Below are 144179 nucleotides of genomic sequence, written 5' to 3' on the forward strand. Positions count from 1 at the left end.
TATCTCTGCCCGATTGTCGAGACTATTATCCGCCTTGGGATAACCTGATTAGAATTTACCTGTGAGGGGAGGGTGTTTCTTACAGATGCATGTTTAGATGGTGACTTTGATGGTGACTTTTGGTTCCGTTGATCAGAGTCCTATTTATAAGTCGAATTTAGGGACATCTCTTTCTGAGACGCCGGAATGCCGTCCGTGATATTTATCAGTGGTGATCCGTTTATTTCAGGATTCCCCGGGCCGATTCAGTGATTTGTTATGGGTATCTGCTCAGAGTTTTGTCTGACGATGATGATGATGATGTACCTTTCAGTTCCGTTTATTTCGGAACTCCCTTGAGTTGGATTTGTGGTTACATGTTCCCTTAGATGGTTGTGATCGGTTCAGAGGTCAGGGCTGTGATTAGGGCAACAGATGATCAGAGGACTTGGAGGATGGCAATGCATTGCATTCATACATCTGCATCATTCCCGTTTTGCATTCATCTGCACCTAACCTATGTCTAGCCATATGGGGAGTATTATTGATTGAGAATCTGGTTGAGAGATATCTTAAATGTCAGAGTGTGGATGTGAAAATGTCATCTGTCTCGATGAAACCAGAATCAAAGGACAGAAGCTTCCTCGTATGGATAGGCGTTGCATTCATGCATATTAACGTGTTTTTATTTTGCAGGTATCAGTTCTAACGGGCTTGGTTGTTTCAGGAATCATTGCTCGTGCTCGTAGAGTTGTACCTTTGCGCTCAACACGTCCTCACAGATACTTCACCAGACGCAACACTCCCAGACTGATGGATCTCCTTAATTTAGACATCCTCGAGCTGAAAGATAAGATGAGCGAACTGATCAACATCATGCAAGGGTTTGCAGTTGGTCAGAAGGCGCTGGCTGACAAAGTTGAGAAGCTCGAGCGGGCTTCTGCTGCCAATAGTGGTGTTAACTTGGATGGTGTCTCCAACCAGGGGCTGGGTGGTTCCAAAGATGGTGGAAAGAGGACGACTGTGAGGATAGTAAATAATGTTGCCGGCTTTGGTGCTGCCACTGGTGGTCAACCTGGTCCGATGGGCCATAACATGAAAGACAGTCTATTCCCACCATTCTTCGGGGTTGATGATGATAGGGAGGAAGACAGGGAGGCTGATCAGTTCTCTATGCACAATGAACCGTTTGGTCAGTACGGTGCCCAACCACAGAATAAGGAGATCCAATTGCTGGCTGAAAAGATCAGAGCTTTGGAAAGTTATGCCACTCCCGGGGTTGTAAACATGTCGAATATGGGGTTGGTTGAGGGGATTGTGATCCCATAGAAGTTCAAGGCGCCCTCATTTGACAAATATAATGGGAGTTCCTGCCCGGAAACTCATCTGCAAGCCTTTGTCCGTAAGATCTCTGCGTATACAACAGATCAGAAGCTCTGGAAGTACTTCTTCCAAGACAGTCTGTCTGGAGGATCCTTGGAGTGGTACACCAAGCTTAAGTCGTCTAATATCAAGAGCTGGCAAGATCTTGGGGACGCATTCTTTAAACAATATCAGTTCAATGCTGATATGGCTCATGGTCGTACCTAGCTGCAGGGTATGTCTCAGAAGAATAACGAGGGGATTAAAGAATACGCTCAGAGGTGGAGGGAATTGGCTGCCAGAGTTCAACCTCCGCTGGTGGATCGGGAGATGTCTGATCTGTTCATGGGTACCCTGCAGGGGGTTTTTGCTGAAAGGATGGTGGGTTGTCCAGTGACAAACTTCGGAGACATTGTGGTGGCTGGGGAGAGAATCGAAAGTTGGCTAAGAATGGGGAAGATCCAGGGTGGTAATGCTTCGTCATCAGGATCGAAGAAGCCCTTCGGAAATGGCCAAAGGAAGAATGAGGGTGAATCGAGTGTTGTGTATGCCCAGAGAGGACACGGTAGGGATCGTTACTACCAGCACACTGCTGCAGTAACTACTCCTGCTGGTAATCAGTCAGTACGACAGCAACATCAGCCACCTCAGCAGAGAGCACAGAGAGATGGCTACCAAGTGAGAGGAAAGGGGATTGATCGCCATTTTTGATAAGCCGCCCGTGACATATGCTATTCTGTTCAAGAAGTTGATGGGTTTGGGGTTGGTTCAGCCAAGGACGATGGTTCCGTTGAGATCAGATCAGAGGCCTCCTAATTATGATGAGAACGCCCAGTGTGAATTCCATTCGAGAACACCCGGACATCACATTGAGGATTGCAAAGCTTTTAAGAATGTGGTCTAGGACTTGGTGGATTCTAAAGCCATCAATTTTGCGCTGATGTCGGATGTTAATACTAACCCTGTGCCGATGCAGGGCCATATGGGGGTGAATGTGATGTCCAAAGACGAGAGGAAAATGGGTGAAACGAACGGGGATCAGTTAAAGATTCCAATGTCTGTGGTTCAGAAGCATCCAAGGAAGAGTGGAGCTTTCCCTCGTGTTGATGATTGTTGTGCGGCCGTCGCCATAAAGGGGTGTATTGTGATTGGGGAAACGATCCAGAGAATGATGAAAGTAGAAATGGACGATGCAAGATGTAAAGCACCCAGTCTGGCAGTTGAAACCGTCAAGGTGGAGGACGCCATTGGTGTTAAGAAAGAGAAAAAGCCGTCCATTTCTTCTTATAAACAGGCAGTGGAAGTGGTGAGAAATGTAGGGATCCCAGGCTGGGGAAAGATCATAGGCATTATGGTGAAGGCGGATATGTTCTGGGTTGGCTATCAGCCAGATCAAGAATCGTCTAGACAAAACAGAGGACGCCGTCCACCGTTCACATTTGTTAGTGCTGGAATGCTAGATCCAGGTCACGCCTATACAGTGGGTGAAGAGATTGACAGTGACTGCGAGCTGGAGTCGTGGATAAAATCGTGCGTACCAGGGAACTGGAAGGCTAAAAAGATCAGCACTGTCACTCATCCTGAAGAGTAATATTTCTGTTTCTCAATACTGTTTGCATGAAAGCCTTATGTGTTGCCCGACACGTAATGGTTCATTGTAAGGGCCCCCTCATGTTTCATTTTGCAACATTTTGCATCATAAATAAATGGATGTTTTTCAATTAAAAGCGGTGTTCCCTGTTTTTCATTTATTTTTACAGTTTAAAAAAATAAAACAAAATAAAAATGGCAATGTTTATTTTCATTTTTCTTTCTTTTTGATTTGTCTCGTTTCGACTTCGAAAAGTAATTCTCCGGATCTCATTGATAACAATTTGGTTACACCTCATATGACTTCGACAATCCGATCTATCATGCTGAAGGAGAAGGCGAAGAAGATTGTGATCTGCTGGAATTAGCCAGGTTGTTTAAACAAGAGGAGAAGGTGATTCAGCCGCATGAGGAGCGATTGAGATCGTGAACTTGGGTACCGCCGAGGTCAGAAAGGAAATGAAAATTGGGGCCGCTTCAGAGGCAAGTCGAGAGAAGAATGGTAGCCCTGTTGAAAGAGCATGTGGATGCCCTCGCCTGGTCATGTCAGGATATGCCAGGGTCGGATACCGATGTCATTGCGCACAAGCTATCATGGAGAGAAGACTGTTCTCTAGAGAAGCAGAACGCCAGTGCTACTTATCAGAGAGCCATGGTGACTTTGTTTCATGATATGATTCATCATGAAATTGAATGATAGATGACATGATGGCAAAGTCCCAAACAGAAGAGGGGCATCTGGCAGACCGGGGCAAGTCGTTTGACCGGTTGAGACAATTCAAACTGAGGTTGAATTCAGATAAGTGCACTGTCAGAGTGCGGGCCGGTAAGCAGCTGGGGATTTATTGTAAGTAAGAGAGGAATCGAGGTTGATCCTGCTTTAAAAAAGAAAAAAAGTAATACAAGAAATGCCTGAACCGAGAATGGAAAGAGAGGTTCGTGGTCTCCTGGGTAGATTGAACTACATGTCATGGTTCATATCTCACCTAACAGCCACGTGCGAACCAACATTCGAGCTGAAAAAAAAAGATCAAACGGTCAGGTGGAATAATGATTGCCAAGGGGCATTGAGAAATAAAGGAATGAGTTGCGGGAGCCTCCGATTCTAACGTCTTCCTGTGGAGGGACGACCATCAATTCTGTATTTGACGGCCTTCGAGGGGTCTACGAGGTGTATTGGGTCAGCATGACGAGTCTTGTCGAAAAGAGCATGCAATTTACCTTAGCAAAAAGTTTACCGACTGTGAAACAATACATTCACTGTTCGAGAAAACTTGATGTACTTTGGCATATGCTGCTCGCCGACTGAGACAGTATATGCTGGTTCATACCACTTTGTGGATTTCGAGATGGATCTGATCAAGTACATGTTTGAAGAGCCAGCAATGATCGGACGGGTTGGGAAAGGGCAAATGATTTGGATTGAATACGATATTCAGTATACCTCCCAGAAAGCAATTGAGGGGAGTGTATTGTCTGATTACCTCGCCCTATAACCTATTGAGGATTATCAACCGAGGAAGTTTGAGTTCCCTGATGAGGACATCTCGAGGTGCTCAAATCGAAAGATTGTGAGGAACCGATCCCGGAGGAGGGGCCTGACCCTGAATTCGAACGGATTCTGATGTCTGATGGGGCCATTAACATGAATGGAAACGGAGTTTGTGCTGCTTTGTTTATGCCAAAGAGGTCCCCACATTCCTTGTGCTGCCTGACTAGCATTTGAATGCACCGACGGTGTGATTGAGTATGAAGCTGGTATCCTGGGTATCGAACCTCGGTGCGTGCATCTACTGGGGCAATGCTTTCTCACTTGTGTATGGGGATGGAAGCCGTGTTACCGGTTGAGGTCCAAATTCCCTCTCTGAGAGTCTTGATGGACGTGAAATTGGAAAAGGCGGAATGGGTAAGGACTCGGTATGAAGAGTTGAGCCTGATTGAGGAAAAGAGGCTGGCAGCCATCTGTCATGGGCAGTTATACCAGCAACGGATGAAGCGTGCTTTTGACCTAAAGGTACGACCTCGGGTATATCACGTGGGTGATATGGTGCTGAAAAGGATCCTTCCTCCTCAGAACGATCGTAGGGGCAAATGGACACCCAATTATGAAGGTCCATTCGTGGTCAAGAAGGTTTTCTCTGGAGGAGCCTTGTTGTTAACGACCATGGATGGCGAAGATTTTCCATCCCCTGTGAATGCGGACGCAGTTAAAAAATACTTCGTGTAAAGACACCCGCTGGACGAAAAGAATAAAATAGTCCAGGCAAAAATGGGCATCCCGGCGAACCAAAAACAAAAAGAAAAGGTTCGGGCAAAAATTAGGGATATAAAAAGAAAAATTGTACACCCGGCAAGTCGAAAACCTGAAAAGGCGACTTGGGCAAAAATGGGTATCCCGGTGGACTGAAAACCCGAAAGGGCGGTCCAGGCAAAAGAGGGATTGAAACGAACAACTGCGTCTGGCATGATCGTTTGCACTTTGGATAAAGCATCATGGATAATACCCGGTGGGGATCAATCAGAATCGTCTTGTTCAGAAGGCAGAAAGCACGGAGAGTCTGAGGACATATGGGGTGTAACCGAGTTGGAACTCGATGAGATCGCGGTTTCACATTGCCATTAGGATAAATTTTTCCTTTTGTGCGCAATTACCTCTTTTCAGGAATTGCTTCCTTTGTATTGCTCAATATGAGTCGCACTTTTTCAATTAATAAAATGCATATTCAGTCAAATAATTTTGTTTTTGTTTTTCATTACCGCTTTGATTGCAAAAACATCCAATTGTTTGTGATAAAGAATTTTGCATTTTTAGACATACAGGTCCCTTCCAATGCGTGCTTATAAGATTGAAAGCTTGAAATCTTATTTGGAAGGCTGAGTGGCCCAAGTGTTGAAATCTTGACACGCCTGGGGCACGGTTTTATCTAATGATCTCTTTTGCAGGTACTGTTAGATATTCTCACTTACTTGGAGGTTGTGATGTGGAAGCTTTTGACAAAACAATCCCCGCGGAGTCCAGTCAGGGACGAACGAATAGAAGAACGGTGAAAAGGAGACGACGAGACGTACGACGATCCTTGAGAATTAATCAAGAAGACTCTTCAAAGTCAGAAGATTGAAAAGTTTGTATAAATCCCAGGAGTTCGTTCTCCGTCGAGCGCGGAACAGTGGGGAATACAAGATGATGGAGCAGAAAAGGTCCAGATGAGTCTGGGAGTTCTCAAAATTGGAAAGCTGACACTGGAGTTGGACATTGGATACCAAAGTTCGAAGAGTCGAAGGATGTTCAGTACCAGACTCTCCTCATCTCCCTAAGCAGAGTTGTGAGGACTATTTCCCCAGCAAATTCAAGGTCTGTGGCTTCCCTAGCAGGGTCAGGATGGTTATCCCCAGCTGGTTTCAGATCGATGCTTCCCCAGTCGCTAGGCCTGAAGGTTTCAATTTCCCCAGCGCAAGTATCTGTGTGCGGTGGTTTCTCAAGCAGAGTCGGGATTTATATCCCCAGCAAGTCAAAAAACCGTTGTGTCCCCACATAGTGCATTGGTGATTTCTTCCCCAGTGAAGTCCCCAAACGGATCGGGTGCAGAGGGGATTATTCAGCAAGGGTTTCCTTTTCCCAGCAGCAGTGTTATTCCCCAGCAGGGTGGAGATTGGAGTGTTGGCGAGTTCCTCAGCAGAGTGCCTCGAGCTCCTCAGAAGAGTCCCTTGAGGGGGATGCTTTTTTTTATACATTCATCATGTAGATAAGCATAGCATATTGCATAATGAATCGCGTAGCATTTCCATAGTTATGGAGCATTGCGCTAAAAATCATCATGCATCACCGTTGCAAGCATCAATTAGTCTCAAGCCGAGGTTGGCGTTTGAGATTTGTGTTTCGCCAGTGGGTGAAGGTGTTACTCAAGCCGTGGTTACTGTTTGAGAGGTGGTTTCGTTGGTTGGAAGATCAACATCAGCATTGCAAGCATAAGTTAACCCCAAGCCGTGGTTACCATCCAAGAATGGGTTTTTGCCGGTCAGTGAAGTTGATACTCTGAGGAGTTTGGCCTCGTGACGTTGGGTCATCGGTATTCCCCAGTAGCGTGTTACTGGAGGAGATTTCTGTCGTGCGAGATAGAAATTTGAAGATGTTACTCTGAGGAGTTTGGCATCGTGACGTCAGGTTAGCAGTGTTCCCCAGTAGTGCGATACTGGAGGAAACTTTTCCGTCGGACAGAGATGGAAATGTTACGCGATCAGCGCGACTCGAGCCGTGGTTACCGCTTGAGATTTGGTTATGCCAGATGGTGAAGGTGTCACTCTGAGGAGTTCAGCATCGTGATTTTGGAGCAACAGTATTTCCCAGTTAGTCCCCGGCAAGCGTCTGCCTGGTTTTTACATATGTGGATGTCATCCTTACGATACCAGTAAGTGTCGTGTCGATCCCCGTCTGGTCGAGCTTTCTTTGGTGTCCAGTAAACATCATTGTTCGATGTCCAGTAAACGTCGAGTTTCCTCCCAGTCATCAGTATATGTCTGGTCAAGCTTTCTTTGGTGTCAAGTAAACATCATTGTTTGATGTCCAGTAAACGTCGAGTTTCCTCCCAGTCATCAGTATATGTCTGGTCGAGCTTTCTTTGGTGTCAAGTAAACATCATTGTTCGAGGTCCAGTAAACGTCGAGTTTCCTCCCAGTCATCAGTAAATGTCAGGTCGAGTTTTCTTTGGTGTCAAGTAAACATCATTGTTCGATGTCCAGTAAACGTCGAGTTTCCTCCCAGTCATCAGTATATGTCTGGTCGAGCTTTCTTTGGTGTCAAGTAAACATCATTGTTCGATGTCCAGTAAACGTCGAGTTTCCTCCCAGTCATCAGTAAGTGTCTGGTCGAGTTTTCTTTGGTGTCAGTAAACATCATTGTTCGATGTCCAGTAAACGTCGAGTTTCTTCCCAGTCATTAGTCAGTGTCTGGTTGAAGGTGTTACTCTGAGGAGTTTAGCATCATGATGTCGGATCAGCAATGTTCCCCAGTAGTGCGATACTGGAGGAAATTTTTCCGTCGGACAGAGATGGAAATAAAATCAAAGGACGTTACGCGATCAGCACGACAATTGGGGTTCAAATGGAGAAAGGGAAATGTTGAGGCATTTTCTGGAGATCGGGGTTCAATTGGAGAAAAGGAAGTGTTGAGGCATTTTCTGGAGATCGGGGTTCAAATAGAGATTGGAGTTGAAGATTATATTCGGGATGAGGTCCGCAGGATTATCTTCTGTTCATGTGTCACCTTAGACTTTGGCTAAGGCCAATGGAGGTCGTTATGGGTGTCTTCTGAGGAAGAGATGCACATGTTACCTTCCTTTTGTGAAGGTATACCCTCTGATATGTCGCCATCAGAGTGGTGTTTGGTGTTATTTCCGATGTTGCCAGCGGAATTATCACAAGAAAGCGGAGAACGGGGTTCAAATGGAGAAAGGGAAATGTTGAGGCATTTTCTGGAGAGCGGGGTTCAAATGGAGAAAGGGAAATGTTGAGGCATTTTCTGGAGAATGGGGTTCACAATGGCGATCACAAGTTATCGTCAGGCGACTGGGGTTCAAAGGGAAAATGGGGTTCATTATTTTGGCAAACAAGATGTCGGGGTTCAAATGCGGTGATCCGGGATAAGTCGCGCGAAAGAAAAATTTCGGGGTTCAAGAAAACGAAAAGAGAGAAAATTTTCGGGGTTCAAGAAAAACAAAAAGAGATCATAATCCCCAGCAGATATGTGGTGTCCAGGCCATGGTTATCTATGTGATTCCGACATTCTGTTTCGGTAATCAGGCCGACTGTCTCCGTACCAGACGGATTTTTCTTCAAGATTGTTTCTTTGCCGATTCTGACTGGCATTGTTAATTAGTTTCCCATCAGAGTGCAAATTGTTCGTCTGTTCTTGGTATTCAATCACTCTTCATCCTGATCATCTGAAAGCCGAGGCTATTCATATCGACAGGTTCAAAGTGGATTGAATAGGGGCAGTTGTAACACCTCAAAATTTGCCCTCCTCTCTTGGGACTAGCTTAGCATATTTCATATCATTTTGTAGGTCATTAGGCATTGCATATTTGCATATCATATGGCAACATTGAGCAAGTCATCTTCCTAAGTCTTGATCAGAAGATAAAGAGGTTAAGATGCAAGCTAAGGTTTCATGGACTGATCATTAATCATCTGAGGATGTGTGATTCAAATTAGGGTTTCTTGGTTGTCAAGGAGGGTTGAGATTTATCTTGGTTAAAATGGTACATCATCATCATCCTGGTTTTATCATCACCAAGAGATTCCTTATGCTTGATCAGATACCTTGAGATTAGGGTTTTGACCACTAGTCAACCCTAATCAGTTGTATTGGGCCAGTCAGGGCTTGTGAAGGAGATGAGGTTTTCAAGGGATATGGGGATCATCATATGGTTTTATTGAGCTTATGGAAGCTAGGGTGTCATCATTGAGCCATTTCATCAGGAGTTTGAAGCTCAAGTTGATCAATGCACAGCCAATACATCTATCAGTCAGAAAAGTCAACCAAAGGTCAACTGATGGATTTGGAGGAGGGAGAGGGTTAGAGACACTTCATTCATGTCTAAACAAGTTTCATTTGACATTTCAAACATCAAGAATGAAGAAAATAAAGTCAGATGGAAACTTTCCAAAAATGGAAAGTGACTTGTAATTCAAAACTGCAAAAAATGGAAAGCTTTTCACCTCAAAATTACATGTCTAAAAATGCTTCAAATGAAATTTTGTTCAACATGAAAGTTGTATATCTTGCTCTCACCTTTCAAAAACGTCCAAGAACATGAATTTCTCATTTGTGGTTGGCAAGTTATGGATTGATCATTGTCCAAAAAAAGTTGAATTTCAAAGTGGCATAACTTTTGATTCACAAGGCCAAATGGAGTGAGGTTTCTTTGAGCAAAATTCTTTTGATGTCCTCTATCCAAAACAAGCATTACATGTCATGAAAACTCATCACACAAAAAGTCCATTTTTCAAGTGGACCAATTTTGAAAAAGGGAGGGAAAAAGTGCATTTTGCAAAATAAGCATTATTTTCACATGATTCCACTTGCAACAGTTCATAAATACCATGCTAGATTGATTTCAGGTACCTTAGTTGCTATAGTTCATTGTGAACTTGCTTGTGCTGCTGCTTGGTTTGTTTAAACCAATTGAGGTAGAATCACTAACTCCATGTAGTCTGGAAGACCTGGCCTGTTACTTGGCCAGGCACCTGTCTGAAGTCCTCCTTAAGAGGCGATGTTTGTGCTTGTTTATTTTTGTCCCCAAGCAGGAAAAGACCTTTGTTAAGGCAATTGGCAGACACAAGAGGTGTGTAGTCCACCTCCTGCTATTCTGTTGAGTCGTCCCTTGGCTCACATCACATGTTGATGCCTTGTGGACCCTAACCCAAGATCCATGTACAGTTGTACAGTTGAGTCAGTGTCATAAGTGTAGAAGGGTTCCCACTTTCTGGACCCACACTTCTTTGTCTGAAGCTCTCCCTGGCCAGGGATAAGAGCTGTGAGGCACACCCCTCACTCCCATTTCATCTGGCTTCACCTTGACTCTCAATGTCAAGGTTAAGAGCTAACATCACCCTGACACAGTTGTGTTGCTTTTGCAACTTAACCCTTGATTGAGCCCACCTTGTCTGGATATAGTGTGTGCTAATTGCGAATGTTTGCTTTGTTCTGATTATGTTTGCATGCTTTGCTTTGCCTGTTTAGGATTAGCTTGCTGCCTGTGCAAGTTAGGATAGAAACCATGACATAGGGCAATGATGCATGATAACATCTAGGCTCGAGTCCAGCTCCCTAGTAGTGTGTCTCCCTTTGTATCTGGTTAGGTGAGAATTTCTTTCCCGTTCAGGGGAACTACGTTGCCCTGATCCTCATACCAGATGAGGTACGTAGGCAGGAGGTCGTGCGAGATCTCTCCGGGCAAACTCTTTTTCCTTTTTGTGTGTGTTTGCTTGACAATTGCTAGGCTCGAGTTCCCGACTCCTTAGTAGCTTGTTGCTTGTTTGTTCTTGTGTGTGTCAGGATATGGATGTAAGACCAGCGATTGGTTGTCCGTATCCTGAGTGTGTTTGTTTGGTTCGGAAGCCGATGTAAGTCCAGCGATTGGCGTTCGGGTTCCAAGTTTGCCTGTGTTTGTGTGTGTTTTGTTTGGCGTGCGTGAGCCGAACTACGGTAGCTCTGATTCTCGTTCCAGACGAGATACGTAGGCATAGAATGCGATATCCTAGCGAGCCCTCTCCTCTTTTCCCCCTCTGTGTTGTCTTCAGTGTGTGTGTGTGATGTTTGTTTTAGCAACCTTTTTCTATCGTTTGAGCGTGGATCCCGTCGAGTACGACGGATGCGTAGGGGTGCTAATACCTTCCCTTCGCATAACTGACTCCCGATCCCATTCTCTTTGGTCGCGAGACCATGCTTTTTCCAGGTTTACTCTGAGCGTTTCCTTTCCCTCTTTTGGGATAAATAACGCACGGTGGCGGCTCTGTGTTGTTTTGTTTCAGCCCGCCGGTTGTTTTTCGCGGATGCGACACTCATGACCGACTTAACGTAGCAACATGCCACGCAAGCCTCATGACTATCCACTCTAAAACCTGTATGTATGCTCAAGCCTGGGTAGTGGGCTTATCTCTCATAAAACATCCCACCCCAACAAACAACCAACCCACAGAACCCACAGATACAACGAACATATGTACATGAATGCAATAAGGTAAAGTAGGTAAATGCTGAAAAATAAATAACTGTACAAAAGAATAAACACCCAACAAACAAGAAACCTACAAAAGCTAGGAGGGACTCGCTTAGGGAAACCGGTCCCCAGCAGAGTCGCCAGCTGTCGCGACCTAAAAAATAAGAAGATGCGAAAAAACAACCGACGAGAAAAGAAAGACAGAAGAGTCGCCACCGTGCGTTATTTATCCCAAAAGAGGGAAAGGAAACGCTCGAAGAAAACCTGAAGAAAAAGGAAAGGAAAAGACAAGGTCTCGCAACCAAATCTTGGGTTCGGGAGTCGATTATGCGAAGGGAAGGTATTAGCACCCCTACGCATTCGTAGTACTCTACGGGATCCACTCTTGTTGTTCTTGTCTAGAGGGTGTGTGTATATCTAAGGTACTATTTACTAAAGGAAAGGGTCAAAAGAAAATGACTCGCACGGATGTCGCATCCACTGTATACGTATCTCATCTGAATATGAGAATCAGAGTCTTCGTAGCTCGGCTACCTATGGGTTAAAGAGAAGTGTGCTCGCTAAGACATCGCGTCTTATACCTACGTATCTCATTTGGAATGAGAATCAGAGCAAAACGTAGTTCAGCTAAACTACGGGAACAAAGGTCTCGATTGCAACTAGGGCAAGAGAAAGGGAAGGTCTCGATCGCAACGAGGGCGAGAGAAAAGGAAGGTCTCGATTGCGACGAGGGCGAGAGAAAAGAATCGCAATGAGGGCGAAAGCAAACAAGGATTAGTTGTTAGTTGTCAGTCAAAACTCGGCAAGACATCGCATCTCGTGCCTACGTATCTCATCTGAACATGAGAATCAAATTTGCCGTAGTTCGACTAACTACGGGTGAAGGATTGCCATCTGAACATGGACTTACAAAGGAGGACACCAGTTGTGTCAAAGGAGAGTGGGCAATGTGTTCACGTCCTAGCAGTAGGTGTCGCAACTCGCTGAATCGAGTCTTAGACAGTTACCTCTTTGCAATAGGACGGACTGACATGCCACAAGATCGGAGATGCACGGAAGGTCTAAAAGTGGGGAAGCTCTGCCCTAGAGTTGTCATGCAATATGGACCTATGTGTTAGGATTTAGAAATGGGAATATCTACCTAATGTTAGCATGCAAAGAATAAGGGAATTCTACCTATGTTATCATATAAAAGAATAAGGGAATGCTACCTATGTTATCATACAAAGGGTTCTACCTTAATGGGTGCTACCTAAACGGAACAAGAACCGACGAATGGAGCAAGGAGAGGAGTCACAGATAAGGGTAGATGGCGATGCAAGAAGCAATCGACTTACAGGTAGATGGCGATGCCTGAAGCAATCGACTTACAAGAGAAATGGCGATGCATGAAGCAATCGACTTACAAAAGAATGGATGAATATGTGTTGGTTCTGTTAAGTTTTGAAAATGATTACTCGACGTTGGGTCGAGGTTTTGATCTTGTTTTGAAATGGTTATCGAATGTTCGTTTTAATTCTTGTATTAACAGATGAATAAAGAATGAAAGAATAAACATTATACACTTCATGGGAGAGGGGTACATTTGTTATGAATGGTAATTGTTCATGGCAATCAAACAATAAGAATATATGTGCCTCATACATCATACAAGTAGGCAACAGTTAGTCAAACAGATAAGATAAGAAAACATGTATATGATCGAATCAAATGAATCAAAGAATGATATAAAGGAGTATTAAACAATGCATGGGAGTATGAACATGTTAAACAATCAAACAATAGAAGCATGGATGAAAGAAGCAAGTATAAAAAATATCAGATGAATCAGACAGATGAAACTATGCATACAAAGGATCAATGAATAGTTTAATCGGGAAATGATGCAAGGATCAAATAAAAACAAGGTGAAAGGCCTCTAATACATGGCATATGAGATGAAAAAGGGAGGATCAAAAGATCTCTTCGATTGCCATAAGCAATCCCTAAGTCAAACATCAATCATAGAAAAGTCAACTGAAAAGTCAAGTCAATTTAAAAATTATCAAATAAATAGTAAATTAATCAAGAAAATTATGAAAAATTAAACTAAGTAAGGTGGGGTCAGGACATCATCATCCCCCAAAAAGGTTTTAAAAATAATGAAAATTAGTGTATAAATTAATTGAAATAAAACAGAAGTCAAATGAAAAGTCAACCAAACAAAGTAGGTCAAAAATAAATCCAAAATAAATTAAAAATGGCAAATAAAATTCCAAGAAAAGGTCAGGTTGACCATGAGACATTGGTCAACCCTCATCCCAAAAATCAGAACCTAAAAATAATTCTAAGCCATGAAAATAAAATCAAGAAATAAATGTGTGTTAAAAAGATCCACTTGAAATAAATAATTAAAATAAAATATTAACATTAAATAAATATGAAAATAAAAATTAAATAAAATTAAACAAAACATTAAGAAATGTGAAAAGTATTTTTTGGTATTTTTATGAATAAATAAAATATTTTTATTAATTACAAAACAAAACAAAAAATAAATATGTGAATTAAAAGAATTAAAAAAATGAAAATGGATTAATGGGCCAGGCGAGTGGTGTGTGAAGAGCAATTGATGCGCCAGGCCCGGTCCACATGATTTATCAGTGTGACACAAAAATAAAATGTACATTTAAAATAAACATGTCACTTGCATCGACCGGTCAAACTTGTTTTAAGTCACTAAATGACAAAACACGGTTGGACGGATGAGATTAAAAGACAAACGCGTGATCCAAGGGATTTGCAGCGTGACACCTCATCGTCTCTTTCATGCAAACCAAACCCTAGGCCCATGCAGCTAAAACGCGTGAAAAACACAGCGTGTTCTTCCATTTTTCGACACAACAATGCTCATACTATAGTGTACCAAACGTCATGAAGTAAAAACCAAAGTTCTAGTATGGAACGAGTAGAACATCATGGTGCTTTGTTTCGTTAAAAATAGTGACATGAACATGAAGAAAAGAGGGCCTCATGAACAAGGATACAACAAAAATTCCACAACACAAACTCAAGCTTAATGAACATGCCTCATGTTGAGGGCTTCATAACTAAACATGGCATAGTATTAACATTGAAAATAAGCACGAAACAAGCATGGCATAATGGAAAAATAGCATGAAGTAAGCATGGTGAGCATGGATAACATGATGAGCAAGCATGAATATGGCCATGGAAGAGAGTGAGTAAAGGTTTACCTAGTGGATGCAAGGTCCACTGCCTCTTGGTATTGGAGAAGATGGAAGGAAAATGAGGTGCTTTGAAACTTCAAGAAACTTATGAAAATGGAAAAGGAATGAAACTTGGTCTTTTTCCTCTTGCCTTGCTTAGCTCGAAATATAGCAGCCTCCCCTTTCAGATTAGGGTTTCAAAGCTTTAAATATGTAGGGTTTATCATTCTTAATGGGATGAAATGCTTGGTTTTGGTTATGTGCAAAAATGTGCAAAAAGTGAGGTGGTGAAAGTAAGTTCTAATTTTGGAAAAACTTAAGTTAGTGGACAATAAAAGTACATGGCCAAATGAGGTAAAGAATGGGCTGGTCGATTTTGTGGTCTGACTTGGTTGTCTTGTGCAGCATAAAAATAATCCAAATGGGTGACTTTGAGACTTTGTATCTTGATGAATATGAGACTTTGAATTAAGCAATAATCAACAAGCAATTAGTAATATCAGACATCATGAAGATCAATGCATCAAATAAATATAGCCTAATTCAAGCAAGCAAATCCATAGCTAGCAGTCTTCTTTGTCTTCTCATGTATTAGATGAAATACTCCTTGATCAACTCAGAATAAGACATTAGACACAAGATTAAAATAACAGTTGGCATCAAGGCAATGTCGCAGATGACTTCAAATAAATCCCAAGACTTGCATCAGATGAAGGCTCAGTTCACAATAACTTGGTCTCAGAATGTTGGCATTGGCTAAGTCCTCTTTGCATAGGGAATGTTTCCTGATCCTAAGTCCAAAAGTTTAGACAAGATCAACAGTCCACCAAACATTTTTAGGGTTTTTGTTGTTTATTAATTATTTTAAGGTCCTAGACCACAAACAAAATCAAAATGCACAAACAAATATATACAATCATAAGATATGGCTCAAATGAGTAAAGTGAAAATGGATAAACATAAATAAGTTAAATGAAACGTAAATGGCAATGAATGATAAATGATTAGAAATTAAATTGCATAAAGTAAAGGAATTGAAAGTAAAGCAATATTAATAAGAGTTAGTCAAATGTTAATTGAATGTTAGTAGTGCTTTGCTTTTTAATTGATTAAGTCATTCTTTAGAGAACACTCAACCATCTATTCACAAGTATGAATCCTTGAACCAAGACATCTTTCATAGGAAGGAAAAAAGGTCAAGTTTCAACATAATTCAATGAAAGATTGGAGACTTACAATCTCACTTACTAGAATGTTATGCCTTTAGGGTCAAATTTAACTCTATGTTAAGCAATCGTAATTGGACTTATGTAGAAGTCACAACTATCTGAGGTCGGGCAATAAATTTTTTGGTGTTAATGCATGCTAGAGATTTGGTATGATGAACCAAACTCCTAAAACATACCAGACACTAAAAGAAAAGATTAAGAGGGATGAACCTATCTCATCCATACTTGTATTGGTTCATCTGACACAAGGTCATTGATGAACCAATTAGCCTTAGGATACTTGAGATTTCATTGGTCAATGAAATGAGTGTGAAAGAATAGGAATTAAGATGAAGGGGGAGGGGAGTGAGAGAAACACAAATTGGTCATGGGAGGAATTTTATCAAATTAAAATCATTCATTCATTTTGGGAGATGAAATGTACATTTCATCAATCCCCTAAATCCAATGATTTTAATCCAACAAAAGTCAAATAAACTTTGACCAAGGCCCAAACAAATAGTCAAACATCACAAGACCATAAAATGGCTCAACATAAATTTTAGACAATTAATCAATTAAAAATCAATTTAAAAATGCATTAAATTTCAATTTAGTTTGGTCAAAACCTAAAATCTCTTCAAAACACCAAATAAATGGCCAAGAGATTTATCCTAGGTCAACTAAGGTCTAAGGACCTTAGAAATTTTTTTCATGATTTTTAAAAAGTCATAAGTATTTTTAAACAATTAAAAATATGCATAAAAATATTTAATTCATGAAAAATATCAAAATTAATCCAAAAAATCATTTTAATTCATAAAATAAAAGAGGAAAATATTTAAAGATTTTTTATGAAAGTCCCAGATTTTTTGGATTAAAAATGAAATTATTATGAATTAAACAAAATAAAGCAATTAAATGAAAAATCAGAAAATATAGAAAAATAAGGGCCATAAGATCTCCCTCATTAATTGAGGTGGCAAATCTGATGGCCAAGCGTACGCTTCACACCATACACCTCAATCAATGCGTCATAGGGATGGTAATCACAAGGAGCGGCCAGGATTAGAACATTTGAACAAGATCTGATAGTCATGAGGTGTGCCAACACACAACTGGAGCTAGGGATTCGACCTTCTTCTCTGGTGGACCTCACAGGAATGGTCCACCACCAACCACCATAGAAATGAAAAACAAAGACATGGATTTAAAGAAAAAATGCTCCGAAGCTCGAATTCAGCCTCAATTTTCTCCAATTCCAAGTATATAAAAAGGTATAGGGATTTGAATTTTGAGGATCATGAACTGAGTTGCTTCGATTTGACCTCAAAGCAACTCAATCTTCTTTCCTACATTAGTAGGACTTCAGCCAACCAAAAATCACAAAGAATAGTGAAGAATTGAGGGAGAATCGAAGAGATGAAAATTCTGAAAAATTACCTTCGAGGGAGCTTCAACCTTGCTTGATCTTGATCCCAATTGTGCTTGGTTTGGTTTCAGAAGCTTGTAGGAAGTGATTAAGATCAGAAAATGGCTTGGACTCTTGGAGTTTCAATCTCAAAATAGAATGAGGTTTGAAGCTCTATTTTCAAATGAAGGGTTGTATTTATAGCCAATGTGATTCATTTCCACACACTTCCAAATTTTGCCAAATTTAGCAATTTTCATTGCATGCTTGTGTGGGTGTGTGATAGGCTTATAAAGTGATGTATTTAGGTCCAAAATTTATTGAGAGTCATGGTAAAATCATGTTATGTGCCCATGCATTTGAGTTTGAAATGTGAAGGTGAAAATCATCCAATTGGCCCCTTGGAAAGAACCCATGTGCAAGTCCTTTTGTTCTTTGGCCAAATGAGCTGATATTAGACTTTTTGGAAAGGTGAAATCAAGGGAAACATCTTTTATGTTGAACACTTTTCCATTTGAAGCTTGGACCATGATGAATTTTGTGGTGGAAGGTAGGAAAATCAAACATGTTTGAAAATTTTCTAAGTACCAAGTCAAATGTTCACTTCTTCCACATTGAATAACTTTTGATATGGACTTCAAATGGAAAACGTTCCTTCATAAAAGTTATAGATATTTAAAACATAATCAATTTGGTCATAAATGTGACCTCATTTGGATTTGGCATGAATGAGTTATGCATTTTAGAAGTTGAGGAAAATCACTTGTTCAATGGTAATGGCCCAAAATGACCTATAATGTTTCCTCTTGGCACATGGATTTGAAAGTTGAATTTGAACTTATTCAAAACATAAATGTTGAAAAGGGCATCTTGAATTTGATCATGAAACTTGAATGTCTTTTGTAACACCCCGATAATAATAAAATAATTATTTAAATTGAGTTAATAATTTATTTATTAATTTAATTAAATAATTGGAAATTTTATTATTATTATTATTATTGGATTATTATTATTATTATTATTTGGAAAATATATAAGTTGGAAATAAGAGAAAAGAGTTCATTTTTGGAAAATAAGGTTTTACGTGAAAAGCAGAAAGCGATCGTGAAAGAGGAAAGGGCAAAGAGACAGAGCAAGGGCTGAAGGTTGAAGAGAGAAGAGTTTGGAGCTTAAAGATTCGTCGATTAACTCAGGTAAGGGGGGTTTATCGTCGATTAATGGGTATTTTGGGATAATATGTCATGGGTAGTGATAAGCCGTTAATTTGACCCTAATTGGGATTTGTAAATGTTGAAATGTTGTTGGATGAACTGTGCTGAAAGTTGAAATTAAATCGGTATTTGTGTGAGTAATGTTTTCCCGATCGTATAGCTGTTTACGGAATCGGAATCGGAGGTCCGGAAGTCTTCCAACGGCGGAATTCTGCATTCTGCCGTGTGTTAGCGCAGGAATTGTTGTTTGGTCTGCGTTAACCGGTTAACCCAGGGTATTAACCGGTTAACACTGTTTTGAAATGTGAAAATATTGAGTTTTGCCTGCGTTAACCGGTTAACCCAGGGCGTTAACCGGTTAACACTGTTGCGTTTTGCCAGAAAGTGAGTTTTGCCTGCGTTAACCGGTTAACCCAGGGCGTTAACCGGTTAACACTGTTGCAGAGTGAAAAATTATTGTTTTTAAATGTGGTGTACCTAATTGAGGGTTGGCCTATGTTGCCTATGGTGTAATAGGGATAAATTCCCGCTGTTTTGAGCAGTATATGCAATATTGAAAATGTACTAATATTGTGATTGTTGTTTGGCATAATCTGACATGCTTATGTGATGAAAGATTGATGATGTATAATGATGTACACGATGCTGTGAATGTATATATTATGCATGTATGTGTGAATGGACTGTTGTATGGCTCAGAGTGTGAGCATATGTTTATTCTTGAATTATTGTTGATGTTGCATTGCTAGATGATTAGCATGCATGGCATAGCCTTCGGGGCTGTAGCTAGTTCCCATAGTGAGGAATTAGTGAGTGAACCATTGTGGGTTTGTTGTTGATGTTTGCATACTAGATGATTAGTGTGCATAGTCTAGCCCTCGGGGCTGTAGCTAATTCCCATGGTGAGGAATTAGTGAGTGAGTCACTAGGTCTCAAATGAGTGGGACTAGTGAGCTTAGTAGCCGTATCTGGAGGGATCGGTGAGCTTGAACTATATGTTCAAGAATAGTCGGTACCGCATGTGTAGAGTCTCATTGCATAAAAATATGTATGGCGTATAATATGAATGGATGTGTTCCAATATTATACGTGTGTTGTGTTGTTGTTAAGTATGATTTGAGATTATACTGGTATTGTATATTGATGTTGAGTATGATGTTTAAGCCAATGAGCTATTACTAAATGTGTATTGCAATTAGGGTGATTGATGTGTTAATTACTTGGCATTACATGTTGTTTTATAATGCTTATTATATTGATTGAGGAACTCACCCTTACAACTATTTTTCAGGTAACGAGAAATGAGTTGAGTAGAAGCAAATGCTTGGAGTCTAGTGTAGTCTCCCTAGTGGGTCATGCTCTGATAGATGTAACATCGGGCGGGAACACTTTGATTATTATTGTTGTTGTGGTTGAACTAAATTACATGTGATGTTACATGTTTTGCATGATTGAGTTGATCTCTATCCGCTGCGTAATTGTGCAAATACTTTATATTTAAATTAAATAAAAGAGCATGATTGTTATATTGTTTAAATGGTGTGGAATGTTTGTGTGACACCCTTGGTGCACTATTACTCTGATTATATGTTTATTATTTTAATTAATTTTTGGGGTATTTTAGAAGGGTGTTACATTAGTGGTATCAGAGCATAGTCGGTCGTGTCGAGTCGTAATTATTCTGTTTTCCCTGTACGGGATAGGAGTTGTGTAACCCTATCAGTACTTATTGTTTTAGTTTGTTGGGTTTTCAGAATAGAGATGGCTGGAAGAGGCAGAGATGATGCTGCGATTGCTGAGGCTCTGGGTATGCTGGCTGGAGTACTTGGAGGGAATCCAAATGTTGTAGGAATGGGAGCTGCTCGTCAACTGAGTGAGTTCCAGAAGAACAATCCTCCAATGTTCAAGGGAGCATACAATCCAGATGGTGCTCAGAAGTGGTTGAAGGAGATCGAGAGGATCTTCAGAGTAACTGAGTGTGCTGATAACCAGAAGGTCAGGTTCGGTACACATATGCTGTCAGAGGAAGCTGATGATTGGTGGGTTGCTACCCGCACTGAGTTGGAATCTGCTGGGAATACTGAGATCACTTGGGCTATGTTCAGGGAAAGGTTCCTGAGAAAGTATTTTCCAGAAGATGTCAGAGGAAAGAAAGAGATAGAGTTTTTGGAATTGAAGCAGGGTAACAGGTCGGTTACTGAGTATGCTGCGAAGTTCACCGAGCTGTCAAAGTACTATACTCCCTATAATGAGGCTGCTGGAGAATTTTCGAAATGTGTGAAGTTTGAGAACGGGTTGCGTCCTGAGATCAAACAAGCTATTGGATATCAGAGGATCAGGGTGTTTTCTGACTTGGTTGACTGTTGCAGAATTTTCGAACAGGATTCCAAGGCTAGAGCAGAGAGCTATCAGCAGAGGGTTGATAGGAAGGGTAAGAATCAGATGGATCGTGGAAAACCGTATGCAGCTGGCAAAGGTTTTCAGAAGCAGAGTGGCATGAAGAGGCCTAGTGGGGGAGACTCTAGTGCTCCTGCTAAGTGTTATAGATGTGGTCGGGCTGGACATCGTGTTCATGAGTGTACCAGTGCTGAGATGAAGTGTTTCAAGTGTGGGAAAGGTGGTCACTTGGCTGCAGAGTGCCGATTGAAGACTGTAACTTGTTTCAACTGTGGAGAGTTGGGTCATATCAGTCCCCAGTGTCCTAAGCCGAAGAAGGAGAATCAGTCAGGAGGCAAGGTTTTTGCTCTATCAGGTTCTGAGACTTCTGCAGATGATCGTTTGATCAGAGGTACGTGTTATATTAATGGCTTTCCTCTTATAGCTATTATTGACACAGGTGCTACTCATTCTTTTATATCTGTGGATTGTGCTGTGAAGCTTAAATTAGAGATATCTGAGATGCGTGGAAGTATGGTGATTGATACTCCTGCAAAGGGTTCAGTGACTACTACTTCGGTTTGTTTGAGTTGTCCTTTGAATATTTTTGGTAGAGATTTTGGGATAGACCTTCTGTGTCTTCCATTAGTGCAGATTGACGTTATCTTGGGTATGAACTGGTTGGTGTTTAACCGAGTTTATATCAACTGTTTTGATAAGACGGTGATATTTCCTGAGACTGAGGAAGGGCAGAGTCTGTTTCTATCAGCCAGGCAGGTGAATGAGGAAGTGGCAGATGGGGCAGAGTTGTTTATGCTGTTGGCAACTTTAGAGGCTAAAGATAAACTAGTGATTCGTGATCTAGCAGTGGTGTGTGATTTTCCTGATGTGTTTCCGGAAGAAGTGAATGAGTTACCGCCAGAGCGTGAAGTTGAGTTCTCGATTGAATTGGTACCTGGTACTAGACCGATATCGATGGCTCCGTACCGTATGTCTGCTGTTGAGTTAGCTGAATTGAAAAGTCAGTTGGAAGATTTGTTGGATAAGAAGTTTATTCGTCCAAGTGTGTCACCGTGGGGTGCACCAGTGTTGTTGGTTAAGAAGAAGGAAGGTACTATGAGGTTGTGTGTGGACTACAGGCAACTGAATAAAGTGACGATCAAGAATCGGTATCCTTTGCCGAGGATTGATGATTTGATGGATCAGTTGGTTGGTGCGAGTGTGTTCAGCAAGATAGATTTGAGATCTGGGTATCATCAGATACGTGTGAAAACTGAGGATATTCAGAAGACTGCTTTCAGAACGAGGTATGGACATTATGAGTATTCTGTAATGCCTTTTGGTGTGACTAATGCGCCTGGAGTATTTATGGAGTACATGAATAGGATTTTCCATCCGTACTTGGATCAGTTTGTTGTGGTGTTTATCGATGACATTTTGGTGTATTCGAAATCTGAAGAAGAGCATGCTGAGCATTTGAGAGTGGTTTTAGGAGTGCTGCGAGAAAAGCAGTTATTTGCTAAACTGTCTAAGTGTGAATTTTGGTTAGAAGAAGTTAGTTTTCTTGGTCATGTGATTTCAAGAGGTGGTGTTGCTGTTGATCCTTCTAAGATAGAAGCGGTATCTAAGTGGGAAGCTCCGAAGTCTGTTGCTGAGATTCGAAGTTTCCTTGGTTTGGCTGGTTATTATAGGAAGTTCATGGAGGGATTTTCTAAGTTGGCGTTACCGTTGACGATGTTGACTAGAAAGGGACAAGCGTTTGTTTGGGACTCAAAATGTGAAGAAGGTTTCCAAGAGTTAAAGAGAAGGTTGACTACTGCTCCTATTTTGACGTTACCGAGTTCGTCGGAACCATTTGAAGTTTACTGTGATGCTTCATTGTTGGGTTTGGGTGGTGTATTGATGCAGAATAAGCAGGTTATAGCTTATGCTTCGAGACAGCTGAGGGTTCATGAAAGGAACTATCCGACGCACGATTTAGAGTTGGCAGCTGTAGTGTTTGTTTTGAAGTTGTGGAGGCATTACTTGTATGGATCAAGATTTGAGGTTTTCAGTGACCATAAGAGTTTAAAGTATTTGTTTGATCAGAAAGAGCTGAATATGAGACAGAGGAGATGGTTAGAGTTTCTGAAGGATTATGATTTTGGGTTGAATTACCATCCGGGTAAAGCAAATGTAGTGGTTGATGCATTGAGTCGGAAATCATTACATATGTCTATGTTAATGGTTAAGGAATTGGATTTAATTGAGCAGTTTAGAGACTTGAGTTTGGTGTGTGAGAGTACTCACAACAGTGTTAAATTGGGAATGTTGAAGTTAACGAGTGGTATTCTGGAGGAGATCAGAGAGGGTCAGAAATCCGATATGCATTTGGTTGATAAGTTGACTTTAGTGAATCAAGGTCGAGGTGGTGAATTCAGAGTTGATGAGAATGGTGTTTTGAAATTTGGTAGTCGGGTGTGTATTCCGAATGTTATTGAGCTTAAGAAGAGTATTCTTGAGGAAGGACATCGTAGTGGCCTGAGTATTCATCCTGGAGCTACGAAGATGTATCATGATTTGAAGAAGTTATTTTGGTGGCCGGGAATGAAAAGAGAAATTGCGAGTTTTGTTTATTCTTGTTTGACTTGTCAGAAGTCAAAGATTGAGCATCAGAAGCCGTCTGGACTAATGCAACCGTCGGCTATTCCAGAGTGGAAGTGGGATAGTATCAGTATGGATTTTGTTTCGGGTTTACCGAGGACAAGTAGGAATTTTGAAGCTATTTGGGTGATTGTTGACAGGTTGACAAAATCGGCTCATTTCATTCCGATCAGAATGGATTATCCGTTAGAGAGATTAGCCGAGTTGTATATTGAGAAGGTTGTAAGTTTGCATGGTATTCCGTCGAGTATTGTTTCGGACAGAGATCCTAGATTTACATCGAAGTTCTGGGAAGGTTTGCAGAGGGCTTTGGGAACTAAGCTGAGATTGAGTTCTGCATATCATCCGCAGACTGATGGTCAGACTGAGAGGACGATTCAGTCACTGGAGGATCTTTTAAGAGCTTGTGTTTTAGAAAAAGGAGGTGCTTGGGATTGTTATTTGCCTTTGATTGAGTTCACCTACAACAATAGTTTTCATTCGAGCATTGGTATGGCACCGTTTGAAGCTTTGTATGGTAGGAGATGTCGGACACCTTTATGTTGGTATGAGTCCGGTGAGAGTGCTGTGGTTGGACCGGAGATTGTTCAACAAACTACGGAAAAGATTAAGATGATTCAGGAGAAGATGAGAATTGCTCAGAGTCGTCAGAAGAGTTATCATGATAAGAGGAGGAAGTCACTTGAGTTCCAAGAGGGAGATCATGTGTTTCTTCGTGTTACTCCGATAACTGGTGTTGGTCGAGCTTTGAAGTCGAAGAAGTTGACACCTCGATTTATTGGTCCTTATCAGATTTTGGAGAGGATAGGAGAAGTAGCCTATCGTATCGCCTTACCGCCGTCGCTTGCAAATTTGCATGAGGTTTTTCATGTGTCTCAGTTGAGGAGGTACATTCATGATCCGTCGCATGTAGTCCAAGTAGATGATGTACAGGTGAGAGATAACCTGACTGTTGAAACATCACCTATGAGGATCGAGGATCGAGAGTTGAAGCAGTTGCGGGGTAAAGAGATTGCCTTGGTGAAGGTAGCTTGGGGAGGACCAGCAGGTGGCAATGTGACTTGGGAACTTGAGAGTAAGATGAAGGAGTCTTACCCAGAGTTGTTCGCTTGAGGTATGTTTTCGAGGACGAAAACTCTTTTAGTGGGGGAGAGTTGTAACACCCCGATAATAATAAAATAATTATTTAAATTGAGTTAATAATTTATTTATTAATTTAATTAAATAATTGGAAATTTATTATTATTATTATTATTGGATTATTATTATTATTATTATTTGGAAAATATATAAGTTGGAATAAGAGAAAAAGAGTTCATTTTTGGAAAATAAGGTTTTACGTGAAAAGCAGAAAGCGATCGTGAAAGAGGAAAGGGCAAAGAGACAGAGCAAGGGCTGAAGGTTGAAGAGAGAAGAGTTTGGAGCTTAAAGATTCGTCGATTAACTCAGGTAAGGGGGGTTTATCGTCGATTAATGGGTATTTTGGGATAATATGTCATGGGTAGTGATAAGCCGTTAATTTGACCCTAATTGGGATTTGTAAATGTTGAAATGTTGTTGGATGAACTGTGCTGAAAGTTGAAATTAAATCGGTATTTGTGTGAGTAATGTTTTCCCGATCGTATAGCTGTTTACGGAATCGGAATCGGAGGTCCGGAAGTCTTCCAACGGCGGAATTCTGCATTCTGCCGTGTGTTAGCGCAGGAATTGTTGTTTGGTCTGCGTTAACCGGTTAACCCAGGGTGTTAACCGGTTAACACTGTTTTGAAATGTGAAAATATTGAGTTTTGCCTGCGTTAACCGGTTAACCCAGGGCGTTAACCGGTTAACACTGTTGCGTTTTGCCAGAAAGTGAGTTTTGCCTGCGTTAACCGGTTAACCCAGGGCGTTAACCGGTTAACACTGTTGCAGAGTGAAAAATTATTGTTTTTAAATGTGGTGTACCTAATTGAGGGTTGGCCTATGTTGCCTATGGTGTAATAGGGATAAATTCCCGCTGTTTTGAGCAGTATATGCAATATTGAAAATGTACTAATATTGTGATTGTTGTTTGGCATAATCTGACATGCTTATGTGATGAAAGATTGATGATGTATAATGATGTACACGATGCTGTGAATGTATATATTATGCATGTATGTGTGAATGGACTGTTGTATGGCTCAGAGTGTGAGCATATGTTTATTCTTGAATTATTGTTGATGTTGCATTGCTAGATGATTAGCATGCATGGCATAGCCTTCGGGGCTGTAGCTAGTTCCCATAGTGAGGAATTAGTGAGTGAACCATTGTGGGTTTGTTGTTGATGTTTGCATACTAGATGATTAGTGTGCATAGTCTAGCCCTCGGGGCTGTAGCTAATTCCCATGGTGAGGAATTAGTGAGTGAGTCACTAGGTCTCAAATGAGTGGGACTAGTGAGCTTAGTAGCCGTATCTGGAGGGATCGGTGAGCTTGAACTATATGTTCAAGAATAGTCGGTACCGCATGTGTAGAGTCTCATTGCATAAAAATATGTATGGCGTATAATATGAATGGATGTGTTCCAATATTATACGTGTGTTGTGTTGTTAAAGTATGATTTGAGATTGAATACTGGTATTGTATATTGATGTTGAGTATGATGTTTAAGCCAATGAGCTATTACTAAATGTGTATTGCAATTAGGGTGATTGATGTGTTAATTACTTGGCATTACATGTTGTTTTATAATGCTTATTATATTGAGTGAGGAACGCACCCTTACAACTATTTTTCAATGGTAACGAGAAATGAGTTGAGTAGAAGCAATGGCTTGGAGTCTAGTGTAGTCTTCCTAGTGGGTCATGCTCTGATAGATGTAACATCGGGCGGGAACACTTTGATTATTATTGTTGTTGTGGTTGAACTAAATTACATGTGATGTTACATGTTTTGCATGATTGAGTTGATCTCTATCCGCTGCGTAATTGTGCAAATACTTTATATTTAAATTAAATAAAAGAGCATGATTGTTATATTGTTTAAATGGTGTGGAATGTTTGTGTGACACCCTTGGTGCACTATTACTCTGATTATATGTTTATTATTTTAATTAATTTTTGGGGGTATTTTAGAAGGGTGTTACATTAGTGGTATCAGAGCATAGTCGGTCGTGTCGAGTCGTAATTATTCTGTTTTCCCTGTACGGGATAGGAGTTGTGTAACCCTATCAGTACTTATTGTTTTAGTTTGTTGGGTTTTCAGAATAGAGATGGCTGGAAGAGGCTGAGATGATGCTGCGATTGCTGAGGCTCTGGGTATGCTGGCTGGAGTACTTGGAGGGAATCCAAATGTTGTAGGAATGGGAGCTGCTCGTCAACTGAGTGAGTTCCAGAAGAACAATCCTCCAATGTTCAAGGGAGCATACAATCCAGATGGTGCTCAGAAGTGGTTGAAGGAGATCGAGAGGATCTTCAGAGTAACTGAGTGTGCTGATAACCAGAAGGTCAGGTTCGGTACACATATGCTGTCAGAGGAAGCTGATGATTGGTGGGTTGCTACCCGCACTGAGTTGGAATCTGCTGGGAATACTGAGATCACTTGGGCTATGTTCAGGGAAAGGTTCCTGAGAAAGTATTTTCCAGAAGATGTCAGAGGAAAGAAAGAGATAGAGTTTTTGGAATTGAAGCAGGGTAACAGGTCGGTTACTGAGTATGCTGCGAAGTTCACCGAGCTGTCAAAGTACTATACTCCCTATAATGAGGCTGCTGGAGAATTTTCGAAATGTGTGAAGTTTGAGAACGGGTTGCGTCCTGAGATCAAACAAGCTATTGGATATCAGAGGATCAGGGTGTTTTCTGACTTGGTTGACTGTTGCAGAATTTTCGAACAGGATTCCAAGGCTAGAGCAGAGAGCTATCAGCAGAGGGTTGATAGGAAGGGTAAGAATCAGATGGATCGTGGAAAACCGTATGCAGCTGGCAAAGGTTTTCAGAAGCAGAGTGGCATGAAGAGGCCTAGTGGGGGAGACTCTAGTGCTCCTGCTAAGTGTTATAGATGTGGTCGGGCTGGACATCGTGTTCATGAGTGTACCAGTGCTGAGATGAAGTGTTTCAAGTGTGGGAAAGGTGGTCACTTGGCTGCAGAGTGCCGATTGAAGACTGTAACTTGTTTCAACTGTGGAGAGTTGGGTCATATCAGTCCCCAGTGTCCTAAGCCGAAGAAGGAGAATCAGTCAGGAGGCAAGGTTTTTGCTCTATCAGGTTCTGAGACTTCTGCAGATGATCGTTTGATCAGAGGTACGTGTTATATTAATGGCTTTCCTCTTATAGCTATTATTGACACAGGTGCTACTCATTCTTTTATATCTGTGGATTGTGCTGTGAAGCTTAAATTAGAGATATCTGAGATGCGTGGAAGTATGGTGATTGATACTCCTGCAAAGGGTTCAGTGACTACTACTTCGGTTTGTTTGAGTTGTCCTTTGAATATTTTTGGTAGAGATTTTGGGATAGACCTTCTGTGTCTTCCATTAGTGCAGATTGACGTTATCTTGGGTATGAACTGGTTGGTGTTTAACCGAGTTTATATCAACTGTTTTGATAAGACGGTGATATTTCCTGAGACTGAGGAAGGGCAGAGTCTGTTTCTATCAGCCAGGCAGGTGAATGAGGAAGTGGCAGATGGGGCAGAGTTGTTTATGCTGTTGGCAACTTTAGAGGCTAAACATAAACTAGTGATTCGTGATCTAGCAGTGGTGTGTGATTTTCCTGATGTGTTTCCGGAAGAAGTGAATGAGTTACCGCCAGAGCGTGAAGTTGAGTTCTCGATTGAATTGGTACCTGGTACTAGACCGATATCGATGGCTCCGTACCGTATGTCTGCTGTTGAGTTAGCTGAATTGAAAAGTCAGTTGGAAGATTTGTTGGATAAGAAGTTTATTCGTCCAAGTGTGTCACCGTGGGGTGCACCAGTGTTGTTGGTTAAGAAGAAGGAAGGTACTATGAGGTTGTGTGTGGACTACAGGCAACTGAATAAAGTGACGATCAAGAATCGGTATCCTTTGCCGAGGATTGATGATTTGATGGATCAGTTGGTTGGTGCGAGTGTGTTCAGCAAGATAGATTTGAGATCTGGGTATCATCAGATACGTGTGAAAACTGAGGATATTCAGAAGACTGCTTTCAGAACGAGGTATGGACATTATGAGTATTCTGTAATGCCTTTTGGTGTGACTAATGCGCCTGGAGTATTTATGGAGTACATGAATAGGATTTTCCATCCGTACTTGGATCAGTTTCTTGTGGTGTTTATCGATGACATTTTGGTGTATTCGAAATCTGAAGAAGAGCATGCTGAGCATTTGAGAGTGGTTTTAGGAGTGCTGCGAGAAAAGCAGTTATTTGCTAAACTGTCTAAGTGTGAATTTTGGTTAGAAGAAGTTAGTTTTCTTGGTCATGTGATTTCAAGAGGTGGTGTTGCTGTTGATCCTTCTAAGATAGAAGCGGTATCTAAGTGGGAAGCTCCGAAGTCTGTTGCTGAGATTCAAAGTTTCCTTGGTTTGGCTGGTTATTATAGGAAGTTCATGGAGGGATTTTCTAAGTTGGCGTTACCGTTGACGATGTTGACTAGAAAGGGACAAGCGTTTGTTTGGGACTCAAAATGTGAAGAAGGTTTCCAAGAGTTAAAGAGAAGGTTGACTACTGCTCCTATTTTGACGTTACCGAGTTCGTCGGAACCATTTGAAGTTTACTGTGATGCTTCATTGTTGGGTTTGGGTGGTGTGTTGATGCAGAATAAGCAGGTTATAGCTTATGCTTCGAGACAGCTGAGGGTTCATGAAAGGAACTATCCGACGCACGATTTAGAGTTGGCAGCTGTAGTGTTGTTTTGAAGTTGTGGAGGCATTACTTGTATGGATCAAGATTTGAGGTTTTCAGTGACCATAAGAGTTTAAAGTATTTGTTTGATCAGAAAGAGCTGAATATGAGACAGAGGAGATGGTTAGAGTTTCTGAAGGATTATGATTTTGGTTGAATTACCATCCGGGTAAAGCAAATGTAGTGGTTGATGCATTGAGTCGGAAATCATTACATATGTCTATGTTAATGGTTAAGGAATTGGATTTAATTGAGCAGTTTAGAGACTTGAGTTTGGTGTGTGAGAGTACTCACAACAGTGTTAAATTGGGAATGTTGAAGTTAACGAGTGGTATTCTGGAGGAGATCAGAGAGGGTCAGAAATCCGATATGCATTTGGTTGATAAGTTGACTTTAGTGAATCAAGGTCGAGGTGGTGAATTCAGAGTTGATGAGAATGGTGTTTTGAAATTTGGTAGTCGGGTGTGTATTCCGAATGTTATTGAGCTTAAGAAGAGTATTCTTGAGGAAGGACATCGTAGTGGCCTGAGTATTCATCCTGGAGCTACGAAGATGTATCATGATTTGAAGAAGTTATTTTGGTGGCCGGGAATGAAAAGAGAAATTGCGAGTTTTGTTTATTCTTGTTTGACTTGTCAGAAGTCAAAGATTGAGCATCAGAAGCCGTCTGGACTAATGCAACCGTTGGCTATTCCAGAGTGGAAGTGGGATAGTATCAGTATGGATTTTGTTTCGGGTTTACCGAGGACAAGTAGGAATTTTGAAGCTATTTGGGTGATTGTTGACAGGTTGACAAAATCGGCTCATTTCATTCCGATCAGAATGGATTATCCGTTAGAGAGATTAGCCGAGTTGTATATTGAGAAGGTTGTAAGTTTGCATGGTATTCCGTCGAGTATTGTTTCGGACAGAGATCCTAGATTTACATCGAAGTTCTGGGAAGGTTTGCAGAGGGCTTTGGGAACTAAGCTGAGATTGAGTTCTGCATATCATCCGCAGACTGATGGTCAGACTGAGAGGACGATTCAGTCACTGGAGGATCTTTTGAGAGCTTGTGTTTTAGAAAAAGGAGGTGCTTGGGATTGTTATTTGCCTTTGATTGAGTTCACCTACAACAATAGTTTTCATTCGAGCATTGGTATGGCACCGTTTGAAGCTTTGTATGGTAGGAGATGTCGGACACCTTTATGTTGGTATGAGTCCGGTGAGAGTGCTGTGGTTGGACCGGAGATTGTTCAACAAACTACGGAAAAGATTAAGATGATTCAGGAGAAGATGAGAATTGCTCAGAGTCGTCAGAAGAGTTATCATGATAAGAGGAGGAAGTCACTTGAGTTCCAAGAGGGAGATCATGTGTTTCTTCGTGTTACTCCGATAACTGGTGTTGGTCGAGCTTTGAAGTCGAAGAAGTTGACACCTCGATTTATTGGTCCTTATCAGATTTTGGAGAGGATAGGAGAAGTAGCCTATCGTATCGCCTTACCGCCGTCGCTTGCAAATTTGCATGAGGTTTTTCATGTGTCTCAGTTGAGGAGGTACATTCATGATCCGTCGCATGTAGTCCAAGTAGATGATGTACAGGTGAGAGATAACCTGACTGTTGAAACATCACCTATGAGGATCGAGGATCGAGAGTTGAAGCAGTTGCGGGGTAAAGAGATTGCCTTGGTGAAGGTAGCTTGGGGAGGACCAGCAGGTGGCAATGTGACTTGGGAACTTGAGAGTAAGATGAAGGAGTCTTACCCAGAGTTGTTCGCTTGAGGTATGTTTTCGAGGACGAAAACTCTTTTAGTGGGGGATGAATATGTATATGTTTGATGATTAGGCTGACAAAATTATCATAAAGGATACAAATATCATAAATTTAAATCACCACTACAACACTCGACTAATCTCAACAAGATGGAAACACCAACTGGAGAAAGATGCTAGGGATGAACACCAATCATTTGGCTTTGAATAACTCAATCCTGGCTGGGGAAGGAGAAAATATCTGCTGAGGATCTGAATTGTCAACTCTACAAGGAATCTTAGGTCAACACCATATTTAATGGGGGGACAACCTCGCAGGGGACCAAAATCAAAGATTACTTGAGACCAAACATTGTCGGGAATTAGAGATCTTCGATATCTGAATATGGACTCAGCCGGGGAATACATGAGATAAAACTCTGCACGGGGTCTGATCCAATTTGCTGAGGATGTAAGCATACAACCCAACTGGTGAATGATGGTTTGCGAAAGGGACTGACCACCAATTCAACTCCACTAGCGATAAATGATGAATCATTGGGAATTATCAATAAGCCGACTGCTTAGGGAAGACCAATGAGGCTCCGCATTGTCAAGACTTACCTGTGCTCAGACTGTTGTTGATATTCCTTATTGAAATCGATTGCTTTTAAAGTAATTGCTTTTATTATTTAAGAAAAAATTATTTTATTTATTCATTTATTTCAATATTATCATCATGAAAATTCAATTTTATTTAGCTGAAATAAATAAGAGTAGAAACAATTGGATAAAAAGCTCAACTTTATTTAATAGAATGGTAATTTGTAAATGACAAGACTCCATAGATCTTTACAAAAGTTGAAAATCATAATTTACATGGAAAAGGGCTACATTGAATATAATTATCACTACTCTTCCTACCAACTTCAATCTCCGTTGTGCTCTTCGCTTCGGTTGAGAATGATGAATCAGAACCAAATAACTTCCTCAAAACTGCTCCAATAACTAGTGTAAGACCCCAATTTTGATCCTAAGATCCCTCATGTTATTCTAATCATGTGCATTAGCATTGGGATCACACCTTGGCACCCTCCTTACCCCTCATTCATTGGGTTTGCATTGGGAGAGATCACCAAGCACCATTTGATTTTATCATACTTCATTTTTCTTTATTTATAACCAAAATACCAAAAATATGTCATTGTATAGCTTAACTCTTTTGTAGGTAGTGCACATGCTCATCTATGCTCTATCAAGCTCACATCTAGGGTTTAAGACCCTCATTGCAAGGAGCTCAATCAAGAATTGGTTTACTATGGCTCTAAGTATCCTATATGAATCCCCATGATCTTCACATGTTATTTTGATCAAGAAACCATCAAGAGTTTGGAATTGGTTTTCCTTGGAAACCCTAATTCATCTGGGTATCTTATGTGACTTCCTCAATAAGTTTCTTCATCAATTGATCAAATATTCCAAGTGATACTTCACATTACATAATCTTATGCATATATGGTCCTCCATGGTTCCCAAAAGTCAAGAGAATGTCAAGCTAGCAAGTTTGTTCATGGTGGTTGACTAGAGGAATTCAACTAGTCAAAACTGGGGTTCCCTAGACCCTATCTCCTACAATTAGTGTCCTATGAAAATTATTCCAAGATCAAAGTTACTTTATATGACATTACAACTAACTTCCATGTTAACGTTAAGAGCTAGGTTTGCTTGGAAAGGCATTTTTTATGGTGAAAGATTATAGGTCATTTTGTCTAACCCTAATTTGGAGGTCAACTTCCCAAGACCATAACTTGCTCAATTGTTATGAGATGAAAGCCATTCAAGTTGCATGATCAAATTCAACATGTCTACTTCAACTTTTATGTTTGGAGGAAGTGAAAATTCAACTTTTAAATGCATGTGATATAAGGAAACATTATAGGTCATTTTGGGCCAATACCATCGAACAAGTGATTTTCCTCAAATTCTAAAATGCATAACTCTTTCATGTTAAATCCAAATTAGGTCAAATTTGTGACCCCTTTGAATTAATTTTATAGAGCTACAACTTTGATGAAGGAACATTTCTCATTTGAAGTCCATAGAAAACGTTACTCAAGGTGAAAGAAGTGAACATATGGCTTGGTACTTAGATTTTTTTTTTGATATGTTTGATTTTCCAAACTTCCACTTCAAAATTCATCATGATCCAAGATTCAAATAAAAAAGTGTTCAAAATTAAAGTTGTTCCTCTTGATCTAACCTTTCCAAAAAGTCCAAATTCATTCCATTTGGAGAAAGAATGAATAACTTGCGCATGGCTTAAAGTTGAAGGACCATTTGGAAGATTTGAAGTTCCACTTTCCATTCACGAATGCATGGCCTTTCCACATGACTTAAGCATTGCTTACACTCATTTTTGGATCTAAATGCATCATTACATGGGCCTATCGCACACCCATGCATCCATGCAAAGGATATTGATATTTTTGGAATTTTGAAAGAAGTGTGCAATTATCAATCACTTGGCCTATAAATAGAGCCCCTCTTCCTCAGAATTATGGATGCTGGCGCGCAAGCTTTGAATCAGTAACCCTAAACCCTCACGTTCAAAGGATAAGCTTGGTGATTTTCATTAAAAATCGAGTTTGAATCTCTCAACTGTTTTGAGATTGAAACTCAAAGAGTCCATCACTTTTCTTGATCCATTTCCACTCCATCAAGAATTTGAAGTAAGGCCAAGCACAATTGAGAGCAAGATTGTGTCCATGTGAACCTACATTGAAGGTGATTTTCAGAATTTTTCATCTCTTCGATTCTTACTCAACTCTCCACTATTCTTGTTGATTTTTGGTTGTCTGAAGTCCTGCCAATGTAGGCAACAAGATTGAGTTGCTTAGAGGTCAAATCGAAGCAACTCAGATCATGATCCTCAAAATTCAACTCCCTGTATCTTTCTATATACTTGGAGTTAGGTAAAATTGAGGCCAGATTCGAGCTCCTGAGCATTTTTACTTTAAATTCATGTCCTCCTTTTTTATTTTGGTGATGGTTGAAGGTGGACCAATCTGGTGAGGTCCACCGGAGAAGAAGACCAGAGCTCTGGCTCTAATGGTGTGTTGGCATGCTTCTGAATCACATGATCCTTCTATTTTGTTTTAATCTCGGGTGTCCAAAGTGATTATCACACGTGTGGAACACTTGAATTTGTGTATGGTGGAACGTGCACTCAGATCCACTTGATCTGCCACCTCAATTAATGAGGGAGATCAAGTGGTCCACGTTTTTTTGTAATTGACTTATTTTCATTAATTCATATTAATCCAAAAAATATGGGACTTTCATTGTAATTGACTTATTTTCATTAATTCATATTAATTTTAATATTGATCCAAAAAATATGGGACTTTCACCATAAATTCTCAAATATTTTTATCTTTCATTTTCTGAATTAAAATCATTTTTTGGATCAATATTAATATTTTTCATGATTTAGTTGTTTTTGTGCATATCTTTAATTGTTTAAAAATACTTTTAAGTTTCCAAAAATTATGAATTTTTTTCTCCAAGGTCCTTTGACCTTGTTTGACATATGATAAATCTCTTGGCCATTTATTTTGTGTTTTGAAGAGGTTTTAGGAATTTGATCAACCATATTTTAATTTAATGCATTTTTAATTGATTTTTAATTGTTTAATTGTAAATAAATTGTGTTGAGCTATTTTTGTTGACTTGTTGAGTTTGACTATTGTTGTTGGGCCTTGGTCAAGATTGATTTGACTTTGTTGGATTAAAATAATTAGTTTTAGGGGATTGATGAAATGTACATTTCATCTCCCAAAATGAATGAATGATTTTAATTTGATAAAAGTCCTCTCATGACCAATTTGAGATTATTTCATTTCCCCTCCCTCTTCATTTTTGATCCCTTTTTATCCCATGCATTTCATTGACCTATGATATCTCTACATCCTTAGGCTAATTGGTTCATAAACCAATATAAGTATGGATGAGATTGGGTCCACCCTTTTGCTATTGTCTTTTAAGTGTGGTATGTTTTAGGAGTATGGTTCATAATACCATATCTCTAACATGCATTAACACTAAAATTTCTATTGCCCGAACTCAAATAGTTGTGACTTCTACATAAGTCCAATAACGATTGCTTAACATAGCGCTAAATTTTGACTCAAAAGCATAACATTCTAGTAAGTGAGATTGTAAGTCTCCCCCCTTTCATGGTATTGTGTGGAAACTTGGCCCTTTTTCCTTCCTTTGGAAGATGTCTTGGTTCAAGGATTCATGCTTGTGAATAAAGGGTTGAGTGTTCTCCAAAGAATGACTTAAACAATTTAAAAGAAAAAGCAATACTAACTTCTAACCAACTAACATTTGACTAACTTTTAATTTCAAGTCATTTACTTTATGCACTTTAAATTCAAGTCTTTATCATTTGCCATTATTCATACCATTTAACTTGTTTACTTTAAATGTCATTTTCACTTTGCTCACTTGAGCCATATCTTGTGATTATATTGTGATCATATATGCTTGCTTTTGTATTTTTGTTTGTAATTTGTGGTCTTTTGACCTTAATGTACATAATAACAACAAAAACCCTAAAAAAGATTTGTGTGGACTGTTGGATTTGATTTGAGACATTGGACTTAGAATTAGGCAACATTCCTTATGCAAAAAGGACTTGGCCAATGCCAACTTTTCTGAAGCCAGTCATTGTGAATTGAAGTTTCATCTGAAGCAAGTATTGAGATCCCTTTTGAGTTCATCTGCAACATGGTCTTGAGGAAATTTTTATTTTAAACCTGTGTCTATTGCTTTATTCCGAGTTATTCAAGGATTATTTCATCTGATACATGGGGAAGATTATGAAGAAGACTATGGAGTTGCATGCTTGGATGTGGCTATCTTTATTTGATGTCTTGCTCTTCATCTTGCTATGTGTATTGTTATTGCTTGATTCTAAAAGTCCAAGGGAAAATTGGGTTTCTATGTGACATTCTTGTCTATTGGATTGCATCCCATTGGTCGGATCTTTTCAACTCTTAACTTTTAAATTTTTGCTTAGGATTAGTCTCTTCATCTCCTCCCACTTCTTTAATTTCAAATCTCTCCCCCCTTTTCAAAATCTTCTTTGCTTGTGATTTCTAAACCTAGACATTATTGCAAATTAGAAACTTTGGCCTTATGCCATTGCATTTTCAAACTCTTTTTCTTAATCAAATGTGTAAATGAACTTAACCATACTTGACTTAAAATTTCAAAATACAAAAAGAACTAACACTCATTCAAACTCTTTTAGGCCTTTTGTGCCTCTTTCAAACTTAATTTTTCGTTAAAAGCAATCCATTGACTTTGAAATTGTTACCACGAACTACGAGGTTTTGATCCCTCATTTTATGTTGGTACGTAGGCACAAGTCCGAAGGTCTTGTCAAACACAAAAATATAATTAATGAATTATTTTCTCATCCACACACTCTATTTATTACAAACATCATTTTATACCAAAACACATGTACACACAAAAAATGGCTCCCTCGGAGTACCTAGGACACTTTGGGTACTAACACCTTCCCTCTGTGTAACCAACCCCCTTACCTGTAATCTCTGGAATTTTATTAGTTTTGATTTGAAAACTTCTTATCTTTGGGTTTTGTTCGTACTTTTCCCTTTTCCCTTAGAAACAATAAAAGCACGGTGACGACTCTGGTTTTATTAACGTTAAGTTTATCCATAGCTTAATGGTCATGAATTTACCGCTACAACTAGGACCAACCGAATGCAATTACTTGCCATAACCTCTAATTTTTGCCTAGATTGCCCCAAGGCAGGGTACTCAATCTACCGAAATGAATTTTCTATTTTTATGTCTCTAACGTTTGCCTGGATCGCCCTTGCGGGTTTTCAATCCACTGAGACACTCATTTTTTCCTAAGCCTCCCTTTCGGGTTTTTAACTTAGCGAGTTGTTCTTTTATTTTTAGGTGAAGTATTTCTTGACTGCATCGGCGTTCACATGACAAGTGAACTCTTCACCATCCATAATTGTGAGAATCAAAGCACCGCCTAAAAAGGCTCTCTTAACAATATATGAGCCTTCATAATTAGGAGTCCATTTTCCCTTAGCATCAGGTTTGAAAGAAAAAATCTTCTTGAGGACAAGGTCACCTTCTTTGAACACATGAGGCCTAACCTTCTTATCAAAAGCTTTCTTCATTCTCTGCTGATATAACTAACCATGACCCATGGCAATAAATCTCTTCTCTTCAATTAAATTCAACTAGTTATATTTGGTCTGACACCATTTAGGTTCAGTCAACTTGGCTTCCATCAAGACACGCAATGATGGGATCTCAACCTCCACGGGGAGCATGGCTTCCATACCATACAAAAGTGAGAAAGGGGTCTCCCCTGTTGAAGTGCGGATGGATGTACGGTACCCATGCAAAGAAAATGGGAGAATTTCATGCCAATCTTTATATGTGACAACCATTTTCTAAATGATCTTCTTGATGTTCTTATTTTCAGCTTCAACAGCCCCATTCATCTTCGGTCTGTAGGAAGAAGAATTATGATGTGTAGTCTTGAAGTCTTTGCAAAGAGATTCCACCATATTATTGTTCAAGTTCGATCTATTATCAGTAATGATCTTACTCGGCACACCATAACAGCATATAATCTGATTCTTGATAAACCTTACAACAAATTGCTTGGTTACATTTGCATATGATGCCGCTTCAACCCACTTTGTGAAATAGTCAATAGCCACCAGAATGAAACGATGTCCGTTCGAAGCTTTGGGCTCAATCAGGCCAATCGTGTCAATTCCCCACATGGAGAAGGGCCATGGAGAGGAAATGACGTTCAATAGTGTCGGGGGAACATGAATCTTATCTGTATAAATTTGACACTTATGACATTTCTTCACAAACTTGCAGCAGTCATATTCCATTGTCAGCCAATAGTAACCTGCTCTCAACATCTTCTTAGCCATAGCATGTCCATTGGAATGGGTACCAAAGGAACCTTCATGGACTTCAGTCATCAATAAGTCTGCTGCATGTCTATCCATGCATCTAAGCAAAACCATATCGAAGTTTCTCTTGTAAAGCACATCACCATTCAGGTAGAAGTTTCCAGCTAATCTTCTCATAGTCTTCTTATCTTTCAAGGATGCCCTAAACGGGTAAATCTGAATTTGGAAGAAACATTTAATATCAAAATACCATGGCTTCTCATATTTAGCTTTTTCAACAGCAAACACATGGGTTGGCCTATCAAGACGCATCACAGTCAAATTGGGAACTTCATTCCAAAACTTCACCATAATCATTGAAGCCAACGTTGCAAGAGTATCTGCCATCCAGTTTTCGTCTCGAGGGATATGATGAAACTCTAGCTTTGTAAAGAAAGTTGAAATCCTCCTCGCATAATCTCTATATGGTATCAAACCGGGTGGATTCGTCTCCCATCCACCTTTGATCTGATTCACAACCAAAGCTGAATCTCCATAGACGTCAAGATATTTGATTCTGAGATCAATGGCCTCTTCAAGCCCCATAATGAAAGCTTCATACTCAGGCATATTGTATGTACACTTGAAAGTTAATGTAGTTGTAAACAGAAAATGAGTGCCTTGAGGAGTAATAATCACTGCCCCAATGCCATTACCATATGAATTATCATCTTCATCAAATACCATGCCCCAACAGGAACCAGGTTCTGGCCCTTCCTCAAGCAATGGTTCATCACAATCTTTCATCTTCAAGTACAAAATCTCTTCGTCAGGAAAATCATACTGCACTGACTGGTAATCTTCAATAGGTTGGTGAGCCAAATGGTCAACCAAGACACTACCTTTGATCTCTTTTTGAGATCGGTATTCAATATCATACTTAGATAACAACATCTGCCAATGGGCAATTCTCCTAGTTAAAGTAGGCTTGTCGAAAATGTACTTGATTGGATCCATTTTGGATATCAACCAAGTACTACGATTCAACATATACTGGCGCAGACGGTTAGCAACCCAAGTCAATGCGCAACATGTCTTTTCAAGCATAAAATATCGAGTCTCACAGTCGGTGAACTTCTTATTGAGGTAGTAAATTGCATATTATTTCTTTCCATATTCATCTTACTGACCAAGAACACAACCCATACTCTCTTCAAGCACAGTCGAGTACATGATAAAGGGTCTTCCTTCAATAGATGGAGACAGAATCGAAGGCTCAAGCAGATACTCTTTGATACTGTCAAAAGCTTTATGGCAATCTTCGTTCCAATCACAAGACTGATCTTTCTGAAGAAGCTTGAATATAGGCGCACACATGGTAGTCATATGCGATATAAATCTTGAGATATAATTCAAGCGGCCGAGAAAACCTCTGACTTGCTTCTCAGTTTTGGGCGCATGCATTTCTTATATTTCTTTGACCTTGGCAGGATCAACTTCAATACCCTTCTCACTGACGATAAAGCCCAACAACTTACCAGAACGTACACCAAATGTACACTTACTAGGATTCAAGTGGAGTTTGTATTTCCTCAAACGCTGGAATAACATCAACAAATGCTCAACATGTTCGTCTTCATCACTTGATTTGGCAATCATATCATCAACATAAACTTCAATTTCTTTATGCATCATATCATGAAAAAGAGTGGTCATAGATCTCTGGTATGTTGCACCAACATTCTTTAAACCAAAAGGCAACACTCTATAACAGAATGTTCCCCAGGGTGTAATGAATATGGTCTTCTCCATATCTTCAGGTGCCATCTTGATTTGATTATACTCGGAAAATACGTCCATAAACGAAAAGACTTTGAATTTAGCTGTATTATCTACCAACATGTCAATGTGTGGCAGATGAAAATCATCTTTCGGACTAGCTTTGTTCAAATCTCTATAATCAACACACATGTGGACTTTTCCATCTTTCTTAGGATCAGGTACAATATTGGCCACCCACTGTGGATATTCGGAGGTAATAAGAAAACCATCATCAATCTTCTTCTGCACTTCCAATTTGATCTTAACTGTCATATCGGGATGAGTTCTCCTCAACTTCTGCTTGACCGGCGGGCATTTTGGCTTCAACGACAATCTATCCTCCACAATCTCAGAATCCAAACCAGGCATGTCTTGATAGGACCAAGCAAACACATCAAAATACTCTCGAAGAAGATCAATCAACCCCTTCTTAGCCTCTGGACACAGTTGAGACCCAATCTTGACTTCCTTCACATCATCTTTAGAACCCAAGTTGACTAGTTCAATCTGCTCTTCGAACAGCTGGATGGATTTTCCCTTATGCTAAAGTAAACGAGATAACTCTTCAGATGCTTCATCATCGGTTTCTTCCTCATCCTCAAACACAGGGAAATCAAAGTTTGGTGAGGGAGTAGGATCATTGTATTCAACGGGTTTGAGAACCAACCTACATAATGATTTGATATTATGATTTTAGAGAAGTGAATTGTGACAAAATTTTATGCAGATGGAAGATTATTATTTATTTCTATTTTTTTATGATTACCATTTTCAGAAAAAGCAAAAAGAAAAAATTATAACATCATAGATGTGGATGAATAAAATTGTATTTTATTGATGATAATTGAAATGACCAACAATGTTCTCTTCTCCCTTAGGCATAGGAGAAAGATTTTTCTTAAAATGAAAAATAAATTACTTAGATTGATGAATAACAGTAGAAACATCAACAACAACCCAATTGTTGCAAGTCTGGTCATGTGTCACAAAGTTTGTGCAAGCTTCATCTTCATCATCACCGTCCTCAATCACAGCAGCTGAGTGTTGATCATTCCCATGAATGAACGCTCCACTGCAGAGAAACTCGGTTGCACATCTTCAATTTTGACGTTGAACGACCCTTGTTGAAATCCCAATCCGGCCATATTCTTATTCTCAACAATCTCTATCATTCGGCCCCACTTATCAATGCTGCCAGCCTCAATAGCCTTATGAGCTTCCTTTAAAGAAGACATGGGTGCCCTAGTTTTCTTTACTTCATCAGCAATAGACAAGGCTTGGAAAAGGATGAAAAATGGCTCACTAATAATGCCTTCTGTCCACCAACAACAACAAGCTTGTCGTTCTTCTCAAATTTAAGCTTCTGATGTAGAGTAGACATCACTGCTCCAACTTCATGAATCCATGGCCTTCCCAATAAGCAGCTATATGTCGGGTGGATATCCATTACTTGGAATGTAATTTGGAAATCACTAAAACCTATCTTAACTGGAAGGTCTACTTCACCAATGATGGTTTTACGAGAACCATCAAACGCTTTGACAATCACACCATTTTACCTCATTGGGGCGCCTTGGTAAGAAAGCTTGGACAAAGTTGACTTTGGAAGCACGTTCAGAGATGACCCAGTGTCAACAAACACATTGGACATAGCGTCCTCCTTGCAGTTCATTGAAATATGGAGTGCCAAATTGTGATTTCTACCTTCCTCAGGAAGCTTTTCATCACAAAAACTCAAATTATTGCAAGAAGTGATGTTAGCAACAATGTGGTCAAACTAATCCACAGTAACATCATGCTCAACGTAGGATTGTTCTAGCACTTTCTACAATGCCTCCCTATGCGCTTCAGAATTCATCAACAAGGAAAACATGGAGATTTTTGACGGGGTTTGAAGCAGCTGCTCCACCATATTAAACTCACTTCTCTTTATCAATTTTAACACTTCGTCATCATCGTTAGCCTTCAGTTTACGGGTCACCTTTGCAATATCAACAATATTCACCATGGAATTTGCGACTAGTAAAGGAACCTCTTGACCAATCTCCAACATTGTGGTGTTATATTGATAAGGCACATCTTTATCAGATGCATACGGAACAAGGCACACTAACCGTATAACCAATGCTGATACCGATCTATTAACATTATTGTTATTTCTGCTATCAACTGGATAACTACCCGCTCAGGGGTCTTAAACAAGGGTACATTCACATTTACATCATTTACATCTCTCAATTGACAAATTTGGATAAGTCCTTCATCCATCAACCTCTGAATATCCCTATTGACAATAACACATCCACGAGGGTTCACACTGCATATCACACAACCATCATGGTCATGCTCACAGTCACTGACCAAACAAATATCCTTATGAATTGCCACCAAAGATTGTCTGATATGACGAACATCATAAACCTTGTACTCACCAGGATAACCATCTACCATGTTGACAAAAGCATTACCATGAGCAGGAAACTGATTAGCTTTCACATTGGGTGCTCAATCCTCGAAGGACACCATCATACTCTTCACAAGCTTTTGTACCTCATACTTCAATGGATATCAGTTCTCTATGTCACGGCCATGGGCTCCCTGGTGAAAGGCACAACAAAGTTCGGGTTTGAACCACCATGGATGTGGCTCAGGAATTTGTGGAGGATTTCTGGGTTGAATAAGGTTCTTGAGAACAAAAGATGGATACAATTCTGCATAGGACATAAGAATAGGGTCAAAGGAGACCTTCTTCCTCTCAAAATTTTGTTGTTGATTATTTTTGTTGTTATAGTTAATTCTTTGTTGTGGTTGTTGTTGACATGGTTGTTGTTGAATTGGAACTGATTGATTATAATTATTGGAAAATACAAGAATCAATGATGAAACTTTATGTTGATGTTGGTGAGGTTATGAAATCTTTCTGACATGAGGCCTCCTCTGCCTCCCCACAGTTACTGAATTAGTTTCTCCCTCCTTCTTCTTGGAGAAGCTACCCCCATATTTCTTGCTAGATGATGCTTCTTCTTTAGACAGACGTCCTTCACGGACTCCCTCTTCTAACCGCATCCCCATATTTACCATTTCGGTAAAGTCATTGGGGGAACTGGAAATCATACATTCATAGTCAAATGAACTTAGTGTCTTCAAGAAGATCTTCTTCATCTCTTTCTCTTCCAATGGTGGGCTTATCTAGGGAGCAAGTTCCCTTCGCCTCTGAGCACACTCTTTGAATGTCTCCTTATCTTTCTGAGACATAGACCTCAACTAGTCTCTATCATGCGCCATATCAACATTGTATTTGTACTGCTTAACAAAGGCTTCACCCAAGTCATTGAAAGTATGGACACTTGCATTGTCTAACCCCATATACCATCTCAAAGCAGCACCAGTTAAACTGTCTTGGAAATAGTGAATTAGCAACTGATCATTATCATTTTGAGTAGACATCTTTCTCGCATACATCACAAGGTGGCTTAGCGGATAAGTGTTTCCCTTATACTTTTTGAACTTAATCGGGATTTTCACATTAGGCACTAGGCAGAGCTCAGAAGCATTCATCCCAAACAAATCCTTTCCTCTTAGAGTCTTCAACTCTTTGTGCAGCTCAAGGAACTGGTCCTTCATCTCATCTATTTTGTCATATACATCTGGGCCCTCAGATGGCTCAGAATGGTAGATGGTATCCTTAACACGAGGCAAAGTATGAACGTCTGGAGGTGGCACTATCATGACCGTGCTAGATGCCGGCAGAGAAACAATAGTGGGTGCATACCCTTCAGACATAAAGTTGGATGACATTCCCCAAGGGAATCCACCAGGCATGGAAGGACCGAATTGGCTGGCAGCAATAGGAACAATTGAGGTAGCAACCTCAGAAATGACAGTCCTCTGGTGAGGAGTTGTAGGAGTTGGTGAAGACTGATTTTGGACAGCAAGAACAGACTTCATCATAGCAGTTAACCATGAAATTTCATCCTTCAGCTCTCTATTCTCTTGCTCTAAGTGCTCCATGATCTTTGGTTGATTAGCGCGAGTGTTGTATCGGTGAGTGAGCTTGGTTGAAGCATATAAGAATAACCAATAAGACATCTGGCGAAAGAAAACCTATTATGCAAATGATGTATGAAATGCAATGTTTTTGTTTATTTCAAGGAACATATGAAGTTCTATTTGCAAATATTAAATAATAACAATAGTAACAATTTGATTGACCATAAAATCTCTTTTTATTCATAAAATTTTGAAGGATTACACTGAGTACAATTTCAGAAACCAAAATACAAATACAAGAGAAAAAGGAAACTAATCATCCTAAGGACCCCTTAGCAATTGTGTTAGATGATCTGGATGCGGGCGTGTACTTCCTATGAATGCGTCGAATCTCAGACTCAAAGGATGTCTTCATCTGAGCTTTCTCAAGGACAAGATGATCAACAATCTTCTTCCAAGCACCAGGAGGTTGAGGCATACTAGAGGAAGGTAGACCCTCTGACTCGCTCTGTCTCTTCACCACTCGGTCTTCAAGAAGTTCAATAAGTGCGTCTTTTTCCTTTGACTCAAGCTGCAACTCTTCATGCTTTCGGCTCAAAGCATGGAACCACTCTTCCCACATATCTCTTTCTTGCTTCATCTTGGTGAGTGCGTCTTCCAACTTCTCTATATATTGGTTAGGGAGAGTTTATGGCTCAGCCACAACCAAATACATAGGTCTTTCACAAGCATATGTCATCTTTAATTCCAAAGCTCTATTCTTCACCCAAATAGTGTAAGCTTCCAAAGCCACACAGTTGCATGGACCAAGCTCGAATCTTCCCTTCCTATGCACACTATGCCAAACATGTATCATCTTCTACTTAAAATGTTGGGGATCTTTACCCTCTTGATAGAAAAGACCTTCTAACTGAGTGTTATTAGGTTTGTCTCTCAAGGGGAACCCAAGTTGACGACGAGCCAAAGTAGGGTTATAGTTGATTCCTCCTTGTGTACCAATGAGAGGCACATTAGAGAATTCTCCACAATTGTTGATAATATCCAAGATTACAGGGGTGATGTACATCACCCCAACTTCATTTTGGTATAAGGATCATGCATTTTGGTTGAGGTTTGAAAACCTGCAACTGGTGGCCGAAAACAGTTAGCTCACCGGAGAAGATGATGGTTTCTACCACCGTCCCCACGTGGAACCTCCTGGGCCTTTAGATCTTATGTGCATGATCTAATCTCAGCCTTTTTTTTATTTGACTTTTTTAAATACATTGTGTCACGCGTTGGACTTGAGAACATGATGGAAGCGCGCCTCTGAGCCTTTGATGTTGTCCACATCATTTAATGAAATGGATCGTGCGCTCCCTGATTTTCCATATTTTTCTAATTTCTGTTTTATTTTCTTTTATTCCATTTATTTTCAAAAATTCATAACTATTTTATTTGGAATCACAAAAATATGAGACCAATTACAAAAAAAATCTTTTAAAATCTAGTTTCAAAATCTGATTTTTTTTTTTTGTGATTCCATTTAATATTTTTTGTGAATTATTTTGTTTTTAATAGTTTTTAATACATTTTAAATACTTTTTGATATCCAAAAATCCCAAAAATATTTTCCTAACACATATGGATCATGATAAGTCTATGAAAAATATTCTCATCAATTTCTTAATTGATTTGAGATTTATTTGAGATTTTAGTTCATTTGTGTTATTTTGCTTGATTTTTTAATTGTTTTAAAATAGTTTCTGTTTTCAAAAAATGTTGAGAAAATTTGTCAACCCTTGTTTGACCATGTTAGACTTATGATGATTCAATTGGACTTATACAAGTTGATTTGAATTGAATTTGAAGTTTGACCATATTTTGTTCATTTTATTTTATGTATTATTTTAATTTCAAAAAATACCAAAAATATGTTTGACCTTTCTTGACTTCTAATATTCATTTCACTTCTGTTTACCATGGATTGATGTTGATTTCATTCACATTTGATTATTGTGTTTTGATTATGACATTTGATTTCTCATTTTGTCCATTTCATTTCATCTTCATCTTCATCTTCTTCTTTTTCTTTTGGCCAATGAGTTAATGATTTGTGGTTAGCCTTGACATATGAGAGGCTTAACCTTCTTTGATCCAAATCAAACTCAACTTGATCAAAGATCAAGTGAGTTGCTTTGTGTCCAAGATAGGTTGCTTCTTGGTCAAGCAAAAAACCTAAAATCCATACAAGGCCTTCATTCTTTTCTTTTGGCATGGCAAGTTGTAGGAGCTTGGCTTACTAGTCATGATCTCTAACTTTTGTTTATTTGCCTATAGTTTTATTGACCGACCTTAGATAGGTGTGACTACTACATTAGTCCAGTTACAATTGCTTAACATAGCGCTAAATTGTCTTATGACACACTAACACTAACCACTAATTACTAACTTTAATTCAAGCATTTAATTCTTGCAATTTACTTTAATGCAATTTAATTTCTTGCTCATTTATTCATATTGCCTTTTCCCTTTGCTCATTTGAGCTCATATTTTATATTTATGCTATTTGCCTTTTGCTCACTTGAGCATATTATTGTGTAAATATATTGTGGCTTTGTGGTTGTTTTGTGATTGTTTGTGTGAACCCAATGCAAAAAGGAGAAAGGACTTAGAATTAGGACCTTACCTATGCTTAATAGAGTTCAAGAGCAACTAGGCCTCATGCCTTTAGAATGCTTAATCTTGAAAGTTGACTTGAAAGGACCCCTAATCTAAACTCATTCTTTGTCCATTCCTCTTATTGCATTGTGAACCTTTTGATTGTTTGTTATTGTGTGATAGGGATTCCAAACTTGAGATAGTAAGAAGGACCATTGTCATGAGTAGCCAAGTTAAGAAAGACAAGCCAAATGGAGATCCTAGGAGCTTGAATGTTTAATTGTTTTGATTGCTTGTTGCTTGCTAAGTCAAAAGGAAAGGAGCATCTTGAATCATCTTTATGATCTCAAGAAAGGAACTCCAAGGGTTTTATCTCTCCTCTCATCTTTGCATGTTTAGGACTAGCCTTTCTCTTCTCTCCACTCTAACCCAAGCCAAACTCATTTTGTGCAAACATTGACATTGTTTTCAAATTAGAAACCTATGCCTTATGCCTTTCATTTTTTTTCAAACTCTTTTCATTAATACTTATGTTGAATGAACCTTAACTCAACTTTGACTTCATTTTGTGAATACTTCTAATTTGGAAATACAAATCACTTCAAGTGATTTTTGTGGTTCCAATGGCTACCTTTGTTAAAATGTTTCATAAACATTAGCCATGGGTTTGAGTTATCATAGTGGTTGAGTAAACCTCACCGTATCCTTAGTGATTGGACTATAAGTCAACCATACTTATTATAGGGTGGATCCTTCACTAGTATGTTGAAGCTCTCCTCACATGGTGGATTGTTGGTTTAGGTTGAGTTTTCTCCCTTTGATAACAAAAGACCTTAAGGCTTTTGATCAAATCAATTCACCCATATTTTTGAGATTTTTACCCCGAACTACGAGGTTTTGATCCTACCTTTGTGATGGTACGTAGGCAATGGGTTCGTCCATTCAAACAACAAGATTGTAAATAATTTGTATATTCTTTTCTCATCTCCCCAATCTTGTTTGCAAAAATCTTTTCACAAATACCAACCTACAATACACTTTGCAAAAAGGGCTCCCTTAGAGTACTAAGGATGTTTTGGGTGATTAATGCCTTCCCATTGCATAACCAACCCCCTTACCTAGATCTCTGACATTTTTATTAGTTTTTGATTTGATAAAAATTCTTGGTTTTTGTTCTCTTTCTACCCTTTCCTTTGGAGAAATAGAAGTGCGGTGGCGACTCGAATTGTATGATTTACTTTTGATTTAGTCAATAAATCTAAAGGTAACGAATACCCCGCTACAGAAAAGTGGCGACTCTGCTGGGGATGCTTATCATCTCTTCCCTAGTGGGTTTAGCCTACTTTTTGCCTTTGTTGTATTGTATGTTTATATTTATTTGTGACATATTTTTGTGCAAATTTGGGATGACTGTATTGTTTGTAATGTATGAATTGCTTGATATATCAATTGCTTGTGTGCTTGGTGGTCTCTTGTGATATGAGTTCTATACCCGAACTACGAGGTTTTGATCATACCTTTGTGATGGTACGTAGGCAATGGGTTCATCCATTCAAACAACAAAATTGTAAATAATTTGTATATTCTTTTCTCATCTCCCCAATCTTGTTTGCACAAATCTTTTCACAAATACCAACCTACAATACACTTTGCAAAAAGGGCTCCCTTAGAGTACTAAGGATGTTTTGGGTGCTTAAAACCTTCCCATTGCATAACCAACCCCCTTACCCAGATCTCTGATATTTTTATTAGTTTTTGATTTGATAAAACTTCTTGGTTTTTGTTCGCTTTCTAACCTTTCCTTTGGATAAATAGAAGTGCGGTGGCGAATCGAATTGTATGATTTACTTTTTATTTAGTCAATAAATCTAGAGGTAACGAATACCCCGCTACAGAAAAGTGGCGACTCTGCTGGGGATGCTTATCATCTCTTCCCTAGTGGGCTACTTTTTGCCTTTGTTGTATTGTATGTTTATATTTATTTGTGACATACTTTTGTGCAAATTTGGGATGACTGTATTGTTTGTAATGTATGAATTGCTTGATATATCAATTGCTTGTGTGCTTGGTGGTCTCTTGTGAGATGAGTTCTATACCCGAACTACGAGGTTTTGATCCTACCTTTGTGATGGTACGTAAGCAATGGGTTCATCCATTCAAACAACAAAATTGTAAATAATTTGTATATTCTTTTCTCATCTCCCCAATCTTGTTTGCACAAATCTTTTCACAAATACCAAACTACAATACACTTTGCAAAAAGGGCTTCCTTAGAGTACTTAGGATGTTTTGGGTGCTTAAAACCTTCCCATTGCATAACCAACCCCCTTACCCAGATCTCTGACATTTTTATTAGTTTTTGATTTGTTAAAACTTCTTGGTTTTTGTTCGCTTTCTAACCTTTCCTTTGGATAAATAGAAGTGCGGTGGCGACTCGAATTGTATGATTTACTTTTGATTTAGTCAATAAATCTAAAGGTAACGAATACCCCGCTACAGAAAATTAACCTTGCTCGATCTTGATCCCAATTGTACTTGGCTTGGTTTCAGAAGCTTGTAGGAATTGATTAAGATTAGAAAATGGCTTGGACTCTTGGAGTTTCAATCTCAAAACAGAATGAGATTTGAAGCCAGAATTTAAAATGAAAACCTTCAAGATTATTCTTTAATGGTGAGGGCTTGGGCACGAGGTCCTCAATTCTGGGCATGAAGGGTTGCATTTATAGCCAATGTGATTCATTTCCACACAATTCCAAATTTTTCCAAATTTAGCAATTTTCATTGCATGCTTGCATGGGCGTGTGATAGGCCCATTAAGTGATGTATTCAGGTCCAAAATTACTTGAGAATCATCCAATTGGTCCCTTGGAAAGAACCCATGAGCAAGTCATTCATTCTTTAGCCAAATGAGGTGATCTTGGACTTATGGGAAAGGTAAGATTAAGGGGAACAACTCTCATGTTGAACACTTTTCCATTTGAAACTTGGATCATGATGAATTTTGAGGTGGAAGTTTGTCAAACATGTTTGAAAATTTTCTAAGTACCAAGTCAAGTGTTCACTTCTTCCACCTTGAATAACTTTTGATATGGACTTCAAATGGAAAAAGCTCCTTCATAAAAGTTGTATCTTTTTAAAACATCTTAAATTTGGTCACAAATTTGACCTCATTTGGATTTGGAATGAAAGAGTTATGTATTTTAGAAGTTGAGGAAAATCACTTGTTCAATGGTAATGGCCCAAAATGACCTATAATGTTTCCTCTTGGCACATGCATTTGTAAGTTGAATTTGAACTTATTACAAAGATAAAAGTTTAAAAGGACATCTTGGATTTGATCATGAAACTTTAATGGCTTTCATCTCATAAGAATTTAGCAGGTGATGGAATTTGGAAGTTGACCTCCTGAATAGGGTTCAGACAAAATGACCTATAATCTTTCACCATTAAAAAATGACTTTCCAGGCAAAACTAGCTCTTAACTTAAACATGAACGTTGTTTGAAATGTCATTATGAGTAAACTTACTACCTAGTTTTGACCAGTTGGCTTTCTCTGGTCAACCACCATGAAGCAACTTACTACCTACAAAAGCGACAAACTATACATTGACATATTTTCGTGTTATGGTTAGTAAAAAAAGAAAAATAAGTATGATACAATCAAATATGCTTGGTAATCTCTCTTATTGCAAACCCAATGAATGAGGGGTAAGGAGGATGCCAAGGTGTGATCCCAAAGCCAATGCAAATGATGAGATAGCATGAGGGATCTTAGGGTCAAAATTGGGTTCTTACAAATATTACATTTCTCAAAGAAGTAAAGTTGGAGAAGACATATTGAAATTGATCATGAAACTTGGATGACCTTCATATCACACAAATTGAGCAAGTTATGGTCCTTGGAATTTGACCTTCTAACTAGGGCACAGACAAAATGTCATATAATATTTCACCATAAAAAATGACTTTCGAAGAAAAATTAGCTCTTGATGCCAACATGAGAGTTATTTGGAATGTCATAGGAGATAGGGTCTAGGGAACCCTAGTTTTGACTAGTTGACTTTCTCTAATCAACTTCCTTGAACCAACTTGCAAACCTGAAGTTCTATTGATATTTGGGACTCATGGAGGACAATATATGCTTTAGATGATGTTTAATTAAGTATCCATTGATATATTTGACCAATTGGTGGAGAAACTTGTCGAGGTAGTCATACTAGATACTCAGATGAGTTAGGGTTTCCAAGGCAAACAAGCTTTAAACTCTTGATGAATTCTTGATCCAATCGACAAATGAAGAACACGGGGATCCATATATGATGTTTAGAACCAATGTGAACCTTTCCTTGACTGATCTCTTTGCATTGGGGGTCTCAAACCCTAGTTGTGAGCTTGATGAGGCACATGTGGACACACACTACCTACAAAAGAAACAAAGTTACACATATACATATTTTTGGTATTTTGGTTAGTAAACAAAAGAAAATAAAGTATGATACATTAAAACAGTGCTTGGTGATCTCTCCCAATGCAAACCCAATTACTGAGAGGTAAGGAGGATGCCAAGTTGTGATCCCAAAGCCAATGCAAATGATGAGATAACATGAGGGATCTTAGGGTCAAAATTGGGGTCTTACACTTGGTAGTCAAGAATCTTATCCATTCGAGGAACCTTCCACAAATTCCAAAGCCACTGCCATGGTGGGTCAAACCTAATCTTCGTTTTGCTTTTCACCAAGGAGCCCCTAGTCATGATATAGAAAACAGTTATCCCTTGAAGTAGGAAGTTTAGAAGCTGGTTAAAAGTGGTATGGTGTCCTTTGAGGACAGAGCGCCGAATGTCAAAGCCAATCCATTTCCTCCTCATGGATACACCTTTGTAAGTATAGTGGACGGCTGTCCCGGTGAATTCAGAGTATATGAAGTCCGTCACATCCGAGGATCGTTGGTGGCAATTCATAAGGATATATGCTTGGTCAATGAGTGTGAACATGACCATGACAGTTGTGTAATTTGCAGCATAAATCCTCGAGGGTGTGTGATTGTCAAGAGAGATATTCAAAGGCTGATGGATGAAGGTCTTATTCAAATCAACCAGTCCCGGAATTTTGGAAATGATGTGAATCTGATAGTACCCCTATTCAAAATCCCTGAGTGAGTAGTTATTCAATTTGATAGCAACAACAACAATAATGTCAACAGATCGGTATCGCTGTTAGTTATACGGTTAGCGGGCCCCGTCCCCTACTCATCTGATAAAGATGTGCCATACAAGTATAATGCCACCATGATTGAGAATGGTCAAAAGGTTCCTCTTCCTGTTGCACATTCAATGGTGAATATCGTTGACATAGTGAAGGTGACCCATAGTGATCATGTGTTCATTCTAGTGTTTCTGAAAGTTGAGGAAGATGTGTCCGTAGGTAAGAAGGCAGATATTTCTGCAGTTGATCCGATTAATGCTCCAACGTGTTAGTATGGTGAATCCAGCAAGTTGAAGACTAATGATGATGATGAAGTGATGCGCCTGATTAAGAGTAGTGAATTCAACATTGTGGATCAGTTGCTCCAAACACCATCAAAAATCTTTGTGCTGTCATTATTGATGAATTCTGAGGCACACAAGGAAACTTTGCAGAGAGTGTTGGAACAAGCTTACATGAAACACGATGTTATTGTGGATCAGTTTGACTACATTGTTGCCATAATTACTTCCTGTAATAATATGAGCTTTTGCAACGAAGAACTTCCTAAGGAAGGAAGAAATTATAATTTGGCGCTTCACATTTCAATTAATTATAAGGAGGACGCTTTGTCCAATGTGCTAGTTGACACTGGTTCATCATTGGATGTGTTTCCGAAGTCAACTCTAGCAAGACTTTCATATCAAGGCACCCCGATGAGGTACAATGGCGTAGTTTTTAAAACATTTGATGGTTCTCGGAAAATCGTCATTGGAGAAGTGGAACTTCCGGTTAAGATAGGTCAGAGTGATTTTCAATTTGATTTTCAGGTAATGGATATTCACCCGGCCTATAGCTGTTTATTGGGAAGGTGTAATACCCCAAAATTTACCCTTCAATTTGTCTTGGGAGCATAGGGTTATGTTTCACACTTCATTAACATCATACTAGGTCATACTCATTGCATACTGCAATAGTGACATGGAAATCAGGTTTAGATTGATCATTCCTTAACAGAAGGGGCCCACACAAAGAAAGATTGAGAATTGGACTTCATTTTCTAAGCATACAAGTCTCAAGGGCCTCAGGGGGCTCCAGGTGTCTTATTGTGGTCCTTAGTTCATCAATGGAGGATTTAGAGCTCTCAGAGTGTGCATATGGATTTAATCAAAAATTAGGGTTTCATGGCTACCTGCAACAGAAGATGTTTGGTTGGAAGTAGAGGGGCTCATCCATGTCATGGTTGGAGAGGCATCTTGGCCTAGGAAGACTCACAATTGTCTCAGAAAGATCATTTGGCAAGCAGTGCAATCAGTTCTCGATCATTTTTGTCCTAAAACTAGGGTTTGGTATAAAATCAGTTTATTTATGATTCTTTGGGTGAAACTCTTTTCCATGGCGTTCCACATGTCCATAAGGGTCTACATACAAAAAATCAGCTCTTTATTTGAGCTAGAAGTGCTTCAATTGATCAATGGAATCGGGAATCAGACAGTTTAGGAAAAGTCAACCGTGGGGCCAGAAAAGTTAACTTCTGGCCTTTTGAGAGTGGAATCTCAAAATCCATGCCTAAGGGAGCCTACATGTGAAATTTGATCAAGGTTGGATCATGGATTCATCATTTAATCAGGAATTGGAAAAGTTACTTAATTTGGAAATGGTTGACTTTCCATTTAGGGCAAGTTTTCATGATTGTTGCACTCACTTTGAGCACATTTTCCATCAAGATAAAAGCTCTATTTGAAACTTTCTCCAACATGAAAGTTGTTCCTCTTGTTCCAAGCTTTCTAGAAATATAAACTTTTCTCAATTTGGATTAAAATTGAGAAAGTTATGCTTAGTAAAAATGACACTTATTTTTAGGACACTTGGAAAAATTTCTAAGTCTCAAAATCTTCAAAGTTTGTCAAGACTTCTTGGCCAGATTTCTTGCACTTCAAGGCATCATTTGAAAATGTTTTCTTCCCAACTATTGTACATTGCCATGTTCTCTTTCACCTCCTTTTGGAATCATCTCATTTGGATCCATGGTTTAAGAGATGCATTCACCCAAAGTGGGCATCATGACTTGAATTTCTAGGCAGCATGTTAGGCCAAACTGGCCCAACCATTTTGGCATGGTGAAACCTGAACTTGAGGCCCATTTTTCACCCTCTTCCACTCCTTATTTCCACTCATGCTCAACATGAAAGATGCTATGCTCCATGAGATCTTTCCACTGTTTGCATCATCTCATCATTTGGTAGCTTGTTCATCAAGTTACATAGTCACAAAGTCATCACCTTGGAGTTTTCCCTTGCTAGCCAAACCAGACAAACCAGGCTGCAAAACCGACCAACCCATGTTCTATTTCCTCATTTGGCCATGCATCTCATTTCCACTCACTTAACCTTTGCCAAAATAAGTAACCTTCTAATACCACCTCACATTGCAACCAAATGCACATTTTGCACATAACCAAATAAGTCATTTTTTAAGCCCATTAAGGACATTTAAACCCATTATATTTAAGCACTAAAACCCTAATCTGAAGGCAGGGTTGAAAACTTTCGAGCAAAGCAAGCAAAGGCAAGTTTCAAGATCTGTTTTCATTCCTCTTCCATTTCACAAAGTTCTTGAAGTTGCATCACCAAGAGAGCAACACCTTTCCTCTTCCATCTTCTCCAATACCAAGAGGCAGTGGACCAAGCTTCCACTAGGTACTTTTACTACTCTATTTCCATGACTATTGATTTGCTCATTTCATGCTTGTTCATTACTGTTTGCTATGCTTACCATGCTCATCATGTTTACCATGCCATTACCATGTTTGCTTCATGCTGATTATCAAGATTAACCATGTGCCTATGCCTGTTTCTGAAGCCCTCAACATGAGGCATTGTCATTGATTTTGAGTTGTTGCTGTTGATTTTAGGTTCATATCCGTGTTCATGTGGTTAACTTGTGGTCAATTTCTCTCCATGTTTAAGCCACCATTTAGCCTAAAACAAGATACCATGTTATTCTACTCATTCCATACTTGAGTTTTGGTTTTTATTTCGTGCCATTTGGTGAATCATGGTGGTTGCATTTTGTTGTTGAAGATGAAGAAAATCCATTGCATGTTATCGTGTGTTATTATGCAAGGCGCTAGGGTTTTAGCTTTAGTGGGGAAGACGACCACGTGTCGTCTTATGAACCACTAGATCAAGCGCTCGTGTCTTAATCTGGACCATCCATGCTGTTTTTGTCCTTTAGTGACTTAAACCAGCGTGACCGATTGATAAAGGTTTACATAGTTATTTTATTAAAACGTTATTTTCCTCATGTCACGCCTGATTAATAATTCGCATGGACTGGGCCTTTCCACTGTGCGCTTTCCACACCCCCACGTTTTTGGCCCACTAGCGCTCATTTCATTTCCCAGTTCAATTTAATTACTAGCGCACCCCCTTCCATTTTCATTTTCTTTTTTATTTCAACTTTAATTTCTATTTTGATTTTTATTATTTTAAAATAATTTCTTTGTCCATAAAATCCCAAAAAAATATTTTCCATATTCCTAATTGTCTTATTTAATTTTATTTAATTTTCATTTTCGTATTTATTTAATATTAATATTTTATTTTAATTATTAATTATAAATGGTTCATATTAGCATACATTTTTTATTGATTTTTATTTTCATGACTTAAAATTATTTTTAGATTCTGATTTTTGGGATGAGGGTTGACCACTGTCCCATGGTCAACCTGACCTTTTCTTGGATTTTTATTTCCCCATTTTCTATTTATTTGATAATTGTTTTGGCTGGTTGACCTTTAGTTTGACTTCTGCCTTATTTCAATTAATTCACTTACCAATTTTCATTATTTTTAAAATCTTTTTGGGGGATGATGATGTCCTCACCCCACCTCATATAGTTTAATTTTTCATAGTTTTATTGACTAATTTACTATTTATTCTTGATTTATTTGGTTGGTTGACTATTAATTTGACTTATGCCTTGTTTCAATTAATTTACATACCAATTCTCATTATTTTAAAAATGTTTTTGGGGGATGATGATGTCCTGACCCCACCTTATTTACTTTAATTTTTCATAATTTTCTTGATTAATTTGCTATTTATTTGATAATTTTTAAGTTGACTCGAATTTTCAGTTGACTTTTCTATGATTGATGTTTGACTTAGGGATTGCTTATGGCAATTGAAGAGATCTTTTGATCCTCCCTTGTTCATCTCATATGCCATGTATTAGAGGCCTTTCATCTTGATTTTATTTGGTCCTTACCTCATTTCCCGATTAAATTATTAAGTGATCCTTTGTGTGCATAGTTTCATATGTCTGATTCATCTGTCATTTGTTATACTTGCTTCTTTCATCCATGCATACTATTGCTTGATTGTTTAACATGTTCATACCTCCCATACATTGTTTAGTGTTTCATTATTTCATTCTTTGATCATTTGATTTGATTATATACATGTTTTCTTATCTTATCTGTTTGATTAATTGTTGCCTACTTGTATGATGTATGAGGCATATATTCTTATTGTTTAATTGCCATAAACCATCCCCGTTCATAACAAATGTACCCCTCTCCCATGAGTTGTATAATGTTCATTCCTTCATTCTTTATTCATCTGTTAATACAAGAACTAAAACGAACATCCGATAATCATTTTAAAACAAGATCAAGAGCTCGATCCAACGTTGAGTAATCATTTTCAAAACTTAACAGAACCAACACGTATTCATCCATCCTTTTGTAAGTCGATTGCTTCATGCATCGCCATTTCTCTTGTAAGTCGATTTTTTCAGGCATCGCCATCTACCTCCTGTAAGTCGATTGCTTCATGCATCGCCATCTACCCTTATCCTCTCCTTGCTCTATACGTCGACTCTTGTTCCGTTTAGGTAGCACCCATTAGGTAGAACCCTTTGTACGATAACATAGGTAGAATTCCCTTATTCTTTGCATGCTAACATTACGTAGATGTTCGCCTTTGTAAATCCTAACACATAGGTCTACATTGCATGACAACTCTAGGGCAGAGCTTCCCCACTTTTAGACCTTCTGTGCGTCTCCGATCTTGTGGCATGTCAGTCCGTTCTATTGCAAAGAGGTAACTGCCTAAGACTCGATTCAGCGAGCTGCGACACCTACTCTTAGGACGTTGAACACATTGCCCACTTTCCTTTGACACAGTTGGTGTCCTCTTTTGTAAGTCCATGTTCAGATGGCAATCCTTAACCCCTAGTTAGTCGAACTACGACAACTCTGATTCTCATTTTAGATGAGATACGTAGGCACGAGATGCGATGTCTTGCCGAGTTTTTGACTGACGACTAACAACTAATCCTTGGTTACTCTCGCCCTTGTTTCGATTCTTTTCTCTCGCCCTCATTGCGATCTTGACCTTCCCTTTCTCTTGCCCTAGTTGCAATCGAGACCCTTGTTCCCGTAATTAGCCGAACTACGTTTTGCTTTGATTCTCATTCTAGATGAGATACGTAGGTATAAGACGTGATGTCTTAGCGAGCACACTTCTCTTTCACCCATAGGTAGCCGAGCTACGAAGACTCTGATTCTCATACTCATATGAGATACGTAGGCAGTGGATGCGACATCTTTGCGAGTCATTTTCTTTTGACCTTCCTTTTAGTAAATAGTAGCTTAGATATACCCACACCCTTTAGACTAGAACAACAAGAGTGGATCCCGTAGAGTACTACGGATGCGTAGGGGTGCTAATACCTTCCCTTCGCATAATCGACTCCCGAACCCAAGATTTAGTTGCGAGACCTTGTCTTTTCCTTCTCTTCAGGATTTCTTTGATCGTTTCCTTTCCCTCCTTTGGGATAAATAACGAACGGTGGCAACTCTTCTGTTTCTTTTCTTTCGCCGGTCGTTTCGTTTCGCATTTAGGTTGCGACAGCTGGCGACACTGCTGGGGACCTTGGTTTCCCTATGCGACTCCCTCCTAGCTTTTGTAGGTTTCTTGTTTGTTGGGTGTTTATTCTTTTGTACAGTTATTTACTTTCAGCATTTATCTGCTTTATCTTATTGTATTGGGTACATATGATTGTTGTATTTGCTGTTGGGTTGGTTGTTTGTTCGGATGGGTTGTTCTATGAGAGATAAGCCCACTACCCAGGCTTGAGCATACACACAGGTTTTAGAGTTAATAGTCATGAGGCTTGCGTAGCATGTTGCTACATTAAGTCGTTCATGAAGACCCACACCCAGATAAGGTTTCTTTTGGATATGTTCTGTCCTATGGGTGTTCCATAACGACAGATGTTCCTCTAGAAATCGTCGACTCTGGTGAACATTTCCTAAGGATTCAGTTGAGGCCTCTCCTCCGAGACGTGATTATGTTAGCTCTGGTGGGCGCATTCTCGTTGCTCAATCCGAGGACCCCGAGGCTGGGAACTTGCTTCTAGGATGTCCAGTTGAGGGGAGTCAGTGGAGGTCTTTTGTCTCGTAATAATACCAAACCTTTAGTGGTAAACGTATTATTCGATTGAAGGTCAAGAAGCTGACGAACTTCTGTTCTTAGAACCTACCAGTGAGGGGCAGGCTAAATTCAGGAAACTTTAACCTTCAACTAACCCGGTTTTCTGGAGCAGAGCTTTGATCTCGCATTATATTCCTCAGTGGGTTTCTCTTCAGAAAGTGTGACCTGACAGTTGTTCAAGCAAATACAGCAATCCTGATTCCCATGTCACTGCATTGCATCACATCATTTTGCATTCACATTATTTAACACATATTTATCTATTTCTAGGGGTTTATATCTTCTTCTTGATTCTGGTCGGGGTTTTCTGATTCTCCTAAGATGGATATTGGCAGAAAGAGACATGTCGCCTACAAATTTCCTGTGGTTTGTCTGGATCCCATTCAGCAGCTGATGAAGTTAATGGATCATGATTCTCTAGAAGGATTCCGGAAGGATTATGGTTTGATTCTAAGTTTCATCACGGTTCTCTCCAAATATCAACACGATGCTCTCTTTACACTGCTGCAATTCTATGACCCTCCCTTGAGGTGTTTTACATTCACGGATTACATCTTGGTCCTACTTTGGAGGAGGTTGCCAGTTTTCTCAGAGTTCCTATCAAGTCACAGTTGCTATTCTACAGTTCCGAATTTCTACCCGATCTCAGCATAGTTGTTTCAGCCACATATTCGGGGAAGTCAGTCTTGAAGTCTAATATGTGTCAGAAAGGAGGAGTCAGTGGTTTTCATTTGAGTTTCTTAGCGGGAGAGGCCAAGAAGAAGCTTGAAGAGGGTGATCAGAGAGGTTTCAATGCTGTGTTGGCTCTTTGCGTATATGGGATTGTCCTGTTCCCTAATGTTGCAAAGTTTGTGGACGTAGACGCAATACGCCTCTTTATGTTGGGAAATCCAGTGCCGACCTTGTTGGGAGATTTATTTTATTCAGTGCATCACCAGAATGAGAATAGAAGGGGAGGATTGGTGAATTGTTGTGCACCCTTGTTTCATAAGTGGCTTAGTTCTCACCTACCCAAGTCAGGAGCGTTTGTTGACTTCCAGGACTCGTTGAGTTGGTTGAAGAGGTTGATGGGGATAAGAGCTAAAGATATTTCTTGGTGGTCTGACCAGAACTTGCTTCGGGCGAATATTATTCACAGTTGCGGGAACTTCCCGAATGTACCGTTGGTAGGAAGAAGAGGAGGAATCAACTATAATCCTTCTCTATCACTCAGACAGTTTGGATATGTTTTAAGAACTCCGCATTTGGAAAGGATGTGGAAGAATCTCTGTTTTTCCATTCTTCATATGATTCGACTTTATCCCATAAGGCTGCTGAGGCCTGGCTCAAGGTGATCAAGAGAGGAAGGACTGTGCTAGGAAAAGGAGATTGCAGGGCTTATCCTCAGTATGAAGATTGGCTTCAGAGAAGAGTCGAAGAGTTTGGTCTGCCATTTCCTATTGAAGAACCTTTGTATCCACCTAATCCTGAGCAGTCAATAACGGTGAGCCGAGAGGAGTATGACAAATTGAAGAATGCCATGGAGGAACTTCAAACTGAAAACTCGGAGTTGAGTGTGAAGTTGCAAGACTTTATGCGTCTATACCATGAGGCAGAGTATCAGAAGGGGGAAGTTGTCAGATTGCAAAAGGAAACAGAGAAGAAACTGGCTGTGGAGGTGAACTTCTTCAGGAAAACTGACAAAGCCTTAGGGTCATCCAGTTCTTAGTTGAGGCGAGTCAAGCAACAATTAACAGATGCCCATGGTAAGTTAGCCGGGTGGCAAGAGCAATGGGATGCATTTTCAACTTCTCGGAAGGCAAAAGAGGAGGAGATGGTAGCTCGATTGACTGGTCAGATGGAGAAATTGAAGACATTGCTGAAGGAGGAGATTAATGAGCTCCTGTGTGCCCGTACAACCAATGGTTACATCACAGATCAACTCGGAAAGGCTCAAGAATAAATTGAAGAACTCAAGGTGCTGGCGGGTTTGAAGAACTCCAGACTTGAAGAGGTATTCAGAGAGGATGATGGGAATTACTACATAGAGCACATAAACGAACTAGATGGGATTATTCACAAGAGGAATTTGCTTATCCGGCATTTGACAGAATCTCCAGATCATCCCGACACGGTGGCACTGCTGGATGAAGTGAGGAGCAGTCCTTATGGGTTGTATACAAGAGGCTGATTCCTGATTTTTGTTCCTCTTTTGCTTGTTGTGTTTCTTTGTTGCTTTGTAGTGATGATCCACAGGCTTGTTATGGAGATCCTCTTTTGATGTATTGTTGGCTAAGGCCCTTCTTCTTGAACTCATTTGTATGACGATTTCTCTTTATTGCATCTTGATCTCAAAAGCTTATCCACGACTCGATCTTCTTGCACTATTTACCTAATGTGAGACTGGAATCAAAGGGGTAGAGTACCCTTTGGAATTGATAAACATGTCATTGCATTTACATATTCATTTGCATGTCTTGCATAACAGGTACCGCCGCAGTGGTTCTCATTTTGTTTGGTGTTCCACTAGCAAGATAGCTGATTCAGGCATTCACCGGTACGGTACTAGAAGAAATCAACAGAGAGCAATGGAAGGCCTACAAGCAGAGCTCCCCGAGATGAGAATTCGCATGAACCAATTCATGGATGTGGTTCAAGGAGTGGCTAAAGGACAGCAGGAGCTTAGACAGATGATACAAAGGAATCCCGCCACTACTCAACCAGAGATGGTGATTGATCCTCCAGCTGGAGAGGTTAACGGACCTAGTGGACTGGGGCCTATCCCGATCCCACGTGCCAACCCTAATCAACAACCCATCCATGATGATCAGGAGGATCAGTTCACCTTGTTGCAGGAGGACTTTGGCATGGGTCATGGCATGGACCCCATGTTTAGAAGATTGGAGGAGAGGCTGAAGGCTGTGGAAGGGCAGAATGCTCTCGGAGTAGATGTTGCTGATTTGGGGCTGGTCCCAGGCGTGAGAGTTCCGCCAAAATTCAGAGTTCCGATATTTGATAAATACAATGGCAACTATTGCCCGAAGACTCATGTGCAAGCCTACTTCCGCAAGATGGTTGCATACTCCGATGACGAGAAGCTGCTCATGTACTTCTTCCAGGATAGTCTAGCTGGGGCATCTTTGGAATGGTATATGAGGCTGGACAGAGCCCATATTCGCTGCTGGAGAGACTTGGCTAAGGCCTTTGTAAAGCAGTATCAGTACAACACGGACATGGCGCTTGACAGAACTCAACTCTAGAATCTGTCTCTCAAGAGCAATGAATGCTTCAGAGAATACGCTCAACGCTGGAGAGAGACGGCTTCCCGTGTTCAGCCTATGATGTTGGAGAAGGAGATGGCCAACATGTTCATGAACACTCTGCCCGGATCTTACTTAGAGTGTCTGGTTGGTTGCAACGCCTCCAATTTTGCTGATGTAGTCTCTACCGGTGAGAGGGTGGAGAACTATTTGAAGACATGTAAGATCCAGAATGGAGTTGGATCATCATCAGGGGCGAAGAAGCCGTTTATAGGAGGGAAGAAGAGGAGAGAAGGGGATGTTAATGCTGTGTCTTCTTATCAGAATAGGGGTATCCGGAGGAACAACTTCCAGAATTACCATCAGCCGCCTTATGTTGCAGCTGTGACCATTCCGGCTGCAGCACCAGTGCAACAACAACAACCACAACGTCACGAAAATCAACACCAACAGCAACAGGGTAACTGACCCGCCTATCAACAGAGGCAAAAGATGATGGACAGGTGTTTCGACACTCTTCCGATGTCGTACGCTCGGTTGCTTCCTTGCCTTCAACAATTACAACTTGTGCAGTTACGCACTTTGGCTCCTCCTGTTGGCAGGCTTCCAGTGGGTTATGATGCCAACGCTAGGTGTAATTTCCACTCTGGGGCACCTGGCCACAATATTGAGAATTGCAAAGCTTTTAAGCACATGGTTTAGGACCTTATCGACTCGAAGGCCATTAACTTTGCGCCGGCTCCTAATGTTGTCAACAATCCCATGCCGCAGCATGGTGGTGCAAATGTTAACGTGGTGGAAGAAGAAGTCAAGTCCGTCAAGGATGTGTTGAGGTTGAAGATTCCGCTGTTGGAGATTAAAGACTACTTGCTGAAGGCCGATGTTTTCCCCGGTTGTGGGAGCGGTTGTTTGGGTTGTGCTGCACTTAGCGGAGGTTGTTTGAAGCTGCAACAAGGTATCCAGGCCTTGCTTGACAATGGTATCCTCCAAGCTGAAGACTTATCTGCCCGGGAGTCTATTGAAGGGGTTGTGGAAGAGGTGTTTGAAGATGCCGTTGAAGAATTTCCGAATGTTATTTCTGATGATATTGTAATTCCTGATAATGTATTTAATTTTTCTAATGTTGTTGCTGATATCCCAAACATTATGGTTGATTCTGATGTACTTATTGAACTTGATTCCGATGTTTCAGATGCTTGTTTTTCAATGAATAAGATTTCTGAGTATGACTGTGATGTTGCCACTATCATAATTTTCTACCCAACTGCTCAGATCAGTGTGCCGGAAGCGCAAGCAGTACCACCAGTGCGACCGCATCAATCCACTATGACCATCACGACCCCTGGTCCTTTACCTTTCAACAGCGAAAGGGCCATTCCGTGGCATTATGGGAGGAGTGTGTACACGCATGATCATGGAGTGGGGCAGCCACTGGAGATAGAAGAGGTGCAGGATCAGAAGCCTGAATCTGAAGTGGAAATAAAAGATCCCGCAGTGGACAATGTTGATGGGATCGGGCGATTCACCAGAAGTGGTAGATTGTTCTCACCACCGGTTACCCAAACTGATAGTGCTGATGCCGCGGCGAAGACCAAAGGCAAGCAAGTTGTGAATGAGGGTACCTCTACACCACATGCTGGTTCTGAGCCTGCTTTTACGAAGGATGTGGACAAGCTTTTGAGAATCATAAAGAAAAGCGATTACAAGGTAGTCGATCAGTTGATTCAGACGCCGTCCAAGATATCTATTCTCTCACTCCTGCTGTGTTCGGAGGCAAACAGGGAGGCACTTTTGAAGGTCCTTAATGCTGCACATGTGCCTCAGGAGATCTTAGTAAACCAACTAGAAGGGATCATTGCAAATTTTCATGCAAGCAACGGGTTGGGTTTTACTGATTCTGACTTAACACTAGCTAGACGCAATCATAACAAGGCTTTGCACATTTCGATGGAATGCAAAGACACTGTGTTATCTCATCTTCTGGTGGATACATGTTCCTCTCTCAATGTGCTACCCAAGAGAGCCCTGTCAAGGTTAGAAGTAGAAGGTTTGATGTTGAAGCCTTCCGATCTCGTTGTGAGAGCCTTCGATGGTTCTAAGAGGTCGGTATTTGGAGAGGTAGAATTGCCAATTCAGATCGGATCACAAACCTTCAACACCGTCTTCTATGTGATGGATATCAGTCCTTCATATAGCTGCTTGCTGGGTCGTCCTTGGATCCACAATGCTGGGGCAGTCTCCTCAACCTTGCATCAGAAGATAAAATTCTCGGTCAACGGAAGAATTATCACTGTCTGTGGTGAGGAGGACATTTTGGTTAGCAACTTGTCTACATTCAAGTATGTAGAGGTAGAAGGTGAAATTCATGAGACCCTGTGTCAGGCCTTTGAGGCAGTTCAAGTCAAGGATGCAGCTCCAGTGGAAGAGGTTAAAGCAGGTGCCTCCATCTCGTCCTTCAAGCAGGCACAAGCCGTGGTAAATTCAGGTGTTGCTCCCGGTTGGGGACGTCTGTTGGATTTACCTATAAAGGAAGACAAGTTTGGGATTGGGTTTCAACCAGCTCTGACTTCTACAACTTCAACGCCTCAGACTCGTCAGGGGACGATTACTTTCTCTAGTGCTGGCATCATTCAGTATGGCCACATTTCTGCAATCAACGAAGAAGATGGGGATAATGATTGCGACATTGACAACTGGGTGCGTCCGAGGATCCCGGGTGAAGTCATCAACAACTGGTCTTCTGAAGAGATTATCCAAGTCACTCTTCTTGAAGAGTAATTTTCTTTGTTTATTCATGCATATCCAAGTCTTACGTTCCGCCCAGGGCGTAATGACTCATTGTAGGGCTCATCTATGTGAATACCTGCATTTTTTATCATAAATGAAGGACGTCTTTTTGCATTCAAATGTTTTGTTCACTGTCTTTCTATTTTTGCAGTTTTCAAAATTCAAAAATCAAAAAAATATATTTGGCAATGTTTTTGTCTAGTTTTCACTTCTTGTTCACACTCATAAGCATATACCATCACTCATGCAGATGCACGTCACCAGAGCCTATTGATAATAGTTCTGCTATGGCTCGCTTCGACTTTGAAAATCCAATCTTTCAAGCTGAAGAAGAGGGTGATGAAGACTGTGAACTCCCTGAAGAACTTGCCAGGTTGTTAAAACAGGAGGAAAGGGTCATTCAACCGCATCAAGAATCTGTTGAAGTGATTAATCTTGGCACCGAGGACGTCAAGAAAGAAATCAAGATAGGGGATGCTTTGGAAGATGATGTGAAGAAGGGGTTGATTGAATTGCTGCAAGAGTATGTCGACATCTTCGCTTGGTCTTATCAGGATATGCCAGGGCTTGACACAGACATTGTGGTACACTGTTTTCCTCTCAAAGAGGATTGTCCTCCGGTCAAGCAGAAGCTCAGAAGAACAAGACCAGAGATGGCTGTCAAAATAAAGGAAGAAGTGCAAAAAGAGTTGGATGCAAGGTTTCTAGCAGTTACAAATTATCCGCCATGGGTTGCAAATATCGTTCCAGTACCTAAAAAGGATGGAAAGGTACGGATGTGTGTTGACTACCGGGATCTGAATAGAGCTAGTCCTAAAGATGATTTCCCATTACCTCACATCGACGTTTTGGTAGATAACACGACTCAGTTCTCGGTATTCTCCTTCATGGATGGCTTCTCTAGCTATAATCAAATTAAGATGGCACCAGAAGACATGGAGAAGACAACTTTCATAACCCCATGGGGCACCTTCTGCTACAAGGTGATGCCGTTTGGTCTGAAAAATATTGGGGCACATATCAACGAGCTATGGTGACTCTTTTCCATGATATGATTCATCATGAAATCGAGGTTTATGTTGATGATATGATTGCCAAATCTCAGACGAAAGAAGAGAATTTGGTGAATCTGCAGAAACTGTTTGAGCGTTTGAGGAAATTCAAGCTGAGGCTTAATCCGAACAAGTGCACTTTTGGGGTGAGATCTGGAAAACTGTTGGATTTTATTGTTAGCGAAAAGGGGATTGATGTGGATCCTGTTAAAGTGAAAGCGATACAAGAAATGCATGAGCCAAGAACAGAGAAACAAGTCCGTGGTTTCCTAGGGAGGTTGAACTACATTGCAGGGTTCATCTCACACTTGACAACCACGTGTGAGCCAATATTCAAATTGTTGAGAAAAGATCAGGCTATCAGGTGGAATGATGATTTCCAAAGGGCTTTCGAGAAGATAAAAGAGTATTTGCAAAATCCTCCAATCCTTATGCCTCCAGTCCCAGGGAGACCGCTGATTATGTATTTGACAGTACTTGATAATTCCATGGGTTGTGTTCTTGGTCAACACGACGAGACAGGTAGGAAAGAGCATGCCATCTACTACCTGAGTAAGAAATTTACAGATTGCAAGTCGAGATACTCAATGCTTGAAAAGACATGTTGTGCACTTGCATGGGCTGCCAAGCGATTGAGACAATATATGATGACTCACACAACCTTACTGATCTCCAAGATGGATCCAATCAAGTATATATTTGAGAAGCCAACTCTCACCGGAAGGGTTGCACGTTGGCAAATGGTACTGACAGAGTACGACATTCAGTATACATCCTAGAAAGCCATCAAAGGGAGTATTCTGTCAGACTATCTTGCTCAGCAGCCGATTGATGACTATGAGCCGATGAAGTTTGATTTTCCGGATGAAGGCATCATGTTCCTCAAGATGAAAGACTGTGAAGAGCTAGTTGTTAAGGAGGGACCTGATCCAGATGAAAAGTGGACTTTAATGTTTGATGGGGCCGTCAATGCCAAAGGAAGTGGAATTGGTGGTGTCATTACCATTCCGAAAGGTGCCCACATGCCTTTCACCGCTCGTCTGGCTTTTGAGTGCACCAATAATGAAGCTGAGTATGAGGCCTGTATCTTAGGTATTGAGCAAGCCATTGATTTGAGAATCAAGACTCTGGACATCTTCGGAGATTAAGCTCTAGTGATCAATCAAGTGAATGGTGATTGGAATACTCTCCAGTCTAATCTACTCCCCTACAGAGATTACACGAGAAGGTTGTTGACTTTCTTCACAACAGTAAAGCTGTATCATATACCTCGTGATGAGAACCAGATGGCAAATGCTCTTGCTACTCTATCCTCCATGATCAAAGTGACTCGGTGGAACTATGCTCCCAGGATCGATGTTATGCGCCTTGATAGGGCCGCGCATGTGTTTGCTGCTGAACTGGTAGTCGATGACAAACCCTGGTATCACGACATCAAGTGCTTTCTGAAGAATCAAGAGTACCCTGCAGGGGCATCCAACAATGATAGAAAGACTTTGAGAAGATTGGAAGGCAGTTTCTTCTTTAACAAAGATGATGTGCTATATAAGAGGAACTTCGACATGGTCTTGCTCAGATGCGTGGATAGACACGAAGCGGACATGTTAATGCAGGAAGTTCGTGAAGGCTCCTTCGGTACTCATGCCGGCGGACATGCAATGGCTACGAAATATTTGAGAGCGGGTTATTACTGGATGACCATGGAATCTAATTGGTTCAAATATGCTCGGAAGTGTCATAAATGCCAGATGTATGCTGATAAGGTGCATGTGCCGCCAAATCCTCTGAATGTGATGTCTTCGCCGTGGCCGTTTGCTATGTGGGGCATTGATATGATTGGAAAGATTGTGTCGACTGCTTCCAATGGGCATCGCTTCATCCTTGTTGCCATCGACTATTTCACCAAGTGGGTCGAAGCAGCGTCATTTGCGAAGGTCACTAGACATGTGGTTGCCCGATTCATCAAGAAAGAAATCATTTGTGGTTCTGGGATTCCCTAAAGAATCATCACTGATAATGGTTCTAATCTCAATAACAAAATGATGAAGGAGTTGTGCAAGAACTTCAACATTCAACATCACAATTCTTCCCCTTATCGTCCTAAGATGAACGGTGTTGTTGAGGCAGCAAACAAGAACATAAAGAAGATTGTGCAGAAGATGGTCGTTACGTACAGAGATTGGCATGAGATGCTACCCTTCGCCTTGCATGGGTGCCGTACATCAGTACGTACATCGACCAGGGCAACCCTTTATCCCTGGTGTATGGTATAGAAGCAGTCCTACCTGTTGAAGTGGAGATTCCTTCTCTAAGAGTCCTGCTGGATGTCAAGTTAGATGAAGCTGAATGGATTCAGACAAGGTTCAATGAGTTGAGTCTTATCGAAGAGAAGCGAATGGCAGCCATTTTTCATGGGCAGTTGTATCAAAGTCGGATGAAGAGAGCCTTTGATCAGAAAGTGCGTCCACGGTGCTTCCAAGTCGGAGATTTGGTGTTGAAAAGGATCATTCCTCCTCAGAAAGATCACAGGGGCAAGTGGACTCCTAACTATGAAGGACCATATATTGTCACCAAGATTTTTGATGGTGGAGCCTTAATGCTTGCAACTATGGATGGTGAAGAATTCACTTCCCCTGTGAACTCAGACGCAGTTAAAAAATACTTCGCATAAAATAGACCCGCTGGACAGTAAAAAGATTAGTCCAGGCAAAATGGGCATCCCGGCGAACCAAGAAAATGAAAGAGGTTCGGGCAAAAGTTAGGGACTAAAAATGAAAAGATTGTACACTCGGTAAGTTAAAAACCTAAAAAGGCAACTTAGGCAAAAATGGGTATCCCGGTGGATTGAAAACCCGAAAGGGCGATCTAGGAAAAAGTTAGGGATTAAGCGAATGACTGTGTTCTGAGTAGTTTTGAATCTCATATCGTGTCGATAACTGGAAACTTTCGAAGAATAGGAAATAGTCCAATCACTTTTTTCAGAAAGCTGACCATCTGAAGGATCTTGAAGACGAGCGAGTCATAGCAGAATTGGAACCCGATGGAAATCCATCTCACATTTCTCTTAGATTAATTGTTATTTTTATCTTTTGTCCGATTACCTCTTTCCAAGGATTGCTTCCTGATGTAAATGCCTATTCAGAGGCCATTCAATCAATAAAATCATGTTATTCAGTATATCTCTGTGTTCATTTTCATTTTTACTGTTTTGTTTGCAAAAATGACGTCCGAATTTTTGATAAACATTGCATCATGAAACATAAGAGCTTTACAGGTACATGCTTAATAAACATTTAAAATTGCTATAAATTTTTAGTGCTTTGGATCTTCTATTTAGAACAGGTGCACTCGCGGCATTTCCTTAAGGTTCCCAGCAGATGATTGTGGATGTTGTTTTGCTTCAACAGTTGGAGTTTGGCATCTTATCCCTGCAAAGTTGGTCCAAGCATTGGTTTCTTCAATCCCCAGCAGGTTCTCGCTACTGTACTTCCCCGAGCATGTGCTTCAGACTATACACTCCCCAGTAGAGCCGATAATGTCAGACTGTGTATCCCCAACGGAATTGACAGTGTCAGACTGTATCTTCCCAGCAGAAGCAGCTGCTCCTTAGAGTTTTGATGTCAGATCGATGATCTCAACGCTAAATTCATGGTCTCTTTTCTTGAAGCAGAATTTTGGTACTATATCGGTGTTTGCTTCCCCTGCTGAGTCTCTCTCTCGCAGATTATGGTTGCCAGAACCACTGTCGCTTTCCTCAGCAGCAAGTTTTCAGAGTCATTCTCTCCCCAATCAGAGTCTCGGTATTTTGTTATTGCCAGAACACCGCGTGGCTGGTCATTTCCCCACAGAGTTCATTGTGTTGTGTATCTCCAACAACATTTCCTGGGTCTAGAAGATTGTGGTCATTTCCCTAGTAGAATTCCCTGCCTCGGCTTGGCGTTCTTTCTAACCTAGCATTTCGCATCCCTGCATGTAGAATCATATTGCATTGCATCCTCCCAAATCGCGTAGCATTTCCATTTTCATGGAGCATTACGCCATTGAAAAATTCAAATATACGCATGTAAAGCATAAAACATTCTGGGTATCCCAAGTGATAAACCAGAAGTTTGTTTCCAGTACTCAGACTGAAGGTCATTCATGACTTATACTTATACTATACCCAGCAGGGGTTGTTGGCCCACGTGCCGCCTTAATTATCATTTTCCCTATTTCTTCTGATGCTGACAGGCATGAACGTTTTCCGGTATTCAGACAGAAGTGACATTCAGGCCAATTTTCCAATGTTCAGATCGAAGAAGTTTCCGACGTTCAGGTCGATGTAACTTGTGGCATTCAAGCCAGTTTTCCGGTTTTCAGACTGAAGTGGCATTCAAACCAATTTTCCGATGTCCAGATCGAAGAAGGTTCCGACGTTCAGGTCGACGCAACTTGTGGCATTCAGGCTAGTTTCCGGTATTCATACCGAAGTGGTATTCAGGCCAATTTTCCAGTATTCAGACCGAAGTGGCATTCAGGCCAATTTTCCGGTGTTCAGATCGAAGTGGCATTCAGGCCAGTTTTCTGATGATCAGATCGAAGAAGTTTCCGACGCTCAGGTCGATGCAACTTGTGGCATTCAGGCCAATTTCCGATATTCAGACCGAAGTGGCATTCAGGCCAGTTTTCCGATGTTCAAATCGAAGAAGTTTCTGACGTTCAGGTCGATGCAACGCGTGGCATTCAGGCCAATTTTCCAATGTTCAGATCGAAGAAGTTTCCGACGTTCAGGTCGATGTAACTTGTGGCATTCAGGCCAGTTTTCCGGTTTTCAGACAGAAGTGGCATTCAGGCCAATTTTCCGATGTTCTGATCGAAGAAGGTTCCGACGTTCAGGTCGACGCAACTTGTGGCATTCAAGCCAGTTTCCGGTATTCATACCGAAGTGGTATTCAGGCCAATTTTCCAGTATTCAGACCGAAGTGGCATTCAGGCCAATTTTCCGGTGTTCAGATCGAAGTGGCATTCAGGCCAGTTTTCTGATGATCAGATCGAAGAAGTTTCCGACGCTCAGGTCGATGCAACTTGTGGCATTCAGGCCAATTTCCGATATTCAGACCGAAGTGGCATTCAGGCCAGTTTTCCGATGTTCAGATCGAAGAAGTTTCTGACGTTCAGGTCTGTGCAACGTGTGGCATTCAAGCCAATTTTCCAATGTTCAGATCGAAGAAGTTTCCGACGTTCAGGTCGATGTAACTTGTGGCATTCAGGCCAGTTTTCCGGTTTTCAGACTGAAGTGGCATTCAGGCCAATTTTCCGATGTTCAGATCGAAGAAGGTTCCGACGTTCAGGTCGACGCAATTTGGGGCGTTCAGGCCAGTTTCCGGTATTCAGACCGAAGTGGTATTCAGGCCAATTTTTCAGTATTCAGACCAAAGTGGCATTCAGGCCAATTTTCCGGTGTTCAGATCGAAGTGGCATTCAGGCCAGTTTTCCAATGATCAGATTGAAGAAGTTTCCGACGTTCAGGTCGATGCAACATGTGGCATTCAGGCCAATTTTCCAATGTTCAGATCGAAGAAGTTTCCGACGTTCAGGTCGATGTAACTTGTGGCATTCAGGCCAGTTTTCCGGTTTTCAGACTGAAGTGGCATTCAGACCAATTTTCCGATGTTCAGATCGAAGAAGGTTCCGACATTCAGGTCGACGCAACTTGTGCCATTCAGGCCAGTTTCCGGTATTCATACCGAAGTGGTATTCAGGCCAATTTTCCAATATTCAGACCGAAGTGGCATTCAGGCCAATTTTCCGGTGTTCAGATCAAAGTGGCATTCAGGCCAGTTTTCTGATGATCAGATCGAAGAAGTTTCCGACGCTCAGGTCGATGCAACTTGTGGCATTCAGGCCAATTTCCGATATTCAGACCGAACTGGCATTCAGGCCAGTTTTCCGATGTTCAGATCGAAGAAGTTTCTGACGTTCAGGTCGATGCAACGTGTGGCATTCAGGCCAATTTTCCAATGTTCAGATCGAAGAAGTTTCCGACGTTCAGGTCGATGTAACTTGTGGCATTCAGGCCAGTTTTCCGGTTTTCAGACTGAAGTGGCATTCAGGCCAATTTTCCGATGTTCAGATCGAAAAAGGTTCCGACGTTCAGGTCGACGCAACTTGTTGCATTCAGGCCAGTTTCCGGTATTCATACCGAAGTGGTATTCAGGCCAATATTCCAGTATTCAGACTGAAGTGGCATTCAGGCCTATTTTCCGGTGTTCAGGTCGAAGTGGCATTCAGGCCAGTTTTCTGATGATCAGATCGAAGAAATTTCCGACGCTCAGGTCGATGCAACTTGTGGCATTCAGGCCAATTTCCGATATTCAGACCGAAGTGGCATTCAGGCCAGTTTTCCGATGTTCAGATCGAAGAAGTTTCTGACGTTCAGGTCGATGCAACGTGTGGCATTCAGGCCAATTTTCCAATGTTCAGATCGAAGAAGTTTCCGACGTTCAGGTCGATGTAACTTGTGGCATTCAGGACAGTTTTCCGGTTTTCAGACTGAAGTGGCATTCAGGCCAATTTTCCGATGTTCAGATCGAAGAAGGTTCCGACGTTCAGGTCGACGCAACTTGTGGCATTCAGGCCAGTTTCCGGTTTTTAGACTGAAGTGGCATTCAGGCCAATTTTCCTATGTTCAGATCGAAGAAGGTTCCGACGTTCAGGTCGACGCAATTTGTGGCGTTCAGGCCAGTTTCCGTTATTCAGACCGAAGTGGTATTCAGGCCAATTTTCCAGTATTCAGGCCAAAGTGGCATTCAGGCCAATTTTCCGGTGTTCAGATCGAAGTGGCATTCATGCCAGTTTTCCAATGATCAGATTGAAGAAGTTTCCGACGTTCAGGTCGATGCAACGTGTGGCATTAAGGCCAATTTTCCAATGTTCAGATCGAAGAAGTTTCCGACGTTCAGGTCGATGTAACTTGTGGCATTCAGGCCAGTTTTCCGGTATTCATACCGAAGTGGTATTCAGGCCAATTTTCCAGTATTCAGACCGAAGTGGCATTCAGGCCAATTTTCCGGTGTTCAGATCGAAGTGGCATTCAGGCCAGTTTTCTGATGATCAGATCGAAGAAGTTTCCGACGCTCAGGTCGATGCAACTTGTGGCATTAAGGCCAATTTCCGATATTCAGACCGAACTGGCATTCAGGCCAGTTTTCCGATGTTCAGATCGAAGAAGTTTCTGACGTTCAGGTCGATGCAACGTGTGGCATTCAGGCCAATTTTCCAATGTTCAGATCGAAGAAGTTTCCGACGTTCAGGTCGATGTAACTTGTGGCATTCAGGCCAGTTTTCCGGTTTTCAGACTGAAGTGGCATTCAGGCCAATTTTCCGATGTTCAGATCGAAAAAAGGTTCCAATGTTCAGGTCGACGCAATTTGTGGCGTTCAGGCCAGTTTCCGGTATTCAGACCGAAGTGGTATTCAGGCCAATTTTGCAGTATTCAGACCAAAGTGGCATTCAGGCCAATTTTCCGGTGTTCAGATCGAAGTGGCATTCAGGCCAGTTTTCCAATGATCAGATTGAAGAAGTTTCCGACGTTCACGTCGATGCAACTTGTGGCATTCAGGCCAATTTTCCAATGTTCAGATCGAAGAAGTTTCCGAGGTTCAGGTCGATGTAACTTGTGGCATTCAGGCCAATTTCCGATATTCAGACCGAACTGGCATTCAGGCCAGTTTTCCGATGTTCAGATCGAAGAAGTTTCTGACGTTCAGGTCGATGCAACGTGTGGCATTCAGGCCAATTTTCCAATGTTCAGATCGAAGAAGTTTCCGACGTTCAGGTCGATGTAACTTGTGGCATTCAGGCCAGTTTTCCGGTTTTCAGACTGAAGTGGCATTCAGGCCAATTTTCCGATGTTCAGATCGAAGAAGGTTCCGACGTTCAGGTCGACGCAACTTGTGGCATTCAGGCCAGTTTCCGGTTTTTAGACTGAAGTGGCATTCAGGCCAATTTTCCTATGTTCAGATCGAAGAAGGTTCCGACGTTCAGGTCGACGCAATTTGTGGCGTTCAGGCCAGTTTCCGGTATTCAGACCGAAGTGGTATTCAGGCCAATTTTCCAGTATTCAGGCCAAAGTGGCATTCAGGCCAATTTTCCGGTGTTCAGATCGAAGTGGCATTCAGGCCAGTTTTCCAATGATCAGATTGAAGAAGTTTCCGACGTTCAGGTCGATGCAACGTGTGGGATTAAGGCCAATTTTCCAATGTTTAGATCGAAGAAGTTTCCGACGTTCAGGTCGATGTAACTTGTGGCATTCAGGCCAGTTTTCCGGTTTTCAGACTGAAGTGGCATTCAGACCAATTTTCCGATGTTCAGATCGAAGAAGGTTCCGACGTTCAGGTCGACGCAACTTGTGGCATTCAGGCCAGTTTCCGGTATTCATACCGAAGTGGTATTCAGGCCAATTTTCCAGTATTCAGACCGAAGTGGCATTCAGGCCAATTTTCCGGTGTTCAGATCGAAGTGGCATTCAGGCCAGTTTTCTGATGATCAGATCGAAGAAGTTTCCGACGCTCAGGTCGATGCAACTTGTGGCATTAAGGCCAATTTCCAATATTCAGACCGAACTGGCATTCAGGCCAGTTTTCCGATGTTCAGATCGAAGAAGTTTCTGACGTTCAGGTCGATGCAACGTGTGGCATTCAGGCCAATTTTCCAATGTTCAGATCGAAGAAGTTTCCGACGTTCAGGTCGATGTAACTTGTGGCATTCAGGCCAGTTTTCCGGTTTTCAGACTGAAGTGGCATTCAGGCCATTTTTCCGATGTTCAGATCGAAAAAGGTTCCAATGTTCAGGTCGACGCAATTTGTGGCGTTCAGGCCAGTTTCCGGTATTCAGACCGAAGTGGTATTCAGGCCAATTTTGAAGTATTCAGACCAAAGTGGCATTCATGCCAATTTTCCGGTGTTCAGATCGAAGTGGCATTCAGGCCAGTTTTCCAATGATCAGATTGAAGAAGTTTCCGACGTTCACGTCGATGCAACTTGTGGCATTCAGGCCAATTTTCCAATGTTCAGATCGAAGAAGTTTCCGACGTTCAGGTCGATGTAACTTGTGGCATTCAGGCCAATTTCCGATATTCAGACCGAACTGGCATTCAGGCCAGTTTTCCGATGTTCAGATCGAAGAAGTTTCTGACGTTCAGGTCGATGCAACGTGTGGCATTCAGGCCAATTTTCCAATGTTCAGATCGAAGAAGTTTCCGACGTTCAGGTCGATGTAACTTGTGGCATTCAGGCCAGTTTTCCGGTTTTCAGACTGAAGTGGCATTCAGGCCAATTTTCCGAGATTCAGATCGAAGAAGGTTCCGACGTTCAGGTCGACGCAACTTGTTGCATTCAGGCCAGTTTCCGGTATTCATACCGAAGTGGTATTCAGGCCAATTTTCCAGTATTCAGACCGAAGTGGCATTCAGGCCAATTTTCCGGTGTTCAGGTCGAAGTGGCATTCAGGCCAGTTTTCTGATGATCAGATCGAAGAAGTTTCCGACGCTCAGGTCGATGCAACTTGTGGCATTCAGGCCAATTTCCGATATTCAGACCGAAGTGGCATTCAAGCCAGTTTTCCGATGTTCAGATCGAAGAAGTTTCTGACGTTCAGGTCGATGCAACGTGTGGCATTCAGGCCAATTTTCCAATGTTCAGATCGAAGAAGTTTCCGACGTTCAGGTTGATGTAACTTGTGGCATTCAGGCCAGTTTTCCGGTTTTCAGACTGAAGTGGCATTCAGGCCAATTTTCCGATGTTCAGATCGAAGAAGGTTCCGACGTTCAGGTCGACGCAACTTGTGGCATTCAGGCCAGTTTCCGGTTTTTAGACTGAAGTGGCATTCAGGCCAATTTTCCTATGTTCAGATCGAAGAAGGTTCCGACGTTCAGGTCGACGCAATTTGTGGCGTTCAGGCCAGTTTCCGGTATTCAGACCGAAGTGGTATTCAGGCCAATTTTCCAGTATTCAGTAAGGCTAATTTTCCAATGTTCAGATCGAAGAAGTTTCCGACGTTCAGGTCGATGTAACTTGTGGCATTCAGGCCAGTTTTCTGGTTTTCAGACTGAAGTGGCATTCAGGCCAATTTTCCGAGATTCAGATAGAAGAAGGTTCCGACGTTCAGGTCGACGCAACTTGTTGCATTCAGGCCAGTTTCCGGTATTCATACCGAAGTGGTATTCAGGCCAATTTTCCAGTATTCAGACCGAAGTGGCATTCAGGCCAATTTTCCGGTGTTCAGGTCGAAGTGGCATTCAGGCCAGTTTTCTGATGATCAGATCGAAGAAGTTTCCGACGCTCAGGTCGATGCAACTTGTGGCATTCAGGCCAATTTCCGATATTCAGACCGAAGTGGCATTCAAGCCAGTTTTCCGATGTTCAGATCGAAGAAGTTTCTGACGTTCAGGTCGATGCAACGTGTGGCATTCAGGCCAATTTTCCAATGTTCAGATCGAAGAAGTTTCCGACGTTCAGGTTGATGTAACTTGTGGCATTCAGGCCAGTTTTCCGGTTTTCAGACTGAAGTGGCATTCAGGCCAATTTTCCGTTGTTCAGATCGAAGAAGGTTCCGACGTTCAGGTCGACGCAACTTGTGGCATTCAGGCCAGTTTCCGGTTTTTAGACTGAAGTGGCATTCAGGCCAATTTTCCTATGTTCAGATCGAAGAAGGTTCCGACGTTCAGGTCGACGCAATTTGTGGCGTTCAGGCCAGTTTCCGGTATTTAGACCGAAGTGGTATTCAGGCCAATTTTCCAGTATTCAGGCCAAAGTGGCATTCAGGCCAATTTTCCGGTGTTCAGATCGAAGTGGCATTCAGGCCAGTTTTCCAATGATCAGATTGAAGAAGTTTCCGACGTTCAGGTCGATGCAACGTGTGGCATTAAGGCCAATTTTCCAATGTTCAGATCGAAGAAGTTTCCGACGTTCAGGTCGATGTAACTTGTGGCATTCAGGCCAGTTTTCCGGTTTTCAGACTGAAGTGGCATTCAGACCAATTTTCCGATGTTCAGATCGAAGAAGGTTCCGACGTTCAGGTCGACGCAACTTGTGGCATTCAGGCCAGTTTCCGGTATTCATACCGAAGTGGTATTCAGGCCAATTTTCCAGTATTCAGACCGAAGTGGCATTCAGGCCAATTTTCCGGTGTTCAGATCGAAGTGGCATTCAGGCCAGTTTTCTGATGATCAGATCGAAGAAGTTTCCGACGCTCAGGTCGATGCAACTTGTGGCATTCAGGCCAATTTCCGATATTCAGACCGAAGTGGCATTCAAGCCAGTTTTCCGATGTTCAGATCGAAGAAGTTTCTGACGTTCAGGTCGATGCAACGTGTGGCATTCAGGCCAATCTTCCAATGTTCAGATCGAAGAAGTTTCCGACGTTCAGGTCGATGTAACTTGTGGCATTTAGGCCAGTTTTACGGTTTTGAGACTGAAATGGCATTCAGGCCAATTTTCCGATGTTCAGATCGAAAAAAGGTTCCAATGTTCAGGTCGACGCAATTTGTGGCGTTCAGGCCAGTTTCCGGTATTCAGACCGAAGTGGTATTCAGGCCAATTTTGCAGTATTCAGACCAAAGTGGCATTCAGGCCAATTTTCCGGTGTTCAGATCGAAGTGGCATTCAGGCCAGTTTTCCAATGATCAGATTGAAGAAGTTTCCGACGTTCACGTCGATGCAACTTGTGGCATTCAGGCCAATTTTCCAATGTTCAGATCGAAGAAGTTTCCGACGTTCAGGTCGATGTAACTTGTGGCATTCAGGCCAATTTCCGATATTCAGACCGAACTGGCATTCAGGCCAGTTTTCCGATGTTCAGATCGAAGAAGTTTCTGACGTTCAGGTCGATGCAACGTGTGGCATTCAGGCCAATTTTCCAATGTTCAGATCGAAGAAGTTTCCGACGTTCAGGTCGATGTAACTTGTGGCATTCAGGCCAGTTTTCCGGTTTTCAGACTGAAGTGGCATTCAGGCCAATTTTCCGATGTTCAGATCGAAGAAGGTTCCGACGTTCAGGTCGACGCAACTTGTGGCATTCAGGCCAGTTTCCGGTATTCAGACTGAAGTGGTTTTCAGGCCAATTTTCTAGTATTCAGACCGAAGTGGCATTCAGGCCAATTTTCCGGTGTTCAGATCGAAGTGGCATTCAGGCCAGTTTTCCGATGATCAGATCGAAGAAGTTTCCGACGCTCAGGTCGATGCAACTTGTAGCATTCAGGCCAATTTCCGATATTCAGACCGAAGTGGCATTCAGGCCAGTTTTCCGATGTTCAGATCGAAGAAGTTTCTGACGTTCAGGTCGATGCAACGTGTGGCATTCAGGCCAATTTTCCAATGTTCAGATCGAAGAAGTTTCCGACGTTCAGGTCGATGTAACTTGTGGCATTCAGGCCAGTTTTCCGGTTTTCAGACTGAAGTGGCATTCAGGCCAATTTTCCGATGTTCAGATCGAAGAAGGTTCCGACATTCAGGTCGACGCAACTTGTTGCATTCAGGCCAGTTTCCGGTATTCATACCGAAGTGCTATTCAGGCCAATTTTCAAGTATTCAGACCGAAGTGGCATTCAGGCCAATTTTCCAGTATTCAGGCCAAAGTGGCATTCAGGCCAATTTTCTGATGATCAGATCGAAGAAGTTTCCGACGCTCAGGTCGATGCAACTTGTGGCATTCAGGCCAATTTCCGATATTCAGACCGAAGTGGCATTCAGGCCAGTTTTCCAATGTTCAGATCGAAGAAGTTTCCGACGCTCAGGTCGATGCAACTTGTGGCATTCAGGCCAGTTTTCCGGTTTTCAGACTGAAGTGGCATTCAGGCCAATTTTCCGATGTTCAGATCGAAGAAGGTTCCGACGTTCAGGTCGACGCAATTTGGGGCGTTCAGGCCAGTTTCCGGTATTCAGACCGAAGTGGCATTCAGGCCAGTTTTCCGATGTCCAGATCGAAGAAGTTTCTGACGTTCAGGTCGATGCAACGTGTGGCATTCAGGCCAATTTTCCAATGTTCAGATCGAAGAAGTTTCCGACGTTCAGGTCGATGTAACTTGTGGCATTCAGGCCAGTTTTCCGGTTTTCAGACTGAAGTGGCATTCAGGCCAATTTTCCGATGTTCAGATCGAAGAAGGTTCCGACGTTCAGGTCGACGCAATTTGTGGCGTTCAGGCCAGTTTCCGGTATTCAGACCGAAGTGGTATTCAGACCAATTTTCCAGTATTCAGACCAAAGTGGCATTCAGGCCAATTTTCCGGTGTTCAGATCGAAGTGGCATTCAGGCCAGTTTTCCAATGATCAGATTGAAGAAGTTTCCGACGTTCAGGTCGATGCAACGTGTGGCATTCAGGCCAATTTTCCAATGTTCAGATCGAAGAAGTTTCCGACGTTCAGGTCGATGTAACTTGTGGCATTCAGGCCAGTTTTCCAGTTTTCAGACTGAAGTGGCATTCAGACCAATTTTCCGATGTTCAGATCGAAGAAGGTTCCGACATTCAGGTCGACGCAACTTGTGCCATTCAGGCCAGTTTCCGGTATTCATACCGAAGTGGTATTCAGGCCAATTTTCCAGTATTCAGACCGAAGTGGCATTCAGGCCAATTTTTCGGTGTTCAGATCGAAGTGGCATTCAGGCCAGTTTTCTGATGATCAGATCGAAGAAGTTTCCGACGCTCAGGTCGATGCAACTTGTGGCATTCAGGCCAATTTCCGATATTCAGACCGAACTGGCATTCAGGCCAGTTTTCCGATGTTCAGATCGAAGAAGTTTCTGACGTTCAGGTCGATGCAACGTGTGGCATTCAGGCCAATTTTCCAATGTTCAGATCGAAGAAGTTTCCGACGTTCAGGTCGATGTAACTTGTGGCATTCAGGCCAGTTTTCCGGTTTTCAGACTGAAGTGGCATTCAGGCCAATTTTCCGATGTTCAGATCGAAGAAGGTTCCGACATTCAGGTCGACGCAACTTGTTGCATTCAGGCCAGTTTCCGGTATTCATACCGAAGTGCTATTCAGGCCAATTTTCCAGTATTCAGACCGAAGTGGCATTCAGGCCAATTTTCCGGTGTTCAGGTCGAAGTGGCTTTCAGGCCAGTTTTCTGATGATCAGATCGAAGAAGTTTCCGACGCTCAGGTCGATGCAACTTGTGGCATTCAGGCCAATTTCCGATATTCAGACCGAAGTGGCATTCAGGCCAGTTTTCCGATGTTCATATCGAAGAAGCTTCTGACGTTCAGGTCGATGCAACGTGTGGCATTCAGGCCAATTTTCCAATGTTCAGATCGAAGAAGTTTCCGACGTTCAGGTCGATGTAACTTGTGGCATTCAGGCCAGTTTTCCGGTTTTCAGACTGAAGTGGCATTCAGGCCAATTTTCCGATGTTCAGATCGAAGAAGGTTCCGACGTTCAGGTCGACGCCACTTGTGGCATTCAGGCCAGTTTCCGGTATTCAGACTGAAGTGGTTTTCAGGCCAATTTTCTAGTATTCAGACCGAAGTGGCATTCAGGCCAATTTTCCGGTGTTCAGATCGAAGTGGCATTCAGGCCAGTTTTCCGATGATCAGATCGAAGAAGTTTCCGACGCTCAGGTCGATGCAACTTGTAGCATTCAGGCCAATTTCCGATATTCAGACCGAAGTGGCATTCAGGCCAGTTTTCCGATGTTCAGATCGAAGAAGTTTCTGACGTTCAGGTCGATGCAACGTGTGGCATTCAGGCCAATTTTCCAATGTTCAGATCGAAGAAGTTTCCGACGTTCAGGTCGATGTAACTTGTGGCATTCAGGCCATTTTTCCGGTTTTCAGACTGAAGTGGCATTCAGGCCAATTTTCCGATGTTCAGATCGAAGAAGGTTCCGACGTTCAGGTCGACGCAATTGTGACGTTCAGGCCAGTTTCCGGTATTCAGACCGAAGTGGTATTCAGGCCAATTTTCCAGTATTCAGACCAAAGTGGCATTCAGGCCAATTTTCCGGTGTTCAGATCGAAGTGGCATTCAGGCCAGTTTTCCAATGATCAGATTGAAGAAGTTTCCGACATTCAGGTCGATGCAACGTGTGGCATTCAGGCCAATTTTCCAATGTTCAGATCGAAGAAGTTTCCGACGTTCAGGTCGATGTAACTTGTGGCATTCAAGCCAGTTTTCCGGTTTTCAGACTGAAGTGGCATTCAGACCAATTTTCCGATGTTCAGATCGAAGAAGGTTCCGACATTCAGGTCGACGCAACTTGTGCCATTCAGGCCAGTTTCCGGTATTCATACCGAAGTGGTATTCAGGCCAATTTTCCAGTATTCAGACCGAAGTGGCATTCAGGCCAATTTTCCGGTGTTCAGATCGAAGTGGCATTCAGGCCAGTTTTCTGATGATCAGATCGAAGAAGTTTCCGACGCTCAGGTCGATGCAACTTGTGGCATTCAGGCCAATTTCCGATATTCAGACCGAACTGGCATTCAGGCCAGTTTTCCGATGTTCAGATCGAAGAAGTTTCTGACGTTCAGGTCGATGCAACGTGTGGCATTCAGGCCAATTTTCCAATGTTCAGATCGAAGAAGTTTCCGACGTTCAGGTCGATGTAACTTGTGGCATTCAGGCCAGTTTTCCGGTTTTCAGACTGAAGTGGCATTCAGGCCAATTTTCCGATGTTCAGATCGAAGAAGGTTCCGACGTTCAGGTCGACGCCACTTGTGGCATTCAGGCCAGTTTCCGGTATTCAGACTGAAGTGGTTTTCAGGCCAATTTTCTAGTATTCAGACCGAAGTGGCATTCAGGCCAATTTTCCGGTGTTCAGATCGAAGTGGCATTCAGGCCAGTTTTCCGATGATCAGATCGAAGAAGTTTCCGACGCTCAGGTCGATGCAACTTGTAGCATTCAGGCCAATTTCCGATATTCAGACCGAAGTGGCATTCAGGCCAGTTTTCCGATGTTCAGATCGAAGAAGTTTCTGACGTTCAGGTCGATGCAACGTGTGGCATTCAGGCCAATTTTCCAATGTTCAGATCGAAGAAGTTTCCGACGTTCAGGTCGATGTAACTTGTGGCATTCAGGCCATTTTCCGGTTTTCAGACTGAAGTGGCATTCAGGCCAATTTTCCGATGTTCAGATCGAAGAAGGTTCCGACGTTCAGGTCGACGCAATTTGTGACGTTCAGGCCAGTTTCCGGTATTCAGACCGAAGTGGTATTCAGGCCAATTTTCCAGTATTCAGACCAAAGTGGCATTCAGGCCAATTTTCCGGTGTTCAGATCGAAGTGGCATTCAGGCCAGTTTTCCAATGATCAGATTGAAGAAGTTTCCGACATTCAGGTCGATGCAACGTGTGGCATTCAGGCCAATTTTCCAATGTTCAGATCGAAGAAGTTTCCGACGTTCAGGTCGATGTAACTTGTGGCATTCAAGCCAGTTTTCCGGTTTTCAGACTGAAGTGGCATTCAGACCAATTTTCCGATGTTCAGATCGAAGAAGGTTCCGACATTCAGGTCGACGCAACTTGTGCCATTCAGGCCAGTTTCCGGTATTCATACCGAAGTGGTATTCAGGCCAATTTTCCAGTATTCAGACCGAAGTGGCATTCAGGCCAATTTTCCGGTGTTCAGATCGAAGTGGCATTCAGGCCAGTTTTCTGATGATCAGATCGAAGAAGTTTCCGACGCTCAGGTCGATGCAACTTGTGGCATTCAGGCCAATTTCCGATATTCAGACCGAACTGGCATTCAGGCCAGTTTTCCGATGTTCAGATCGAAGAAGTTTCTGACGTTCAGGTCGATGCAACGTGTGGCATTCAGGCCAATTTTCCAATGTTCAGATCGAAGATGTTTCCGACGTTCAGGTCGATGTAACTTGTGGCATTCAGGCCAGTTTTCCGGTTTTCAGACTGAAGTGGCATTCAGGCCAATTTTCCGATGTTCAGATCGAAGAAGGTTCCGACGTTCAGGTCGACGCCACTTGTGGCATTCAGGCCAGTTTCCGGTATTCAGACTGAAGTGGTTTTCAGGCCAATTTTCTAGTATTCAGACCGAAGTGGCATTCAGGCCAATTTTCCGGTGTTCAGATCGAAGTGGCATTCAGGCCAGTTTTCTGATGATCAGATCGAAGAAGTTTCCGACGCTCAGGTCGATGCAACTTGTGGCATTCAGGCCAATTTCCGATATTCAGACCGAAGTGGCATTCAGGCCAGTTTTCCGATGTTCAGATCGAAGAAGTTTCTGACGTTCAGGTCGATGCAACGTGTGGCATTCAGGCCAATTTTCCAATGTTCAGATCGAAGAAGTTTCCGACGTTCAGGTCGATGTAACTTGTGGCATTCAGGCCATTTTTCCGGTTTTCAGACTGAAGTGGCATTCAGGCCAATTTTCCGATGTTCAGATCGAAGAAGGTTCCGACGTTCAGGTCGACGCAATTTGTGACGTTCAGGCCAGTTTCCGGTATTCAGACCGAAGTGGTATTCAGGCCAATTTTCCAGTATTCAGACCAAAGTGGCATTCAGGCCAATTTTCCGGTGTTCAGATCGAAGTGGCATTCAGGCCAGTTTTCCAATGATCAGATTGAAGAAGTTTCCGACATTCAGGTCGATGCAACGTGTGGCATTCAGGCCAATTTTCCAATGTTCAGATCGAAGAAGTTTCCGACGTTCAGGTCGATGTAACTTGTGGCATTCAGCCAGTTTTCCGGTTTTCAGACTGAAGTGGCATTCAGACCAATTTTCCGATGTTCAGATCGAAGAAGGTTCCGACATTCAGGTCGACGCAACTTGTGCCATTCAGGCCAGTTTCCGGTATTCATACCGAAGTGGTATTCAGGCCAATTTTCCAGTATTCAGACCGAAGTGGCATTCAGGCCATTTTCCGGTGTTCAGATCGAAGTGGCATTCAGGCCAGTTTTCTGATGATCAGATCGAAGAAGTTTCCGACGCTCAGGTCGATGCAACTTGTGGCATTCAGGCCAATTTCCGATATTCAGACCGAACTGGCATTCAGGCCAGTTTTCCGATGTTCAGATCGAAGAAGTTTCTGACGTTCAGGTCGATGCAACGTGTGGCATTCAGGCCAATTTTCCAATGTTCAGATCGAAGAAGTTTCCGACGTTCAGGTCGATGTAACTTGTGGCATTCAGGCCAGTTTTCCGGTTTTCAGACTGAAGTGGCATTCAGGCCAATTTTCCGATGTTCAGATCGAAGAAGGTTCCGACATTCAGGTCGACGCAACTTGTTGCATTCAGGCCAGTTTCCAATATTCATACCGAAGTGCTATTCAGGCCAATTTTCCAGTATTCAGACCGAAGTGACATTCAGGCCAATTTTCCGGTGTTCAGGTCGAAGTGGCATTCAGGCCAGTTTTCTGATGATCAGATCGAAGAAGTTTCCGACGCTCAGGTCGATGCAACTTGTGGCATTCAGGCCAATTTTCCGGTGTTCAGATCGAAGTGGCATTCAGGCCAGTTTTCCGATGTTCAGATCGAAGAAGTTTCCGACATTCAGGTCGATGCAACGTGTGGCATTCAGGCCAATTTTCCAATGTTCAGATCGAAGAAGTTTCCGACGTTCAGGTCGATGTAACTTGTGGCATTCAGGCCAGTTTTCCGGTTTTCAGACTGAAGTGGCATTCAGGCCAATTTTCCGATGTTCAGATCGAAGAAGGTTCCGACATTCAGGTCGACGCAACTTGTGGCATTCAGGCCAGTTTCCGGTATTCAGACTGAAGTGGTTTTCAGGCCAATTTTCTAGTATTCAGACCGAAGTGGCATTCAGGCCAATTTTCCGGTGTTCAGATCGAAGTGGCATTCAGGCCAGTTTTCCGATGATCAGATCGAAGAAGTTTCCGACGCTCAGGTCGATGCAACTTGTAGCATTCAGGCCAATTTCCGATATTCAGACCGAAGTGGCATTCAGGCCAGTTTTCCAATGTTCAGATCGAAGAAGTTTCTGACGTTCAGGTCGATGCAACGTGTGGCATTCAGGCCAATTTTCCAATGTTCAGATCGAAGAAGTTTCCGACGTTCAGGTCGATGTAACTTGTGGCATTCAGGCCAGTTTTCCGGTTTTCAGACTGAAGTGGCATTCAGGCCAATTTTCCGATGTTCAGATCGAAGAAGGTTCCGACGTTCAGGTCGACGCCACTTGTGGCATTCAGGCCAGTTTCCGGTATTCAGACTGAAGTGGTTTTCAGGCCAATTTTCTAGTATTCAGACCGAAGTGGCATTCAGGCCAATTTTCCGGTGTTCAGATCGAAGTGGCATTCAGGCCAGTTTTCCGATGATCAGATCGAAGAAGTTTCCGACGCTCAGGTCGATGCAACTTGTAGCATTCAGGCCAATTTCCGATATTCAGACCGAAGTGGCATTCAGGCCAGTTTTCCGATGTTCAGATCGAAGAAGTTTCTGACGTTCAGGTCGATGCAACGTGTGGCATTCAGGCCAATTTTCCAATGTTCAGATCGAAGAAGTTTCCGACGTTCAGGTCGATGTAACTTGTGGCATTCAGGCCATTTTTCCGTTTTCAGACTGAAGTGGCATTCAGGCCAATTTTCCGATGTTCAGATCGAAGAAGGTTCCGACGTTCAGGTCGACGCAATTTGTGGCGTTCAGGCCAGTTTCCGGTATTCAGACCGAAGTGGTATTCAGGCCAATTTTCCAGTATTCAGACCAAAGTCGCATTCAGGCCAATTTTCCGGTGTTCAGATCGAAGTGGCATTCAGGCCAGTTTTCCAATGATCAGATTGAAGAAGTTTCCGACATTCAGGTCGATGCAACGTGTGGCATTCAGGCCAATTTTCCAATGTTCAGATCGAAGAAGTTTCCGACGTTCAGGTCGATGTAACTTGTGGCATTCAGGCCAGTTTTCCGTTTTTCAGACTGAAGTGGCATTCAGACCAATTTTCCGATGTTCAGATCGAAGAAGGTTCCGACATTCAGGTCGACGCAACTTGTGCCATTCAGGCCAGTTTCCGGTATTCATACCGAAGTGGTATTCAGGCCAATTTTCCAGTATTCAGACCGAAGTGGCATTCAGGCCAATTTTCCGGTGTTCAGATCGAAGTGGCATTCAGGCCAGTTTTCTGATGATCAGATCGAAGAAGTTTCCGACGCTCAGGTCGATGCAACTTGTGGCATTCAGGCCAATTTCCGATATTCAGACCGAACTGGCATTCAGGCCAGTTTTCCGATGTTCAGATCGAAGAAGTTTCTGACGTTCAGGTCGATGCAACGTGTGGCATTCAGGCCAATTTTCCAATGTTCAGATCGAAGAAGTTTCCGACGTTCAGGTCGATGTAACTTGTGGCATTCAGGCCAGTTTTCCGTTTTTCAGACTGAAGTGGCATTCAGGCCAATTTTCCGATGTTCAGATCGAAGAAGGTTCCGACATTCAGGTCGACGCAACTTGTTGCATTCAGGCCAGTTTCCAATATTCATACCGAAGTGCTATTCAGGCCAATTTTCCAGTATTCAGACCGAAGTGACATTCAGGCCAATTTCCGGTGTTCAGGTCGAAGTGGCATTCAGGCCAGTTTTCTGATGATCAGATCGAAGAAGTTTCCGACGCTCAGGTCGATGCAACTTGTGGCATTCAGGCCAATTTTCCGGTGTTCAGATCGAAGTGGCATTCAGGCCAGTTTTCCGATGTTCAGATCGAAGAAGTTTCCGACATTCAGGTCGATGCAACGTGTGGCATTCAGGCCAATTTTCCAATGTTCAGATCGAAGAAGTTTCCGACGTTCAGGTCGATGTAACTTGTGGCATTCAGGCCAGTTTTCCGGTTTTCAGACTGAAGTGGCATTCAGGCCAATTTTCCGATGTTCAGATCGAAGAAGGTTCCGACATTCAGGTCGACGCAACTTGTGGCATTCAGGCCAGTTTCCGGTATTCAGACTGAAGTGGTTTTCAGGCCAATTTTCTAGTATTCAGACCGAAGTGGCATTCAGGCCAATTTTCCGGTGTTCAGATCGAAGTGGCATTCAGGCCAGTTTTCCGATGATCAGATCGAAGAAGTTTCCGACGCTCAGGTCGATGCAACTTGTAGCATTCAGGCCAATTTCCGATATTCAGACCGAAGTGGCATTCAGGCCAGTTTTCCAATGTTCAGATCGAAGAAGTTTCTGACGTTCAGGTCGATGCAACGTGTGGCATTCAGGCCAATTTTCCAATGTTCAGATCGAAGAAGTTTCCGACGTTCAGGTCGATGTAACTTGTGGCATTCAGGCCAGTTTTCCGGTTTTCAGACTGAAGTGGCATTCAGGCCAATTTTCCGATGTTCAGATCGAAGAAGGTTCCGACGTTCAGGTCGACGCCACTTGTGGCATTCAGGCCAGTTTCCGGTATTCAGACTGAAGTGGTTTTCAGGCCAATTTTCTAGTATTCAGACCGAAGTGGCATTCAGGCCAATTTTCCGGTGTTCAGATCGAAGTGGCATTCAGGCCAGTTTTCCGATGATCAGATCGAAGAAGTTTCCGACGCTCAGGTCGATGCAACTTGTAGCATTCAGGCCAATTTCCGATATTCAGACCGAAGTGGCATTCAGGCCAGTTTTCCGATGTTCAGATCGAAGAAGTTTCTGACGTTCAGGTCGATGCAACGTGTGGCATTCAGGCCAATTTCCAATGTTCAGATCGAAGAAGTTTCCGACGTTCAGGTCGATGTAACTTGTGGCATTCAGGCCATTTTTCCGGTTTTCAGACTGAAGTGGCATTCAGGCCAATTTTCCGATGTTCAGATCGAAGAAGGTTCCGACGTTCAGGTCGACGCAATTTGTGGCGTTCAGGCCAGTTTCCGGTATTCAGACCGAAGTGGTATTCAGGCCAATTTTCCAGTATTCAGACCAAAGTCGCATTCAGGCCAATTTTCCGGTGTTCAGATCGAAGTGGCATTCAGGCCAGTTTTCCAATGATCAGATTGAAGAAGTTTCCGACATTCAGGTCGATGCAACGTGTGGCATTCAGGCCAATTTTCCAATGTTCAGATCGAAGAAGTTTCCGACGTTCAGGTCGATGTAACTTGTGGCATTCAGGCCAGTTTTCCCGGTTTTCAGACTGAAGTGGCATTCAGACCAATTTTCCGATGTTCAGATCGAAGAAGGTTCCGACATTCAGGTCGACGCAACTTGTGCCATTCAGGCCAGTTTCCGGTATTCATACCGAAGTGGTATTCAGGCCAATTTTCCAGTATTCAGACCGAAGTGGCATTCAGGCCAATTTTCCGGTGTTCAGATCGAAGTGGCATTCAGGCCAGTTTTCTGATGATCAGATCGAAGAAGTTTCCGACGCTCAGGTCGATGCAACTTGTGGCATTCAGGCCAATTTCCGATATTCAGACCGAAGTGGCATTCAGGCCAGTTTTCCGATGTTCAGATCGAAGAAGTTTCTGACGTTCAGGTCGATGCAACGTGTGGCATTCAGGCCAATTTTCCAATGTTCAGATCGAAGAAGTTTCCGACGTTCAGGTCGATGTAACTTGTGGCATTCAGGCCAGTTTTCCGGTTTTCAGACTGAAGTGGCATTCAGGCCAATTTTCCGATGTTCAGATCGAAGAAGGTTCCGACATTCAAGTCGACGCAACTTGTGCCATTCAGGCCAGTTTCCGGTATTCATACCGAAGTGGTATTCAGGCCAATTTTCCAGTATTCAGACCGAAGTGGCATTCAGGCCAATTTTCCGGTGTTCAGATCGAAGTGGCATTCAGGCCAGTTTTCTGATGATCAGATCGAAGAAGTTTCCGACGCTCAGGTCGATGCAACTTGTGGCATTCAGGCCAATTTCCGATATTCAGACCGAAGTGGCATTCAGGCCAGTTTTCCGATGTTCAGATCGAAGAAGTTTCTGACGTTCAGGTCGATGCAACGTGTGGCATTCAGGCCAATTTTCCAATGTTTAGATCGAAGAAGTTTCCGACGTTCAGGTCGATGTAACTTGTGGCATTCAGGCCAGTTTTCCGGTTTTCAGACTGAAGTGGCATTCAGGCCAATTTTCCGATGTTCAGATCGAAGAAGGTTCCGACATTCAGGTCGACGCAACTTGTTGCATTCAGGCCAGTTTCCGGTATTCATACCGAAGTGCTATTCAGGCCAATTTTCCAGTATTCAGACCGAAGTGGCATTCAGGCCATTTTCCGGTGTTCAGGTCGAAGTGGCATTCAGGCCAGTTTTCTGATGATCAGATCGAAGAAGTTTCCGACGCTCAGGTCGATGCAACTTGTGGCATTCAGGCCAATTTCCGATATTCAGACCGAAGTGGCATTCAGGCCAGTTTTCCGATGTTCAGATCGAAGAAGTTTCTGACGTTCAGGTCGATGCAACGTGTGGCATTCAGGCCAATTTTCCAATGTTCAGATCGAAGAAGTTTCCGACGTTCAGGTCGATGTAACTTGTGGCATTCAGGCCAGTTTTCCGTTTTCAGACTGAAGTGGCATTCAGGCCAATTTTCGATGTTCAGATCGAAGAAGGTTCCGACATTCAGGTCGACGCAACTTGTGGCATTCAGGCCAGTTTCCGGTATTCAGACTGAAGTGGTTTTCAGGCCAATTTTCTAGTATTCAGACCGAAGTGGCATTCAGGCCAATTTTCCGGTGTTCAGATCGAAGTGGCATTCAGGCCAGTTTTCCGATGATCAGATCGAAGAAGTTTCCGACGCTCAGGTCGATGCAACTTGTAGCATTCAGGCCAATTTCCGATATTCAGACCGAAGTGGCATTCAGGCCAGTTTTCCAATGTTCAGATCGAAGAAGTTTCTGACGTTCAGGTCGATGCAACGTGTGGCATTCAGGCCAATTTTCCAATGTTCAGATCGAAGAAGTTTCCGACGTTCAGGTCGATGTAACTTGTGGCATTCAGGCCAGTTTTCCGGTTTTCAGACTGAAGTGGCATTCAGGCCAATTTTCCGATGTTCAGATCGAAGAAGGTTCCGACGTTCAGGTCGACGCCACTTGTGGCATTCACGCCAGTTTCCGGTATTCAGACTGAAGTGGTTTTCAGGCCAATTTTCTAGTATTCAGACCGAAGTGGCATTCAGGCCATTTTTCCGGTGTTCAGATCGAAGTGGCATTCAGGCCAGTTTTCCGATGATCAGATCGAAGAAGTTTCCGACGCTCAGGTCGATGCAACTTGTAGCATTCAGGCCAATTTCCGATATTCAGACCGAAGTGGCATTCAGGCCAGTTTTCCGATGTTCAGATCGAAGAAGTTTCTGACGTTCAGGTCGATGCAACGTGTGGCATTCAGGCCAATTTTCCAATGTTCAGATCGAAGAAGTTTCCGACGTTCAGGTCGATGTAACTTGTGGCATTCAGGCCATTTTTCCGGTTTTCAGACTGAAGTGGCATTCAGGCCAATTTTCCGATGTTCAGATCGAAGAAGGTTCCGACGTTCAGGTCGACGCAATTTGTGGCGTTCAGGCCAGTTTCCGGTATTCAGACCGAAGTGGTATTCAGGCCAATTTTCCAGTATTCAGACCAAAGTGGTATTCAGGCCAATTTCCGGTGTTCAGATCGAAGTGGCATTCAGGCCAGTTTTCCAATGATCAGATTGAAGAAGTTTCCGACATTCAGGTCGATGCAACGTGTGGCATTCAGGCCAATTTTCCAATGTTCAGATCGAAGAAGTTTCCGACGTTCAGGTCGATGTAACTTGTGGCATTCAGGCCAGTTTTCCGGTTTTCAGACTGAAGTGGCATTCAGACCAATTTTCCGATGTTCAGATCGAAGAAGGTTCCGACATTCAGGTCGACGCAACTTGTGCCATTCAGGCCAGTTTCCGGTATTCATACCGAAGTGGTATTCAGGCCAATTTTCCAGTATTCAGACCGAAGTGGCATTCAGGCCAATTTTCCGGTGTTCAGATCGAAGTGGCATTCAGGCCAGTTTTCTGATGATCAGATCGAAGAAGTTTCCGACGCTCAGGTCGATGCAACTTGTGGCATTCAGGCCAATTTCCGATATTCAGACCGAACTGGCATTCAGGCCAGTTTTCCGATGTTCAGATCGAAGAAGTTTCTGACGTTCAGGTCGATGCAACGTGTGGCATTCAGGCCAATTTTCCAATGTTCAGATCGAAGAAGTTTCCGACGTTCAGGTCGATGTAACTTGTGGCATTCAGGCCAGTTTTCCGGTTTTCAGACTGAAGTGGCATTCAGGCCAATTTTCCGATGTTCAGATCGAAGAAGGTTCCGACATTCAGGTCGACGCAACTTGTTGCATTCAGGCCAGTTTCCGGTATTCATACCGAAGTGCTATTCAGGCCAATTTTCCAGTATTCAGACCGAAGTGGCATTCAGGCCAATTTTCCGGTGTTCAGGTCGAAGTGGCATTCAGGCCAGTTTTCTGATGATCAGATCGAAGAAGTTTCCGACGCTCAGATCGATGCAACTTGTGGCATTCAGGCCAATTTCCGATATTCAGACCGAAGTGGCATTCAGGCCAGTTTTCCGATGTTCAGATCGAAGAAGTTTCTGACGTTCAGGTCGATGCAACGTGTGGCATTCAGGCCAATTTTCCAATGTTCAGATCGAAGAAGTTTCCGACGTTCAGGTCGATGTAACTTGTGGCATTCAGGCCAGTTTTCCGGTTTTCAGACTGAAGTGGCATTCAGGCCAATTTTCCGATGTTCAGATCGAAGAAGGTTCCGACATTCAGGTCGACGCAACTTGTGGCATTCAGGCCAGTTTCCGGTATTCAGACTGAAGTGGTTTTCAGGCCAATTTTCTAGTATTCAGACCGAAGTGGCATTCAGGCCAATTTTCCGGTGTTCAGATCGAAGTGGCATTCAGGCCAGTTTTCCGATGATCAGATCGAAGAAGTTTCCGACGCTCAGGTCGATGCAACTTGTAGCATTCAGGCCAATTTCCGATATTCAGACCGAAGTGGCATTCAGGCCAGTTTTCCAATGTTCAGATCGAAGAAGTTTCTGACGTTCAGGTCGATGCAACGTGTGCCATTCAGGCCAATTTTCCAATGTTCAGATCGAAGAAGTTTCCGACGTTCAGGTCGATGTAACTTGTGGCATTCAGGCCAGTTTTCCGGTTTTCAGACTGAAGTGGCATTCAGGCCAATTTTCCGATGTTCAGATCGAAGAAGGTTCCGACGTTCAGGTCGACGCCACTTGTGGCATTCAGGCCAGTTTCCGGTATTCAGACTGAAGTGGTTTTCAGGCCAATTTTCTAGTATTCAGACCGAAGTGGCATTCAGGCCAATTTTCCGGTGTTCAGATCGAAGTGGCATTCAGGCCAGTTTTCCGATGATCAGATCGAAGAAGTTTCCGACGCTCAGGTCGATGCAACTTGTAGCATTCAGGCCAATTTCCGATATTCAGACCGAAGTGGCATTCAGGCCAGTTTTCCGATGTTCAGATCGAAGAAGTTTCTGACGTTCAGGTCGATGCAACGTGTGGCATTCAGGCCAATTTTCCAATGTTCAGATCGAAGAAGTTTCCGACGTTCAGGTCGATGTAACTTGTGGCATTCAGGCCATTTTCCGGTTTTCAGACTGAAGTGGCATTCAGGCCAATTTTCCGATGTTCAGATCGAAGAAGGTTCCGACGTTCAGGTCGACGCAATTTGTGGCGTTCAGGCCAGTTTCCGGTATTCAGACCGAAGTGGTATTCAGGCCAATTTTCCAGTATTCAGACCAAAGTGGCATTCAGGCCAATTTTCCGGTGTTCAGATCGAAGTGGCATTCAGGCCAGTTTTCCAATGATCAGATTGAAGAAGTTTCCGACATTCAGGTCGATGCAACGTGTGGCATTCAGGCCAATTTTCCAATGTTCAGATCGAAGAAGTTTCCGACGTTCAGGTCGATGTAACTTGTGGCATTCAGGGCAGTTTTCCGGTTTTCAGACTGAAGTGGCATTCAGACCAATTTTCCCATGTTCAGATCGAAGAAGGTTCCGACATTCAGGTCGACGCAACTTGTGCCATTCAGGCCAGTTTCCGGTATTCATACCGAAGTGGTATTCAGGCCAATTTTCCAGTATTCAGACCGAAGTGGCATTCAGGCCAATTTTCCGGTGTTCAGATCGAAGTGGCATTCAGGCCAGTTTTCTGATGATCAGATCGAAGAAGTTTCCGACGCTCAGGTCGATGCAACTTGTGGCATTCAGGCCAATTTCCGATATTCAGACCGAACTGGCATTCAGGCCAGTTTTCCGATGTTCAGATCGAAGAAGTTTCTGACGTTCAGGTCGATGCAACGTGTGGCATTCAGGCCAATTTTCCAATGTTCAGATCGAAGAAGTTTCCGACGTTCAGGTCGATGTAACTTGTGGCATTCAGGCCAGTTTTCCGGTTTTCAGACTGAAGTGGCATTCAGGCCAATTTTCCGATGTTCAGATCGAAGAAGGTTCCGACATTCAGGTCGACGCAACTTGTTGCATTCAGGCCAGTTTCCGGTATTCATACCGAAGTGCTATTCAGGCCAATTTTCCAGTATTCAGACCGAAGTGGCATTCAGGCCAATTTTCCGGTGTTCAGGTCGAAGTGGCAATCAGGCCAGTTTTCTGATGATCAGATCGAAGAAGTTTCCGACGCTCAGGTCGATGCAACTTGTGGCATTCAGGCCAATTTCCGATATTCAGACCGAAGTGGCAGTCAGGCCAGTTTTCCGATGTTCAGATCGAAGAAGTTTCTGACGTTCAGGTCGATGCAACGTGTGGCATTCAGGCCAATTTTCCAATGTTCAGATCGAAGAAGTTTCCGACGTTCAGGTCGATGTAACTTGTGGCATTCAGGCCAGTTTTCCGATTTTCAGACTGAAGTGGCATTCAGGCCATTTTTCCGATGTTCAGATCGAAGAAGGTTCCGACATTCAGGTCGACGCAACTTGTGGCATTCAGGCCAGTTTCCGGTATTCAGACTGAAGTGGTTTTCAGGCCAATTTTCTAGTATTCAAACCGAAGTGGCATTCAGGCCAATTTTCCGGTGTTCAGATCGAAGTGGCATTCAGGCCAGTTTTCCGATGATCAGATCGAAGAAGTTTCCGACGCTCAGGTCGATGCAACTTGTAGCATTCAGGCCAATTTCCGATATTCAGACCGAAGTGGCATTCAGGCCAGTTTTCCAATGTTCAGATCGAAGAAGTTTCTGACGTTCAGGTCGATGTAACGTGTGGCATTCAGGCCAATTTTCCAATGTTCAGATCGAAGAAGTTTCCGACGTTCAGGTCGATGTAACTTGTGGCATTCAGGCCAGTTTTCCGGTTTTCAGACTGAAGTGGCATTCAGGCCAATTTTCCGATGTTCAGATCGAAGAAGGTTCCGACGTTCAGGTCGACGCAATTTGTGGCGTTCAGGCCAGTTTCCGGTATTCAGACCGAAGTGGTATTCAGGCCAATTTTCCAGTATTCAGACCAAAGTGGCATTCAGGCCAATTTTCCGGTGTTCAGATCGAAGTGGCATTCAGGCCAGTTTTCCAATGATCAGATTGAAGAAGTTTCCGACGTTCAGGTCGATGCAACGTGTGGCATTCAGGCCAATTTTCCAATGTTCAGATCGAAGAAGTTTCTGACGTTCAGGTCGATGTAACGTGTGGCATCAGGCCCAATTTTCCAATGTTCAGATCGAAGAAGTTTCCGACGTTCAGGTCGATGTAACTTGTGGCATTCAGGCCAGTTTTCCGGTTTTCAGACTGAAGTGGCATTCAGGCCAATTTTCCGATGTTCAGATCGAAGAAGGTTCCGACGTTCAGGTCGACGCCACTTGTGGCATTCAGGCCAGTTTCCGGTATTCAGACTGAAGTGGTTTTCAGGCCAATTTTCTAGTATTCAGACCGAAGTGGCATTCAGGCCAATTTTCCGGTGTTCAGATCGAAGTGGCATTCAGGCCAGTTTTCCGATGATCAGATCGAAGAAGTTTCCGACGCTCAGGTCGATGCAACTTGTAGCATTCAGGCCAATTTCCGATATTCAGACCGAAGTGGCATTCAGGCCAGTTTTTCGATGTTCAGATCGAAGAAGTTTCCGACGTTCAGGTCGATGCAACGTGTGGCATTCAGGCCAATTTTCCAATGTTCAGATCGAAGAAGTTTCCGACGTTCAGGTCGATGTAACTTGTGGCATTCAGGCCATTTTTCCGGTTTTCAGACTTAAGTGGCATTCAGGCCAATTTTCCGATGTTCAGATCGAAGAAGGTTCCGACGTTCAGGTCGACGCAATTGTGGCGTTCAGGCCAGTTTCCGGTATTCAGACCGAAGTGGTATTCAGGCCAATTTTCCAGTATTCAGACCAAAGTGGCATTCAGGCCAATTTTCCGGTGTTCAGATCGAAGTGGCATTCAGGCCAGTTTTCCAATGATCAGATTGAAGAAGTTTCCGACGTTCAGGTCGATGCAACGTGTGGCATTCAGGCCAATTTTCCAATGTTCAGATCGAAGAAGTTTCTGACGTTCAGGTCGATGTAACGTGTGGCATCAGGCCCAATTTTCCAATGTTCAGATCGAAGAAGTTTCCGACGTTCAGGTCGATGTAACTTGTGGCATTCAGGCCAGTTTTCCGGTTTTCAGACTGAAGTGGCATTCAGGCCAATTTTCCGATGTTCAGATCGAAGAAGGTTCCGACGTTCAGGTCGACGCCACTTGTGGCATTCAGGCCAGTTTCCGGTATTCAGACTGAAGTGGTTTTCAGGCCAATTTTCTAGTATTCAGACCGAAGTGGCATTCAGGCCAATTTTCCGGTGTTCAGATCGAAGTGGCATTCAGGCCAGTTTTCCGATGATCAGATCGAAGAAGTTTCCGACGCTCAGGTCGATGCAACTTGTAGCATTCAGGCCAATTTCCGATATTCAGACCGAAGTGGCATTCAGGCCAGTTTTCCGATGTTCAGATCGAAGAAGTTTCTGACGTTCAGGTCGATGCAACGTGTGGCATTCAGGCCAATTTTCCAATGTTCAGATCGAAGAAGTTTCCGACGTTCAGGTCGATGTAACTTGTGGCATTCAGGCCATTTTTCCGGTTTTCAGACTGAAGTGGCATTCAGGCCAATTTTCCGATGTTCAGATCGAAGAAGGTTCCGACGTTCAGGTCGACGCAATTTGTGGCGTTCAGGCCAGTTTCCGGTATTCAGACCGAAGTGGTATTCAGGCCAATTTTCCAGTATTCAGACCAAAGTGTATTCAGGCCAATTTTCCGGTGTTCAGATCGAAGTGGCATTCAGGCCAGTTTTCCAATGATCAGATTGAAGAAGTTTCCGACATTCAGGTCGATGCAACGTGTGGCATTCAGGCCAATTTTCCAATGTTCAGATCGAAGAAGTTTCCGACGTTCAGGTCGATGTAACTTGTGGCATTCAGGCCAGTTTTCCGGTTTTCAGACTGAAGTGGCATTCAGACCAATTTTCCGATGTTCAGATCGAAGAAGGTTCCGACATTCAGGTCGACGCAACTTGTGCCATTCAGGCCAGTTTCCGGTATTCATACCGAAGTGGTATTCAGGCTAATTTTCCAGTATTCAGACCGAAGTGGCATTCAGGCCAATTTTCCGGTGTTCAGATCGAAGTGGCATTCAGGCCAGTTTTCTGATGATCAGATCGAAGAAGTTTCCGACGCTCAGGTCGATGCAACTTGTGGCATTCAGGCCAATTTCCGATATTCAGACCGAACTGGCATTCAGGCCAGTTTTCCGATGTTCAGATCGAAGAAGTTTCTGACGTTCAGGTCGATGCAACGTGTGGCATTCAGGCCAATTTTCCAATGTTCAGATCGAAGAAGTTTCCGACGTTCAGGTCGATGTAACTTGTGGCATTCAGGCCAGTTTTCCGGTTTTCAGACTGAAGTGGCATTCAGGCCAATTTTCCGATGTTCAGATCGAAGAAGGTTCCGACATTCAGGTCGACGCAACTTGTTGCATTCAGGCCAGTTTCCGGTATTCATACCGAAGTGCTATTCAGGCCAATTTTCCAGTATTCAGACCGAAGTGGCATTCAGGCCAATTTTCCGGTGTTCAGGTCGAAGTGGCATTCAGGCCAGTTTTCTGATGATCAGATCGAAGAAGTTTCCGACGCTCAGATCGATGCAACTTGTGGCATTCAGGCCAATTTCCGATATTCAGACCGAAGTGGCATTCAGGCCAGTTTTCCGATGTTCAGATCGAAGAAGTTTCTGACGTTCAGGTCGATGCAACGTGTGGCATTCAGGCCAATTTTCCAATGTTCAGATCGAAGAAGTTTCCGACGTTCAGGTCGATGTAACTTGTGGCATTCAGGCCAGTTTTCCGGTTTTCAGACTGAAGTGGCATTCAGGCCAATTTTCCGATGTTCAGATCGAAGAAGGTTCCGACATTCAGGTCGACGCAACTTGTGGCATTCAGGCCAGTTTCCGGTATTCAGACTGAAGTGGTTTTCAGGCCAATTTTCTAGTATTCAGACCGAAGTGGCATTCAGGCCAATTTTCCGGTGTTCAGATCGAAGTGGCATTCAGGCCAGTTTTCCGATGATCAGATCGAAGAAGTTTCCGACGCTCAGGTCAATGCAACTTGTAGCATTCAGGCCAATTTCCGATATTCAGACCGAAGTGGCATTCAGGCCAGTTTTCCAATGTTCAGATCGAAGAAGTTTCTGACGTTCAGGTCGATGCAACGTGTGGCATTCAGGCCAATTTTCCAATGTTCAGATCGAAGAAGTTTCCGACGTTCAGGTCGATGTAACTTGTGGCATTCAGGCCAGTTTTCCGGTTTTCAGACTGAAGTGGCATTCAGGCCAATTTTCCGATGTTCAGATCGAAGAAGGTTCCGACGTTCAGGTCGACGCCACTTGTGGCATTCAGGCCAGTTTCCGGTATTCAGACTGAAGTGGTTTTCAGGCCAATTTTCTAGTATTCAGACCGAAGTGGCATTCAGGCCAATTTTCCGGTGTTCAGATCGAAGTGGCATTCAGGCCAGTTTTCCGATGATCAGATCGAAGAAGTTTCCGACGCTCAGGTCGATGCAACTTGTAGCATTCAGGCCAATTTCCGATATTCAGACCGAAGTGGCATTCAGGCCAGTTTTCCGATGTTCAGATCGAAGAAGTTTCTGACGTTCAGGTCGATGCAACGTGTGGCATTCAGGCCAATTTTCCAATGTTCAGATCGAAGAAGTTTCCGACGTTCAGGTCGATGTAACTTGTGGCATTCAGGCCATTTTTCCGGTTTTCAGACTGAAGTGGCATTCAGGCCAATTTTCCGATGTTCAGATCGAAGAAGGTTCCGACGTTCAGGTCGACGCAATTTGTGGCGTTCAGGCCAGTTTCCGGTATTCAGACCGAAGTGGTATTCAGGCCAATTTTCCAGTATTCAGACCAAAGTGGCATTCAGGCCAATTTTCCGGTGTTCAGATCGAAGTGGCATTCAGGCCAGTTTTCCAATGATCAGATTGAAGAAGTTTCCGACATTCAGGTCGATGCAACGTGTGGCATTCAGGCCAATTTTCCAATGTTCAGATCGAAGAAGTTTCCGACGTTCAGGTCGATGTAACTTGTGGCATTCAGGCCAGTTTTCCGGTTTTCAGACTGAAGTGGCATTCAGACCAATTTTCCGATGTTCAGATCGAAGAAGGTTCCGACATTCAGGTCGACGCAACTTGTGCCATTCAGGCCAGTTTCCGGTATTCATACCGAAGTGGTATTCAGGCCAATTTTCCAGTATTCAGACCGAAGTGGCATTCAGGCCAATTTTCCGGTGTTCAGATCGAAGTGGCATTCAGGCCAGTTTTCTGATGATCAGATCGAAGAAGTTTCCGACGCTCAGGTCGATGCAACTTGTGGCATTCAGGCCAATTTCCGATATTCAGACCGAACTGGCATTCAGGCCAGTTTTCCGATGTTCAGATCGAAGAAGTTTCTGACGTTCAGGTCGATGCAACGTGTGGCATTCAGGCCAATTTTCCAATGTTCAGATCGAAGAAGTTTCCGACGTTCAGGTCGATGTAACTTGTGGCATTCAGGCCAGTTTTCCGGTTTTCAGACTGAAGTGGCATTCAGGCCAATTTTCCGATGTTCAGATCGAAGAAGGTTCCGACATTCAGGTCGACGCAACTTGTTGCATTCAGGCCAGTTTCCGGTATTCATACCGAAGTGCTATTCAGGCCAATTTTCCAGTATTCAGACCGAAGTGGCATTCAGGCCAATTTTCCGGTGTTCAGGTCGAAGTGGCAATCAGGCCAGTTTTCTGATGATCAGATCGAAGAAGTTTCCGACGCTCAGGTCGATGCAACTTGTGGCATTCAGGCCAATTTCCGATATTCAGACCGAAGTGGCAGTCAGGCCAGTTTTCCGATGTTCAGATCGAAGAAGTTTCTGACGTTCAGGTCGATGCAACGTGTGGCATTCAGGCCAATTTTCCAATGTTCAGATCGAAGAAGTTTCCGACGTTCAGGTCGATGTAACTTGTGGCATTCAGGCCAGTTTTCCGATTTTCAGACTGAAGTGGCATTCAGGCCATTTTTCCGATGTTCAGATCGAAGAAGGTTCCGACATTCAGGTCGACGCAACTTGTGGCATTCAGGCCAGTTTCCGGTATTCAGACTGAAGTGGTTTTCAGGCCAATTTTCTAGTATTCAAACCGAAGTGGCATTCAGGCCAATTTCCGGTGTTCAGATCGAAGTGGCATTCAGGCCAGTTTTCCGATGATCAGATCGAAGAAGTTTCCGACGCTCAGGTCGATGCAACTTGTAGCATTCAGGCCAATTTCCGATATTCAGACCGAAGTGGCATTCAGGCCAGTTTTCCAATGTTCAGATCGAAGAAGTTTCTGACGTTCAGGTCGATGTAACGTGTGGCATTCAGGCCAATTTTCCAATGTTCAGATCGAAGAAGTTTCCGACGTTCAGGTCGATGTAACTTGTGGCATTCAGGCCAGTTTTCCCGGTTTTCAGACTGAAGTGGCATTCAGGCCAATTTTCCGATGTTCAGATCGAAGAAGGTTCCGACGTTCAGGTCGACGCAATTTGTGGCGTTCAGGCCAGTTTCCAGTATTCAGACCGAAGTGGTATTCAGGCCAATTTTCCAGTATTCAGACCAAAGTGGCATTCAGGCCAATTTTCCGGTGTTCAGATCGAAGTGGCATTCAGGCCAGTTTTCCAATGATCAGATTGAAGAAGTTTCCGACGTTCAGGTCGATGCAACGTGTGGCATTCAGGCCAATTTTCCAATGTTCAGATCGAAGAAGTTTCCGACGTTCAGGTCGATGTAACTTGTGGCATTCAGGCCATTTTTCCGGTTTTCAGACTTAAGTGGCATTCAGGCTAATTTTCCGATGTTCAGATCGAAGAAGGTTCCGACGTTCAGGTCGACGCAATTTGTGGCGTTCAGGCCAGTTTCCGGTATTCAGACCGAAGTGGTATTCAGGCCAATTTTCCAGTATTCAGACCAAAGTGGCATTCAGGCCAATTTTCCGGTGTTCAGATCGAAGTGGCATTCAGGCCAGTTTTCCAATGATCAGATTGAAGAAGTTTCCGACATTCAGGTCGATGCAACGTGTGGCATTCAGGCCAATTTTCCAATGTTCAGATCGAAGAAGTTTCCGACGTTCAGGTCGATGTAACTTGTGGCATTCAGGCCAGTTTCCCGTTTTTCAGACTGAAGTGGCATTCAGACCAATTTTCCGATGTTCAGATCGAAGAAGGTTCCGACATTCAGGTCGACGCAACTTGTGCCATTCAGGCCAGTTTCCGGTATTCATACCGAAGTGGTATTCAGGCCAATTTTCCAGTATTCAGACCGAAGTGGCATTCAGGCCAATTTTCCGGTGTTCAGATCGAAGTGGCATTCAGGCCAGTTTTCTGATGATCAGATCGAAGAAGTTTCCGACGCTCAGGTCGATGCAACTTGTGGCATTCAGGCCAATTTCCGATATTCAGACCGAACTGGCATTCAGGCCAGTTTTCCGATGTTCAGATCGAAGAAGTTTCTGACGTTCAGGTCGATGCAACGTGTGGCATTCAGGCCAATTTTCCAATGTTCAGATCGAAGAAGTTTCCGACGTTCAGGTCGATGTAACTTGTGGCATTCAGGCCAGTTTTCCGGTTTTCAGACTGAAGTGGCATTCAGGCCAATTTTCCGATGTTCAGATCGAAGAAGGTTCCGACATTCAGGTCGACGCAACTTGTTGCATTCAGGCCAGTTTCCGGTATTCATACCGAAGTGCTATTCAGGCCAATTTTCCAGTATTCAGACCGAAGTGGCATTCAGGCCAATTTTCCGGTGTTCAGGTCGAAGTGGCATTCAGGCCAGTTTTCTGATGATCAGATCGAAGAAGTTTCCGACGCTCAGGTCGATGCAACTTGTGGCATTCAGGCCAATTTCCGATATTCAGACCGAAGTGGCATTCAGGCCAGTTTTCCGATGTTCAGATCGAAGAAGTTTCTGACGTTCAGGTCGATGCAACGTGTGGCATTCAGGCCAATTTTCCAATGTTCAGATCGAAGAAGTTTCCGACGTTCAGGTCGATGTAACTTGTGGCATTCAGGCCAGTTTTCCGATTTTCAGACTGAAGTGGCATTCAGGCCAATTTTCCGATGTTCAGATCGAAGAAGGTTCCGACATTCAGGTCGACGCAACTTGTGGCATTCAGGCCAGTTTCCGGTATTCAGACTGAAGTGGTTTTCAGGCCAATTTTCTAGTATTCAAACCGAAGTGGCATTCAGGCCAATTTTCCGGTGTTCAGATCGAAGTGGCATTCAGGCCAGTTTTCCGATGATCAGATCGAAGAAGTTTCTGACGCTCAGGTCGATGCAACTTGTAGCATTCAGGCCAATTTCCGATATTCAGACCGAAGTGGCATTCAGGCCAGTTTTCCAATGTTCAGATCGAAGAAGTTTCTGACGTTCAGGTCGATGCAACGTGTGGCATTCAGGCCAATTTTCCAATGTTCAGATCGAAGAAGTTTCCGACGTTCAGGTCGATGTAACTTGTGGCATTCAGGCCAGTTTTCCGGTTTTCAGACTGAAGTGGCATTCAGGCCAATTTTCCGATGTTCAGATCGAAGAAGGTTCCGACGTTCAGGTCGACGCAATTTGTGGCGTTCAGGCCAGTTTCCGGTATTCAGACCGAAGTGGTATTCAGGCCAATTTTCCAGTATTCAGACCAAAGTGGCATTCAGGCCAATTTTCCGGTGTTCAGATCGAAGTGGCATTCAGGCCAGTTTTCCAATGATCAGGTTGAAGAAGTTTCCGACGTTCAGGTCGATGCAACGTGTGGCATTCAGGCCAATTTTCCAATGTTCAGATCGAAGAAGTTTCCGACGTTCAGGTCGATGTAACTTGTGGCATTCAGGCCATTTTTCCGGTTTTCAGACTGAAGTGGCATTCAGACCAATTTTCCGATGTTCAGATCGAAGAAGGTTCCGACATTCAGGTCGACGCAACTTGTGCCATTCAGGCCAGTTTCCGGTATTCATACCGAAGTGGTATTCAGGCCAATTTTCCAGTATTCAGACCGAAGTGGCATTCAGGCCAATTTTCCGGTGTTCAGATCGAAGTGGCATTCAGGCCAGTTTTCTGATGATCAGATCGAAGAAGTTTCCGACGCTCAGGTCGATGCAACTTGTGGCATTCAGGCCAATTTCCGATATTCAGACCGAACTGGCATTCAGGCCAGTTTTCCGATGTTCAGATCGAAGAAGTTTCTGACGTTCAGGTCGATGCAACGTGTGGCATTCAGGCCAATTTTCCAATGTTCAGATCGAAGAAGTTTCCGACGTTCAGGTCGATGTAACTTGTGGCATTCAGGCCATTTTCCGGTTTTCAGACTGAAGTGGCATTCAGGCCATTTTTCCGATGTTCAGATCGAAGAAGGTTCCGACGTTCAGGTCGACGCAATTTGTGGCGTTCAGGCCAATTTCCGGTATTCAGACCGAAGTGGTATTCAGGCCAATTTTCCAGTATTCAGACCAAAGTGGCATTCAGGCCAATTTTCCGTGTTCAGATCGAAGTGGCATTCAGGCCAGTTTTCCATGATCAGATTGAAGAAGTTTCCGACGTTCAGGTCGATGCAACGTGTGGCATTCAGGCCAATTTTCCAATGTTCAGATCGAAGAAGTTTCCGACGTTCAGGTCGATGTAACTTGTGGCATTCAGGCAATTTTCCGGTTTTCAGACTGAAGTGGCATTCAGACCAATTTTCCGATGTTCAGATCGAAGAAGGTTCCGACGTTCAGGTCGACGCAATTTGTGGCGTTCAGGCCAGTTTCCGGTATTCAGACCGAAGTGGTATTCAGGCCAATTTTCCAGTATTCAGACCGAAGTGGCATTCAGGCCAATTTTCCGGTGTTCAGATCGAAGTGGCATTCAGGCCAGTTTTCTGATGATCAGATCGAAGAAGTTTCCGACGCTCAGGTCGATGCAACTTGTGGCATTCAGGCCAATTTCCGATATTCAGACCGAACTGGCATTCAGGCCAGTTTTCCGATGTTCAGATCGAAGAAGTTTCTGACGTTCAGGTCGATGCAACGTGTGGCATTCAGGCCAATTTTCCAATGTTCAGATCGAAGAAGTTTCCGACGTTCAGGTCGATGTAACTTGTGGCATTCAGGCCAGTTTTCCGATTTTCAGACTGAAGTGGCATTCAGGCCAATTTTCCGATGTTCAGATCGAAGAAGGTTCCGACATTCAGGTCGACGCAACTTGTGGCATTCAGGCCAGTTTCCGGTATTCAGACTGAAGTGGTTTTCAGGCCAATTTTCTAGTATTCAAACCGAAGTGGCATTCAGGCCAATTTTCCGGTGTTCAGATCGAAGTGGCATTCAGGCCAGTTTTCCGATGATCAGATCGAAGAAGTTTCTGACGCTCAGGTCGATGCAACTTGTAGCATTCAGGCCAATTTCCGATATTCAGACCGAAGTGGCATTCAGGCCAGTTTTCCAATGTTCAGATCGAAGAAGTTTCTGACGTTCAGGTCGATGCAACGTGTGGCATTCAGGCCAATTTTCCAATGTTCAGATCGAAGAAGTTTCCGACGTTCAGGTCGATGTAACTTGTGGCATTCAGGCCAGTTTTCCGGTTTTCAGACTGAAGTGGCATTCAGGCCAATTTTCCGATGTTCAGATCGAAGAAGGTTCCGACGTTCAGGTCGACGCAATTTGTGGCGTTCAGGCCAGTTTCCGGTATTCAGACCGAAGTGGTATTCAGGCCAATTTTCCAGTATTCAGACCAAAGTGGCATTCAGGCCAATTTTCCGGTGTTCAGATCGAAGTGGCATTCAGGCCAGTTTTCCAATGATCAGATTGAAGAAGTTTCCGACGTTCAGGTCGATGCAACGTGTGGCATTCAGGCCAATTTTCCAATGTTCAGATCGAAGAAGTTTCCGACGTTCAGGTCGATGTAACTTGTGGCATTCAGGCCAATTTTCCGGTTTTCAGACTGAAGTGGCATTCAGACCAATTTTCCGATGTTCAGATCGAAGAAGGTTCCGACGTTCAGGTCGACGCAATTGTGGCGTTCAGGCCAGTTTCCGGTATTCAGACCGAAGTGGTATTCAGGCCATTTTCCAGTATTCAGACCGAAGTGGCATTCAGGCCAATTTTCCGGTGTTCAGATCGAAGTGGCATTCAGGCCAGTTTTCTGATGATCAGATCGAAGAAGTTTCCGACGCTCAGGTCGATGCAACTTGTGGCATTCAGGCCAATTTCCGATATTCAGACCGAACTGGCATTCAGGCCAGTTTTCCGATGTTCAGATCGAAGAAGTTTCTGACGTTCAGGTCGATGCAACGTGTGGCATTCAGGCCAATTTTCCAATGTTCAGATCGAAGAAGTTTCCGACGTTCAGGTCGATGTAACTTGTGGCATTCAGGCCAGTTTTCCGGTTTTCAGACTGAAGTGGCATTCAGGCCAATTTTCCGATGTTCAGATCGAAGAAGGTTCCGACGTTCAGGTCGACGCAATTTGTGGCGTTCAGGCCAATTTCCGGTATTCAGACCGAAGTGGTATTCAGGCCAATTTTCCAGTATTCAGACCAAAGTGGCATTCAGGCCAATTTTCCGGTGTTCAGATCGAAGTGGCATTCAGGCCAGTTTTTCCATGATCAGATTGAAGAAGTTTCCGACGTTCAGGTCGATGCAACGTGTGGCATTCAGGCCAATTTCCAATGTTCAGATCGAAGAAGTTTCCGACGTTCAGGTCGATGTAACTTGTGGCATTCAGGCCAATTTTCCGGTTTTCAGACTGAAGTGGCATTCAGACCAATTTTCCGATGTTCAGATCGAAGAAGGTTCCGACGTTCAGGTCGACGCAATTTGTGGCGTTCAGGCCAGTTTCCGGTATTCAGACCGAAGTGGTATTCAGGCCAATTTTCCAGTATTCAGACCGAAGTGGCATTCAGGCCAATTTTCCGGTGTTCAGATCGAAGTGGCATTCAGGCCAGTTTTCTGATGATCAGATCGAAGAAGTTTCCGACGCTCAGGTCGATGCAACTTGTGGCATTCAGGCCAATTTCCGATATTCAGACCGAACTGGCATTCAGGCCAGTTTTCCGATGTTCAGATCGAAGAAGTTTCTGACGTTCAGGTCGATGCAACGTGTGGCATTCAGGCCAATTTTCCAATGTTCAGATCGAAGAAGTTTCCGACGTTCAGGTCGATGTAACTTGTGGCATTCAGGCCAGTTTTCCGATTTTCAGACTGAAGTGGCATTCAGGCCAATTTTCCGATGTTCAGATCGAAGAAGGTTCCGACATTCAGGTCGACGCAACTTGTGGCATTCAGGCCAGTTTCCGGTATTCAGACTGAAGTGGTTTTCAGGCCAATTTTCTAGTATTCAACCGAAGTGGCATTCAGGCCAATTTTCCGGTGTTCAGATCGAAGTGGCATTCAGGCCAGTTTTCCGATGATCAGATCGAAGAAGTTTCTGACGCTCAGGTCGATGCAACTTGTAGCATTCAGGCCAATTTCCGATATTCAGACCGAAGTGGCATTCAGGCCAGTTTTCCAATGTTCAGATCGAAGAAGTTTCTGACGTTCAGGTCGATGCAACGTGTGGCATTCAGGCCAATTTTCCAATGTTCAGATCGAAGAAGTTTCCGACGTTCAGGTCGATGTAACTTGTGGCATTCAGGCCAGTTTTCCGGTTTTCAGACTGAAGTGGCATTCAGGCCAATTTTCCGATGTTCAGATCGAAGAAGGTTCCGACGTTCAGGTCGACGCAATTTGTGGCGTTCAGGCCAGTTTCCGGTATTCAGACCGAAGTGGTATTCAGGCCAATTTTCCAGTATTCAGACCAAAGTGGCATTCAGGCCAATTTTCCGGTGTTCAGATCGAAGTGGCATTCAGGCCAGTTTTCCAATGATCAGATTGAAGAAGTTTCCGACGTTCAGGTCGATGCAACGTGTGGCATTCAGGCCAATTTTCCAATGTTCAGATCGAAGAAGTTTCCGACGTTCAGGTCGATGTAACTTGTGGCATTCAGGCCAATTTTCCGGTTTTCAGACTGAAGTGGCATTCAGACCAATTTTCCGATGTTCAGATCGAAGAAGGTTCCGACGTTCAGGTCGACGCAATTTGTGGCGTTCAGGCCAGTTTCCGGTATTCAGACCGAAGTGGTATTCAGGCCAATTTTCCAGTATTCAGACCGAAGTGGCATTCAGGCCAATTTTCCGGTGTTCAGATCGAAGTGGCATTCAGGCCAGTTTTCTGATGATCAGATCGAAGAAGTTTCCGACGCTCAGGTCGATGCAACTTGTGGCATTCAGGCCAATTTCCGATATTCAGACCGAACTGGCATTCAGGCCAGTTTTCCGATGTTCAGATCGAAGAAGTTTCTGACGTTCAGGTCGATGCAACGTGTGGCATTCAGGCCAATTTTCCAATGTTCAGATCGAAGAAGTTTCCGACGTTCAGGTCGATGTAACTTGTGGCATTCAGGCCAGTTTTCCGGTTTTCAGACTGAAGTGGCATTCAGGCCAATTTTCCGATGTTCAGATCGAAGAAGGTTCCGACATTCAGGTCGACGCAACTTGTTGCATTCAGGCCAGTTTCCGGTATTCATACCGAAGTGCTATTCAGGCCAATTTTCCAGTATTCAGACCGAAGTGGCATTCAGGCCAATTTTCCGGTGTTCAGGTCGAAGTGGCAATCAGGCCAGTTTTCTGATGATCAGATCGAAGAAGTTTCCGACGCTCAGGTCGATGCAACTTGTGGCATTCAGGCCAATTTCCGATATTCAGACCGAAGTGGCAGTCAGGCCAGTTTTCCGATGTTCAGATCGAAGAAGTTTCTGACGTTCAGGTCGATGCAACGTGTGGCATTCAGGCCAATTTTCCAATGTTCAGATCGAAGAAGTTTCCGACGTTCAGGTCGATGTAACTTGTGGCATTCAGGCCAGTTTTCCGATTTTCAGACTGAAGTGGCATTCAGGCCATTTTTCCGATGTTCAGATCGAAGAAGGTTCCGACATTCAGGTCGACGCAACTTGTGGCATTCAGGCCAGTTTCCGGTATTCAGACTGAAGTGGTTTTCAGGCCAATTTTCTAGTATTCAAACCGAAGTGGCATTCAGGCCAATTTTCCGGTGTTCAGATCGAAGTGGCATTCATGCCAGTTTTCCGATGATCAGATCGAAGAAGTTTCCGACGCTCAGGTCGATGCAACTTGTAGCATTCAGGCCAATTTCCGATATTCAGACCGAAGTGGCATTCAGGCCAGTTTTCCAATGTTCAGATCGAAGAAGTTTCTGACGTTCAGGTCGATGTAACGTGTGGCATTCAGGCCATTTTCCAATGTTCAGATCGAAGAAGTTTCCGACGTTCAGGTCGATGTAACTTGTGGCATTCAGGCCAGTTTTCCGGTTTTCAGACTGAAGTGGCATTCAGGCCAATTTTCCGATGTTCAGATCGAAGAAGGTTCCGACGTTCAGGTCGACGCAATTTGTGGCGTTCAGGCCAGTTTCCGGTATTCAGACCGAAGTGGTATTCAGGCCAATTTTCCAGTATTCAGACCAAAGTGGCATTCAGGCCAATTTTCCGGTGTTCAGATCGAAGTGGCATTCAGGCCAGTTTTCCAATGATCAGATTGAAGAAGTTTCCGACGTTCAGGTCGATGCAACGTGTGGCATTCAGGCCAATTTTCCAATGTTCAGATCGAAGAAGTTTCCGACGTTCAGGTCGATGTAACTTGTGGCATTCAGGCCATTTTCCGGTTTTCAGACTTAAGTGGCATTCAGGCCAATTTTCCGATGTTCAGATCGAAGAAGGTTCCGACGTTCAGGTCGACGCAATTTGTGGCGTTCAGGCCAGTTTCCGGTATTCAGACCGAAGTGGTATTCAGGCCAATTTTCCAGTATTCAGACCAAAGTGGCATTCAGGCCAATTTTCCGGTGTTCAGATCGAAGTGGCATTCAGGCCAGTTTTCCAATGATCAGATTGAAGAAGTTTCCGACATTCAGGTCGATGCAACGTGTGGCATTCAGGCCAATTTTCCAATGTTCAGATCGAAGAAGTTTCCGACGTTCAGGTCGATGTAACTTGTGGCATTCAGGCCAGTTTTCCGGTTTTCAGACTGAAGTGGCATTCAGACCAATTTTCCGATGTTCAGATCGAAGAAGGTTCCGACATTCAGGTCGACGCAACTTGTGCCATTCAGGCCAGTTTCCGGTATTCATACCGAAGTGGTATTCAGGCCAATTTTCCAGTATTCAGACCGAAGTGGCATTCAGGCCAATTTTCCGGTGTTCAGATCGAAGTGGCATTCAGGCCAGTTTTCTGATGATCAGATCGAAGAAGTTTCCGACGCTCAGGTCGATGCAACTTGTGGCATTCAGGCCAATTTCCGATATTCAGACCGAACTGGCATTCAGGCCAGTTTTCCGATGTTCAGATCGAAGAAGTTTCTGACGTTCAGGTCGATGCAACGTGTGGCATTCAGGCCAATTTTCCAATGTTCAGATCGAAGAAGTTTCCGACGTTCAGGTCGATGTAACTTGTGGCATTCAGGCCAGTTTTCCGGTTTTCAGACTGAAGTGGCATTCAGGCCAATTTTCCGATGTTCAGATCGAAGAAGGTTCCGACATTCAGGTCGACGCAACTTGTTGCATTCAGGCCAGTTTCCGGTATTCATACCGAAGTGCTATTCAGGCCAATTTTCCAGTATTCAGACCGAAGTGGCATTCAGGCCAATTTTCCGGTGTTCAGGTCGAAGTGGCATTCAGGCCAGTTTTCTGATGATCAGATCGAAGAAGTTTCCGACGCTCAGGTCGATGCAACTTGTGGCATTCAGGCCAATTTCCGATATTCAGACCGAAGTGGCATTCAGGCCAGTTTTCCGATGTTCAGATCGAAGAAGTTTCTGACGTTCAGGTCGATGCAACGTGTGGCATTCAGGCCAATTTTCCAATGTTCAGATCGAAGAAGTTTCCGACGTTCAGGTCGATGTAACTTGTGGCATTCAGGCCAGTTTTCCGATTTTCAGACTGAAGTGGCATTCAGGCCAATTTTCCGATGTTCAGATCGAAGAAGGTTCCGACATTCAGGTCGACGCAACTTGTGGCATTCAGGCCAGTTTCCGGTATTCAGACTGAAGTGGTTTTCAGGCCAATTTTCTAGTATTCAAACCGAAGTGGCATTCAGGCCAATTTTCCGGTGTTCAGATCGAAGTGGCATTCAGGCCAGTTTTCCGATGATCAGATCGAAGAAGTTTCTGACGCTCAGGTCGATGCAACTTGTAGCATTCAGGCCAATTTCCGATATTCAGACCGAAGTGGCATTCAGGCCAGTTTTCCAATGTTCAGATCGAAGAAGTTTCTGACGTTCAGGTCGATGCAACGTGTGGCATTCAGGCCAATTTTCCAATGTTCAGATCGAAGAAGTTTCCGACGTTCAGGTCGATGTAACTTGTGGCATTCAGGCCAGTTTTCCGTTTTCAGACTGAAGTGGCATTCAGGCCAATTTTCCGATGTTCAGATCGAAGAAGGTTCCGACGTTCAGGTCGACGCAATTTGTGGCGTTCAGGCCAGTTTCCGGTATTCAGACCGAAGTGGTATTCAGGCCAATTTTCCAGTATTCAGACCAAAGTGGCATTCAGGCCAATTTTCCGGTGTTCAGATCGAAGTGGCATTCAGGCCAGTTTTCCAATGATCAGATTGAAGAAGTTTCCGACGTTCAGGTCGATGCAACGTGTGGCATTCAGGCCAATTTTCCAATGTTCAGATCGAAGAAGTTTCCGACGTTCAGGTCGATGTAACTTGTGGCATTCAGGCCAATTTTCCGGTTTTCAGACTGAAGTGGCATTCAGACCAATTTTCCGATGTTCAGATCGAAGAAGGTTCCGACATTCAGGTCGACGCAACTTGTGCCATTCAGGCCAGTTTCCGGTATTCATACCGAAGTGGTATTCAGGCCAATTTTCCAGTATTCAGACCGAAGTGGCATTCAGGCCAATTTTCCGGTGTTCAGATCGAAGTGGCATTCAGGCCAGTTTTCTGATGATCAGATCGAAGAAGTTTCCGACGCTCAAGTCGATGCAACTTGTAGCATTTAGGCCAATTTCCGATATTCAGACCGAACTGGCATTCAGGCCAGTTTTCCGATGTTCAGATCGAAGAAGTTTCTGACGTTCAGGTCGATGCAACGTGTGGCATTCAAGCCAATTTTCCAATGTTCAGATCGAAGAAGTTTCCGACGTTCAGGTCGATGTAACTTGTGGCATTCAGGCCAGTTTTCCGGTTTTCAGACTGAAGTGGCATTCAGGCCAATTTTCCGATGTTCAGATCGAAGAAGGTTCCGACGTTCAGGTCGACGCAACTTGTTGCATTCAGGCCAGTTTCCGGTATTCATACCGAAGTGGTATTCAGGCCAATTTTCCAGTATTCAGACCGAAGTGGCATTCAGGCCAATTTCCGGTGTTCAGGTCGAAGTGGCATTCAGGCCAGTTTTCTGATGATCAGATCGAAGAAGTTTCCGACGCTCAGGTCGATGCAACTTGTGGCATTCAGTCCAATTTCCGATATTCAGACCGAAGTGGCATTCAGGCCAGTTTTCCGATGTTCAGATCGAAGAAGTTTCTGACGTTCAGGTCGATGCAACGTGTGGCATTCAGGCCAATTTTCCAATGTTCAGATCGAAGAAGTTTCCGACGTTCAGGTCGATGTAACTTGTGGCATTCAGGCCAGTTTTCCGGTTTTCAGACTGAAGTGGCATTCAGGCCAATTTTCCGATGTTCAGATCGAAGAAGGTTCCGACGTTCAGGTCGACGCAACTTGTGGCATTCAGGCCAGTTTCTGGTTTTTAGACTGAAGTGGCATTCAGGCCAATTTTCCGATGTTCAGATCGAAGAAGGTTCCGACGTTCAGGTCGACGCAATTTGTGGCGTTCAGGCCAGTTTCCGGTATTCAGACCGAATTGGTATTCAGGCCAATTTTCCAGTATTCAGGCCAAAGTGGCATTCAGGCCAATTTTCCGGTGTTCAGATCGAAGTGGCATTCAAGCCAGTTTTCCAATGATCAGATTGAAGAAGTTTCCGACGTTCAGGTCGATGTAACTTGTGGCATTCAGGCCAGTTTTCCGGTTTTCAGACTGAAGTGGCATTCAGGCCAATTTTCCGATGTTCAGATCGAAGAAGGTTCCGACGTTCAGGTCGACGCAACTTGTGGCATTCAGGCTAGTTTCTGGTTTTTAGACTGAAGTGGCATTCAGGCCAATTTTCCGATGTTCAGATCGAAGAAGGTTCCGACGTTCAGGTCGACGCAATTTGTGGCGTTCAGGCCAGTTTCCGGTATTCAGACCGAATTGGTATTCAGGCCAATTTTCCAGTATTCAGGCCAAAGTGGCATTCAGGCCAATTTTCCGGTGTTCAGATCGAAGTGGCATTCAGCCTGTTTTCCAATGATCAGATTGAAGAAGTTTCCGACGTTCAGGTCGATGCAACGTGTGGCATTAAGGCCAATTTTCCAATGTTCAGATCGAAGAAGTTTCCGACGTTCAGGTCGATGTAACTTGTGGCATTCAGGCCAGTTTTCCGGTTTTCAGACTGAAGTGGCATTCAGACCAATTTTCCGATGTTCAGATCGAAGAAGGTTCCGACGTTCAGGTCGACGCAACTTGTGGCATTCAGGCCAGTTTCCGGTATTCATACCGAAGTGGTATTCAGGCCAATTTTCCAGTATTCAGACCGAAGTGGCATTCAGGCCAATTTTCCGGTGTTCAGATCGAAGTGGCATTCAGGCCAGTTTTCTGATGATCAGATCGAAGAAGTTTCCGACGCTCAGGTCGATGCAACTTGTGGCATTAAGGCCAATTTCCAATATTCAGACCGAACTGGCATTCAGGCCAGTTTTCCGATGTTCAGATCGAAGAAGTTTCTGACGTTCAGGTCGATGCAACGTGTGGCATTCAGGCCAATTTTCCAATGTTCAGATCGAAGAAGTTTCCGACGTTCAGGTCGATGTAACTTGTGGCATTCAGGCCAGTTTTCCGGTTTTCAGACTGAAGTGGCATTCAGGCCAATTTTCCGATGTTCAGATCGAAAAAAGGTTCCAATGTTCAGGTCGACGCAATTGGTGGCGTTCAGGCCAGTTTCCGGTATTCAGACCGAAGTGGTATTCAGGCCAATTTTGCAGTATTCAGACCAAAGTGGCATTCAGGCCAATTTTCCGGTGTTCAGATCGAAGTGGCATTCAGGCCAGTTTTCCAATGATCAGATTGAAGAAGTTTCCGACGTTCACGTCGATGCAACTTGTGGCATTCACGCCAATTTTCCAATGTTCAGATCGAAGAAGTTTCCGACGTTCAGGTCGATGTAACTTGTGGCATTCAGGCCAGTTTTCCGGTTTTCAGACTGAAGTGGCATTCAGACCAGTTTTCCGATGTTCAGATCGAAGAAGGTTCCGACGTTCAGGTCGACGCAACTTGTGGCATTCAGGCCAGTTTCCGGTATTCAGACCGAAGTGGCATTCAGGCCAATTTTCCGGTGTTCAGATCGAAGTGGCATTCAGGCCAGTTTTCTGATGATCATATCGAAGAAGTTTCCGACGCTCGGGTCGATGCAACTTGTGGCATTCAGGCCAATTTCCGATATTCAGACCGAAGTGGCATTCAGGCCAGTTTTTCGATGTTCAGATCGAAGAAGTTTCTGACGTTCAGGTCGATGCAACGCGTGGCATTCAGGCCAATTTTCCAATGTTCAGATCGAAGAAGTTTTCGACGTTCAGGTCGATGTAACTTGAGGCATTCAGGCCAGTTTTCCCGTTTTCAGACTGAAGTGGCATTCAGGCCAATTTTCCGATGTTCAGATCGAAGAAGGTTCCGACGTTCAGGTCGACGCAACTTGTGGCATTCAGGCCAGTTTCCGTATTCATACCGAAGTGGTATTCAGGCCAATTTTCCAGTATTCAGACCGAAGTGGCATTTAGGCCAATTTTTCCGGTGTTCAGATCGATGTGGCATTCAGGCCAGTTTTCTGATGATCAGATCGAAGAAGTTTCCGACGCTCAGTCGCGATGCAACTTGTGGCATTCAGGCTAATTTCCGGTATTCAGACCGAAGTGGCATTTAGGCCAGTTTTCCGATGTTCAGATCGAAGAAGTTTCTGACGTTCAGGTCGATGCAACGTGTGGCATTCAGGCCAATTTCCAATGTTCAGATCGAAGAAGTTTCCAACGTTCATGTCTATGTAACTTGTGGCATTCAGGCCAGTTTTCCGGTTTTCAGACTGAAGTGGCATTCAGGCTAATTTTCCGATGTTCAGATCGAAGAAGGTTCCGACGTTCAGGTCGATGTAACTTGTGGCATTCAGGCCAGTTTCCGGTATTCAGACTGAAGTGGCATTCAGGCCAATTTTCCGATGTTCAGAACGAAGAAGGTTCCGACGTTCAGGTCGACGCAACTTGTGGCATTCAGGCCAGTTTCCGGTTTTTAGACTGAAGTGGCATTCAGGCCAATTTTCCGATGTTCAGATCGAAGAAGGTTCCGACGTTCAGGTCGACGCAATTTGTGGCGTTCAGGCCAGTTTCCGGTTTTTAGACTGAAGTGGCATTCAGGCCAGTTTTCTGATGATCAGATCGAAGAAGTTTCCGACGCTCAGGTCGATGCAACTTGTGGCATTCAGGCCAATTTCCGATATTCAGACCGAACTGGCATTCAGGCCAGTTTTCCGATGTTCAGATCGAAGAAGTTTCTGACGTTCAGGTCGATGCAACGTGTGGCATTCAGGCCATTTTCCAATGTTCAGATCGAAGATTTTCCGACGTTCAGGTCGATGTAACTTGTGGCATTCAGGCAGTTTTTCGGTTTTCAGACTGAAGTGGCATTCAGGCCAATTTTCCGATGTTCAGATCGAAAAAAGTTCCAATGTTCAGGTCGACGCAATTTGTGGCGTTCAGGCCAGTTTCCGGTATTCAGACCGAAGTGGTATTCAGGCCAATTTTGCAGTATTCAGACCAAAGTGGCATTCAGGCCAATTTTCCGGTGTTCAGATCGAAGTGGCATTCAGGCCAGTTTTCCAATGATCAGATTGAAGAAGTTTCCGACGTTCACGTCGATACAACTTGTGGCATTCAGGCCAATTTTCCAATGTTCAGATCGAAGAAGTTTCCGACGTTCAGGTCGATGTAACTTGTGGCATTCAGGCCAGTTTTTCGGTTTTCAGACTGAAGTGGCATTCAGACCAGTTTTCCGATGTTCAGATCGAAGAAGGTTTCGACGTTCAGGTCGACGCACCTTGTGGCATTCAGGCCAGTTTCCGGTATTCATACCGAAGTTGTATTCAGGCCAATTTTCCAGTATTCAGACCGAAGTGGCATTCAGGCCAATTTTCCGGTGTTCAGATCGAAGTGGCATTCAGGCCAGTTTTCTCATGATCATATCGAAGAAGTTTCCGACGCTCGGGTCGATGCAACTTGTGGCATTCAGGCCAATTTCCGATATTCAGACGGAAGTGGCATTCAGGCCAGTTTTTCGATGTTCAGATCGAAGAAGTTTCTGACGTTCAGGTCGATGCACCGTGTGGCATTCAGGCCAATTTTCCAATGTTCAGATCGAAGAAGTTTCCGACGTTCAGGTCGATGTAACTTGTGGCATTCAGGCCAGTTTTCCGGTTTTCAGACTGAAGTGGCATTCAGGCCAATTTTCCGATGTTCAGATCGAAGAAGGTTCCGACATTCAGGTCGACGCAACTTGTTGCATTGAGGCCAGTTTCCGGTATTCATACCGAAGTGCTATTCAGGCCAATTTTCCAGTATTCAGACCGAAGTGGCATTCAGGCCAATTTTCCGGTGTTCAGGTCGATGTGGCATTCAGGCCAGTTTTCTGATGATCAGATCGAAGAAGTTTCCGACGCTCAGGTCGATGCAACTTGTGGCATTCAGGCCAATTTCCGATATTCAGACCGAAGTGGCATTCAGGCCAGTTTTCCGATGTTCAGATCGAAGAAGTTTCTGACGTTCAGGTCGATGCAACGTGTGGCATTCAGGCCAATTTTCCAATGTTCAGATCGAAGAAGTTTCCGACGTTCAGGTCGATGTAACTTGTGGCATTCAGGCCAGTTTTCCGATTTTCAGACTGAAGTGGCATTCAGGCCAATTTTTCCGATGTTCAGATCGAAGAAGGTTCCGACATTCAGGTCGACGCAACTTGTGGCATTCAGGCCAGTTTCCGGTATTCAGACTGAAGTGGTTTTCAGGCCAATTTTCTAGTATTCAAACCGAAGTGGCATTCAGGCCAATTTTCCGGTGTTCAGATCGAAGTGGCATTCAGGCCAGTTTTCCGATGATCAGATCGAAGAAGTTTCCGACGCTCAGGTCGATGCAACTTGTAGCATTCAGGCCAATTTCCGATATTCAGACCGAAGTGGCATTCAGGCCAGTTTTCCAATGTTCAGATCGAAGAAGTTTCTGACGTTCAGGTCGATGCAACGTGTGGCATTCAGGCCAATTTTCCAATGTTCAGATCGAAGAAGTTTCCGACGTTCAGGTCGATGTAACTTGTGGCATTCAGGCCAGTTTTCCGGTTTTCAGACTGAAGTGGCATTCAGGCCAATTTTCCGATGTTCAGATCGAAGATGGTTCCGACGTTCAGGTCGACGCAATTTGTTGCATTCAGGCCAGTTTCCGGTATTCATACCGAAGTGGTATTCAGGCCAATTTTCCAGTATTCAGACCAAAGTGGCATTCAGGCCAATTTTCCGGTGTTCAGATCGAAGTGGCATTCAGGCCAGTTTTCCAATGATCAGATTGAAGAAGTTTCCGACGTTCAGGTCGATGCAACGTGTGGCATTCAGGCCAATTTTCCAATGTTCAGATCGAAGAAGTTTCCGACGTTCAGGTCGATGTAACTTGTGGCATTCAGGCCAATTTTCCGGTTTTCAGACTGAAGTGGCATTCAGACCAATTTTCCGATGTTCAGATCGAAGAAGGTTCCGACATTCAGGTCGACGCAACTTGTGCCATTCAGGCCAGTTTCCGGTATTCATACCGAAGTGGTATTCAGGCCAATTTTCCAGTATTCAGACCGAAGTGGCATTCAGGCCAATTTTCCGTGTTTCAGATCGAAGTGGCATTCAGGCCAGTTTTCTGATGATCAGATCGAAGAAGTTTCCGACGCTCAAGTCGATGCAACTTGTGGCATTCAGGCCAATTTCCGATATTCAGACCGAACTGGCATTCAGGCCAGTTTTCCGATGTTCAGATCGAAGAAGTTTCTGACGTTCAGGTCGATGCAACGTGTGGCATTCAGGCCAATTTTCCAATGTTCAGATCGAAGAAGTTTCCGACGTTCAGGTCGATGTAACTTGTGGCATTCAGGCCAGTTTTCCGGTTTTCAGACTGAAGTGGCATTCAGGCCAATTTTCCGATGTTCAGATCGAAGAAGGTTCCGACGTTCAGGTCGACGCAACTTGTTGCATTCAGGCCAGTTTCCGGTATTCATACCGAAGTGGTATTCAGGCCAATTTTCCAGTATTCAGACCGAAGTGGCATTCAGGCCAATTTTCCGGTGTTCAGGTCGAAGTGGCATTCAGGCCAGTTTTCTGATGATCAGATCGAAGAAGTTTCCGACGCTCAGGTCGATGCAACTTGTGGCATTCAGTCCAATTTCCGATATTCAGACCGAAGTGGCATTCAGGCCAGTTTTCCGATGTTCAGATCGAAGAAGTTTCTGACGTTCAGGTCGATGCAACGTGTGGCATTCAGGCCAATTTTCCAATGTTCAGATCGAAGAAGTTTCCGACGTTCAGGTCGATGTAACTTGTGGCATTCAGGCCAGTTTTCCGGTTTTCAGACTGAAGTGGCATTCAGGCCAATTTTCCGATGTTCAGATCGAAGAAGGTTCCGACGTTCAGGTCGACGCAACTTGTGGCATTCAGGCCAGTTTCTGGTTTTTAGACTGAAGTGGCATTCAGGCCAATTTTCCGATGTTCAGATCGAAGAAGGTTCCGACGTTCAGGTCGACGCAATTTGTGGCGTTCAGGCCAGTTTCCGGTATTCAGACCGAATTGGTATTCAGGCCAATTTTCCAGTATTCAGGCCAAAGTGGCATTCAGGCCAATTTTCCGGTGTTCAGATCGAAGTGGCATTCAAGCCAGTTTTCCAATGATCAGATTGAAGAAGTTTCCGACGTTCAGGTCGATGTAACTTGTGGCATTCAGGCCAGTTTTCCGGTTTTCAGACTGAAGTGGCATTCAGGCCAATTTTCCGATGTTCAGATCGAAGAAGGTTCCGACGTTCAGGTCGACGCAACTTGTGGCATTCAGGCTAGTTTCTGGTTTTTAGACTGAAGTGGCATTCAGGCCAATTTTCCGATGTTCAGATCGAAGAAGGTTCCGACGTTCAGGTCGACGCAATTTGTGGCGTTCAGGCCAGTTTCCGGTATTCAGACCGAATTGGTATTCAGGCCAATTTTCCAGTATTCAGGCCAAAGTGGCATTCAGGCCAATTTTCCGGTGTTCAGATCGAAGTGGCATTCAAGCCAGTTTTCCAATGATCAGATTGAAGAAGTTTCCGACGTTCAAGTCGATGCAACGTGTGGCATTAAGGCCAATTTTCCAATGTTCAGATCGAAGAAGTTTCCGACGTTCAGGTCGATGTAACTTGTGGCATTCAGGCCAGTTTTCCGGTTTTCAGACTGAAGTGGCATTCAGACCAATTTTCCGATGTTCAGATCGAAGAAGGTTCCGACGTTCAGGTCGACGCAACTTGTGGCATTCAGGCCAGTTTCCGGTATTCATACCGAAGTGGTATTCAGGCCAATTTTCCAGTATTCAGACCGAAGTGGCATTCAGGCCAATTTTTCGGTGTTCAGATCGAAGTGGCATTCAGGCCAGTTTTCTGATGATCAGATCGAAGAAGTTTCCGACGCTCAGGTCGATGCAACTTGTGGCATTAAGGCCAATTTCCAATATTCAGACCGAACTGGCATTCAGGCCAGTTTTCCGATGTTCAGATCGAAGAAGTTTCTGACGTTCAGGTCGATGCAACGTGTGGCATTCAGGCCAATTTTCCAATGTTCAGATCGAAGAAGTTTCCGACGTTCAGGTCGATGTAACTTGTGGCATTCAGGCCAGTTTTCCGGTTTTCAGACTGAAGTGGCATTCAGGCCAATTTTCCGATGTTCAGATCGAAAAAAGGTTCCAATGTTCAGGTCGACGCAATTTGTGGCGTTCAGGCCAGTTTCCGGTATTCAGACCGAAGTGGTATTCAGGCCAATTTTGCAGTATTCAGACCAAAGTGGCATTCAGGCCAATTTTCCGGTGTTCAGATCGAAGTGGCATTCAGGCCAGTTTTCCAATGATCAGATTGAAGAAGTTTCCGACGTTCACGTCGATGCAACTTGTGGCATTCACGCCAATTTTCCAATGTTCAGATCGAAGAAGTTTCCGACGTTCAGGTCGATGTAACTTGTGGCATTCAGGCCAGTTTCCGGTATTCAGACCGAAGTGGCATTCAGGCCAATTTTCCGGTGTTCAGATCGAAGTGGCATTCAGGCCAGTTTTCTGATGATCATATCGAAGAAGTTTCCGACGCTCGGGTCGATGCAACTTGTGGCATTCAGGCCAATTTCCGATATTCAGACCGAAGTGGCATTCAGGCCAGTTTTTCGATGTTCAGATCGAAGAAGTTTCTGACGTTCAGGTCGATGCAACGCGTGGCATTCAGGCCAATTTTCCAATGTTCAGATCGAAGAAGTTTTCGACGTTCAGGTCGATGTAACTTGAGGCATTCAGGCCAGTTTTCCGGTTTTCAGACTGAAGTGGCATTCAGGCCAATTTTCCGATGTTCAGATCGAAGAAGGTTCTGACGTTCAGGTCGACGCAACTTGTGGCATTCAGACCAGTTTCCGGTATTCATACCGAAGTGGTATTCAGGCCAATTTTCCAGTATTCAGACCGAAGTGGCATTTAGGCCAATTTTCCGGTGTTCAGATCGATGTGGCATTCAGGCCAGTTTTCTGATGATCAGATCGAAGAAGTTTCCGACGCTCAGGTCGATGCAACTTGTGGCATTCAGGCTAATTTCCGGTATTCAGACCGAAGTGGCATTTAGGCCAGTTTTCCGATGTTCAGATCGAAGAAGTTTCTGACGTTCAGGTCGATGCAACGTGTGGCATTCAGGCCAATTTTCCAATGTTCAGATCGAAGAAGTTTCCAACGTTCAGGTCTATGTAACTTGTGGCATTCAGGCCAGTTTTCCGGTTTTCAGACTGAAGTGGCATTCAGGCTAATTTTCCGATGTTCAGATCGAAGAAGGTTCCGACGTTCAGGTCGATGTAACTTGTGGCATTCAGGCCAGTTTTCCGGTATTCAGACTGAAGTGGCATTCAGGCCAATTTTCCGATGTTCAGAACGAAGAAGGTTCCGACGTTCAGGTCGACGCAACTTGTGGCATTCAGGCCAGTTTCCGGTTTTTAGACTGAAGTGGCATTCAGGCCAATTTTCCGATGTTCAGATCGAAGAAGGTTCCGACGTTCAGGTCGACGCAATTTGTGGCGTTCAGGCCAGTTTCCGGTTTTTAGACTGAAGTGGCATTCAGGCCAGTTTTCTGATGATCAGATCGAAGAAGTTTCCGACGCTCAGGTCGATGCAACTTGTGGCATTCAGGCCAATTTCCGATATTCAGACCAAACTGGCATTCAGGCCAGTTTTCCGATGTTCAGATCGAAGAAGTTTCTGACGTTCAGGTCGATGCAACGTGTGGCATTCAGGCCAATTTTCCAATGTTCAGATCGAAGAAGTTTCCGACGTTCAGGTCGATGTAACTTGTGGCATTCAGGCCAGTTTTCCGGTTTTCAGACTGAAGTGGCATTCAGGCCAATTTTCCGATGTTCAGATCGAAAAAAGGTTCCAATGTTCAGGTCGACGCAATTTGTGGCGTTCAGGCCAGTTTCCGGTATTCAGACCGAAGTGGTATTCAGGCCAATTTTGCAGTATTCAGACCAAAGTGGCATTCAGGCCAATTTTCCGGTGTTCAGATCGAAGTGGCATTCAGGCCAGTTTTCCAATGATCAGATTGAAGAAGTTTCCGACGTTCACGTCGATACAACTTGTGGCATTCAGGCCAATTTTCCAATGTTCAGATCGAAGAAGTTTCCGACGTTCAGGTCGATGTAACTTGTGGCATTCAGGCCAGTTTTCCGGTTTTCAGACTGAAGTGGCATTCAGACCAATTTTCCAATGTTCAGATCGAAGAAGGTTTCGACGTTCAGGTCGACGCAACTTGTGGCATTCAGGCCAGTTTCCGGTATTCATACCGAAGTTGTATTCAGGCCAATTTTCCAGTATTCAGACCGAAGTGGCATTCAGGCCAATTTTCCGGTGTTCAGATCGAAGTGGCATTCAGGCCAGTTTTCTCATGATCATATCGAAGAAGTTTCCGACGCTCGGGTCGATGCAACTTGTGGCATTCAGGCCAATTTCCGTTATTCAGACGGAAGTGGCATTCAGGCCAGTTTTTCGATGTTCAGATCGAAGAAGTTTCTGACGTTCAGGTCGATGCAACGCGTGGCATTCAAGCCAATTTTCCAATGTTCAGATCGAAGAAGTTTTCGACGTTCAGGTCGATGTAACTTGTGGCATTCAGGCCAGTTTTCCGGTTTTCAGACTGAAGTGGCATTCAGGTCAATTTTCCGATGTTCAGATCGAAGAAGGTTCCGACGTTCAGGTCGACGCAACTTGTGGCATTCAGGCCAGTTTCCGGTATTCATACCGAAGTGGTATTCAGGCCAATTTTCCAATATTCAGACCGAAGTGGCATTTAGGCCAATTTTCCGGTGTTCAGATCGATGTGGCATTCAGGCCAGTTTTCTGATGATCAGATCGAAGAAGTTTCCGACGCTCAGGTCGATGCAACTTGTGGCATTCAGGCCAGTTTTCCGATGTTCCGATCGAAGAAGGTTCCGACGTTCAGGTCGACGCAACTTGTGGCATTCAGGCCAGTTTCCGGTATTCATACCGAAGTGGTATTCAGGCCAATTTTCCAGTATTCAGACCGAAGTGGCATTTAGGCCAATTTTCCGGTATTCAGACCGAAGTGGCATTTAGGCCAGTTTTCCGATGTTCAGATCGAAGAAGTTTCTGACATTCAGGTCGATGCAACGTGTGGCATTCAGGCCAATTTTCCAATGTTCAGATCGAAGAAGTTTCCAACGTTCAGGTCTATGTAACTTGTGGCATTCAGGCCAGTTTTCCGGTTTTCAGACTGAAGTGGCATTCAGGCTAATTTTCCGATGTTCAGATCGAAGAAGGTTCCGACGTTCAGGTCGATGTAACTTGTGGCATTCAGGCCAGTTTTCCGGTATTCAGACTGAAGTGGCATTCAGGCCAATTTTCCGATGTTCAGAACGAAGAAGGTTCCGACGTTCAGGTCGACGCAACTTGTGGCATTCAGGCCAGTTTCCGGTTTTTAGACTGAAGTGGCATTCAGGCCAATTTTCCGATGTTTAGATCGAAGAAGGTTTCGACGTTCAGGTCGACGCAACTTGTGGCATTCAGGCCAGTTTCCGGTATTCATACCGAAGTTGTATTTAGGCCAATTTTCCAGTATTCAGACCGAAGTGGCATTCAGGCCAATTTTCCGGTGTTCAGATCGAAGTGGCATTCAGGCCAGTTTTCTGATGATCATATCGAAGAAGTTTCCGACGCTCGGGTCGATGCAACTTGTGGCATTCAGGCCCATTTCCGATATTCAGACGGAAGTGGCATTCAGGCCAGTTTTTCGATGTTCAGATCGAAGAAGTTTCTGACGTTCAGGTCGATGCAACGCGTGGCATTCAAGCCAATTTTCCAATGTTCAGATCGAAGAAGTTTTCGACGTTCAGGTCGATGTAACTTGTGGCATTCAGGCCAGTTTTCCGGTTTTCAGACTGAAGTGGCATTCAGGCCAATTTTCCGATGTTCAGATCGAAGAAGGTTCCGACGTTCAGGTCGACGCAACTTAGGGCATTCAGGCCAGTTTCCGTTATTCATACCGAAGTGGTATTCAGGCCAATTTTCCAGTATTCAGACCGAAGTGGCATTTAGGCCAATTTTCCGGTGTTCAGATCGATGTGGCATTCAGGCCAGTTTTCTGATGATCAGATCGAAGAAGTTTCCGACGCTCAGGTCGATGCAACTTGTGGCATTCAGGCCAGTTTTCCGATGTTCAGATCGAAGAAGGTTCCGACGTTCAGGTCGACGCAACTTGTGGCATTCAGGCCAGTTTCCGGTATTCATACCGAAGTGGTATTCAGGCCAATTTTCCAGTATTCAGACCGAAGTGGCATTTAGGCCAATTTTCCGGTATTCAGACCGAAGTGGCATTTAGGCCAGTTTTCCGATGTTCAGATCGAAGAAGTTTCTGACGTTCAGGTCGATGCAACGTGTGGCATTCAGGCCAATTTTCCAATGTTCAGATCGAAGAAGTTTCCAACGATCAGGTCTATGTAACTTGTGGCATTCAGGCCAGTTTTCCGGTTTTCAGACTGAAGTGGCATTCAGGCTATTTTCCGATGTTCAGATCGAAGAAGGTTCCGACGTTCAGGTCGATGTAACTTGTGGCATTCAGGCCAGTTTTCCGGTATTCAGACTGAAGTGGCATTCAGGCCAATTTTCCGATGTTCAGAACGAAGAAGGTTCCGACGTTCAGGTCGACGCAACTTGTGGCATTCAGGCCAGTTTCCGGTTTTTTAGACTGAAGTGGCATTCAGGCCAATTTTCCGATGTTCAGATCGAAGAAGGTTCCGACGTTCAGGTCGACGCAATTTGTGGCGTTCAGGCCAGTTTCCGGTTTTTAGACTGAAGTGGCATTCAGGCCAGTTTTCTGATGATCAGATCGAAGAAGTTTCCGACGCTCAGGTCGATGCAACTTGTGGCATTCAGGCCAATTTCCGATATTCAGACCGAACTGGCATTCAGGCCAGTTTTCCGATGTTCAGATCGAAGAAGTTTCTGACGTTCAGGTCGATGCAACGTGTGGCATTCAGGCCAATTTTCCAATTTTCAGATCGAAGAAGTTTCCGACGTTCAGGTCGATGTAACTTGTGGCATTCAGGCCAGTTTTCCGGTTGTCAGACTGAAGTGGCATTCAGGCCAATTTTCCGATGTTCAGATCGAAAAAAGGTTCCAATGTTCAGGTCGACGCAATTTGTGGCGTTCAGGCCAGTTTCCGGTATTCAGACCGAAGTGGTATTCAGGCCAATTTTGCAGTATTCAGACCAAAGTGGCATTCAGGCCAATTTTCCGGTGTTCAGATCGAAGTGGCATTCAGGCCAGTTTTCCAATGATCAGATTGAAGAAGTTTCCGACGTTCACGTCGATACAACTTGTGGCATTCAGGCCAATTTTCCAATGTTCAGATCGAAGAAGTTTCCGACGTTCAGGTCGATGTAACTTGTGGCATTCAGGCCAGTTTTCCGGTTTTCAGACTGAAGTGGCATTCAGACCAGTTTTCCGATGTTCAGATCGAAAAAGGTTTCGACGTTCAGGTCGACGCAACTTGTGGCATTCAGGCCAGTTTCCATTATTCATACCGAAGTTGTATTCAGGCCAATTTTCCAGTATTCAGACCGAAGTGGCATTCAGGCCAATTTTCCGGTGTTCAGATCGAAGTGGCATTCAGGCCAGTTTTCTGATGATCATATCGAAGAAGTTTCCGACGCTCGGGTCGATGCAACTTGTGGCATTCAGGCCAATTTCCGATATTCAGACGGAAGTGGCATTCAGGCCAGTTTTTCGATGTTCAGATCGAAGAAGTTTCTGACGTTCAGGTCGATGCAACGCGTGGCATTCAAGCCAATTTTCCAATGTTCAGATCGAAGAAGTTTTCGACGTTCAGGTCGATGTAACTTGTGGCATTCAGGCCAGTTTTCCGGTTTTCAGACTGAAGTGGCATTCAGGCCAATTTTCCGATGTTCAGATCGAAGAAGGTTCCGATGTTCAGGTCGACGCAACTTGTGGCATTCAGACCAGTTTCCGGTATTCATACCGAAGTGGTATTCAGGCCAATTTTCCAGTATTCAGACCGAAGTGGCATTTAGGCCAATTTTCCGGTGTTCAGATCGATGTGGCATTCAGGCCAGTTTTCTGATGATCAGATCGAAGAAGTTTCCGACGCTCAGGTCGATGCAACTTGTGGCATTCAGGCCAGTTTTCCGATGTTCAGATCGAAGAAGGTTCCGACGTTCAGGTCGACGCAACTTGTGGCATTCAGGCCAGTTTCCGGTATTCATACCGAAGTGGTATTCAGGCCAATTTTCCAGTATTCAGACCGAAGTGGCATTTAGGCCAATTTTCCGGTATTCAGACCGAAGTGGCATTTAGGCCAGTTTTCCGATGTTCAGATCGAAGAAGTTTCTGACGTTCAGGTCGATGCAACGTGTGGCATTCAGGCCAATTTTCCAATGTTCAGATCGAAGAAGTTTCCAACGTTCAGGTCTATGTAACTTGTGGCATTCAGGCCAGTTTTCCGGTTTTCAGACTGAAGTGGCATTCAGGCTAATTTTCCGATGTTCAGATCGAAGAAGGTTCCGACGTTCAGGTCGATGTAACTTGTGGCATTCAGGCCAGTTTTCCGGTATTCAGACTGAAGTGGCATTCAGGCCAATTTTCCGATGTTCAGAACGAAGAAGGTTCCGACGTTCAGGTCGACGCAACTTGTGGCATTCAGGCCAGTTTCCGGTTTTTAGACTGAAGTGGCATTCAGGCCAATTTTCCGATGTTCAGATCGAAGAAGGTTCCGACGTTCAGGTCGACACAATTTGTGGCGTTCAGGCCAGTTTCCGGTTTTTAGACTGAAGTGGCATTCAGGCCAGTTTTCTGATGATCAGATCGAAGAAGTTTTCGACGCTCAGGTCGATGCAACTTGTGGCATTCAGGCCAATTTCCGATATTCAGACTGAAGTGGCATTCAGGCCAGTTTTCCGATGTTCAGGTCGAAGAAGTTTCTGACGTTCAGGTCGATGCAACGTGTGGCATTCAGGCCAATTTTTCAATGTTCAGTTCGAAGAAGGTTCCGACGTTCAGATCGACGCAACTTGTGGCATTCAGGCCAGTTTCCAGTTTTTAGACTGAAGTGGCATTCAGGCCAATTTTCCGATGTTCAGATCGAAGAAGGTTCCGACGTTCAGGTCAACGCAATTTGTGGCGTTCAGGCCAGTTTCTGGTATTCAGACCGAAGTGGTATTCAGGCCAATTTTCCAGTATTCAGGCCAAAGTGGCATTCAGGCCAATTTTCCAGTGTTCAGATCGAAGTGGCATTCAGGCCAGTTTTCTGATGATCAGATCGAAGAAGTTTCCGACGCTCAGGTCGATGCAACTTGTGGCATTCAGGCCAATTTCCGATATTCAGATCGAAGTGGCATTCAGGCCAGTTTTCCGATGTTCAGATCGAAGAAGTTTCTGACGTTCAGGTCGATGCAACGTGTGGCATTCAGGCCAATTTTCCAATGTTCAGATCGAAGAAGTTTCCGACGTTCAGGTCGATGTAACTTGTGGCATTCAGGCCAGTTTTCCAGTTTTCAGACTGAAGTGGCATTCAGGCCAATTTTCCGATGTTTAGATCGAAGAAGGTTCCGACGTTCAGGTCGACGCAACTTGTGGCATTCATGCCAATTTCCGGTATTCATACCGAAGTGGTATTCAGGCCAATTTTCCAGTATTCAGACCGAAGTGGCATTCAGGCCAATTTTTCGGTGTTCAGATCGAAGTGGCATTCAGGCCAGTTTTCTGATGATCAGATCGAAGAAGTTTCCGACGCTCAGGTCGATGCAACTTGTGGCATTCAGGCCAATTTCCGATATTCAGACCGAAGTGGCATTCAGGCCAGTTTTCCGATGTTCAAGTCGAAGAAGTTTCTGACGTTCAGGTCGATGCAACGTGCGGCATTCAGGCCAATTTTCCAATGTTCAGATCGAAGAAGTTTCCGACGTTCAGGTCGATGTAACTTGTGGCATTCAGGCCAGTTTTCCGGTTTTAAGACTGAAGTGGCATTCAGGCCAATTTTCCGATGTTCAGATCGGAGAAGGTTCCGACGTTCAGGTCGACGCAACTTGTGGCATTCAGGCCAGTTTCCGGTATTCAGACTGAACTGGTATTCAGGCCAATTTTCCAATATTCAGACCGAAATGGCATTCAGGCCAATTTTCCGGTGTTCAGATCGAAGTGGCATTCAGGCCAGTTTTCCGATGATCAGATCGAAGAAGTTTCCGACGTTCAGGTCGATGTAACTTGTGGCATTCAGGCCAGTTTCCGATATTCAGACCGAAGTGGCATTCAGGCCAGTTTTCCGATGTTCAGATCGAAGAAGTTTCTGACGTTCAGGTCGATGCAACGTGTGGCATTCAGGCCAATTTTCCAATGTTCAGATCGAAGAAGTTTCCGACGTTTAGGTCGATGTAACTTGTGGCATTCAGGCCAGTTTTCCGGTTTTCAGACTGAAGTGGCATTCAGGCCAATTTTCCGATGTTCAGATCGAAGAAGGTTCCAATGTTCAGGTCGACGCAATTTGTGGCGTTCAGGCCAGTTTCCGGTATTCAGACTGAAGTGGTATTCAGGCCAATTTTCCAGTATTCAGACCAAAGTGGCATTCAGGCCAATTTTCCGGTGTTCAGATCGAAGTGGCATTCAGGCCTGTTTTCCAATGATCAGATTGAAGAAGTTTCCGACGTTCAGGTCGATGTAACTTGTGGCATTCAGGCCAGTTTTCCGATGTTCAGATCGAAGAAGTTTCTGACGTTCAGGTCGATGCAACTTGTGGCATTCAGGCCAGTTTTTCCGGTATTCAGACCGAAGTGTCATTCGGGCCAGTTTTCCGGTGTTCAGACCGATGTTTGATGATCCATTATCTTCCGATGCTTATATCGAATTCATTTCCAGTATTCAGACTGACGAGCGGCATTCAAGCCATGGTTATTTCTGTGTTACCATTTATTTTGGTATTCAGGCTAACATTCTTTCTTTTTCGGTGTTAAAACCGACTCTCACCGTACCAGACGGATTCTTTTTTTTTTCAAGACCACTTCTTTGCCGATTTTGACAGGCATTATAACTTCAATCTTCACTTCAATGCAAATTTTCGGGCTTTTATTGTATTCAATCCCTTGATACCTCGAAAGTGCGAAAGCCGTTGCTATCTTCCTTTCGGGTCTCTAGTTGATTGAATAGGGGCAGCTGTAATACCCCAAAATTTACCCTTCAATTTGTCTTGGGAGCATAGGGTTATGTTTCACACTTCATTAGCATCATACTAGGTCATACTCATTGCATACTGCATTAGTGACATGGAAATCAGGTTTAGATTGATCATTCCTTAATAGAAGGGGGCCACACAAAGCAAGATTGAGAATTGGACTTCATTTTCTAAGAATACAAGTCTCAAGGGTCTCAGGGGGCTCCAGGTGTCTTATTGTGGTCCTTAGTTCATCAGTGGAGGATTTAGAGCTCTCAGAGTGTGCATATGGATTTAATCAGAAATTAGGTTTTCATGGCTACCTGCAACAGGCGATGTTTGGTTGGAAGTAAAGGGGCTCATCCATGTCAGGATTGGAGAGGCATCTTGGCCTAGGAAGACTCACAATTGTCTCAGAAAGATCCATTGGCAAGCAGTGCAATAAGTTCCCGATCATTTTTGCCCTAAAACTAGGGTTTGGTATAAAATCAGTTTATTCTGATTCTTTGGGTGAAACTCTTTTCCATGGTCCTCCACATGCCCGTAAGGGTCTACATACAAAAAATCAGCTCTTTATTTGAGTTAGAAGTGCTTCAATTGATCAATGGAATCTGGAATCACACAGTTTAGGAAAAGTCAACTGTGGGGCCAGAAAAGTCAACTCCTGACATTTTGAGAGTGGAATCTCAAAATCCATGCCTAAGGGAGCCTACATGTGAAATTTGATCAAGGTTGGATCATGGATTCATCATTTAATCAGGAATTGGAAAAGTTACTTAATTTGGAAATGGTTGACTTTCCATTTAGGGCAAGTTTTCATGATTGTTGCACTCACTTTGAGCCCATTTTCCATCAAGATAAAAGCTCTATTTGAAAATTTCTCGAACGTGAAAGTTGTTCCTCTTGTTCCAAGCTTTCTAGAAATATAAACTTTTCTCCATTTGGATTAAAATTGAGAAAGTTATGCTTAGTATAAGTGAGACTTATTTTTAGGACACTTAGAAAAATTTCTAAGTCTCAAAATCTTCAAAGTTTGTCAAGACTTCTTGGCCAGATTTCTTGCACTTCAAGGCATCATTTGAAAATGTTTTCTTCACAACAATTGTACCTTGCCATGTTCTCTTTCACCTCCTTTTGGAATCATCTCATTTGGATCCATGGTTTGAGAGATACATTCACCCAAAGTGGGCATCATGACTTGAATTTCTAGGCAGCATGTTAGGCCAAACTGGCCCAACCATTTTGGCATGGTGAAACCTGAACTTGAGGCCCATTTTTCACCCTCTTCCACTCCTTATTTCCACTCATGCTCAACATGAAAGATGCTATGCTCCATGAGATATTTCCATTGTTTGCATCATCTCATTATTTGGTAGCTTGTTCATCAAGTTACATAGTCACAAAGTCATCACCTTGGAGTTTTCCCTTGCTAGCCAAACCAGGCTGCAAAACCGACCAGCCCATGTTCTATTTCCTCATTTGGCCATGCATCTGATTTCCACTCACTTAACCTTTGCCAATATAAGTAACCTTCTAATACCACCTCACATTGCAACCAAAATTCACATTTTGCACATAACCAAATAAGTCATTTTTTAAGCCCATTAAGGACATTTAAACCCATCATATTTAAGCACTAAAACCCTAATTTGAAGGCAGGGCTGAAAACTTTCGAGCAAAGCAAGCAAAGACAAGTTTCAAGATCTGTTTTCATTCCTCTTCCATTTCACAAAGTTCTTGAAGTTGCAGCACCAAGAGTGCAGCACCTTTCCTCTTCCATCTTCTCCAATACCAAAAGGCAGTAGACCAAGCTTCCACTAGGTACCTTTACTACTCCATTTCCATGACTATTGCTTTGCTCATTTCATGCTTGTTCATTACTGTTTGCTATGCTTACCATGCTTAACATGTTTACCATGCCATTACCATGCTTGCTTCATGCTGATTTTCATGATTAACCATGTGCCTATGCCTGTTTCTGAAGCCCTCAACATGAGGCATTGTCATTGATTTTGAGTTGTTCTTGTTGATTTTATGTTCATATCCGTGTTCATGTGGTCAACTTGTGGTCAATTTCTCTCCATGTTTAAGCCACCATTTAGCCTAAAATAAGATACCATGTTATTCTACTCATTCCATACTTGAGTTTTGGTTTTTATTTCGTGCCATTTGGTGAATCATGGTGGTTGCATTTTGTTGTTGAAGATGAAGAAAATCCACTGCATGTTATCGTGTGTTATTATGCAAGGCGGTAGGGTTTCAGCTTTAGTGGGGAAGACGACCACGTGTCGTCTTATGAACCACTAGATCAAGCGCTCGTGTCTTAATCTGGACCATCCATGCTGTTTTTGTCCTTTAGTGACTTAAACCAGCGTGACCGATTGATAAAGGTTTACATAGTTATTTTATTAAAACGTTATTTTCCTCATGTCACGCCTGATTAATAATTCGCATGGACTGGGCCTTTCCACTGTGCGCTTTCCACACCCCCACGTTTTTGGCCCAGTAGCGCTCAGTTCATTTCCCAGTTCAATTTAATTACTAGCGCACCCCCTTCCATTTTCATTTTCTTTTTTATTTCAACTTTAATTTCTATTTTGATTTTTATTATTTTAAAATACTTTCTTTGTCCATAAAATCCCCAAAAAATATTTTCCATATTCCTTGTTGTCTTAGTTAATTTATTTAATTTTCATTTTCGTATTTATTTAATGTTAATATTTTATTTTAATTATTAATTCTAAATGGTTAATATTAGCATACATTTTTTATTGATTTTTATTTTCATGACTTAAACTTATTTTTAGATTCTGATTTTTGGGATGAGGGTTGACCACTGTCCCATGGTCAACCTGACCTTTTCTTGGATTTTTATTTCACCATATTCTATTTATTTGATAATTGTTTTGGTTGGTTGACCTTTAGCTTGACTGCTGCCTTATTTCAATTAATTTACTTACAAATTTTCATTATTTTTAAAATCTTTTTGGGGGATGATGATGTCCTGACCCCACCTCATTTAGTTTAATTTTTCATAATTTTTTTCACTAATTTACTATTTATTCTTGATTTATTTGGTTGGTTGACTTTTAATTTGACTTATGCCTGTAAGACCCCAATTTTTGCCCTAAGATCCCTCATGGCATCATATCATATCATATCATTGCCTCAAGGATCATTGTGCACCTTGCCTCCTTTCTTGTGGGTGGGTTATCTTGAGTGTGGTTCTTGATCACCAAGCATGTATTGCATTTGTATATCATTGCTTTTCATATGTTTACTAATCAAAAAGTACAAAAATATTGTCATCTAACCATGTTACTTGCAGCTGAAGCAATCAACAGTCAATCAGTCACAGGCAAGTCATTGAGCCATATATGGTGGCCATTCTAAAGAATTTGGGCACCATTGATCATTCACAAGATCTCATGTGAGTTGTGACATCATTTGGAATCAAGATCTCAAGTGTTGGAGGCTTGGAATTCATCAAAGCATGGCTCAGTCAACCAAAACCCTAGCAAAGTCAATTGTGGTCAACTATGCATAAAATCAGGGATTTGATGGTGGGAGATGGTTTGAAAGATCTCATTCATGTCCATACAAGCCTCATATAACATGTCAAAGATCATCATTGAAGAATTGGAGGTCAGACAAGAAGTTTCCAAAAATAGTAAGGACCTGTAATTTTCAACTGCCAAAAATGGAAAGGTCCTCTCCTCAACTTTACATGTCCAAGAATGCTTCAAATGAAATTTTGCCCAACATGAAAGTTGAAGATCTTGCTCTCACCTTTCCAAAATGTCCAAGAACATCCATTTCTAATTTGTGGTTGGCAAGTTATGATCAAATCATTTTCAAGAAAAGTTGAACTTCAAGGAGGCATAACTCTTGAACCATTTGGCCAAATTGAGTGAGGTTTCTTTGAGAAAATTTCATTTGACATAAGCTATCATAATCCATCATCACATTTCATCAAAAATCATCACATAAAAAGTCCATTTTTCAAGTGAACCAATTTAAATTTTGGTGGGAAAAAAGGTGATTTTGAAAAATACACATGGTTTTCACTCCAAACCAATGCCAATCACTTCAAAACAGAAATTTGGACTTGCTGAAAGAGGAATTTCACTGTTCCATTGGTTCCATTTGAAAAAGGGCATTTTTGCCAAATTGCATAACAAGCTTCATTTCACTAATCCATTCCATTTGTTGCTAATCATGTTTACCAAGTGGATTAACAGGTGGTATTTAAAGCTAATCATAACAGAAAATCGAAATCAACAATTCATTCTCTCAGATCCAAACTCAAATTCACCAAAAATCTCTCAAATTCTCTCAATTTTCTCAAACTTTTTTCTCACTTTGATCATCGAATTTCATCATACTTTTTGCTTTGTTCTTGTGTTAATCATCTTCTACAGGTTTTGTTGAAGATCTGTTTGAAGCAAAAGTGGGAGAATCTTGAAGAACCTCGACTGTTGAACCTTGAAGATGCACATGGCAGTTGGAGATTTCTTCATAACCGAGCATTGTTGAGCTACATACTTGACTTCATTCATCTTCTGCATCAGCATAGAAGATCTGTTTTCATCATCCAGGCCTTGAGGAGCTCGAATCCAGCTGCTGCATCTTCATAAGGTGAGAATTCGATCGTGACAATACTTAAAATCTTGATATGGCTTTTGTAGATCCTAGTTCATAGATCACACTGCAAGTTGAATCGTGAATTTTCGTTGAGATTTGAGCAAGATATCTTGATTTGAAGTTTACATGTTGAAACTTATTTCTAGCGAATCTTTTGCCATGCATAAAATTAGAACAAATTAATGTGATATTGTTGATCTATGTTGAATGCTGATTCGATCCATATAAATTTTGTGGATTTCTGTGAGATTTTGTTCTTGATCATGATGAACAACATGAAGATGATGATGAATGTTTGAATTTCATTTCCAGAACTTGTTTCAATCCGTTTGGCTGTAGTTTTGCATGGATTTTGTGTTTTCCTCGCCATGAGCCAATTGCCGCGCGCCACGTCCTTTAATGAAACGAAGCGTTTCATCAATTGCGCGCCTCATTTGAATTAACCAGGGGATCGATTCCCCGCTCCATACAAATTCAATTTGCCTTGTTGCATTTTCTTTCATATGTGCTTATCATGTTCATGCCTTTCACACCTTTTTTTATTTTTCTTCCACAATCAAAAAATCATAACTCATTCATTAATAATCCAATTCACATGAAATTTTTTCTACCATGATCTTTATGATGTCCTTTATTTTTTGATGATTTTTAATAAATTTGTGCACGTGTAGAAAAAATAAATGCCTAGGGTTTGTTTTCACATGTCATTTCTTGCACAATGCTTGCTATTTCTTTCATGAAATCATGATGCTTAATTGGAAATTCTTGAAATTTTACATGTGTGATCTAGACTCATTCCTGGTCATTTTGGTATGTAGTTTGCTATTTTTTAGTTCCTGGATTGTGAGATATGATGTGATCGTCGGAGGTGTGACAATGTATCTCACACCATTTCTTGTTCATGTTCTTGATTTTATTTTCCATGCTTATGCTATGCCAATTGTTCTAGATCTTTGCATGTTTATACCTATGGATGTTAAGTTTGCTTGTGATTTTTTCTGGAATTTTTGGAATGCATTTTCTATTTTTTTGAGAATTTTCCCTCTGTTTGACCAATTGTGAACATTTTGTGAGTCATGATCGTATAAGTTTTGTGAAATTCTCATGCATTATCATATGGACCTAAAATTTTACACATGCATTATAGACATCTTGAAGTTTTCCATGGTTTTGGTTTCACTCATTTATCTTATGTCATTTCTGTTTTATGCTTGCATGAACTTGATGTATGATTTGGTGCCTTGTATGAGCTTGTTTGAACATGCTTTGACTTGTTGATTTTCATTGACCTACTTCCACTTATCCAAATGACATAATTTTTGGTGTGTTACTGATTGAATGTGTTCTGTTTAAGCATGATTTTTCTTAGAATTTATTGAGTCATTGTTGATTTGATATGCTTGTGTTCATTCTGTTTGCTCCAATGTGTTTCAATTTGCATAGTTTGACATGATTTGCTTATGAAATGGAATTGGTGCATAGTTTTGATATGAGACCAATTGGACTTTGTCCTAATTTGATTAATCTTGATTTTAGTTAATTTTTAGGTTCTGTTTTAAATTTTTTCCCTATCTTGGACCCTAGGCTTTGGCCTAAGGGTTTACCTCTCATGTTTGAAGTTTTGTTTCAGGTTGCACATGCAAGTTACACAATTGATGATGCCTCGTCTTGAGAGCATTTGATATTTTCTTTTGATCACTAATGTGTGTTTTGTAGGTTGAAGTTGATTCAATTGGGATTGACTTGTGGCTTTTGCCTTTGCCTATTTTGGTTGTTTGTTGCATTAACCGTTGGTTGTTTGTCTGTATAGCATACTGATTTGTTTGATGTTTCTACAGGTACATTTAGTTGCTATAGTTCATTGTGAACTTGCTTGCTTTGCTTGATAGCTTAAGCATTGAGGTATAGCATCTCTTCTTCATGTAGTCTGGAAGACCTGGCCTGTTACTTGGCCAGGCACCTGTCTGAAGTCCTCCTTAAGAGGCAATGTTTGTGATTGTTTACTTTTGTCCCCAAGCAGGAAAAGCCCTCATATGAGGCAATTGGTAGATAGAAGAGATATGTAGCCTATCTCCTACTATTCTGTGTGTCTTCCCATTGCTCACATTACATGTTTGTCGCATTGTGGATCTTAACCCAAGATCTATCGAGTCAATAACTTGTGGAGAGAGTTCCAACTTTCTGAACTCCCACACCTTCTGATATTCAACACTCTCTCTGACCAGAGATAAGAGCAATGAGGCGCACCCCTCATATCCTTTCATCTGCTTCACCTTAACCCTCAATGTTAAGGTTAAGAGCAACACTTACCCCATTCCAGTTGACTTTAAAGTCTAACCCTTGCTTGAGCTTAATTGTTTGGTTATAGTGTGTGCTAAATGACTTTGTTTGATTGATTGCTTGGTGCATCTGTACATGTTTGCTTGTTTGCCTTTGTGCATTTATCATCATTAATTGTTCATTATTGCATGATCATCATTTCATATCTTTGTGATCCATCTTTGGTTTACCCATTGAGGACAACTGTAAGTCCATTCATTGGCCATTATTCCTATGATTTGGAAGGGATAGAGTGTAAGACCATGTCATTTGGCCACTCATGTCCATTGCCTAGTGCTTGTTTGTTTGTTGTATGTGAGGATGCAAGTGTAAGACCATGTTGTTGGCTTTTGTATTCCTATGATCATCTGTTGGAGATTAGAGTAAGTCCAGATCGATTGGCATCTGACATCCACATTTTGTTTTATTTTGAGGAGATTAGAATAAGTCCAGACAGATTGGCATATGATATCCAGGTTTTGTATTTGCTTTAGGAGGTTGGAATAAGTCCATTTATTGGCCTCTGACATCCTTGTTTGTTTTAGGAGACTGGTGTAAATCCATCTATTGGTATCCGGTATCCACCTTTGTTGTGAGATTGGTATAAGCCCAGCAATTGGCCTCCGGTATCACCTTGCTTTTATTTGTTATTGCTCATTTGCCTATTCCTAAGGACACACTTGAATCATCTTCTATATGATCTCAAGAGGTGAACCTTTCTGAGAAGTTTTACACTCCGTTCTCCACACCCTCTTTGTCCTAAACCTTTTCACACTTTGCTTTCAAACTTTGACATTATTGTGCAAACATTTTCATGTCTTTTCAAATTAGAAACCTGGACCCTAAGTCCTTGATTTTCAAACTCCATTTCATAACACTTCTTTGAATCAATCCTAATCATATCTTGACCATATTTTGTGAATACTCATAATCGATTAACTTCACTCATTCAATTGTTTTTTGGCTTTGTCCATTGTTAATATTTTTTCACACATTAGCCATAGGTTTCAATTACCATAGCGGTTGATGTAAATCTTACCTTATCCTTAGTGAGTTGATTGTAAGCCTTCCATACTTATTATAGGGTTAACCCCTCACTAGTATGTTGAAGCCGTCCTCGCATGGTGGATTGTTGATTCAGGTTGAGTTTTCTCTCATTGGTAATGAAAAGCCTTAGTGCTTGTGTTTTAAAATGAATTCACTAACTTTTGGAAATCTTTTAGCCGAACTACGGCGTTTTGATCCTTACCTTTCATGGAAGGTACGTAGGCAACGGGTTCATCCGTTCAAACACAAAAACAATAAAAATTGTATATTCTTTTCTCACTATCCCATTCATGTTTGCACAATAATATTTTCAAAACAAATAACATTTTCATACAACAATTGTGAAAAGGGCTCCCTAGGAGTACCTAGGACGTTTTGGGTGCCTAACACCTTCCCAGTGCGTAATTTACCCCTTACCCAGATTCTCTGATCTTTTCATTAGTTTTCTATGTGTAAAACTTCTTAGGCTTTTGTTCGCTTTTTATCCATTCCTTAGGATAAATAAAAGTGCGGTGGCGACTCGATTCTTTGTATGCTTTGCTTTTGATTTAGTCAATAAATCATAAAGTGACGAATACACCGCTACAATGCCTTGTTTGAATTAATTTACATACCAGTTCTCATTATTTTAAAAATCTTTTTGGGGGATGATGATGTCCTGACCCCACCTTATATAGTTTAATTTTTCATAATTTTCTTGATTAATTTGCTGTTTATTTGATAATTTTTAAGTTGACTCGAATCTTCAGTTGACTTTTCTATGATTGATGTTTGACTTAGGGATTGCTTATGGCAATTGAAGAGATCTTTTGATCCTCCCATGTTCATCTCATATGCCATGTATTAGAGGACTTTCATCTTGATTTTATTTGGTCCTTACCTCATTTCTCGATTAAATTATTCAGTGATCCTTTGTGTGCATAGTTTCATCTGTCTGATTCATTTGTCTTTTGTTATACTTGCTTCTTTCATCCATGCATACTATTGCTTGATTGTTTAACATGTTCATACCTCCCATACATTATTTAATGTTTCATTATTTCATTCTTGGATCATTTGATTTGATTATATACATGTTTGCTTATCTTATCTGTTTGATTAATTGTTGCCTACTTGTATGATGTATGAGATATATATTCTTATTGTTTAATTGCCATGAACCATCCCCGTTCATAACAAATGTACCCCTCTCACATGAGTTGTATAATGTTTATTCCTTCATTCTTTATTCATCTGTTAATACAAGAACTAAAACGAACATCCGATAATCATTTCAAAACAAGATCAAGAGCTCGATCCAACGTCGAGTAATCATTTTCAAAACTTAACAGAACCAACACATATTCATCCATCCTTTTGTAAGTCGATTGCTTCATGCATCTCCATTTCTCTTGTAAGTCGATTGCTTCATGCATCGTCATCTACCCTTATCCTCTCCTTGCTCCATACGTCGACTCTTATTCCGTTTAGGTAGCACCCATTAGGTAGAACCCTTTGTACGATAACACAGGTAGAATTCCCTTATTCTTTGCATGCTAACATTAGGTAGATGTTCCCCTTTGTAAATCCTAACACATAGGTCCACATTGCATGACAACTCTAAGGCAGAGCTTCCCCACTTTTAGACCTTCCGTGCGTCTCCGATCTTGTGGCATGTCAGTCCGTTCTATTGCAAAGAGGTAACTTCCTAAGACTCGATTCAGCAAGCTGCGACACCTACTACTAGGATGTTGAACACATTGCCCACTTTCCTTTGACACAGCTGGTGTCCTCTTTTGTAAGTCCATGTTCAGATGGCAATCCTTAACCCCTAGTTAGTCGAACTACGACAACTCTGATTCTCATTTCAGATGAGATACGTAGGCACGAGATGCGATGTCTTGCCGAGTTTTTGACTGACGACTAACAACTAATCCTTGGTTACTCTCGCCCTTGTTGCGATTCTTTTCTCTCTCCCTCGTTGCGATCGAGACCTTCCCTTTCTCTTGCCCTAGTTGCAATCGAGAGGAGAAAAAGCATTATTGGTAAGCCATTTGTCATCCTTTACTAATGTAGATGTTGAAGAGGAGGTTGGAACTTCGTTCCAAGCTTTATCTATTGCTGATGAATTGAAGACTGAGGCACCCATGTCTTCTTTAAAGGATGCCAAAGAGGTTGTTCAAACGGGTAGCACTGACAGATGGGGTCGCGTTGTGGAAGTCATTGAGAACAAGAATAGAGCAGGACTAGGATTTCAGCAAGGGCCATTTAATGCCAATGTCAAGGTTATGTAACCAGTTTTCCGCAGGGGAGGGTTCATTCATAAGGATGATCAACACTCAACCGCCATTATTGAAGACGGTGATGAAGATGAAGTTTGTGACAACTTTGTAACACACAACCTGACTTGCAACAACTGGATTGCTATTAATGTTTCTGTTATTATGCACCATTCAAAGTAATTTGTTTTTATTACTTTAAGAAAAATACTTCTCCTATGCCTAAGGCAGAAGTGAAATATTCTTGGGCATTTTTCTTATTATCATCAATAAAGTACAATTTTATTCATTCACATCTATGATGTTTTATTTTTAATTTTTGCTTTTTCTGAAAATGGTAATCATAAAAAACATAAATAAATAATAATCTTTCCATCTGCATAATATTTGTTTGCACTCCATTTCTCTAAAATCAAAATATTAAATCATTATGCAGGTTGGTTCTCAAACCCGTTAAATGTAATGATCCTAGTCCCTCTCAAACTTTGATTTCCTTGTGTTTGAAGCCGAGGAAGAGAATGATGATGAAGAAGTGTCTGATGAGTTATCCCGTTTCTTAAGCACTAGGGAAAATCCATTTAGCTGTTTGAATAGCAGATTGAATTAGTTAACTTGGGTTCCGATGATGATGTGAAGGAAGTCAAGATTGGGTCTCAACTGTGTCCAGAAGCTAAGAAGGGGTTAATTGATCTTCGTGAATATTCTGATGTGTTTTCTTGGTCCTATCAAGATATGTCTGGTTTGGATTCTGAGATTGTGGAGCATAGATTACCTTTGAAGCCAGAATGCCCGTTGGTCAAGCAGAAGTTGAGAAGAACTCGTCCTGATATGGCAGTGAAAATTAAGGAGGAAGTGCAGAATTAGATTGATGTTGGTTTCCTTATTATCTTCGGGTATCCGCATTGGATGGCCAATATTGTTCCTGTTCCAAAGAAAGATGGAAAAGTCTGTATGTGTGTTGATTATAGAGATTTCATTAAAGCCAGTCTGAGAGATGATTTTCCTCTGCCACATATTAATATATTGGTAGATAATACAACTAAATTCAAAGTCTTTTCATCTATGGACGGATTTTCTAGTTATAATAAAATAAAAATGGCTCCCGAAGATATGGAGAAGACCACATTCATTACACCCTAGGGAACATTCTGTTATAGAGTGATGTCTTTCGGTCTAAAGAATGTTGGTGCAACGTACCAGAGAGCTATGACCACTCTTTTTCATGATACGATGCATAAAGAGAACGAAGTGTATGCTGATGATATGATTGCTAAATTAAGTGATGAAGAAGAGCATGTTGAGCATTTGTTGAAGTTATTCCAATCATCGAGGAAGTATAAACTATGCTTCAATCCCAATAAATGTACTTTTGGTGTTTACACTGGTAAGTTGTTGGGATTTATTTTCAGCGAGAATGGTATTGAAGTTGATCCGGCATAGGTCAAAGCAATACAAGAGATACCTGCGCCTAAAACTCAGAAGCAAGCCATAGGTTTTCTCGATCGCTTGAACTATATCTCTAGATTTATATCGCACATGACTTCCACATGTGAACCTATACTCAAGCTCCTTCGGAAAGATCAGTCTTGTGATTGGACCGAAGATTTCCAAAAAGCTTTAGATAGTATCAAAGATTATCTGCTTGAGCCTCTGATTCTGTCTCTGCCTGTTGAAGGAAGACCTCTGATTATGTATTTGATTGTGCTTGATGATAGTATGGGTTATGTTTTTGGTCAGCAAGATGAATCTGGGAAGAAATAATATGCAATTTACTAACTCAGTAAGAAGTTCACCGACTCTGAGACTCGGTATTCTATGCTTGAGAAGACATGTTGTGCATTGGCTTAGGTTGCTAAGCGTCTACGCCAGTATATGTTGAATCATACTACTTGGTTGATATCCAAAATGGATCCAATCAAATACAATTTTGAGAAGTCTGCTTTAACTAGGAGGATCGGTCGTTGGTAGATGTTGTTATCTGAGTATAATATTGAATACCAATCTCAAAAAGCTATTAAAGGTAGTGTCTTGGCTGACCATTTAGCTCACCAACCTATTAAAGATTATCAGTCAGCGCAGTACGATTTTCCTGACGAAGAGATTTTGTACTTGAAGAAGGGCCAGAACCTGGTTCCTATTGGGGCATGGTATTTGATGGAGTTGTTAATTCGTATGGTAATGGCATTGGGGCAGTGATTATTACTCCTCAAGGCATTCATTTTCCGTTTACAGCTAGATTGACCTTTAAATGTACAAAAAATATGACTGAATATGAAGCTTGCATTATGGGGTTTGAAGAGGCCATTGATCTCAGAATTAAATATCTTGATGTCTGCGGAGATTCAGCTTTGGTTGTGAATCATATCAAAGGTGAATGGGAGACAAATTAACCCGGTTTGATACCATACCGAGATTATGCGAGGAGATTTCAACTTTCTTTACAAAGGTTGAGTTTGATCATATTCCTCGAGATGAAAACCGGATGACAGATGCTCTTGCAACGTTGGCTTCCATGATTGTGGTGAATTTTTGGAATGAAGTTCCTAATTTGACCGTGATGCATCTTGATAGGCCAACTCATGTATTTGCTGTTGAAGAAGTCAAAGATGAAAAGCCATGGTATTTTGATATTAAATGTTTCCTCCAAAGTCAGATCTACCCGTCTGGGGCATCTTTGAAAGATAAGAAGACTTTAAGAATATTAGCCGACAACTTCTATCTAAATGATGATGTGCTTTATAAAAAAAAATCCGGTATGGTTTTTCTCAGATGTGTGGATAGGCACAAAGCAGACCTGTTGATGGCAGAAGTCCATAAAGGTTCCTTTGATACTCATCCCAATGGACATGCTATGGCAAAAAAGATGTTGAGAGCAGGTCATTATTGGCTGACAATGGAATCTGACTGTTGCAAGTTGGTGAAGAAATGCCACAAGTGTCAAATTTATGCAGATAAAATTCATGTTCCTCCTACACTTTTGAACGTCATTTCCTCCCCATGTCCCTTCTCCATGTGGGGAATTGATATGATTGGCATGATTGAGCCAAAGCTTCGAACGAACATCATTTCATTCTGGTGGCTATTGACTACTTCACAAAGTGGGTTGAAGCGGCATCATATGCAAATGTGACCAAGCAAGTTGTTGTAAGGTTTATCAAGAATCAAATTATAGTTTGTTATGGTGTGCCAAGTAAGATCATTACTGATAATGGATCGAACTTGAATAATAATATGGTGAAAGCTCTTTGCAAAGACTTCAAAATTGCACATCATAATTCTTCTTCCTATAGACCCAAAATGAACGGGGTTGTTGAAGCTACAAACAAGAACATCAAGAAGATCATTCAGAATATGGTTGTAACATACAAGGATTGGCATGAGATGCTCCCATTTGCTTTGCATGGGTACTGTACATCCATCCTCACTTCAACAGGGGCAACCCCTTTCTCTCTTGTTTATGTCATGGATGTTGTGCTCCTCGTAGAGGTTGAGATCCCATCATTGTGTGTTTTGATGGAAGCCAAGATGACTGAAGTTGAATGGTGTCAGACCAGATATGACCAGCTAAATTTGATTAAAGATAAAAGATTGACTGCCATGTGTCATGGTCAGTTATATCAGCAGAGAATGAAGAAAGCTTTTAATAAGAAGGTCAAGCCTCGTGTGTTCAGAGAAGGTGACCTCGTGCTCAAGAAGATTCTATCTTTCAAACCTGATGCTAGGGGAAAATGGAATCCTAATTATCAAGGCCCATATGTTGTTAAGAAATCCTTTTTAGGTGGTGCTTTGATTCTTACAACTATGGATGGTGAAGAGTTCACGCGTCTTGTGAATGCCGATGCAGTCAAGAAATAATTCTCCTAAAAAAATAAAAGAACAACTCGCTAAGTTGAAAACCCGAAAGGGCGGCTTAGGAAAAAATGAGCGTCTCGGTGGATTGAAAACCCGAAAGGGCGGCCCAGGCAAAATTTAGAGAACTAAATATAAAATTTATCCCGGTAGATTCAGTACCCCACCCTGGGGAAATCTAGGAAAAATAAGGGATTATGGCAAGTAAATGCATTCGGCTGGTCCTGACCTTTGAAGCAGTTTTGAGCAGTCATTTGGTTCTGATTCATCATTCTCAACCAAAGACAAGCACATTAGATTTTGAAGTTGGTAGGGAGAGTAGTGATCATTGTATTCAATGTAGTCCTTTTCCATGTAAATTACCATTTTTAAACTTTGTAAATATCCATGGAGTCCCGCCATTTGCGGACTACCATTCTATTAAATAAAGTTGAGATTTTATCCAATTATTTGTTATTCTTACTTGTTTCTGTTTTAAAATTGAAATTTTATGATGATAATTCGAAATAAATAAATCTATGAACAATAAATTTTCTTAAAATAATAAGGCATTTACTCTAAGAATAATCAAGGCATTTACTCTATGAACAACAATCTAAGAACGGTAAAGTCTTGATGTGTGAAGCATTATTGTTTTCCCCAACTAGTTAGTTGGTGTTTTACCTCCTCATCAGTTCGTCATTCATCCTCAACATGGTTGATATGTTTCTCCCCTAACAATTTATCATCCCCAATAGAGTTAGTGGGTATCATCCCCAGCTGAGTTGATGATTTGTTCCCTTTACAATCCATCTTTCCCCAACTGAGGTATTCATGCTTTTGCATTTCCCAGTTTGTGACTTGAAGAATGAACCATGGATGTCTTGGAACCATTTTTGGCCTCTAGATCCCCAACACGTTTATTGGCATGTTGTGTAGCGGTGACCGTTTCTCCTCTGCGTGAGCCTTGATCCGTTTGTTCATTTTAGTGCCTTGGAATTGGTTTATTTCGCAATCTCCAAGAAGAATCTGATGATTATTGAAGAAGTTTTGTGGTCTTTGATTTTTTCTGGAAGATCATTGTATCCCCAGTAAAGCTCTATAAAGATGTTTTTGGATGGAATCCCCAGTAGAGCATATGTTTCTTCTCACTTAGAGTTTTATCTCTTGACTGTAACATAAGACCCCGACGAACTTCCATCTCCTATTAGAAGCTCTTCCCTTGGAAGTGCTTGGTTTTGAGCAATATTATTGATGTCCCCTGTAAGGTTGTCTCCCATTTGATATGGTGTTGACTTAAAATTCCCTGCAACGTCGACTTGTTAGGATCCTCAGCAGATCCTTCTTTATCCTTAGCATGATTGGTTAATATTTTTCAGTGGTGCTTTCTTCCCGCCGTGGAGTCTGCCACATTTGCTTGGATGCATGTTCTCTATGTCTTTCCCCAGCCATAATTGAATTTATTTTGAGATAGATAATTTATTTTCATCCCTAGCAGATTCTCCATATGGTGTTCCCATGTTGTTGAGATTAGCCGAGTATCCAGTTGTGATGATCCAAATCTATGTTATTTGTATCCTATGTGCTCGCTCGTCAGCATAATCACATACATACACATGCATATACATGCATAAAAACACAACATCAAATATTTCATTGTGCATTTTATCAAATTTATTTTTATTCTGATCCTCTGCTTTGGTGATATTATTTCCCCATCCAGATTCCGTGTGTCTGTCCTCCTTCAGTTGTAGTGTGTCAGTCCCTTTAAGCAGAAAAGTTTATCTTTTCTCCTTCCCACTGAGTTATTACCTCATAGATGATTGTCATTTTAATGTCCTCCCCAGTGCTTTACCGGGATGGAACCACATCCCTTGAGTTATATCCTCATTGGGTTGAGTGTTTGTTTGAATGTTTCTTTCTAGTTCTTACCTAGATAGATCTTTTGGTCCCTGAGAGTTTATTACCCAGTGACTGGTAATATTCTTCTTGTTGATGAGTACTTTACCTGTGCCCAGTAACCGGTAAAAGGTAATTTACTTCTTTATTTTTCTCTAGCGAATTTGTTCTCACGTTTCCCCAACAAGTCTATCCTTGATACGTTCATCCTAATCAGTGACAAATATTCTTCTTATATGGTTTTCTACCCAATAAAAAGGTAGTCGTAATCCCTATTATTCCCCAAAGAGTCTATCCTTGATATGTTCACTTTAACTGGTGATGAATTTTCTATTTCTTTGGTATTCTACCCAGTAGCCGGTAGTTGTAATTCCTATTTGCGGTCTTCTACCTAGTAAATGGTAGATATAAATCCTACTCTTCCCTCTAAGTCTATCCTTGATATGTTCATCTTAACCAATGATGGATATTCTCTCTCTTTGGTCTTCTATACTTACTGATAGTTGTAAACCCTATTTTTCTCGGAAGTTTATCCTTGATATGCTTATCTTAATCGATGACGAATATTCTTCCTTTGACTTTATCCTCGATATATTCATCTTAATCGGTGACAAATACTCTCTCTTTGGTCTTCTTCCCAGTAACAGGTAGTTGTGATTCCTATTTGATTTGTTTTTCACAGTAGGTAATTCTTACCCAGTAACCGATAATGAATGTGCCTCATTTTCCTCAGTGAGACATCCTTGATATGTTTACCCTAACCGGAAATGGATGTCCCTCTGTTCGAGTATATTAACTTCTTACCCAGTAATCGGTAGTAAATAATATATCTCCTTTTACTCTTATGTTGAAGTTTTTCTTCCCTAGTTGTGTTTGGTTTCGTATTTCTTTGAGAAATTGAATCCCCTTTTACGTGAATATTTCATCCTCGTTCTGATTTACACATTTCCCCAGCGGGTGTTTCTTGCTGTACTGGTGTTATCCCAATACATACAAATTTTCTTTTTCCCTGACCGAGTATTTCCACTGATTTATTTTCGTGGAAAATCCTCTCGTGTGTCCTAGGAGTTTCCAAGTCGTACCTAGCCTACGCATGAATTTTATACCCGGAGTCTCTTTCTCCTCGGTGAGCTTTCCTTATGGAATGCATAATGCTCCTATGGACTTTCAGTCTCTCTGGAATCTTTTCCTTTGTGGCAGTATATTCCTCACAAAGATTATTTTAACATTCATA

Source organism: Lathyrus oleraceus, chromosome 2 (assembly GCF_024323335.1).
Source record: "Lathyrus oleraceus cultivar Zhongwan6 chromosome 2, CAAS_Psat_ZW6_1.0, whole genome shotgun sequence".
Classification (NCBI taxonomy): Eukaryota; Viridiplantae; Streptophyta; class Magnoliopsida; order Fabales; family Fabaceae; genus Lathyrus; species Lathyrus oleraceus.